Source organism: Rhinolophus ferrumequinum, chromosome 19 (genome assembly GCF_004115265.2).
Source record: "Rhinolophus ferrumequinum isolate MPI-CBG mRhiFer1 chromosome 19, mRhiFer1_v1.p, whole genome shotgun sequence".
NCBI lineage: Eukaryota > Metazoa > Chordata > Mammalia > Chiroptera > Rhinolophidae > Rhinolophus > Rhinolophus ferrumequinum.
The window spans coordinates 27,234,920-27,379,098 of NC_046302.1; the positions used below are offsets into that span (position 1 = coordinate 27,234,920).

Genomic DNA, 144,179 nt, shown 5'->3' on the forward strand with positions numbered 1-144,179 from the left:
GTGCAGGAAACCACCATGAAGGAACCCCATCCAATCCTTGGTCTATACCTATTGCACTATCCAGAGCAGGGCTATACAGCTACAGCTACACAAAGCAAACACACTATTTGGATATTTCCTTCTTATATTGGCCTTTCTGCTTCTCACTGCCATTTTATTTTCTATCAAAGGTTCAACGTCCTCTAGGTCAGGTGCTTCTAGGAAGTCAGGCTTGATCAGTCATGATCTTCCTTCTATCCTACGTATCTCTGGGAACTCAGTCTACCTATCGAGATAACACCAATGTATATTAATTGGCTTTGGAATGTTTTACCAATCCTATTTTGGCCCATTTGCTCATTCATTTAAAAAATATTTTGACCTAGAGAAACTAGTTTAATGAGAATTCTGGCATTTTTGTGATACCTTTCGGGATATGCTTACTAAATACTTGATACTTACGCTGTAGATAATGATGACAATTTGTTCAGTGATGTAAGGGTCAAGCAGCTGGGAAAATATAATTTTGGCCTTAATAGGGGAGTTCTAACTTTAAGTCTACAAATATAGTTTAATTATTTAAAAACTCTGGTCCCAATGTTCACTCTCCCAGCGTTAGACAGTCTAGTTATGGAGTTAAAATAGGTGGTTCCTTGGGATTAGGAAAAAGACAAGTATATGCACTTAACTGCTCATGATATCAGGTCAGCACTAGAGCTTTTGGGGATTCAGGGTATTTGGAAGAAGCCGTGCAACAAGTAGCCACTGGCTCTGGAGAAGACGGTGATGGAAGCTGCCATAGAGAGGAAGCCTTTTTCTGGTATGCTATGCTAGCACGGGGAGGTGAAGAGCCAATGGAAGGCAGAAACCCCATTACCTTTGCTTTCGTGGAATACTAGGGAGGATCAAACGAGCCTTTAATTGGGAGTTTAATCCTCAACAATGGTAGATATGTCTGGGAAGCATTAAAGTAAATTCTCACTAGCTTGCAAGCTTCAGGAAGTAGCTTCTACCACCTCATAGCTCTTTACTTAGAAGGTTGCCCAATTGCTACCTCAGCTACATGCCTCAGTTTCCCCTATTGTCTCCCACAGTCTCTTTACTTGCCCTGTACATCTTCTTGTTCAGATTTTTAAAAAGAAAATGAAATGAAATAGTATGTATTTAAAGAATTTAGCTAATTAAATGTGTGGTCCACTTAGTCTTTAGAAAGTGTGCAAGTATTGTTTAATATATATGGTGCTTCTAATAATTTCTGTAAATATGGTATTATTAGATCTTGAATAGTTATGCCTTATTGGAACACTCTTAAGAGTGGAACAATCAAATTCAACTCATGATTTTTAACTCACAACATTTTCCCTGAAGCATTCCATAAATTTTAGCATTGTCCATACTGTATACATTTATAAATTGCCAGGAAACTAAGTAAACTTATAAAGTACATCTGCAGAATAAATATATTTAAGCATTTACATAGTATTACAAACCTTCAAACAATTCAATGTAGAGATTTATACATATGCTTTATAAGTAGGAATATGAGAGACAGATGAATTAGTACATAAAGTTTTTATTTAAAGTTTTCCCCTTCCAAGCAAGCTTCATTTACACATTCTAACACTGTACAAAATTTACATCATCTGTGACTTATTTATTCACTTTTCACTTTCTAATAGTTTGTGTCTTTCTGAAATACAGAAAGCTTTGCTTATAGTTCTCATAAATGCTTTTATTTATTTTGGTTAGAAATAAAAAATAAATGAAGAACAAGTCTAAGGAAAGCAAATATCCTTGAATAAACTGGGATGTTCAGATGAAATGGTGACAGTTGATGATAAAACGTTCTGAAGCAGACCTTGTTCTCTTCGTGATATCAGCTGGGATTTTCCCACAAAGCATTGTAGCTTTTCTTTCTTATATATTCATATGTTTTCAAGGAAAAAGAAATGAAAGTTGATTGCACTGGATATATATTTATATATATTTTTACAACGGATCCTTTGGATCTGAACATACAAATAAATACAAAAACAACAAAGATTGCACTGTACTGTAGAAACGGCATTGGATTCCATCTCGACATTCTCTGCAGTGAAAGCTTATCACGAGGCAATTTTAATCTGTGGCTTCCCCATGGTGTTGTTTTGAATGACACATTTGTTGAGGGATTCAACATCTCTGGGTGATTTAAATAATATTTTAGGCTTTTATTTACTCCTAATGGATGTTTATCCAGCTCTGAAGAGGTTGAAAATCAAATTCGTGCCAGTTTTATTCTTTTGCTGGCCACACTGAGAGGATATCATACTCTCCTGACCTTCTGCTTCTAAATTTCTTAGGCTCCTAAAGACAACTTGGAATTGCTCATTTAAGTGAAACCAGGCATCTCTGGTGATTACAAACACATATGATGAGTCGGGGGAATAGTCAGGGTAAGACATGTGTTTTTCTAGAGCCAAATCTAGAGCCAATTCAAGAGCCAAGATGAGGAAGAGAGGGAAATATTTGTTAGGAGCTATAATTTGCTCCTGTGGCTCTTTTAAGTTGTATGTTTTAGGGACATGGAGACAGCTGGGACTGTACTTAAATTATCCTTTCTTTTTGTCCCTAAATTCCTGAAAGCAATCTCCCAGTTTTCATTGTGTAAGTTTGGGTCAGAGGTGTTGTCCAATAGAATCTCTTCAATATTTTATGACCGTCTGTCAGTCCTAACATTTGAAACAAATAACAGGTGTGTTCTCTACTTATTTATATACTGCAAAAAATGAGAAAGCCTCCGTGAACGGAATAGTGACAAAGTGTATTTTGTTGTTAATCTTTCAGTAAAATTAAGGACACAGAAACGATAACTCTGCCTAACCTAGAGCCTACAGGGCAGAAAGCAATTGCTGCAAGAGCCAACATCTTTCTCTTCTCTGAACCCATAAGATGCTGTAAGGGGCAGAAGGTATATGAAATAAAGTTATATAGAAATAAAAATGTTTCTCTTTAATCTTACATGGTTTTCTCTAACTGTGTTGCCTATGGAGTCTGTGAAGCAGCCACAGGTTCGGAATACAGAATCAAGTGGCGATTTCTGACTGCAGGGTAAGTATTTTAGTGGGTCCAATTCTGAATATTAATGAACACAACATCCCCAAAACTTCAACATAGATCACATGCAGGGAGACGACAATGCACAACACTGATCTTCGGTCTCTCTGGGGGCACTCTTCTGTATTTTATCTTTCCCTTTTTGAAAGCTAAGATCCACGTGAGGAGTTTTTGTAAAGCTGGGACAAGTTAAAACCAGTTTGAAATGGGAGTCTGTCACCACAGGAAGTTTGGTGTGATCCAAGTTACAGACATAGTATCTGTTCAAGAACAGGTCTTTTTTCTTTTGTAGTTACTTGGAAATCATTAGCAACCAAGGGTGAGTTTCGGCAGTTGTACCATTTGAATACATTGTTCCTAGAATAATAGTGATGTCACCTGTCCTTGTTTCCTAGAATGTGATACTGTTCATTCCAGGGTTTCCTGGTGTTATTTGTTGTAAGGTACACAGGCAGGCAGGATAACTGTTGCACAGGCTGGGCCTGCCAGTGGTTCTGCTACATCTCCTTCCAGTTCTGTCCAGGTACCTTTTTCTGGACAATAGCATATTGTAGATGACTTGTAGGCCCCCTGTAATGGCAAAGCAGGGCGCACTTAAGAAAGAATGTTCAGAGAAGTACAATGACAACCTTATTTATCACATTTACAGTGGAAAGAAAATACCAGTTCTCTGCTCCTGCTTAAAAACTCCAAATGAAAGCAGTGGATTTTAAACTGTTTTATTCCAAAGGAAAATTGGAGGTCGACAAGATTTCAAAATCTGTTTTTGTGTGTGTGTGACATAGAAATCAAGTACTTAGATCATCCTAGATGATCAACAAATTCCTTAAAATAATTGACCAAAAAATAGAAATTATCCACCTGGTTTAAGTTAAAAAAAATAAATAAACCTCACCTTAAATATTCAAATAATTGAAGTAAATTAGATTTTAGATTGTTGCCTCAACTTTTCCATTTTTATTTTATTACTGTAGAGAATTGGAGCTGGGGTGCAAAGCCAGTTTAAAATAAACTGGAAATGAAGGCTTGCCAACTTCTTCACACATTGATTTATTTTTTTTCTCAAGAGGCCACATGAGAAATAAAAATGTCTTTAATCTTGTTTCTTTTGTCAACCTCTGGGGCTAGTGCTTGTATAACATTTCCATTCCCAAACAAAAGCAGCTTTGTTTTTATCATAGGCAAAAAACCAAAGAAAATTCCCAACCAATCTAACATTTTCTGAAAGTGTACTCCTATAGTCTGGTTCCAAATATATATACTCTTGTAGCCAGCAATTTGCACCAATGAAAAAGCACATGTACAAATATCTAGTTATATATACCGCGGGTGCCAAAAAATGTATAGACATTGTAAGAAAGGAAAAAACTGTGTTAAAATTATGCTGATGGTAACCACTTTGAGCACCTCTTGTAATCGCAGAAGTGGTATTCATCTTTTGTTATCGGTGCATATTGAGTATTACGATTTCAATGTAGTTTTCCTTTCCTTTCTTACAATGTGTATACATTTTTTTTAGCACCCTCTCTATATATTTGCCCCCACATAACTAAGAACTTTTTAAAGCTCCCCCCAAACTTTACATAACTACCTTGTTTGATGCAAATGCAATAAAACTGATAATATTAAAACCCAAAATTAACCTTATAAACCAACACATATAAGTAGTTAAAATATAATAAGTTGTCATTTAAAAGGTGAGTATGTAGACCACTAGACTCTAGGTGTCTCATGATGTGATGCAGTTTGAAGTAGAGAGCCACCACCTCCAGTGTTCTTGCCAAAAATAAATAGATAACAAAAGAAATTTTAAAAAAGAGAAGAGCTGAACTTAATTCTGGCCTTATCTCTAACTTCCAGTCTGTAGGAAATATGGAGACAGGACTATTTTAAGTGACACCACAAGGAAGTAATTAGCTAATTTCAGAGTGTTGGGTATTCTATATAGTAACTGAGCTTACTTTTTCAACAAATCAAGGGTATGGAACAAGAAGTGGGGGAGAGGGGTAATTTTCCCATTTGCAGGAGATGTAAAAGAGATAACTAGTACAAGTCAGACTTGCTGGATCCTGTTTTGAACACATCAATTTGAAAAATACATTTTTTCCAAGTGAATAGGAAAAATTTAAATATGGATATAAAGGAATTATCGTTAATTTTGTTGGTTCTGATGATGATAGTGTGTTTACCTACATGAATGATTTTTTTAAAGATAAATACTGACACATTTAGAGTGAAATACTATGATGTCTAGAATTTGCTTCAAATTACTTTAGTAAAACATTTTTAAAGGAAGGATAAATGAAGTAAGTATGGCAAATGTTGATGGATGTTGAAGTTGGAAGATGTATAAATGAGGGCCCACTGTACTCTCAATTTTGGTGTATGTTTGGAAATTTTAATGAAAAAGGGGAGGGAATGAAACACAATCGCAAATTACAAATCCTAAATAAAATGGTGGGTATTGTACAATTAATTTCTATTTTTCATGTCTTCCTGGCTAGAAACTTTTCAGACTTTCCTGTTTGATTTCTTTTTTTTCTTTTCCTTTTTTTAATTTTTTTTTTTTTATTGGGGAACAGTGTGTTTCTCCAGGGTCCATCAGCTCCAAGCTGTTGTCCTTCAATCTAGTTGTCGTCCTTCAATCTAGGTGTGGAGGGCACAGCTCAGCTCCAAGTCCAGTCATTGTTTTTAATCTTTAGTTGCAGGGGGTGCAGCCCACCATCCCATGAGGGAATGGTTGAACCGGTTACCTTGTTGTTAAGAGCTTGTGCTCTAACCAACTGAGCCATCCGGCCTCTCCCTCTCCTTTTTGATTTCAACAGAACATTTGTAAAATCACTACAAGTCTGAGTTTTAGTTGGAAAGCCAGAATCACATAAGCATAGGGATGGAAAAGAAACAGAAACCTATCCCATTTTATGATACAGTTGCTCAGAGAGGAAGTCAGTTCTACAGCAACCATACTGATTCTATTTTATTACTTAAAGTAATTTACTGCTTGCATATAAGCGTGGTGCCCTTAAAAGGTACATATGTGGGTGATAACACATTTTGAGGGAAACAAAAAGCACAACAGAAAGGAGCAGGAGAAGTTCAATGTGGGCACATACCATACTCCAGCTGTAGCCTCCCACAAGGTAAATGCTGTCATCAAGCACTGCACAGCCAGGACCACTTCGACCCTCCAAAATGGGAGTTTGGAGAATATTCCACTGGTCACCTTTTGGGTCATAGCATTCCACGAGCATTACATCAAGGTGGGAGAAACCTAAGTGACATATCAAAATGGAATCACAAAAGAATAAACTCTCAGGGTCCCAATTTAAGGCTAGAACTTCCTTTAAAAAAAGGTCTAGAGCCAAGTAGGTCACTATGTATTTGAAGACACATTTTCTGGTGAAATTAGGAGATATGTCAGGAAGACCTAAAACAAACAAAAAAATCCAACTCTAGTGTTTCAAATTAATTCTAAGCAAGAATACCTAACTAGATGTCATTAGTAAAGATGTCATTCGTTGATTATACAGTGGTAGACCTTATTAAAAATGGTTTATTAAAACCTTGTTTAAAAGGTTTAAAATAATCATAGTTGAAGCAAGCATTTTATGGAGTACTTTCAATAAACTGGTTGTTTTCTACTAAATGCTTTATATAAATGAACTCATTTAATCCCCTCAATCATCCTATGAGATAGGTATACCATTTTATTCATTTTATAGATAAGGAAACTGAGGAACAGTGACAGTTAATGACTTGAGTAAGTCACATGGCCAGTAAGTAGATAGACTGAGATTCAAATCCAAGTGAACAGGCTTCAAAGTTTACCCTTTCACAGATTAAGCTATATTGCTTTTCTCAAACAAATATTTAACTCTCTCAAAGTGTTTTAATTAGTTAAAAATATGTTGTTCAGAATCTTTTACCTTTTAGACAGCCAACTATGTTTATAAACAGCTATGCTTATATAAACAGTTTCCATATCTACTAAGGATCAAGGTTTTGAGTAGGGGGATTAACGTTCACTGAAGGGCTTCTCCTCCAACTTCTGATAAAGGTATTCTTAGTGGCTGGAGCAGTCACTAGGTCACAGAGAACAGCTTAGGTTCCCAGACTCTATGGGATCCCTGCCTTTAATTTAGGGAATTCAAAATCCCTAGTGAGAGCTTCTTGGTCACTGAGCAAACCAAATTTGGTAGCTGACAATTACACTGCATATACTAAATTAACCAACAGACTGGACTCTTCAAATTAATTGAAAAGGTAGACCAAAACGTAGAATAATTTTCATTGTTAAAGAGGCAGACAGATTATTTCAGGCCACTAACTTTTTACATGAATCACATAGATTTGGGAACAATAGATCAATGTGTTTAATGCAACTCTGTGATATATTCCTTTCTATAACATTAAGATAACTGATGAAATTTTTGAAGTATATATACTTGGAATGAAGATTTGGGCAAATTCCTGGTTCTAAGCTTCTAGTGGCATCATATGAGGATGTATGTGCATTCTCTGTACCAAGCACATATATTTGTTGACTGTAATCCTTACAACCACCTAGGAAAGGATCATTATTTTGATTTTACAGACATGAGGTTAAATGTCTTGAGTAAGATTACGCAATTGTAAGTAAATAACTGGGATTCAAACCCAAGCTTAGGTGCAAAGTCCATACCCTTCCCTCTATGCCACAATACCTTCCTGAACCAACCTAATTTTGATGTGTGTGTGCTATTTTTCATTTAAGTTGTCATTTCCCATGTCTTCTCTGTCCAAGTGTAACCATAAATATAAAATTTTCTAAAATATTTAGGTACTCTTGTACAAAGAAATTAGTAGAAATCATATTTTAATGCAGAAAGCTACAAAGGTGATATAAAATGTATCGATGTAAAGGAATGGTGTATGGATTGAAATGAAGGAGCACCAGTGAAAGAGAAAAAGAATAAAAAGAGAAGACTTGCAGCAGTAAAGACAATCCTCTTTCACTGGGGAGAATTCTAAGATGAGCATCTAGACGGGGAAAATGACATTCCTGACTGACTATGAACTTGGAAATATTTACATAAAAATTGCACTTGTCCAGTCTTTATTATATTTAAGGGTAAATATGTATTAGGAAAAATAGAAAAAGTGTCTATGTCTAACCGATTTCTTAAGATGGATATCTAATTGAAAAATGAATGCACAGATGGGTCTTATCTACCATTCCCAGATGGCCTATTTCTCCTTTAGTTCAGTTTCAAAGTTCATGGAAGGTCAGAGCGTAAAGACATTTTAGAGACCAACTAGACCAGTTTCTTCATTTTCACATGAGGAAACTGAGGCCCAAAGCAGTTAATAACATTCTCAAAATCGTAGATCTCTCTGCTTTCCTGTCAAATTCAGTGTTACATACATGCACATACACTACAAAAAGTTGCAGTAACATACAAATATGGAGAAGAAAAGAAGCTAAAACATGGCTCTAAAAGTACTATGCTTTAAAACAGTTTTTTATTTAAAAAGGCAAATAGAAAAAAATTTAGAATCATAGTGGTTCTTAAAAGAGTTAATTCTAAATTTAGACATGAAATTCTCAGTGTTTTCTTTAAGAAAAGTCATGTATTAGCTTCTTTGTGCAGCTATGACATTACTACAGAAAATAATTTTCTGGAAAAAATCCATTACTATAACTTTGGTGATAAGGAATAATTTATTTTACTGAATTCATTGTTACAACAAATTGTTTGTGCTTTTTCAGTTATTAATGCTTTCATTTTTAATTTTCTGTAGACATCATTATTCATTTCCTTAATATGTGTGGTAACTTAAAAATAATCCTATCGGCAGAGGAGCCAAAATAAATGCCTGCCCAAGGGTACTGGTAATTTACACAGAGTAGATTTTATTTGGTCAACATGTTTTTTACTTGGTTAACTATGATTATCTAATGAGAAACCCCCTTAGCAAGAAACACGAGATGCAAATGTTATTGTGATTTAAAAAAAAAAAAAGACCTTTCAAATGATTTCCTCCAATCGCATACAAGCGATCATTCATTACAGCCAAAGTGTGGATCGCGCGTTTTGTGTTCATGTCTTGTTTTCGAGCCCAGACATCCATTACGGGGTCATAGCAATATAGCCATGGAACATATTCTCCGTTGTGTACACCCCCTGTGAATTAAACATATACATACAAGTCAAGAACGTGCCGTGGAACTGAACTTTGTAACAGAAAGTGGAGGAATGACTTGCCTGAAATGTATATTTTCCCATTGTGCACTGCTCCTGCATGAGCTGCCAGAGGCTGAGGCAAAGAGGACACGTATCGCCATTCATTTGTTTCTAGGTTATAACACTCCACGCTGGACAAATAGCCGGTTTCATTCCTTCCACCAATAACGTATAAATGTTTGTCCAACCGACATGCATAGAAACTGGCTCTTCTACAATGAAAATAACCCACCGTAAATCACAAAAGGAACCCAGTCAGTCAGGGGAAAGAGGTACATTCTGCTTCAGAAAGGGGTACAAACCTTTGGAAATTACACATATAGATAGCTATCTTCTAAATCTGAGACCTTATATAGTAATCATATGCATTGCCCATTATGGTTAACGTTTTTGATAGTAAAGTAACAGTAGAGGAGAAATTCACCAACTCTGTTTCAGCTCATTTTATCTTGCTTTTGATACACTGTTAAAGTGTTCACTAATGTTTGGGATATTTGGTACCCTGTAAAGATATCACAGCTCAGGAAGACAAAGTGAAAAATGAGGTAGATAATGTAACAATAATAAATTATCTTGACATTCACTTTCTTTATGGTCCTTCAAGGGTCATTGTTCCCAATTTATAAGAGAACTACATCATCAAAAATTTTCTTCAATCATCATTTTTTTCTCTCCTCCCCAGTACTACTGCAAATAGAGAAACTTTTGTGAACTGAATATAATGTTGAAATTTTGCTCTTATATAACCAATTATAGGAATTTTGTTTAGTAGCTTTTGGTGTTGATTCTTACAAAGCTATAGGATATATTTTAGTCTCTTTTCAAGAGAGGCTATTTATTAAATTACCCCACTATGCCATCAAAGGCAAAAGGCATGTTGAAAGGATTGGAGACATGGAGACCAATTCTGAGGTAGACCAAAATCTAGGAGTGGTTACTGAGGACCTAAAGTAGAGTTCTAGAGGAAGACATTGAAAGGAGTGGTGAAAAAATATTTTAAAGGAAGATATAAGACTTAATAACTAACAAGATATGAGACCTGAGGGAGAATAAATGTTCGAAGAGGACTCAAAAATTTGGAGTTAGGACGACTAGGTTGAAATCTTAAGCAATTCTTGACCCTGTGCTTCTTTTTTCTCATTGATGCTACTAGAATTATATATTCATAAGTATAACATATGGTCCAATACTGAAAAAGTACAGCTGTTAAGTGCCAAGACACTCAGAGAATATAATTTGTATTTGATGAATTAAAGGTCTTCATAAAAATTGATGACAATACTCTTGGTCAATGTCAATAGCAAGATGAGGAGTCCTAGAAGTTCTTATCAGATAAACCTATACGGTCTGGAGAGTTTCCAATTTGTGTTTACAAAGTGCTCAAACTTCTGGGAAGCAGCATAGAGCACCTTGATAAACAGTTTGGTCTCTGGAATCAGACTGCTTGGCTCTACGACTTAATGGGTATGTGGCCCTTGACACATCACTGAACCCCTCTCACTCTTAGGTTACTCATTGTAGCATGACAATGATGATGGTACCTTCTTCACAGGGTTGTTATCTGCAACTACACAGGTAAAGTGCTTCTCATAGTGTCTAGCCTTTTGTTCATGCTCAGGAACCATCAGTTAATATTGCCTGTATAAGAAGTTTTTAAAAATCAGCCATCAAGGTGTTTGCACATAAACCTTTCCTAATAATAGTTAAGTGGTGACTAAATTGTTTAATATGTATTTGGATAGTTTTTATTATCATCTAGGTATGGTATATGTTACAGATGGTGATGTATTCAGTTTTATTTTATTTTATTATTTACAGCTTTATTGAGGTACCATTGACAAATAAAATTGCAATATATTTAAAGTGCACAATGTGATGATTTAATCTCTGCATATATTGTGAAAGGATTCCCACCATAAAGTTAATTAACATGTCCGTCACCTGATATAATTATGCCCACTGGTTTTTTTTTTTTGGAGAGAATGCTTAAGATCTACTCTCAGCAAATTTCAAGCATACAGTATAGTATTATTAACTATAGTCACTGTGCTGTACATCTTCAGAATTTATTCATCTTACTACTAAAATTTTGTACCTTTTGAACAACCATTCCCTATTTCCCCCACCTCTATCCCTTGGCAACCACTATTCTATTCTCCCTGTCTTTAAGTTCAATACTTATTTTTTTTTTTTAGATTCCATATATAAATGCTATCATTTATACAGTGTTTGTCTTTCTCCATTTGGCTTATGTCACTTAGCATAATGACTTTTAGCATCATTCATATTGTCACAAATGGCAAGATGTCCTTCAATTCTATGGCTGAATATTATTCTATTGTATATACACACTATGTTTTTTTTAATCCACTTATCTGTTGAGAGACACTTAAGTTGTTCTCACATCTTGGCTATTGTAAATAATGTTACAATAAATATGGGAGTACAGACATCTCTCCAAGATATTGATTTTGTTTCCTTTGGACATATATGCAGAAGTGGGATTGCTGGATTATATAGGTCAATTATTTTTTACAGTCCTGAAATTGTTAGCATTATTGATAATTTTAGAATAGTGTTTTGGCTATGTTTGTTTTTTCTATATTTTCTTGATGCTTTTGAAAAAAATATGTGCTGTGGAAAGTTCAGAAGGATGATGAAGAACAACAATGAGGGAAAAAGGAGGAAGAAAAAAAGTAGGAGGGAGAATAAAGAGCAGGAAAGAAAGATTTCATAAAATAAGTGTTGGTAACCTGGGCCTATGTCTTCTGAGGGGTCCATGAAGTTCTTTGGAAATTGTAATAAAATTGTTATAAAATGTGTGTGTGTGTGTGTGTGTGTGTGTACACATATATATGTTTTGCAAGTGTGCATTTTTTGGAAGAATATGGAGAAAGGTTTGGAGGAAGATTTTAATCAGAATATCAAAAGAATGAAAACCTAGAAAAAAATTGGGATTTCCTGGTGTAGAGGAGTAAAAACTCATTGAAACATAAAATTAGATTTAAAAATAATTGCAAAAGTAAGTGCATATAGGTGGACTACTGGCTTCTTTCATTTCTCTAGCCAGATTTCAACTGCTGTCGTATTGAATATAATAAGTCAAGGTTATTTTACTAGTACCTTTACCTTCTCAGTTAAAATGTTTCATTGAAAAGATTAACACATGTCTAGAAAAATCCGTACGTAGAAATTTCTTTGTACCATTGACACAAGAGTAGGTCATTATCCTTCTTCCATAAGATTCTATGACAGGTCTTGGAGCCTCTGAAATAATTTACTAATTTCACTAAAAGGCCATTTTAAAATAACTTGTACTACGTGAGTTATAAAGTGCTGAGTTCTTCTATGCATTATGTATTAGTCTAGAAGAGAAAATGCCCATTAGTATGGGAATCTTCTATTTAAGTTTAGGGAGTGGAGAATAAAAGAAAGAGCTCTCTTTGGTAGTGTGAATTCCTTTTATCTAGTCTAAATTTCAGTTTTCTCACTTTTCCTGATCTGTCTCCTTCCTTCCTCACTGTGACACTGAGTCAGCCTTGCTCTTATTAGCTGAGGCGTTCTTAATTTGATGCTCTATGTGTACTCCTAGCTTTATCCACACAGTGTCACTGTTAGGATCTAAATTGGAAAAAAAAAAATCAGTAGGTTTCACTTCCTGACGAAAAGTCCTTTTTTTAGATAGAAAATTCTAATAGTGAAGATTCCGAGTCTCTGACTTTATTCCCTTGCATGCCCAAAGTGAGAATTCATGAAATACCTTATAGAAACACTGGTTAGTGGTCTGTCAGCAACTGTGCACATTTGCTCCAGGCTAAAATTTTTCCATACCAGGTCTCTCTTGGGAATGCTCCCTGCCCTGCCTCCCCATGTGAACAGCACACCTGGTTTAGGCTATTCTTGGAAAAGTAACTTGATTACTATTAAAGATCTCTTAATGGAATTATACTATTTGTATTTTAAATTGTTCATCTCTTCTCCCTACAGCACCTACCTTACCCCACCACCAGAGGCAATATTGAGAACACTGACGTAAGTTAAAAAAACTACCAGTACCGTCTACAAACATGCATTGAATCCTGCATATTGTCCAGGTCTTTACAAGTCCTTTCTTACCCTTAGGGTGGTCAGTTTACACCATAAAGCATGAGATTGAATTATTATAGCCTTATCTCAGCTTGAATTTTTGAACTTCATCATCAGCTTAAAAACAACAATAGATTTTTCAAACGGAATATTGTCTCGCCTGTTTCTTGTAAGGCTTCTAGAAACATACTTGTTAAATTTGGAAACATTTCTGATGCATTTGCTAGCTTTTCACTTACTGTGTGAAATATATGCTTTGTGTTTGCTCTCCAAACTGCTTTTTCTTTTTCGTTTTTTCCCCTAGACTATCTAGGGAGCAAAATTTACATACTTAATACCTAAGATGTCTATTTCTATAAAGCATTTAGTCACTGAGTCATTTCTATTGATTTGAGTTTTCATTTTTGCCCTCTTCTTCTTACTGAAGAGTCAAATCCTAAATCTGAAACCAAAATAACTCATCAGCATGACATTTAAATTTATATTTTTGTCTACTCATTTCCTTCAGTAAACTCACTGGTAGCAGGCATGCAATTCATGAGCTGACCCATGGTTGAGTAAGCCTAGAGGCCGTGTGCCCATTTCCCATCGGAAAAGGAAGGTATTCTTCACTTTTATTTACACTCTTTTGGAAGCTCTGATTAGGTAAGATATCCTAGCAATATGTCCAGCCAGCTCTGTAAGAATGGGTTACCCCAGATACGGCTTAGAGTATGTTTCTGTTATTCTCAGTTACTTTGGTAACTTCTGAGCAGTTTGCTGGCAGCAAATGGAAGGGGTGAGTTTGATTCATCACCTATACAATGCAAAATTAACTCAATTAAATGTGTAACAATTTTTTTTCCAGTTAAGAAAAGTGTCTCATATATTTTAGTTTTGTTTTTTTTTTTCCTTTTTACTTTAATTACCGATTAGATCACACTGGTAACTGATCGTACTTGCTATTTTGATTGGAAGTTCAGCAATAACAGAAAAATTTCCTTTTAAGTTATGGGTTGCTGCCTGGGTCAACCAGCCCAAAGGAGATATGGAGCTAGAAGATTGACTGGGCATTTGTGAGATCTGCCTTTTCCCATTCTGCTCTGTTAGGAGCTCTTTATTTGGTCTATCGAGTTGATTGTTCTAAATCTAAAAAAAAAAAAAAAAACTTCTCTTACTGGGGACCTGACATGATATACCATAATGACTTAGAAAGAAACGTTAAACAGTCCATCCTGTCAACGGTGGCTGCCGGGCGCCGACAGACCATGGCAGGTCTTTTTATCAGGTCAATGAGCTGCTAAAAATTGTCTAAGTAGGACCCTGCCATGATAGGGCATAGTGCCTCAGAGGAAGTCATTATAGAATATCAAGTAAACAATACACATTTAAAAAAAATTACTAATTAGGTTTTGCAGCAATACTTCTCATCCTTAGGGGCTCTACAGTGAGATAATTGACCGCAACATGAGTTATGCCTCCCAAACCCAAGGCATGAAGGTTAATTATCGCGGTGTACAGCCCCCAGCAAAGGGGACTGTGGTGATGAAGTGCTGACATTTCAAACATGTTATTGATGTTTCTTTTTAAAATACTTTTGAAGTCAAACTTTTTTGCATGGTTGTGATTAAAGGGTAAAGTGATGCAGCTACAATAACAGCAACTGGGAAATAACCCCAAAAAGAGAGGAATAAGGGGAAAGACACCAGGAGTGTTTTGTGTATCCATGGCAACCAACAGGAAGATTGAGAAGTTTGTCAGGATATTAATTGACTTAGAATAGTTTCTTGGGGTACCTTTCAATTAGACATTCCTAAAAGTAACTGTGGTCCTTTTAATACATTGTGCCTCATCATTTTCAGCATATAGTTTTTTGTCTCCTGAAAGAAAGTTTTAATATATTCATGGGGAATAGAAAGTTAGTGAGTTTCTTTATAGCGTAGATTCATATTGTCTTCCTGCAGTAATGTCCAGTTTTGAATGAATGGTATGATTGGAAAATTTCTTATTAACTTGGAATTTATGATTAAGGGTCTAATTTGATCTCAGTGCAATCTGATTGAATATTTTAAAACAAGGAAATGTTAAGGTGAAAAAGGGTCACGAAGGAAACAAGAAAAATAATTATTTCTTAGATAATTCAATCGAGAAGAGAAAATAGGTTGTAGATGATTGTTACTATTATATAGAAGAATTTGCTCAAGAGGATGTTGAGATATTATTTGAAAAGAACCAAGTATTCAAAAGTTAGCATGTGAATTTGCATATGCATATTAAGATATGGCCTCATGCCTAAGTAACAGCCAGGAGAGCCAAATATGTATAAATGTAGTTGTCATCTTGTCCTTTGGTGCTAGGAGAATTGGATGAGATAAATACTGTGTACATAAAAAATGAGAGGACACCTTGAATAACTGTGTTTTTAAGAAAAGCTAGCAAATGACTTTTTCTTGAATGTATGATGGAAAGATATTTGAGGAGGCAAATGTAAAGGGTTTGAGTCAGTGAGACTTGAAAACTTTAACATTGAAATTTCTGCATCAAAATGTACATCACTGTGAGAATGGTGTTTTATATTTCAATTGTAGGATTTAAGTATATCATAACCAAGGACAATGGGATAGCCAGTGAGATTGTAGCTCTGCTTGCCAAAAAACCAATGCAATGTAATAAAGGAAGAAATGTCATATACATTTTTTCTTTTTACATTAAGATAAAAAATTGATTTATTTGATTATTTTTCTCCATTGAGTTCATAAGGCAATTACTCTACATTGGCCAGGCCAAGTTTCGTATTTTGCCTCATCTCTCTTTCATTGGCTCTATTCAGCATACCTTATCATGGAAAAACCATTCAGCATTTCATGCTTCCTGTAAAGCAGCTACAAATGTTTCAGATACAAGAAATAAACACTTACCTTTCTTGCATGGGTGGAAGTTGTATCCAGCTATTAAATCGGGGATCATATCGGCTGACAAAATTTGTACTGTGTTTTCCTGTAAAATATATTTGAGACACTTAAACTTAGATTCCTTTGTTGTGTTGCACATTTAATAGTCTTTTATCAGTTGCCTCTGTCTCAGGTTTAACGAACAGATGAATTAAGTAGAGGGACCATCTAACATGGTATGAGAAGTAATAAGTCAGTAGAAAAATAATGTGCCACTTTAAATGCTTTTCTTTTTTCCTCTCTTCTCTGCCTTTTTTAAATGAGTCAAAATAAAAATAAATCCATCTTAATAATAAAAGCAAGTATGTTTATCAAACCACTTTATCCCAAAGTGAGGGTAAAAATTTCCGTTTTTTTTTTTAATGATCCAAGAATTCTAGCAGTGATAGAGTTCACTCCCTGTCCATGGAAATAATAGCAATCACTACCATAAGAGTTTGAATTAGGAAATCAGTTTTAGTCTATGTCATGTAAGTTGTGTCTGCATACCGGGGAAAGCACAGTTCCTGTGAAGTATCACAGGAACGTGAGCTGAATGGGATACACAAGTCCTCGGAGCTGGTTAACCACCTTATCCTCTCTATTGAGCCTAAGAAGCACAGTAATGCCTCAACTTATTGAAATGAATCTTACTTTACATACAGATTGACAACAAAGCAAGAAATGGAAGGAAAAAAGAGTGTATTCTATTTTCTGTGTAGCACCTGAGACGACAATCATTTAAAACACTTGAGGTCTTAATTCTAAAAGTCTGCTATTGTTTATGTGCATGTAACTAAACATTGAAATACCGGTACCAAACTTCACCACAGGAATAAACAAAAGTGTGTGTGTGTGTGTGTGTGTGTGTGTGTGTGTGTACACAATTATTAACTGCAGAAATGTATACTGAGTGTCTACTATGTGTCTTATGTGTTCTAGGTTCTGGAAATATGTTGGTAAATGAGAAAGGCAAAGTCCCGGTTCTCGTAAATAAATACACAAATATATAATGTATTATCAAGTAGAGATGAATTTTCTTCATTTTTATAAAGAAAAACAAAGCAGGGATTGACAGAGGGGAGGCCAGTTTAAGTAGAATGGCAGCAGATGTCTTTTGCAAGCCATGCAGGTATCTGCAGAATGAGCCTCCCAGGCAGTGGGGCAGGCGAGTGTAAAGTCTGGGGGCTGGCCATGAGTTCAAAACCAGCAAGAATGCTGGGGTGCTTTGGACAAGAGTCAAAGAGGTGTCACGGTCCAGAACACAGTGTGCCTTGGGGACTACTGTAAGAGTGTGAATTTTGTCATAAAAACAATAGGAAGCCATGGGCGTGTTTGGAGCAAGCAAGAAACATAGTCTAATTTATCTCTTACAAAGATCACTCTAAGTGCTGTGCAAAGACTAGACTATAGAGGGGCCATTCTGGAAGCAGGGGTCCATTAGGAGGCCATTACAATAGTCCAGGCAAGAGATGATGGTGCCTTCAATGAAGGTGTAGGTGGTGAGATATAATCAGCTGTGGGATGTATTGTATGGGAAGAGCCAATAAAATTTTCTGATGCATTGAATATTGGAATGACAAAAAAATAAGTAATTAAGATGGTTGCCAGGTTTTTAGCCTGAGTAATTGGATAGAAGGTCATTCGATTTGCTGAGGTGGGAAAGACCAGGCAGGAGTAGTTTGGGGGTTGGGGAGAGAAGTCATGAGTTCTGTTTTAGACTTAGCTTTGAGAGGCCCGAAGGATCTCAAAGCGGAAGTGTCTGGTAGGCCACTGGCTAAATGAGGCTGCAGGTACTATTCTGGAGTCATTATTCCAGAGATACTTAATATCATAGAACAGAATGAAAGTCTTTAGGAGTATGGAAGAGAAGGTATGGAAATGCAAGATCATCAGTCCTGGGAATGATGCCTGGGGTAGAAGAAGAGAAATCAGCAAAGGAAAGCAACTATCAGAGATATGAGGAAAAGGGTGGTATTTTGGAAGCCATGCCAAATAGTGTTTCAAAAAGAAGAGTGAACATCTGAGAACTAACCAAAAGATTTGACAACATGGAGGTTGGTGGTGGCCTTGACAAGGGTTGCGTCAGTAGATGAGTGAGGAATGAAAGCCTGAGTGTGGACTCCTCAAGAGAGACTAAGAGGTAAGAATACAGAGACAAGAGGATAGGGAATAATTTGGACTTTTGCCATTAAAAGAAGAAGATTATAGCTGGAGGATGAAGCATTGAGAAAAGGATTTTCTTTTGTTTTTTAAGTTAGGAAGTACTACAAAGTCCTTGAGCAGGCAAAAGGGAATGAAGACAAGGCCTAAGATTGGAGCAGAAACAGTAATATGAAAAAAGAGAAAATATATTGGTAGCCATGGATATAAGTGAATAGATTTGGTAGTAACAAGAAGAAAATTTTTATCTTCTGATTGCTTTTATTTTCATTGAACTAAGAAGCAAGGCCAACCACTGAGAATGAGGAGGGAGGTTTAGGAATAAAAGGCACTTGAAGAGAGAGAAGGTGTGAAATAGTTAACTTGGTGGGTGGGAGAGTGTATTGACCAAGGAAATTTAGTGGAGTTGGCTAGTAGGCAGCATGGTTCATTCGTAGCCAATGTGGCTGTGTGGTTTTCTATATACTGTTTCCCTGAAAATAAGACCCGGCAGGACAATTAGCTCTAATGCATCTTTTGGAGTAAAAATTAATATAAGACCCAGTCTTATTTTACTATAAGACCAGGTCTACAATATAATGTAATGTAATGTAATGTAATATAGTATAATATAATACAATATAATACAGGGTCTTATATTAATTTTTGCTCCAAAAGACTCATTAGAGCTGATTGTCCGGCTAGGTCTTATTTTTGGGGAAACACGGTATACATTTAGTTGCCCAGAGGCAGAGGAGAGTTGGGTTTCATTAAGATCAGGGCTTTAGCAGACAAATACAATAGAAAGAGTGATGGACAAATATAGTAGAAAGAGAGGTACCTGCAGTGTGATTATAGGGATGGGCAATAGAATCTAAGCTCGGTAAGAAGGGAAGTAAAGACACAAGGGGATGATGGATAGTGAAAAAGTGGTAGGGTCAAGCCAAGGAGGTGACATTACTAGGAAAACTGTGAATAGCTTTCACAAAAGGGGGCAGCAGGTGTTGTAATCCAATAATGTGAAGAATGAGGAGTTGGAAAACCCAGTCCCCATTAGAGGGAGTGGCTGGGAAAATAGTACTCTTAGACTACAGACAGGTTTTGATTAGGAAAGAGGTTGAGAAACCATTCAGAAGAGAGTTTTAAGGACTATAAGGATTTAAGGATTTTGTTGATGTGATATCATGAGTTCCAAAGACCATTTGGGAGGGTTTGGATGGTCTGCACAGGTGGTAAATTAACTTTTATTTGGGGATGTACAGGAAGAGTTAAGAGTTCTAGGAGTAAGAATGAGCCCAAAGACTTGGATTCCACAAACAGAGCCTCCAACTCAAGGAATAATTATGTCTAGAGTTGGTTTATAAGGGAGTCTTCGCAGAATTTGCAATCATTTCCTTGTAAAAAAATATACCATTATTGATGGGTTCCAAGGTTAATTCCAAGACGTATACGAAGATGAATGCTGTTAATAGGAATATAGAACATGCCCACCTTGTATAAGAATGTTTCTCTATGAAATTTGGTTTAGAATTTCCATTTGGAAGAAGACATCTGCCTCCTCTTGGCAACAGGGCAGAGTGCCTTCACATGCTGAGCATTGGTGGTAGGAGCTAGAATGTTTGCCTCTGGTTGTAATGGTAGTGGCATTCACTCAGAGAAAAGGCTATGCAGCAGCTGGTGGGATATGCATGTGAGATAAAGAAAGAGCTTCCAGAGGAAGGGTCAATGGTGCCAAAAAGGGGCAAGGATGGAGGACTGGGGAGATAAAAATAAGGAAGCCATTCTGGAGTTGGTAAAGGATGTGTAGGGGGGATAATAAAGGAAGGAATTAGTGTGTTGAAGTGAGATAAAATTGAATTATTCACTCCGTCCTTGTGGCTTCTATTGAGACTGTTTAGCAGCTTGAGAGTGGTGGCCATACGCAAGGCAATTTTGGATAACGTTTTACTCTTAGTTTTTTCTCATCTTTTCCATTTTTTTCTAATTCTTCTTCCACTTTTCTTTTTGTGATGATGCCATTGTTGACTATCACTTAGATGACAGGTAAAATGAAGCAAAGGGTGGCAGTTTTCAGCCAGTGGTGGAAGGGAAGGAAATGGGAAGGAAAGGAAATCCCTGTAAGCAATTATTTTGGGAGTCAGTCATCAGTAAGTGACAATTGTCAATTGGTCCTCTGTAAGTTGGGGCACTGACAGAATATGTCCACATGTATTAGAATATTACAATGCATTCCTATCATTAATGACATAAAGGAAGTTAATAGTTATAGTTAAGTCGAAAAAATATGTTTTTTTTGGTATATGGAAATATGCTTATATTTGCAAATTTGTATTTCATTAAAGGACATGCATCTCAGGCACCATTTTCAGAACTAATGGTTAACTTAAGAAGATTTCATCTTTGGAGCTGACATACACATGATATTTGAACCCATGGTTTTTAATTTTTCCTCCTTGCCAGAAATCAAATTAAAGCATGCTATATATTATTACAGGATTATAATTCTTTATAAGTTTTGGTATCAATTGCTTATTTTTTGATTGAATGAAGTATTATAACATAAAAATCCCATATCTTTGAGATGATTAATTCCCTTCATGGTTTTCTAAATGGGTAACGATGTAGAGTTCCTTGTTAGCGAGTGAAAGCCACTTTCCATTGTGATACAATGCTGACCTAATTTCATAAGATCAATGGCAGAAACATGACTGTTAGTTAATATCTAACCAAATACATATGTTTTTCTGAGGAGGCAGTATATATAGTGGTTAAAGACTGAGGCTCTGGATTCAGACAGACCTATGTCGGGATCAGCTCAGCTTCTTGCAAGCTGTGTGTCCTAGCAAGTTATTTGACCTCTTCATGCTTTGTCTTCTCATAGTAGAACTACAGCCATCACGAAATAGGCCTCACAAGATACTTATGAGGGTTAAATGAAGTGAGGAAGTGAACGCTTAGCACAGTTCCTGGAAAAAATGAGTACTCAATAAATACTACTGCTAATACCAAAAAAGTCAGGTATGGTTGACCAGTGGATGGAATGTGAAGCTAGCTGGAAAATGCTGAAGGGATTGTGGTGAATGTGTGTTTTTGTTCCGAGCCCAGGTCCCTTTACCAGACTGGTGCACCCGTTCCCTCCATGCTGTCCGTTTGTGTGCTCATGGCCACAGCTGCTCGTTCTCTGGAGAACTGCCCTCCTGAACAGGCCACCTCACGGCCTGTCCTCACCCCAATCTGGGGGAAGTTCTCAGCCGATGAGATGGTGGTACAGAAGACCCGCCTCCTTGTCTCACAGAGTAACAGTTCTCTATTTAGGAGAGCCAATCAGTGGTTCCTCAGCACTTCCCCAGATCTATACTGAATGGCTTCACATGCCAAACAAGTCAGGGACAGAATGACTCAGCTTTGCAGGTGGAACTCCCAACGTTTTTAAAAGGGTCATAAAAAGAGAATAAACTGCCAGGCCCATATTGAGAATAAAAGTAAAATTAAAATACAGTAAATAAGGTTATACTAAAATTCAATTCTGAGCCTCCTAGTGACTAAAACAAAAGAGAAGAGACACATTAAATCAAGTTAATAATAATTTTCAAAAGCGCCTCAGTACTTTGGTTTGACAAGAATGTGTCATGTAGGTCTTCACATGGCGAATGTTGGGTGGTGATGGTACAAGGTGTCCCTGCAGGAAATGCAGTGCTGTGTTTCTATGGCCTTTTCTTACAGCATATTCATTGAGGGCTTTCAACCAAATTGCTGTTCTTTTCTGGGGTGGGGGGAGGCAAATCAGTGAAGAACAATGGCGCAGTTTTATGGGAGTCTGAATTAACTCCAAGAAAAAAATCTTGATTCTCTAGACTAGAGGAAGGAATATGTCCATTAAACTCTTCCCTTAATTCCCCTACCCAATTCTTTCAGTTGTGTGTTTGAAAGAAGTGGAACAGGAAGCAATTATAGGTTATTTGGGGGGTGTTGATGAAGGTCTGTCTCATAGGAACGGGAGGTTCATAGTGCTTTGTGAAAACTGAGTTATGGCACCAAAACTGGTATTTTGACAGAGGCCTATTCCACCTGGGAAGAGAGGTGGGCTGAGAGAGCACCTCATCAGAAAGATGACTTTCTAGCCTTATCTTGTCATGTGTTAGTTTTAATCTGGCCTTCAACATGATGATTCTGCAGATTCTTTTTTATAAATCTTTTTTTTTAGATTAAATTTATTCAGGTGATATTAGTTAATAAAATGATGTAAGTTTCAAGAATGCAGATTCTTTGCTTCGATAAACTTGACTGTGCACTGCATGTATGTTTACTTACAAATGCTGTTTTCAGTTGAAATCATGTCTAAGGAAGGACAGGTTAAACAGTAAATGGGTTGTTTGCAGGGGATTTTATACAGGCCAGGTTGTTGTTTTTTTTGTGTGTAACATATCAAATCCACCACTGCACAGATAAGTTAGAGGAGAGGTATTAAACATCATTTTTGCTCTCATTCCAAATCTGTTTCTGGCAACCCCCAGGAACTGTTTCCTGTCCAACACTGAAAGATATAAACCAACAAAGCTGCAGGTCTTGAGAAAGAATGTCCCCCTCGCTTCAAAGAAATGTTTTTGGAGGGTGGCCTGGGTTGTTTTGCTTTAAGATTTTCTAGAGTGAACAGATGTAACAATTTTCTATAATTTGCCTTGGTACAGATGCTGAAAGAGAGCATTCACAATAAAATATATGCAGTATATGTAATTTCAGCTGGATGTTCTGGGGTTTTAAAGTAAAAATGTGTACCTGCAAGCTGTTTTATAGTTTCTCAGTCATAATTATCTCTGTTACACAGAAGGCGACAACTGCAACTCCTCCTTCATGTACAAGCTTTCCAAAAATATCTTGATAATTTTGCGTACTCTGCAAGGCACAGTGTTCTCCCTGTGTTTTGGCTTGCGAAGTGTGTTAAAGTGTTTTATTTCTCTTTGCAATAAATTTATGCAGTAATCACATCAACAGGAAGGATGCTGGATGATCTGTGGAAGAAGCCCTTGCAAAAGGTGAGGCAACTAGAATGGGTCTCAAGAAAGAAGTGCTGCAAAAGAACTTCAGCGAAGGTTATGCATAGCGCCACTGAAGATAATGCTTGTTTATAGAAACTGCCTTATTATACCGATAAAACGAGAGAAAAGTGGTGGCAAAGGTGGTAAGAATGCTTAATAGCTACAGCTTGCCACCCTCTAGGGAGTCCGTGCATGTGTCTTGCGGCATTTCTCAGGGGATGGATAAGGAGAGGGGCTGGGGCATCACTGCGAAGCTAAATCCCCAGACAGTCGATGAATGAACGCTCTACTGCATAGTCCTCTGCTAGGTCAGTGATTGACCTTCCCTCCAATTGTCAGCCCAATTCACTAACTACTTCATGTGTCCCTGCTCTGCAGAAATGTACTTTCCACAGTAATTACAGAATGCATGGCCTTTCATTGCATGCGTGCTTGTGGAGCAGCTACTATTATGTTGTTCAATAGTTACCATTAGGGTTCCATTGGTCCTCTCCGCCCAACACAAACAAGAAGTTCTCTACCTCCACAACGCAGTGGTGGGCACTGTTGTATGGCATAACTGGAATTAAGAAGAGAAAAAAAAAAGAGGCATGAAATTTTCCATCTCAGGACTTGCCCCTTGGCTCACTAGTTAATTGCTTTCACCAAAGTGTATAAAAATGCGAGACAAAGTCAGAAGGAAGAAGAGAGCCTAAGCAGCAGAGCGGGGCTCCCACCAATCCACAGTGGCTTGGTGGTGTGTTCCCAGCTATTGCAAACCCAACCCCTTTTGATTAATTTTACATAATGTTATTCCACAAATTAGTCAGGAACAACCTGTCACGCTGCTTTTGATTCTTAAGTTCTTCTCACTTGCCTGATGGTGGGGATCTCATTCTAAAACAATGACTGACACTCCCAAATGGTCAGGGCTGGGGGGTTACTTCTCGGAAGAAATAACCCTGCATGCAGTTGGAGCCAATAAGATGCTCTGCCCAAACATGGTTTGCTGCCAATCTTTCCATAAACAGACTCAGGGCGTTTGGTAGCTTTCTATTCCACAACAATGAGCAAGCTGAATTTCCATACAGTTTTAAGTTTTTAAATTAAGGTCCTGCTGATTTAATGCCTTCTCCAAATGTATACGCTTAATTTCCTGTACAATGTCATTAGAAGCACAATCACACATTTTCCATCTATCTGCTTAGGAGCTCTTCTGTAACAAAGATAAAAACTGCCAGAAACATCACAAATATTCATTCCCCTCGTCGCGCCCTTCGCTCTGCCCCAGTGTGGTGGCTGCAAGGAGGGGGTGTTCAGAAACCCACTAAAACCAAGTTCCTCTGTCTTTGTTCTCATTTACATTTTCTTTTGGGAGCTACGCACAACCAGAATAGGACGTCTCCCTCACCTCGTGTGCAGTAGTACAGTGTTAGTCTCTGCTATTCTACTATCATACGGTAAACGTAAACATACACAGCATTAGTTATGGCACATGCAGTGGTTTGGGCCCAGGGACACCAGTAGGAAAAATGATGTCCTTGTTCAGCTCATCATATGGGCACCTTAAATCTAGGTGAGGACAAATGGGGAGGTGATGTGCATGCTCAGGCAGGGAACTTATTGCTTGACACGGATCAACAGAGCACTTAAGAAACCAGTGCAGTGGGAAATCAATATGAGCCAGGGCCAGCTCTTACTTTGTGCTCTTTTTCCAATGGGGAGAGAGAAAGGCAAAGAGAAAGAGAGAGAGAGCACCTATCTTATATCCGACTCATTTTGAGTGATATATGCATCTCTCATTTCACTTTTTAAATTATTATCTTTTAAAATTTTCCTCAGAATACACGTGTGCTGGCTAAGATATGTAAATAAAAATAATAAGAAACAGGCACAGCTTTGAAGCCTATAAGAGGTTGGAAACCGATAAGAGACCTATTTGCAGCTCCTGACAGAGCAAATCGGATCATTGAAGCTTTTTACCAAAATATTTTAGGAGTTTTGATTATTTTCTCTTATAGTTTTACTGTCACTAGTCATGGTTTTGGAACTTATATCCACAAGGGGAAAGGCACTCGTATGTAAACGCCTGATTTGGGGGAGAATGCAGAAATCGGGTGTGCCGTGGATTTGTGAGATCCATTAATTAGGTCAATTGACTTAAGGAATCATCTTCGGAATGTCCTTTCTCCCTCAACCCTCAGGTATTCGCGTTGGGAAACGCTTTTAAACCATAAAGATCCTGCAGGCTTCACTTCTCACTGTCCATTGGGGCAGAACATATGCTGGGTTCATTGAACAACTTAGATCAAATGTGTTTTGAACACTTTTTTTTCTAATTAACTCATCATTGTTTGGATTATGATGATGGTTCCAAAATACCAAAACCAAAACTATGCCAGCAATGTATTATGTGTTTCGGGAGCAGCCTGGTGCTACTCCAGTTCATCATAATGTCATCTGGTCAGTGTAAACTTACAGCATTGATTGTCATCTGTACACATCTATTCACATGAGATATGAATGTAAGAACAGAGGCCATCCACTATAACCAACTTACTTTATGACTGCCATTCGTCCAGCATTTATTTTAAATTTTTGGTCCATTCAACACCCAAATTGAATAAATAATGAATAATTGTATTACATTCTTTTTAACTGGAAGTTCAGGTTTATAATAAAGCACAATCTCTGAAAATGTAACACTAGTGTTTTGTTCTTGCCATTTATTTGCTCCCATTCAGGCAAGCAAAAATTAAGTGAAGGAAATAATACACAATTTATTCTTAAGCCTCTTTTTCATTTGATTACTCCTATTGTAAGGCGTTATGCAAACAAATGAAACTATTGCATTGAGCTAACTATTGAAACCTTCAAAATAAGAAAGGTCTTTGAAGTTCTAATATAAAGGCTCCTTGAAGGGATTCTCATTCATCTACACGTATTTACTCTTGTTTTTAAACCTTGTCTGTTACATTTTTTTGGCTGAGTATTGTAGTATTCTCATTCCTGAATTGTTGTCTTTTTTGAATTATTACCATGAATCGAGAGGCTATAAATACACACAAAAGCTCTTCGTAATTATTCTGAATGTAAAAGTCTCCTCATTTATTAGAAAAAAAATCTATATAAAATCAATGCTTGAGTTCTGCAAAAGATCTAATTTCTTTGACTTCTGAGGGAAAGTAGAATACATAGGGCAGTGAGCAAGGGCAAACATCTGTTTAAGATGGAATTGGGTACTGCAGTTATTATCTTTTAAATAACAAAGAATCCATGCCTGACCCTTTCTAGCTTTCTCTGGAGGTGGACACCGGCTGCACCCTCCCAGCAGGTAGTGGAGGAGAAGTTTGTTCTCCACGTTCATATGCAGCCCAGTGTGAGTTTTTAGCGTGTCAGTCAGTGAGTTAGAGGGAACGGGTAAAGAGAAGCTAATCGGGATGTGATGAGATTAAAGGCTGTCTAATTTTACAGCAACGGTGATCCATCAGCCACTGTGAAAGTGACAGTGGAAATGAATGATGGAGACAGGCAGGTGGGGCTGTACATTTCACTGATTTATCCTCAAATGCACTGGGCCTTATTTTATTGAGTGCACATGACCGCATTTATCATGACTGTCATCTAAACCCACTTCCCTCCATTTAAAAAGGTCACTTTACTCAGAGGGAGCAGGAGAGAGGCACTTTCAAATCAGATTTAAAATCTAATAACACGTGTTTATAAGGCCCTTTGTGAGAATTCTCAACTTTATTAAACAAACTATAAGTACTAGAAGGAAAGTGGGACAAAGCCAGAAAATTGAAAGCGAAGAAACATTTGGCTGTCTGAGGGAATACACTCATTTGGTCTCCAAGTTTGAAGCAATTTGTACCATTTTGCCTTTCCCACTCCAAACACCTAATATTCTCTTCTAGCTTGGGAAATTAAATAAAGCATTTACAATTAATATTTTTAATGAAGAAAGTAAGAAGCAGGTAATACTATAAAATAAACTTGGAGAAAATATGAAATCACAGTATTTACTTTGTATAATGGCTAACCATCAAACACTTAATAGATGTTTGCAATTATTACAAGTTGAATCTCTGCCACAATTCACTTATATACCTATTAATTGTTTTCCCATAACTTTAAGGACATAAAAATCTTAGTTACACAGTCTTTTACACCTCCTGTACCAGTGCAATAAAATGTCCTGGAATGTTATACACAAAATTAGTCTTTGTGGATAAAAAGAAAGTCAAATGCTCAAAATATTTTGTGTTACTTTTCTCAGTATAGCCACCATTTACCAAATATTTACTATGTGTCAGGCACTGTGCATATATAAATATCATATTTATATACAGGTATCTATATTATATCTCTGAAAATATATAATAACAGCATTTATGTTTTGTTCTTGCCATTCATTTGCTCCTATTCAGGCAAGCAGAAATGAAATGAAGAAAATAATATATGATTGTGTAATACATGATAAAATATAACACATGATAAATATACCTATATTTACCTATATCTTTCATTTAATAAACCAACTACAAGGGAGGTGTCAATCATCCATTTTATTTCTTTAAGAAACACTGAGGTTTTTAAGAGGTTAAGTTACTCGTTGAAGGTCATATTCAGCTAATGAATGGCACAGAGAATTCAAACACAGGGATATCTGGATCCCAACCCACGCTCTTATCCATTTCACTCTACTGATTTTCAATAGGTATGTTCATCCAACCAGCAAGTAATTACTGACTACCTGTGTCTTCAATGATGGTGTTCCTGAAATTTCTGTATAAATTTTTTGTATTAAATCATATTTTAAATGTTTATTATTTTCATATTTAAAGGAATCCTAGTTAAAGCAAGTGTGTACACCTTTAAAGTTTTTTCTATAAATCTAGATATCCAGACAGTGAGTTTTCTTAAAGTAGGATACATTTGTTTGATGGAGCCAGAAAAACACCGAGTAAATCATCCAGTGAAGGATGGGTAAAGTCTATTTGCAGAGGGTTTTTACTTTATTTGTTTTAAAACATGAAGGCATATTTCAACATTGCAAGCAGATTCAAATATCTTGGGCACAGAGACCCTTTTCTTGGCATATAGAATGTGCAGGGAGCTTATTGTATTTATGAAGGCCTTATTCTGCTAGAGATCCACGTTACTGCTTCCTCTCATATTTTACATCTAAGGAATGTATCCCTCTTCCATTGGAAAGTATAGATATCCTTCATAATCACAAATTTTCATGAACATCCAAACAAGAGATTGCATAAGGCTATGCTAAGTTTCAAGAATTGCTAAATAAATGGTTATGAAGTGTTTATCATTTGGATGTAAGATTTACAAGGGCCTTGATTTCCTTTTGGCGTTAAATACATAAACTTGCAAAACCGTCAAATAGGACATACTTCTTAATTTATTTGAAAGGTATTTAACATCCATGGTAAAACGTATATAATAAAAAAATAATGAGATACAGGTCCAGTCAGCTTTTCTCCTATCCTGATGCTCAGCCTCAGAGCTCCGTACTACAGAGACCATCTCTGTCACCGTGTTCTTGGATTTTCCTTCCAGAGAGAATGTATATGTATAAGTCATTTTCTTTAGTACAGATGGCAGCAGTGTTCCATGGGCACACTATGTAGTACTTTGCTTTTCTGTACTCAAGACTACATTCATTTATTCATGCCCCACCAATCAAATGTTTGTTCAGCTGCTACTCTATGCCAGACAGTGTTCTACCTGCTGGGGAGGTCATGACGAACAGCATCTAGGAACATTCTAGACAGGGGAAGCCCATAGTAAACATACACAAATACACAAATAAATAGGCACCTTTGTTTCAAGTGACAAGTGCAATAAGAAAGCAAAACAAGGTCAGAGGATAGGGAAGGACAGGGTGAGGGCTTTGTGTGTGATCAGGGAAGGCCTCTGTGAGTGGATGGCTTTTGAGGAGAGAACTGGCTGAAGTGAGCCATGCAGGATGTAGCTGCAGGAACAGCAAGCGCAAAGAGCACGAGTTACACGTGTGGAGTGTATCAAGAACAGCAAGAAGACTAGGAACAGACCTGAGATAAGGTCTAGGAGGGAGACCCAGGGCAGATCGGGTGTGACAGTGCAGTCTTGGTCAGAGGACACCCCTTGGATTGTCTAACACCTCATTCTTTTTTAACAGCCACACAGTGTTCACTTTGAAGCGTATCCTATGATGTCTTCCATTCCCTTCTGAAGGCCACCTATTAATTCATTCAACAAAGTTTACTAAACACTCATTAGGTACACTTTTCTGGTTGCTGATAAAACAGCAGGGAACTATGCTCTTGTAGTGCTTACATTACAGGGGAAAGAAGAACATAAACAAATACTACATAATGCATAGGAACATAGCCAGGTGGTGACAGATATATAAAGAGAAATAAAATGAGATGATGTTTTAGAGAGAGAGTGCCTGGTTACTACTCTAGTTGCGGTGATCAGGGAAGGCCGCACTAGAGAATGACACTTAAGGTAGAATTTGAAATGTAAGAAAGAGCCATCTTTAGAAAACAAGGGGAAGGAATTCATGCAGAGACCTTGAAGCATGAATGAGCTGGATGGGCCCGAGATGCTGAGAGAAAAACTCCGTGTCTGGAGCACAAAGAGGCACGAGAGGAAGTCAGGATGGGGACAGAGGCTGGGTAGGTTGGTCTTTATAAATTAGGATAAGTGGTGTGAATTTTGTTCTTAGCTTGATGGAAAGACATTGGAGGGGTTTTAAGCAGCAGAATGACATAATCTGATTTATGTTTTAAAAATATTGCTCTGGCTACTATGGATGCTGTGGGAGTAGAAGAGGGAAGAGAAAGATCAAATAGGGTGGTCTAGATGATGGATGATGGCGGTTTGGCCACGAAGGGGTGCTAAGGATGGAGAGAAATAAACATGTGTTGACAGCTGCCCCCATTACAAATGGTGCTCTGCTGAGTATCCTTGTAGGTACACAACACACAGACACAGGAGTTTATCTGCAGGATTAATTCCCCCAAGTGAAATTTCCGGGCCAAAGGATGGGTGAATTTTACATTTTGATGGATATCATCACATTGTACTCCTTTTTGCATTTGTATCTTTGCCAATATGGTAGGTAAACAACTGGTATCTAGTTAAAATCGAAATCTGCATTTAATTATGATAGAAGTTGAGCATCTTTTCATATGTTTAAAATCTATTTGCATTTTATACATTTTTCTGCTGGAGTTTGATTTCTTGGTATCATAATTCATGTTATCTACAATTATATAATTTCTGTTTTCAAAGTGTTCTTTTCTATGGAGTTATCCAAACTGGCAAAATAAATGATATTTTGGAAGCATGGTTTAGCTAGAATATATATTTGTTTAATATTTATTCATTGGAGCAAATTCAAATAGCAATTACATGCTGTTGAAAACAAATATAACCTGAAAGAAAGAGGTGTCACTCTTGCCATGGGATTGTAAAGGTTTTTTTTTTGTTTTTGTTTTTTAAATTTTATAGTCAGTGTAACTGAAAAACTTAAAGGTTTATAAATTTGCTAGTTAGTTTAATCTTACTATCCAGGCTTCCTACAAAGATCTAGCAATTTGGCAAATGCCTCTCTGCAGATAGAAACAGACACATAGTAAAACATCTTACATGAAATAGTGCTTGATAAATATTATTGATAAATAATCCACAGAGAAGGCTCTGTTATTTTTTTGGTTATATTTGGACTATACTATCCCTGCAAACTACAAATAAATGGAAACGTTTTGTGTATTTGGGGATGATTTGATCATTCTGGACAGTTAGTCTGGAAAATTAAATCCCGTTAGAAATTCACGTGGTCTGAATTCAGTGAGGAGTTAGTCGAGGTTCTGAGTTAACCCAAAGTTTGTCACATTTTCCCCCTCACTCCCAACTTGTTCTATGCACACTGAGTCAGGTTCCCATAGTCCCACTGGAGACAAAGTTATTGAAGCGAGTTCAAAATGGGTAAATCTGGAAACAAAAGTGCACATGTGTTAGGTTTTGGAGGCTGTGCAAGAACCAAGAGAGTTTGTTTCTCAGTTATAGTTGAAAATTGTATCTAAAGGAGAGTTTCCTGACAATGGGTATTGCTTTGTTACTTCCTCCTCTGTGCAGTTATTGTACTGAATGCATGCCTTTACCGTACACTTGCCAAGTCATGATACAGTATATTAAAATTTCCTGTTTTTTGTGTGCCACCCCTAATGGATCTCTGAGCTCATTGAAGTTAGATTGTGTCAGCTCTACAGCTTTTTGCCTAGCGTAGTGTCCAGTACATAAAGCTGGGTCAGACTCAGGCATATGCTATAACTTTTAATATCTAATACTTAAAAATATTAGTGAATCAATAAATGTTAGTACTACGAATGAGTGAATGCTAGCTAAGGGAAACTGTAGAATTTACTTCTTTGGAATTTGTAAAAAAATATGATAGAAATTTGAAGGAGGGAGGAAGTGAAGGAAGAAAAGGGAAGAAAGAGAGGACAATATGCCTTAGATAGGATTCTATGGCTTCTAGATGTCACCTTAACATATGCAATATATATGTTAGTTTTAAACAAAGGAGGTTTGTAAGTTCTTCAAAGATTGTGACATATTTCTTTAGAAACTATCATAGACCTAACTGTGCCAAGGTAAAAAATTTTTAATAAATCCTTGTTGATTTACAGTTTTAGCTCTGAGTACTTACGTGGTGGGGTGTGCGGGGCACTAACAACCAGTGAGGCTAAAAGGACTTAAAATAGCACTCCTATTTGCTAGTAAAGCAAAAACGACTTATTTTTATTTTAATTGGAATATTTTTACTAATATGTTCAGAAATTATGATTGTATTATTACGATATCAAGTATTTTACTTTGGATGCTTCCTGTCACATTAGTTAGAAATTAAAAAGTTTTATTTTTACTTTTGGAAAGTAAAAGGATATTAGGGAGTGAAAGCTGCAATCTCGTCCAAAGATTTTTTTTTTCTGTTTTATAAAGTGATGTGTTACTGAGACACATTGATGAAACATGCTAGTGCTTTGACATTTCCTTTTTCTAAGTGCCAACACAATGTCTTCCTGATCGTATCTGCTGGGGGTGTGAGAAATTGCACTTTTCATTGTTCTACACCTAAAAAGGCTCAATTAAAAAAAGTCAACTCTGTAAATGAATTAAAGTAGTAAAACAACATATATTATTTAGATTCGTGAAAATAAAATCCTTGACAAAGGTCAAGGGAGCCAGTGCTATTTTAACTGTGGAGATATTGCAAGAGAATAGCAAAAATGATTGTGAAATAGCTTAAATGCTCTTAGAGGATAGCCCCATAGTTGTCCCAAGTTATTGAGGCAAGGAGAAAATGGGTGTGGCCTATATAATGAGGATTTATTAGGAAGCATTTTCTGATGTAGATCACACATATTCCATACTGGAAAATGAACTCTAGTGGTTCACTTTACAACCCATTATATACGAAAAGGTACATTTAGGAATCATTTGTCCATCAAGTCATTCATTCATTCATTTCATTCAAAAATATGCATTGAGGGACTATTAGTTATTGTGCTAAACTCTGAGCATATAAAGACTAATTGGACACTATTCCTGTATTCCAGAGCTCACAGTGAAGAAAGAAAGAGAACATGTAAACAGATAAAAAGGATACACAGTGCTCTAGGAGAAGAGCAACAGAAGCACCAGACAGGAAATGACTTCAGAGAAAGAGAAGCTTAAGCTAAATCATAAGGCTAAAAAAAGGTATTCTAAGGGTAATGTCTGTAAATTTACTTCCTATATTTAATAATGAATGTCAACTATAATTACAAATATAATTATATATATATATATATATATATATATATGGCCACAGGATGTGGAGTACAGCATAAGTAATAGAGTCAGTGGAATTGTAACAGCTATATGTGTTGTCAGAGGGGTAGTAGATTGGGGGAGGGGTTTGTCACTTTGTGAGGGGTACAAATGTCTAACTATTACATTGCTTTGTACACCTGAAACTAATTTAAAGAAAAAGCTATTCCAGTTTGCTAAAACTCATTATCAGTAAAAGGAACATGGATTCAATATTAATTGAGCTCCTACTATGTGCCAGACCTTGTGCTAGGCCCTAGCGATATTGTGTTTATTTTAATTAGATTGTTTTATAAAAATTGATTCTTAAAATTAGATCAATTTCCAAAATGTTCTTAATATTATGGTCATATTACAACAGCAACTATTTTGCCAGAGAAAATATGTTTGAGGAATGTGGGAGCAAATAAAACAGTGGACAGTAGTCTACACTGCCCTTTTAGGCAGTTCTTCTCTCCCCAACTCAAATTCCCCCGGGGATCTCTCCTTAGAGGATCCAGAAGTAATGGCCTCTGCTCTAATTAAATCTCTCCCGAACTTTGCAGCCACCTGATAGTTCTGGAAGCAGTTGGTAGGTTTATCAGAACTGTGAGCAATATTTGTGTTCCTTTAAGACCATCCCTCACTGCATTTGCTCTTGGGGTTTCAGGGTGTTACAGTGCTATTGAACTTACTTGACTGTAAAAGATATTTTGCTGTAAAGATTCAGAAAGATCCGTGACATATTTCTCACAAGGCCATTTCATGGTGTGCGCCTTGTGTGTGTATGTTGACATGAACCTAGGTGTGTGTTACCTCTGGGAAGCACTTGTCAGGCTGGGCTATCAAGATTAGAGTGAGTCCACAGCTTATAACACACACGGGAAATTAAAGTGCAGCCCATGATCTCAGGAGGTAAGCCCAAGGTGGGTGGTCTTGGCCACGATGAGGCACCTAGAACCACCTCCTGAAAAAGTTCTGAAATATGTATTGCTGGGGAAAAGTGGATAATTGGAGCTATGCAGCATGCAAAGAGAGAGACACGGCGATGTGATGAAAACTGAAGGTCCCTTTTCTCCTTTTTTGGCACCCTTTTTACTGGCAAAACTAGATGTCATTGAATGTTAAGTGACATTTACCTATAAACATTTGGCATGTGTTTTAGAATTTGGGCTGAGACTCTAAGGCTGACGCTAATCTGAAGATATATTCCAGGCTTTCTATGCAGGACTTGCTAAAAGTAGCTCTTAAACTGGTTCTGACTGGTTGTACATATGCATGTACACACACAATGAAACACACACACACATATACCACACATTCAGCTTATATAGACAATGATGTGGAAGACTATTAGTCAGTAGGGATTTTTTTTAAGAGAGTGGGAGCACTGGGCGTTTTTCATCCACAGGAGAAGACAAGCACCCTCCTCCTACCCTCCACCCCAAAGACAAAGCAGAGACTGGTGGCACAGAGACTCGGGTCAGATGTTTCCATGCCTCCTGGGGCTTGTCAGGCATGGGTAAAGTGTGAAGACAAGAGGTTGGCAGGAGCTGTTTGTCATGGGACTGTAAGGGGAGCGAGCTGGGGCAGAAGTAGCTGCACTTCTGCCTTTGGTGGGACAATGCTCCCCAGTACCTTCTTGCGGGCTGAGCTGGTGCGCGGGAAGTTTGCTTGGCTACAACCGTCATGAAAGGATCCTGCACCCAAGAAGATTAATTAGCAGGTCAGGTTGACCCTAACAGAAGCTGTGTGGTGGAGAGCCCACGGTGCAGCTTATCAAAACACACTCAGCTTTACAGCATTTGCTTCCTCAGAGGCAACACCTGGTAAATAAGAGCGCTTCTCCCTTTGCCTTCCCCACCTCCAGCTCTGTCCCTTGTAGAGCCAGACTACTCAGCGTGGCTATTTCCTCCAGGGCAGGTCAGCCCCTCTCACCCTCATGTCAACATCAGTGTGTAGGAAAGGGTTAACAGAGCAGGCCTGAGACTGCTATCCTTCGAAAGCCCTGCTTGCAAGGTTGGCCTGTGGCTGAAAGCTGGGAACTTAGATTTCAGAAGTGTTCCCACCACCTCAACTAAGAGTGGCTGGCTGTGCCCAAATTGTACAAAGAATATGATTTATGCTGAACACCTGCTTTTCTTCTGGGAGTATGGAATTTTGCTATGTGCTAGGCAGGAGATGTCTATCTGACCAGCCCTCAGTAGAAACCTTGGGTAATGAGTCTAAAAAGCCTCCCTGGTAGACAACATTGCACAGGAGCTGTCATAATTCCATGCTGGAGGGAGTAAGTGGGTCCTGTGTGACCCCACTGGAAGAAGGCTCTTGGTCTTGCACCTAGTTTCCTCTGGACTTTGCCCCACGCACCTTTTTCCTTTGCTGACTGTCGTGAAGAGCGGCCTGCGGGGTCTCTGCTCCCGTTCCCCACATAAGAACGCAGGATATGGTGAGGCCAAAAAAGGAACACCCAGGGAGCCATAGATGGGGGAGTCATACCGGTATATTCTCACTGGTGGCATCTGCCTCTCTGCACTCCGCGCTTGCTAGCTTAGCCACCCTCTTCTTGCTAGCCCCCATTTTCTGCTAGCGTAGCCACGGCAGTTATATTAGTGCCCAATGGCTCACTGGTTACAGCTGACGGCCAACTAGCCACAGCTGATGGCCATTTGAACACAGTCGATGGCCTTTTACTACCTGAGCCAGCACCTTTCTATGTGAGGCCGAGAACCTGGAAACTGCTTTTTGGGGCTCTGTCCCCACACTGACTTTACGTGTTTTTGCTGTAATAAATTATAGCTGTGAGTACTACTATATACTGATCCTGTTAGTTCTCCTAGTGAATCATTGAACCTGGGGGTTCTCTTCAGGATCCCTGCTACAATAGGAGACAGAGAAACTTCAAATGTATTGAGAGAACAAGCTTTTGATTTAGCATCCTAATATACCTGGGGCTGCTTTAAGAACTTCCTGATGTATAGCCCACAGGGAGAGATGAGACATCCAGCAGAGAGGCTCTGAAGAATCAATGGTTGGAAAAAATCAAGTTGTTTTCAGTTGGCTGTGGATGGGAAGCTTGTTTCATAGATGATTATCTGTGTACGCATTTATGACAAGACAGCTTCTGGAATCCTGAGGAATGTGTTTCAGGTAGGGAAGCATGGACTCCAGATATCCTCTGGTTGGAATCAATGTGCAAATATCCTGAGAATCCGCTAGTGGCCAACACTGTCCTGTCACAGGTACTAGAAAATTTGTCAGAGAACTTGACACTACGGTCCTTTTTATTCCTCAGAAAATGGGCAGTCAAGTTGAAACTAGTATAGACACATACGAGACCATTTAGAAGGATGAATACAGAGGTGTAGTAGCTTTGTGTCAAAGAAATCTAGAGAAGGGAGAAGTCCCTGGGGCTTGGCTTAGTCAGGTAGCGATGTGCCATCTTCAGTCTCTGCCCAGCCATTTTATCCTTCTGCTGTCTTCACAGGGTGCTTTGCCTTGTCTTTAAAAAAACAACAGAAGGTGCAAACTTCTTTCCTTCCGCTGTACCTTCCGACCATCACTAGAGCACTCCATTCCCTGGGCCAGAAAGCTGGGCTCAAAATCTCAGTGCTAGACATAGTGAGTAACTGGTCTGGAGATGGTCCCATGACCCAGCCAGGCCCTTCAAAGCAGTTTTCATACTGGACCTGACAAGAAAAAAAACCTTTCCTTTCTGAGCGTAGATCCTGGAGCTGCTTGTGACAAGGAGAAGCAGGTCCGAGCAAAGAAGTAGCTCATGCAGTGAGGAGAAATGAGGCCTCCACAGACAGAATTCTGACAGGATTTTGAAATTCTGTTTCTGAGTCAACCCTACGGTCTGTGTGCTGTCCTGCCCTCCTGGTTATGAGGCCCCATAAATCCCCTTTCTTCCGCGGACTTTTCCAATAGCCTCCGAACAGCCTACTTGCTTTTGTTCTTGTCCCCTTTTGGTTTAATCTTCAGAGCCCTCAGAATGATACTTCGAAAGCCCAAGTCAGATGATGGCATTCACTTCTAGTCAGTCTTTTTCTTACTTCTCATTACCTTTAGAATAAGTTTTCAGAGTGGGCAATGAGCACCACATGGCCTGGTTGCTGGCCGCCTTTTCTACCCCCTTTCCTACCACTCGCCCCTCACGGGTGGGGCTCCAACCTCACTGGCGTCCTTGCAATCTCCCCACACCCCAAACACATTCGGTTTTTGAGATTTAATTCTTGCTGTTTGCTCTGCCTCATATGTTCTTCATTTGTGTATTCTCATGGCTTGCTCCACCACTGTATTCAGGTGTCTGCTAGAAAGAGAGGACTTATCTGACAATCCCATTTACAAAGGCTTCCCCTGTCATTCACTACTCTTTTACCCTTCTTTAGTGTTCTTAATAGCACTCCATAATGCCTATCATTATGCAGGTTTTTTGTTTGTTTATAAACTATTTTTATGTTAATAATATAGCTGCATAGGTAGGCAATATACTAATATGTTAGCTGCATAGCTGCATGACTGTCTTGTTCACCACTGAATCTCTTAGTACCTAGAAAAATGTCTTGCACACAGTATGTAGCTGATAAATAGTAATGGCAAAATTGTTTGTCATGGCAAAATTGTTTGTTATATTCAATTGCATTTCTGTAACTTGCAACCAATACTTTTAAATTTCAGATGGAGAAAGGAAAGAAATTTGGTTAAGGTGAAACATTAATTTAATAATCATGTGGCTTTTGCGATTTGGTTCAATATCGGAGGCTTACGTGCAATTTGCCTTTTAAAACGGAAGATAGTACAGTGTCATACGGATCTAAGTATCATTCAAGTGCATGAGTTTAGGAGCTTCGATTTTCTTCATCAGTAAGATGTGGATTCTAATATCTATCTCACAGGGCTACTGTGAGAATTTAACTAAATTGGATAGCTTATGTAAAGCACCACGCTTATCACAGACAACTGTAGAGGTTAGTTCTTTTATTGTCCCCTTTCTTTAGCTCCTCCACCAAATATTGTTATATTGCTTAATTTTACAAAGGACAAAACATTTCCAAATTTCCTTCACTTGCAATATTAACTACTTAGTAAAAGCATGAAATTGTTAAAGCATAGATTTGATATAGAATTAACTTAAAACACAATTTTGACTTACTGGAGTAGGAATTTATGGTTTCCAAAAGATGATCACATCTGGATATGTGGATAGGATGAAGTGATACAGGTTCCCAAATTTTCAAGAGTTATGTTGGCAATGCTTAAAGTGGTTTAAACTCTTATTCTAACAATACACATTGCCCAGGAAGGATAAGAGAGGCCATTTAGAGTTTTTTTTTATTATTATTAGTTTCAGGTGTACAAAACGACGTATTGATTAGATATTTACCCACCTCACAAAGTGATAATGCCAACATGTCTACTATCCATCTGACACTATACATAGCTATTATAATACCATTGACTATATTCCCTATGCCGAACTTTACATCCCGTGACTATGTATATATTTTAAAATTATAGTTGGAGATGTCATTTAGTGTTTGTCTAATATGTATTCGATATCTACTATGTGCTGTGCATGAAACAGAGAAGAATACAAGCATGGCCCCTGACTATCAGGGGCTCACCTCCAATAGTGGAAAATTTTACATGCACGTGAAAATAAAATGCAAAGTAGACTGTAGGTAATAATATGAAAGAAGTCCAATGTGCAGAGAAAAATGAGGCAAATGAGTAATTTTTTAATTTGTCTTGGAAAATAATAGCTACAGGTAGATTTGTGTTGGGTCCTTGAAGGAAGGGCAGGACATGACCGATGGAGAGTGGCTTGGGGAATTTTAGTCAATGCCATCTGTGTGCAAAAAGACCTGGTGGCTGGGGAACTGTTAGGTAGCTTTGTGGGGCTGGAGTGTAAAGTAAGGTTTGAGGAGCAATGAGATGTAAAGTTGGAGAAGTAGCAAGAGACAAAGTCATGATGGTCCCTGAATACCACAGTGTCTGTTACTCTCAGTGGAGAGGACTTGAAGTTTTAAGGAGGGGAGGAAAGCATGAACACTGTGGACAGATCCTGTCCTTAGATCTTGCTAACGGTCTTTCATCACCTGGATATGTTTCTGTTAAAATAAAAAAAGCCATCATCGTAAAGCTCAATAATCCAACAGAAGAGGAAAGGTCTATAGGGGAGGAACATAAAGAGTATAAACACCTCCCAAAGTATCGACTCAGAAAGTGTAAAACATGACCACACGTAAAGGCTAAGAGGCAAAGAAAACGGGAGAGTGACACATCAAAAGAAGAAAAAAAAGACCATTAACTAAAAATGACAGAGGGTACAGGTATTATTTGTGGAGAGGGAGTAGGCAAGAGCATTTTGATATAATAAAGGGGAAGAAGAGAGGGATGAATCCTAATAAGTAAGAAACCAGATATTATGGTAAGACTGTCATTCAAACACCACTTCTGGCTCGGATTTGGATTCTCCTTCCCTTCATGTTGATAAAATGGGGAGTAACATTACATCTACCCCACAGAATGAGGAATACTCTATGCATTATCACCCAACAAAGTTTGAATCACTATTTAGCTCTTACTCTTCAATAACATAACTAATGAATTGTCCTCTTTCCTCAGGAAAAGTATCAAAGGCTAGTAGCAAGGCCTACATCCATCAAGCCTACCTCCTTTTCACTGTCCCTCATACCCCATGCCCCTCATGTCCTTATTTTTCTCCTGACTCAGCTTAGATTTCAACGCTCATCTTTGTAATAATTTCCTGGCATGCACATTCAACTCTCTTCTTCCTTTCTCCATTCTTCATACTTGCATAACAAAACCAAACCTTGGTTATATCCAGCCTCATGTCAGCACCCACACAACTGAATGTGGCTGGAGATATTTATAGCAACCTGTGAATAGGCCTCATTTAAAATTCATGTTATTGTTGCTTGAAGTCCCTACCGTGCTTCCCTATACCATTCATTAATCCTTTCTTCTAGGTCGAGGATTAACAAATTATTAACAAACCTGGCCCAACACCTGTGTCTGTAAATAAAGTTTTATTGAAACACAGACACACCCATCAGTTTATGTAACATCTATGTGGCTGCTTCCTTGCTACAATGACCAAGTTGACTGGTTGTGACAGAGACTTAATGGCCTATATAGGATAAGGTATTTACTATCTAGCCCTTTACAGAAAATGTTTTCTGATCTCTGTCCTAAATGACTGTTTCACATCTTGTTTCTTCTCAACTCTCTAACATCTGCTTTCTGATTTACTTTTAGCTGATAACCTTGTTTTCTATTTCACTAAGAAAATAGAAACATTTAGAAAAGAACTCCCACAGGCTCCCAGCATTGTACGCACCAAATTACCTTCATCAGCATATCTATACATACTTTGCCTTTCCTTTTGTTATTAAGGATAGATGGACCATCCATGCTGATTTCTAAAGTCAAGACTTCCATTTGTGTGCTTGGTCCCTTCCCCTCTTCACGACTCAAGTGTACTTTTCCCAGCAATTTTTATCACATCCTGCATCATTAATTTTTCCCCCATTATCAGATCTCTCAGCAGATAAACACGCTCTTATATTGCTACTTTAAAAAAATTCTTGCACATTAATATCCTCTTCTTCCTACCTATCCCATTTCTCTGTTTCCCTTTACATAAATAATCCCTGGAAGAGCTGTCTTTACTCTTCAAGTTTCCAATTTTCCTGTTCCATTTTCATTTAAACCCTTTCTTTCCAATTATACTTTCGGCTTCACCATTCCACTGAAACAGCTCTTGTTAACATCCATGTTGCTAAATAAGGTGTAGCTTCTAGTGCTCATCTCATGTAACTGATCCCTGGACATAGTACCATTTGACGTAGTAGATGACTCTTTCCTTCACATGCGTCCTTCTGGGAGACCATTCTCTCTGGGCCCTCCTTCTACCTGATTGGCATTCCCTACTCTGAAAATTTGCTGGTTGTTTCTCACCAACTCAGTCTGTAAACGTTGGCATGCCCCAAGAGCTTGCCCTTTTCTCAGGAATATTTGTACTACTCACTACCTTGCTGATCTTCCAGCCACATGACTTCATAGCTCCACTTGGGTATCAGATAGGCTCTCCAACTTAATAGGCCCCTCCAGAAACCCCTGGTTTTCCTCTCCAAGAACTCTCTTTTCCATTTATTTTCAATGCAATAAATAGAGATCTTCACTAATCGTTTTTAATAGTGGCTTTCTACTTTTTTTGGTATGGAGAAACTAAAACTTATTCAACACTCCCTAATCATCAAACACAAGTCTGGTTCCAATTAATTGCTGTGATAAACAACACTGAAATGAATATCTTCAAAACATATGGATGATTATCTTCTTACAACAAATTTATAGAAGTAAATTTATAAAAAACCTGAAAAAAATTTCAGGTTGCTGAAATCAGGACCATTAGATGTGTATTTCTTAAAAATCTATGTTTTATGTAATTTACATACAAATGTATAATATAAATAAATGCATTTTTTCCAGATAACAATGTGAGAGTGATATACTAATATTTATTGAAGAAAATTACATAACAAATAAACTGTCGATAATTTAGTAATGTTCTTTTACGAATTACATATTAATTGCAATTATGAATCCAATCTATGTAGAAGACGTCATAGAGATGTCTTTATATGCAATTTATAGAGAATGTGCCTTGTGACAGTGGATTCAAGGACCCTTTGTGAAAGTTCCATGGCTCTCCAGGAGTTTGCAACAACAGCTTTTGGTTGATGGTGATTTAGAGAAGCAATTCACTTAGCATATGATCACAAATGGAACCTATTTCCTCTTTCATCATAGTTGCACACTCCATGATATAACAAAGGTTACAGTAGTAATATTAATTCTGGTACTAAGCAGGCAAGTAAAAAGTTCTCATTAAAGCTGAGTAATTATGGATACGTAGCCAGAATAAAGTAGGATTTTAACTGTGGACTATTTAAATTAACTTCCTAGACTGAGTCTTTTTATGTGCTGTGAGGGCTTCCCTCTGGAATTCATGGCAACCACTTCAGCGATCCTCAGGCACTTGGAGAAATGCTGAGGGAAGAACTAAGTCTGTTAATTGCCACGGCTGCAGATGCCCCTTACTGCATCCTGTTCAAACTCGCCTCTCTTGGACAGCTGCAGTTTTGACCTGAGCCACTAGATGGTGTACATTGTTCTTTGCTTGTCTGCCCAGAAAAAGCATCCAGAACTATGCTTGGATATGGGGCTGTAAGACCAACAAAAACAAAGAGGAAAATCGCAACAGTAAAGACAAAAATCAGGGGGATCTCTTTAAAACTCTGGTATTTTACATGCTGAATTCATTTTTCTTTTCTTTGATGCAGATCATGCTGAGATGGAGAACATCAGTAGTATTTTCTTTACTGCATTCCTCCAAAATAATTCCAAATATTTGAGCTGGGCCAAAGCCTATGTCTGATTCTCTAGCTATTCCTGGTAACCTACTTTTGAACTTCATACTTCAGTACTGAAGGCGATATAAATAGTTTATTTCTCTTTTAGAAACTCCTATGGATACTTAGCAGGGATAACGTATGCTAATATTGTTAAAGACGCATTTTTAAAACAGGCCAGATTTTCCAATAACTTGAAAGATCTGGAATTGTGTCCTGTGACAGAGATGTAATGAACTAGAATTTACTACTTTTCTTTCGTCTATAAGCAACTTTGATCCATGCATCAATATAAACTTATGTGTCGTGTACACATGGTTGGGAAAATGATTTGGTTTTCTTTGCTTTTTAGGGGATAATTCCACACAGGAGTCAAACATTTTTCAAATGTCAAATGGCTTCAAGTTAAGAAGCACACCTTTTAGAGAAGTTGAGAAACTAAATAAAGAAGTTCTCTTCCTTACCTTAAATTTCTGTCTCAGATTTTTACAAATACACAGGTATTTAACTGTGGATAGTTTTATGTATTACTTCAACACATCCTTTACTCTTTATTGAATTCACTTTGAAAATAGTACATTGCTTTCATGTAAGAAGCAAACATTTTAGTGAAGAAATTGAAAGAATAAAAGTGGGCCCTCTTCCTTACCTGAAAGTACTCTCCCAGATTTTTACAAATAACACATGCATTTAAACTATGGATGATCCTTTTTGATTAAGTCATTTCAACCATATCTTCTACTCTTTCTTGTCATATTAATCTAGGTCCTGTGTGAATTATAACTCCTCATCTCAAGTCACAGTCTAACTTTTTGAATTCTTTGTCGTTAAAATGACTGCAGCAATCAGTGTGATCATCCTTTGGGGGGGGGCAGGGATATTCAGACCAATCAGAGTCTTTGTGCCGACAAGAGCTGCTCCAAGCTCATCCAACCCACTACACAATAATGAGATGAAAATATGAAATATGCCTATCAGTGGATCTTCAGTTGGAAAATCTAAAAAGTCAGTGAAATTACTAAAAGGCCTTAATAGTACTTCTGAAAACAGACACTAATTTTATGTTCGCATTTTTTGGATTACATTCATCTGACATTTAGAAGTAATTTTAATGGAAAAAATTTTTTTATTAACTGAGAAACAAGATTTCTTGGCCTATAATGATAAATGATGACTATATTTTAAAAGTATAGTTAACTCATGATTATTCAGTGACCAATGGCCTGGTTCGTATATTATTCCAATATTATTATTTCTTTTGTTACCTCCTTTCAGCCTGTCCTTTAGTTATTTAATTCTTCAGAGAGTGGGTACAGCCAAAGGGCAGTGGTAAATGCAAATAAATTGATCATGTAACAACAATGAAAGAAACTTTGATTTTTTTTTTTTTTTTTGTGGCATGTGGTGAGGGAATGGAGTGATAAGGTTGAAATTTTATAAATTATGAAATTTTATAAAATCTAAGTTTCCTTGGATTTTAACAATCAATTTGACCTCTTTCCTTCATATAATTAATATTTAGAAATTGGTTGGTTTTTTCACATTATGTTTTGCAGCTAGTTTATGTTTTTAATTTTTTTCAAATATTACCTTTGTAGAAATGAACCTTTTACATTATGATTCCTGAAAGCTTTAGGTTTAATTTCTTATTATTTACATATTCTTATTTGTCCTGCTGTTTTCATCTTCCAGTCTAGGTTGGGTTTATAAGAGCAAAGCAATTCAGATTGAGACTGAAATGTCCTCTCTCCAAGTTGATCTTCCCCATGATGATCAAAGTCTTGCAGCAAAACTCGAAAACCTCTCATGCAACATGTTGTATTTAGGGGTCACAGTAAATGAAGTGAATGGACTGTACATTTTATTCTATTTGGCCCAATTTTAGTACATGAAAAAGTGTTATCAGTTCCTTTCATTGTAGTATGGGCAATTTTAAGGAAAAAATAATTTGTTAGAACTGCAGTTTGATAATAGATTTAAGTAAATCAATTGAATTGGAACATGTGGAAGTGAGAATTACAAGGGGAAGAAATTCCTCATGGTTGCCTTAAATGTAGGCTATATAATTCATGTTTCTTCATGGCAGCCAGGTGATGAATTGCAGAATTAGTCTATAATTCAGACAAAACATGTCAGAAAAAAAAAGGGGGGGGGCCTACTACAAGATGTCCAATTGTTCCTTCTTTATCTACTCCTGAAAAATTCATTCATGTATTCATCAAATATTATTTATTAAACCCTACTCTATGTCAGGCATTGGACATACATAATCTTATTCTGTTAGAGTTGAGTCATTCATTCTATTTGTCTCCATCTCCTCTCCCCTAGATCTCAATGATGCTGTTTGCTTACATACTGACTTCAGAATTTGTGTTTCTAGCCTTTTCTCCTTTGTCATAAAGGCCAATATTTTCTAGTCCTTTCTGGGTAATTTCCCCCAAATATCTCCCAGTCCAGTCTTTAATTCATCCTTCCTTCATTGATACATTCACCAAGTATTTATTGAACACCTACAATGTGCCAGGCACAAGACTGGATGTGATGTATATAGACACCAATAACTCAACATGTTTAAGACTAAATTCATTTAATCCTCTTCTAAACTTTCATCTTCTTCTCCTTGGTTTCCTCTTTTGAGCAAAGGTATTAGTTCAAATTTGTCAACAAAGGCAGACTGTCTTTTACCTCCTACTGCACAATTACCAAATGACGTTTAAACTCTATTTATGAAATGAGTTTTAATTTTGCCATTCTTTCATTGTTTTCATAACCACAGCTGTAAATCAGGCTCCTATTATCCCCTGCCTGGGTTGTGTAATAAATGGTTACCCTGCCTCCAATTTCTCCTTTTCCAATTCACCCTAGATTAACTTTTAAAACACAAATTTAATTATGTTATTTCCATGCTCAAAGATTTTTGGTGACTCCCCACTGACTATAGAATAAGATCTAAATGGTTTTCACCCGATCCTTTACACCTGATCTCAACCCACCTTTCAGCAGTTCCCAACTCTTCACAATTTCCTAAATTTAAAATGCAACGTTACACTCTGCTTTTCTACATTGCTCTCTCTCTGCTTGGAATAATAATTCGTCGCATTTGTATGTCACTTTCCAGTTTACAAGGGACTTCCTTATGCACCTTTTGTGAGGTAGGCAGAGATTATTTCCCAGAATTTAAAACTGAAATAATCAAGGGTCTGAACATGAAAATGATTTACTGAGGGTCTTATGATTAGCAAGAGAGTCCAGATACTAAACATCAATGAGCACTAGCACCCAAAAACAGATTAGATTGAGGGGTCGCTTTTTTACTGAATTAAAGGAATTTGGAATATAGGTTTCTATCAGTATTCAGTGTCATATATTTTATTTAAGAGCTTCTTTTACACAGAGAGCCAATTCTTAAATTCCATATTTCTTCAGATTTATTACACTAATCAGAGTTTTAAAGAAATAATTTCAATATTTTATAGTCATTCCGATAAGCTCCACCCTATTTTTAATCTTTGTGGATCTTTATAGTGATACAGATACACTCACAATATTGGTACAGTCTACCTTTCATGAACATTTTGTAAACATAGAACCTGCTAGTTTCATCAAAATTTATAATAAACGGTGCTACAATTTAATGGAAACACTAAATTTTCCATTTCTATTATCTATTTCAACAGATATTTAGCTAGTGCCTGATTTGTGCAACTATAGTAGGTGATTAATAAAAATCCACAGGAGAGAATACATTGCAAAGTTTGCCCACAATTTTTGAGCTTGAACTATAAATAAGTCCATATTCCATAAGCCCACTATTCAAAGATCAGAATGAATTAGATATTTCTCTCATATTAACAATTTTGGGGCCTTCCTATATAACGTTATAGATCTATATCAAACAATTTGATGTAACACTCATCCAAATTATAAATAAGATGTGAAGGTAAACTGACTTTGATGTCTGGTAGTTTACTGATTGCCTGAGTTGCTTAAGCTGCTATTGTTGTGTAAGCACTATTCATTCATTTTCTTCAATAATTATTACATGTGCTTGATACAGTGGCTGCAAAGATAAATAAGCCACAGCATTCTTGCTTTAAGTATAGGAAGGCAGACATTTAAACAACTATAGTACAAAACAATAAGTTTTCTAAGGTAAGTATGGGCAGGGCATTGTAACAACACAGAGGAGGCAATAATCATTTGTTAGAGGTGGGTCAGGACTTACCCTGGCATTTTATCAGGAAGTTCATAGCCAAGTGGGTGTAACATCCTTAGCACCCTGTACCTATTTTTATCTTGGCGTATCACATACGGAACTGATTCATTTCTGTTTATTGTGAAAATTGTGGAGACCTTAATAATATGGACCATGTCTTCCTTGTATTCCAAATTCCTAGCACAAAGCTTGAAACAGAGCAAGTGTTTCACAGTGGTGTGTGGAACTAGACAGAGCTGAAGAGCATTCCATGCAGAAAAAAGGGCATGAGCAGTGGCCTAAGTGTCGGAAGGACTACATTTCAAGGATCTGTATGTAGTTTGGAAAAGCTGGAAGAAAAGGTGTGGGATGGGAGAAACAGCATACAGTGAATTTGGGGAGGCAGGCTTTAGAAGCCATGCAGCGGAGTTGGATTTCATCTTGTGTGTTTCGGGAATTCATTGAAGATTTTATGCCAGGGACTGACAGTGTGAATGGAGATGAAGAAATGATTGAAATGGATACAGAAGATAATAATGACAACACTTGTTGACAGGATGAAGAAGGGATTAGAGGACAGGTACAAGTCCGGCATGACACTTAGGTTTTCAAGTTGGGGAGATAAAGATGTCTACAATAGAGAACAACAAAACAATGGGTTTGAAGGCAAGATGATGATTTTAAGGCCAAATGGAGATGTTCAGGAGGCAGTTGGAAATACAGAAGTGGTCGGTTTCAAGAAAGAGAGGTCTGGGAAGCAAACATAGATTAGCAGACTGTCATCAACTATTATGGATGCCACAGCACAGGAAGGGTGTTTAGGATGAGAAGAGGGCTGTGGATCAGTACTAGTGTTCAGCTGAACCCTAGCACTTAAACAGGCATCCAGGAAGGTACCTGAGAAAGCATGTTTTTTTGCAATACTCCATTTTCAGAGTAAAAGGTGACTTAGCCAGATAGATACGACTTTCATGGAGCTGAAGCATGAATTAGGAGTACTCAAAGTGCAGAATGGATTCTCTCTGGACCAGAATGCATTGCCAAATAAAACTCTCTGCAGTCTACATGATTTCACCACCAAGCCTACACAAGCTTCTGCACCTATGTTACTAATTGTCATGACGTTACTTTTCCTCAAGGTCTTCCTCTTCTGCTCCCTTGGAAGCATGTGTATTTTATGAGTATCCTTTTCACATTGCCCTTATCAAATGGAACTATGAGGGAACGGTGAGATGGTGCAGTGGTTAGATGAAAAATGCAGTTGCAGAACAAAGTGTGTTCTCCAAAGACAAGGTGCTTTACTCCCACGTGGGCCAAGAGTATGCTCGTGCTCTGAGCTGGCAACGTTGGAGCCACTCGAACAATTATACCCTCAATTCCATACACTTAGATAACATTAGTAGGCAGGGGACAACAAAAATGGCAGAATCCACATTAAAAATCCTGCCGACAGGAAACCTGGACATTTCTTAGTCATCTGCAGAGTGACGGGCACCTTTGGGAAGTTTTAGAGAGGCAGAGGGGTACAGCAGTTTTCTGCCGGCCTGGTGCCCTGGTGCCACATGTCACAAGAATGTGCAGAGGTAAGAGATAAGCTCTTCCTAATGGGAGCCATCTATTTAAGGGATACAAGATAGGGAAAAAAATAACTATCAAACTAGATTTTTATTGAAATTAATAATGCTCATTAAAAATGATTCGTTATTGACATTCTACATTCATGGAGCATTTGTGTGGGCTTGATTCCCATGAAACTTGCATTTTTACCTGTTTTCTGTTCACTCGTGGGAAGGTTTCCTCTCTCCCAACCTTGACACATTCCTGTAACATGACTAATTAATCCAACTTCTTTTTCACATGACTGGACTTCCTCAGTTCTCAATGTGAAAATTTTTATTTGGTGAAAAATGTTAGAACACTTCATTCTCCAGGGTACACACGTTTGGAGGAGCTTTCTCTAGTAGTCTCAAGCACAGTGAACCTACTTGCTTGACTCACCCATTTAAATCCACACATATCCATCTGTCTTTGAGAAATAGATAGTGTGAGTCGCCCATAGGACCCTCCTAGCAACGGCTTTTCCCTCAGCATATAGTGACAACCAGGAAACCCCAGCACAAACCTACAGTATCCCTTAGACATGGAATGCCTTTTCTTTATCAGAAATGGAGCTTCAAGTGTAATGTGATATGAACAACAATGAGAGAGAGAGAGAGAGAGAGAGAGAGAGAGAGAGAGAGAGAGAGAGAGAGAGAGAGAGAGAGGGAGAGAGAGAGTGGGAAAATGGTGAGCGGCAATACAGTAGCAGAGCTGTGTTCTGTAAATAAGGAACCCACAGAACCCAACAGGAATCTACACTATTGATGATAGCAGTCTCGGTTCTCACCACAAACCCCACTTGCGCTTTCTGATAAAGCTGAGTGTAACCACTAATTTTTACTGTGTGACACTGATGTGTGCAAAGCATAATGCTACACCATGGAGACTGTCTTCAACTGGCCAAGAGAATCACGGGGAAGAAGAAAAGTAATCCATCTTTTAAAAGTCAAACAAACACTGCTGGTCGTCCTTACTGTGGGGGATGGGCCTAGGGTAATACTGGCTACAGGCTTGACCGATAACTAGGTGACAGGTTTGGTGGTATTACATCATATCACTGTGATGGAGGCAGGTAGCAAGAACTCCACTCCAATTTGTTAACTTGGTAGTGGGCCAGTTAAACCCAGTAGAAAATATAAAACAGCTCAGGTATTAAGGAACTTGGGTAAGCGAAACTAGATATTACAGTTCCCAAGAACTGAAAATGTAACTGTATTTTGACATCTTTAATCATAGATTTTGATTTCTAATAAAAGGCGGTTTCCTGAATGGCGAATGCTGGGCATCTTTTGATAGCTCCTGCAGATCCACTCTCCACCCCCAATGGCCCTGCTTAGTTCTTCTGGGTACCACTGGTACTAATCACATCTTGGGCTCCCTTTCTTCTGGCTTCGGGCTGGATTTTGTTTCAGAAGACTGAGGGAGAAAGGAGAGGAAATTCAGGGTATTTCCTCCCCTGGTTTCCTTCTTCTGGGTCAGTGTGGGCTGCCTTTCTTATTTGAATGAAGGTCCTATTAAGTGGTCCTCTCAGCACAGCCTTTTCTGTCTCTGGGTCTGGTAACTTCCCCCTCCTCTTGCCTTTCAGGTCTAGGGGTGATAATAGGTCCCACTGTTATTAACCCTGGGGGACAGGGAAGTGGGGTTTACTATTCCTTGAGGTGTTCTCAGTCCTTGCCCACCTTTGTAAGTAGCTCTCTCATTATTAAACAATATCATCTGTTTCCTGTTGGAATCCTGTGCTGCTCACCAAGTACGCTTCAGCTGTAATATGGCACCTTGTGAGTGCTTACCTCTGCATTATTTGCAACCAAGAAGCTAATTATTTTCCTTTCAAAATGGCTTGAGTGAATTGAAAACTTCTGATACATACTTTTCTAAATAACCCAGTTGGAAAAAAAGTACCATATTAGAAAGGGATCAAATAATGTCAGTTACAGGTCAAAGAACTCCTAATAAGGTTTCATAGAACACGGTTTAATAGAGAGAACACTGAACTAAGTTAGGTCAGAAGCCACCGGTTTGAGCCACAAATTCATCAATTATTGCATGACCTTGACAAGTCACTTAACTGCTCTGAACTTCAGTTTCCTCATATGTCAAACAGTGATAATAATGCCTGACCTGTTTGTCTCGCAGGGTTATTATGGGGGAACCCAGTGAACAACAGACTTGGAAGTGCTTTTCAATGGCAAGGACTAGATAGGCATATTATCCAGGGTGGTTGTGAGAATAACATACATCCAATAAATAAACATGGAACGTCCCATTATCCTAGAGACTGCTCAATACATATCTACTCTTCTCCTTAAAATTATAGTGACAAACCGAAAGCAGCGCAGTATTTAGTTTAAGAGGTAGGCCCTGAAGCCAACCACTTGGGTTCATAGTCTGGCTCCACCACAGATTATCTTGGGCACACTCCTTAACCTTGGTTTCCAAACCAACAAAATGGGGATAACAATGATTTCCACCTCACATTGCTACTCTGAGTATTTAAGGTGATAATCCACGTATGGCTCACAACACAATGTCTAGCACGTAGAAGTTCTCCACTGTGTCGGCTTCAAGCCATAGAGGGAAAGAGAGAGCACCTCAATGAAGATCGTGTGACACGGTGGTCAGCCTCCAGGTTGTGGAGTCAAAAACTCATGCTTTGGAACATTAACTCATATATTTACTAACTGCAAATTTGAACAAGTTATTTAGTCTTCATAAGCCTTGTTTTTTTTAAGTCCTTATTAGGGTAGTTACATCTGCCTTAAAATGGCTTCTTGTGAGCATTGAATAAGAAGATGGCTGGAACGTGCTAAACACAATGCTGGGCACATAATAAGAGCTCATCACCATTTTGGGGTTGCTAACATCAAAACTCCCCTCCTTTGTCTTTTTAGCCCTCACTTCTTTTGCCCGTGTATTCTGCAAAGAGGCTGCTTCATGTAACAGGTATTTGTAAGTTCAAAGATAGAATTAAGATAAGCAGAAAAATCTAACTACACACGTGTAAGGGCTGGACATATATTTGAAAGGCTGACATTGTCTCAGCACGAGCACTATTTAACCTCCTGGAGGATCCCCTGACTAATGAGGCAATGTTTAGCTACTGTTGGTACTTGCCTGTGGCCCTGGCACGCGTGAGAATTACGGCCCTGACTCAACATTTGCACAGTGTCCGTGGAGTATGTCCTGTGAGCCAGGCAGGTGAGTGGAGTTAGTCAGCAAGGTAGATGTAGCGTCTGCCCCCATGTTGTTGGCAGAGAAGGTGTTTCATCTATGTTCAGAATAGAGTCTGTCTCTGAAGTTAAAGAGGAAGGTCACAAAACATTCCCCGAGAGTCAGTATCGCTTGTGACTTAAGAGCGTGATCTCTGGTGCGACACTACCTGAGTTTGAATCGTGGCTTCGCTTCTTACTCATGGCATTGGACCAGTTGTTTTACCTCTTTATGCCTTGGCTCCTCCTCTATAAAATGGGAGTCCCAGAAGAACTTGCATCAGAGGATTGTTGTGACGATTAGATAAGCTAACACCTGTAAAGGGCTTAGTCAGTCTAATAAACGTTAGTGATGATTGGCGATACCATGATGAAGATTGTTGTACTACTAAGGGGTGTGATGTGTGAATAAAATAGGTATGTCCTTAGATTAGAGTGTAATGGTTGGCGAACTACAGCCTGCAGGTCACATCCCGCCCTCTACTTAATTTTATAAGTCAAGTTTTATTGGAATGTGGCCCTTCTTATTCATTTATATTGTCTATGGCTGCTTCCATGCTACAATGGTAGAGATGAATAGTTGTGATGAAGACCTTGAGGCTGCAAAGCCCAAAATATTCACTGTCTGGCCCTTTATAGAAAAAGTTGGCTGACTCCTGGAAAGACAACGATACTTACAGATTTTTCTCAAAAGGAAAAGTCTTTTTTTTATGCTCTTTATTCATTTACTCTGGGAAATAGGTTTACATTTATGTGTTTGCATTCTGTCAAGTGACACCTTACATGCTGCAAACAAGTGAAACTCAGAACACCTCAGAAGGTATTGCTTTGAGTTCTCCCTGCCCCCATCAGTTCTGCTTAAGGAAGCAACGTGCAGGAGGGTCATGCTACTAACCTTTCAGCAAAAATAAATGTCCTATTATTTTCCAGTAGCATTAATGGATTTGCACTGTTCCATCCTCTCTTCCAGTGGGCTTCCATTATCAACAGTCACATATCCTTATATGGAACTGGTTGGGATATAGCTCGTGTGTGGCTTGGAAAAAGAATTCTCTCTATGAGTATATGAAGCTAGCTGAGCTGTGAAAAGAACTAACTGAACTCTCATCCTTGGTTTTCCGCAGAGCACGACAGAATCAGGCATTGGCTATCATATTTGTAAATGACTAAACTTTATTTGGTAAAAGAAACAAAAGCTGCTTCTTAAAGAAATATGTATTTTAGCTTTCTGTTTTCTTTTTTAAAATAGACTATGAGAAATTGAAAATTTCTCCAAAGGTCATGGAAGGTTATTTCATCTAGTGAAAGTGCTTGGTAGTACCACCCTTCTGGTTTCACCTTGAACCCAAGCTTTTCAGTTCAAGGCTGACACTGGAGTAAGGCATAGGAGATGAAACCCCAATGCTGAGATCAGCAAATTAACCGGACATCAGAGATACATGTAAATCATGATAACCATTATGGATTGTTTTCTGAATTAGGTCTAGAAACTTATTTACATGCATTTGTGACAAACACAATATAGGATATCAAACCTTGCAAATTTAACAACAAGATTGAAAGCAAATAAGCATTGCACTTCTCCTTAATTCATTGGCACATTTGTCTTTTGATTATCACTCAGGTGGGGAAAATGACTTGGGTTTTTGACAAGAGTAAAGACAAAAAAGGATGCTTTATCGTTTTGTTAAAAAATGAAAGCTCTAAAGTGGAAGAAATAATTTAATCCTAGGAAATGTTTATGCACACACAAGAGTAGCTACTGATATTTGGCAAAGTTAATGATTCTGGTCATGAAAATCTTCAAACAAATTTGCGAATGAATAGGAAACGAAGGTCTGAGGTTCACCAGTATACCACAGATCGAGGAGAATCAGACAAAACAGACAACCAGGAGAACATAAAAGCACAGATTTTTCCCTCTCTATAAAAATCATGTCCTGGCACACAAATCTCACAGTTATGATTTTTGCAAGTGGGGGAGGTACACAGAGAGCAGTGGCAGGATTTGCAAGTCCCATGGAAGGGAAGATCGCCTCATTCTAAGATAATTTTCACCCATAAATAACCCAATACAATACTCTTCCTTCAATCCTCAATTAATTACAAAGGGGATAGCAGAAGGTTCAACAAATAAACATGCACATTTAAGATATTAATATATTCCATTTGTGTAGAGAATATTCCACTTTAGTCTGCACAACATGCTGAAGTAGCCTATCTAGTCTTGCTTTACCTTTAATTATTTTTACAATATGCACTCTGTTATTACTACAGTAATGTGAAACAGTAAAGATTGAAGGCTCTGGAGCTTTATTTGGGTACACATTTTGGCTGTGTCATTTACCATCTGTGTGACCTTGAGCAAATTACTTCATGTTTCTGTGCCACCATTTCTTCATCTGCATGAGAATCATAGTTCCTAATACCATAGACTGTTGTTGAAGAACTAAATGAATAAAGGCAAGTGAAGTACTTTGTGTGCCTCACAGGCAGCGTCTAATAGCTGTTTGTTTTGTTATGTTTCTTCCTTACGTGTGACATTTGCTGGGTGTACTACGTTGAATTGTGTCCCCAAAAAACATATGTTTATTAAAACCTAGGCCCCAGGACCTGTGAAGGTGAATTTATTAGGAAATAGGGTATTTGCAGATGTGATCAAGTTAAGATGAGGTCATATCGGATGAGGGTGGGCTCTAAGGTCAAGGACAAATGTCTGTATAAGAGAAACGAGAGGAAGATTTAGACACAGAGACACAGAGGAGTGACACAGGGAAGAAGGCCACGTGAAGACGAGGCAGAGATTAGAATCATACAGTTACAAACCAAGGGATACCAAGGATTTCCAGGAGCCACCAGAAAGAAAAGGAAAAAGGGAGAAGAAAGTAAGCCTTCTCCCCTAGGGTCTTGCTTGGTCTTAGGAAGGCTCATGGTCTTGCTGACACTTTGATTTTGGACTTCTAGCCTCTAGAACTGTGAGAGAATAAACCTTTGTTGTTTGAAGCCATCCAGTTTTTTGGTGCTTTGATATGGCAGCCTCGGGAAATGAATACACCAGGTAACCCAGAGGAAAAAGTGGGGATTTGTGGAAGGAGAGAATGAGAAAGCAAAAGGTGAAACCCTGGTATCTAGAAGAGGGCTCACATGTGGCTCAGTCGGTGTTCTTTGGATTTAGTTATTTTATAGGGTCACCTACTTTTTTTCTTGCTTAGAGGGGACAAGATTTTGGCCAGCAGGGTTGTGGTAGCAAGCAGTTCTCCTAAGCGCATATGAACATATCACACAGCTTTCTGCCATGGAGAGCTGTGCTGTCCATACAGAAACCACTTGTCGCAGGGGTTATTGAAATGCAAATCTATTCAAATGAAATAAAATTAGAAATTCAGTTTCTCCTCTAGTAGCCACATTGAAAGTACTCATTAGCCACATACAGCTAGTTGTGGCCCCATTGGACTATGCAGATACAGTTGCATAAAGTTCTACTGGACAGTGCTAGATGATATTTTTATTATAATAGGATTTAGTTAGAAGGCAAGTAAAGCAAGCAGACAGGTTGGGTAGAAAAAAGGAAAGTCTCATAAGGGCAAGTAACTATTACTTATTTTTTTTTTTTTAAAGTAAACATGGTAGAATTATACTTTGATAGCTGCCACAAAGCAGGTCTCACTTGTTGAATGGTCTATTGTTTTCTTAATGTCATTTACAACACTGCTTTTCTGTAATTTGGACAAAAGACATTGTATTTGATTCTTTTAGTTTGAAAATTAGTACAGCCGAAAACTAGCTTATATCCACTGGTAGGCATCACGATGGGGAAGTATGGTTGGCTGTACCCTTGATCTGGTCAAAATATACCTCGTATGAACTGGTTAATATTTTGGTCCCTTAATACTGTGAAGGAGGTAAACGCTATAAAGCGACAAATGAGATCAAGAAATCCGTGAGCTACAATCTCTCCTCCTCTTCAGATCTAATCATACAGATGAATAAATTGCTATAAAAAATACCAAAAATAAAACTAAAAACAATGACTGAATCTTTTTTTCTAAATCTCATGTACTCTGTGTTCAGGTAGCAAGAAATTTAATTCCAATCGGACCAGTCTCCTGTGATTTTTTCTTCCCTTTTCATCTAAGATATTTTTAATGCTCAGAGGCATTATAATAGAAAAGCATGTATTTTTGCCTGGTTTATACCCATCATCCTTACCATTACAACAAGACAAAAGCATTAAAGTAAAATTAATCATGTCAAAAGATTTTAGCAAAAACAAGTGAGACCATGCATAAAGTATCGCTTTGTCTAGTGTGAAGTCACGCTCTGATTAAAAACATATAATGAAAGTGAAAGTGATACATCATTGCCTTAGCAGTAGGGTTTTCTGAAAGTGCTCTGTGTTCTCAACATAAAAATGTGGGAAGCTTTCAGTCTTTGAAACTCACAATGATTATTGTTCTAGCTAAATACCTGGAATTCAATGTTTTAAAAAGAAATTAAGACTTAATGACCAAACAAGGCATGTCGGTAGGATTAATAATTAGCACACATTGTAAGGAGCAGTAGTTTGCCTTGACATCCAGACAGGGAGGTAAGAAAGTGTCTGCTCAGTACTTCCCTTTCACAAAACCATCTTTAATGCCAGCTGAATGTGGCTAGGCTCTTAAGGCATCTTCTATGAAGCACAACTGTTGTCTCCATCAAAAGCAATATCTCTAATAACTAGAAAGATGTGGCCATAGAGTGATCATTCTTCAGTAATGGAGTCATTTTATGTATGATATACAAAACCAAAATTTCTAACTGGCCAGATAGTCAAGAAATACACATTTGGTTCCTACCTCCACCAAAGAGTCATCTCATGGATCTGAAAAGAAACAGTGTGCTTATTTGCACTTAGCCTTCATTACTCCTTTATTTTGATGGAGAGATTTGCATATAATAATCACTCACCACAATTATCTTTTCAATTTTTTTTGGTTGTAATTTTGAAAGTCATTTCAATTCTTTTTAAAATGAGGTGTCTCTAAATGATGAAATCCATTCTGTTCTATGGGAGTTATATGTAGCTATATAATTTATATCTATATACGTATTTGTACAACTACATTATAGACATATAATTGTTTAGATGTAATAAACAGAATGAATGTTACATAACCTCAGACATATTTAAACTAATTGAGGGGAGTCAAAATTTGAGAAATTCCACCCCAAATGCATTATAATATTTGGAATGTATTTTTAAACTTTTCCTTTAATATAGAGACATCTAATCTTTGAATAAAGACCAGTCCTGACAATAACGTCATACTGATGCAGGAAGAGATAGAAAGATGCATGGAGCGGCTATCTCTTCTGACGAACAAATGCTCAGAGGAGAAGCAAGAATATTTTGAATGTGACAAGAAGAGTGAACCAAATATTTGTTGAACATAAGAGTGCACTGTTGCAATGATTAGGATTATTAAACAATTATTTTGATTATCCTCCTTCTGAGAGCTTGGAAAGATTGCACTTCTCTACCTATTATGAGGCTAGGTGTGGCCAAGTTATTTGTTTTTGACAATAAAATATGTTAATTCAGGGCAGAAGTTTAATGAGTCAGTGTGAAATTGTCCTCTCCCCTGCCAGGGCAATAGTGTGACATGCCATATCATGGAGTTGCCATGTACCTGTGTATTGGAAGGAGAAGATGTGGAACAGAGACCCCAGCTAACCTACCATAGACATGTGACATAGAAAGAAAGAAATCTTTACTTATATTGGCCAATAAGAATTGGGGATTGTTGTTAAAACCAACTATTCTAGCCTTGCTTAATCTGACTAATTTAGGCATTGATACCAAGAGCACTCAGTGGCTGGTAACAAAGAAATTGATAATGGAGAGAGTGGACAGATGGAAATGCACATTATGGTATGGAAAACAACTTGATAAAACTGTGGTTTGCTCTTACTTGGATGGCTAATCAGTTACTTAATGAACTACCACCTCCAAAGGAAGAGGTTGGAAAACAGAATGTAGATAGTGTATATTCGTCACTGTTGGCTGCACTTGGCATGATCTACAAAAAAAAAAACACACACACACAAAAAAACAAAAACAACAAAAAAAGATGATCTCACACAAAAATTGGCTCATTTATAAGCAGGATTGAAAGGAAATAGAGTCCAGAAACTAGCAGTTTGCAGCATCAGAAGAAGCGTTTTTCAGTCTCACTGGATAAAAGATTTTGATTTTGTGTATCATACACAAAATGAAAAGAATTTTGAGCAAAAAATGTAAATTAAAATTTGGCTACTGAGAAAGACAAAATTAAAGGTATGGATTTCAGAGTAATATCACCATGTTAGAACGTCTTAGAAGAAAGTTTCAATGGCGGTTGAGATACCCAGTAAACTCTTTACTGGGTAAAGAGAATTTGGGGGAAAAGAGTTAAAAGGGAACTATTCTATTAATGCCTGGTAGGTATATGAATGTATAGAGAAAGTATTAGAGAGGTGTTGGGGAATGGGGACAAGAAAGCAAAGGAAAAAGCAATCTAAGAAGTATATTAGAAAAGAGCTGTAGACATGATCACTGGCCATGGAGTGGATGGAAACATAAGAAGACACAATGGAATTGTAATAGCTATGCATGGTGTCAGATGGAGTAGACATGTCGGGGTTACCGCTTTGTGAGGAGTGTAAATGTCTAACCACTATGTTGTTTTATACACCTGAAACTAATAATAATAATAATAATAGGAAGAAGAAGAAGAAGAAGAAGCAGAAGAAACCTAAGAAGACAGCTAAGTTTTTCAGAGGGTTAATTGCCAAAAGACCCACCAGTCGGGACGAAAAGAGGCTGTGACAATTAGAGATGTAAAATAACCATTGTTCTCTAAATGTACTTAGAAATGAAATGTACTAAGAAATGAAATGTACAGGATGAAATGTACTTAGAAAACTCTTCCACTCCCAGGAAGAGCATATTGTCAGGTTCACTTCAGGTATGGTCAAGGAAGATAACAGTTAAAGAAGAATCTTCCATAAGGTGGAGCAAGGGGCCATGCAGGACCAAAGACAATGAGCAGAATTAGGGAGGGCCCCAATCGAGGAACACAACCTTAGCTAGGCACTCTTCAAAATGTCGATTTGGTGGGATTGCTAAATTGCTATGCTCTTTCCAAATTAAAGTGTTTATTGTGCTGATCCTGTCCCTAATCCATCACTGTGCATTATGTGTGAGGGGACCAGATCATTTGCTTTTTAGTTTGTTTCCAGATCAAGAGGAGTCTCAAAGGAACCTGATACTGGGATGATTGTCCCTTCCCCAGAGATCGACACTGAACCTGATGATTTGGGTGATCTCCCCTTGGAAAGAGGAGTGAAGGTACTTTGAGCATGGCAAAGAGAGTACATGGAATATCTGATGTCAAGTAGGACAGATGGGCACATTGTGTTGTTCACCAAATACTTGGATTTTCCTCCTCCTGAACCCTGGTAAGGTTACCCTTCTGTGCTGCCTTGAAATGGGGTGTTGTTCTGTGAGCAGAAATGATAAATGTCACTTTTAATAGCCAATACAAGATGCTCCAGCACTGTCTTCCCCCTGCTGCACCAACAGTAGAAATACATGTTAAGATGGAGCCCCATATGCCTGGATCCCTCCCTGAATGACTCTGATGAGCAGATGCCCCCTGCCACCCCATGCTGGACATGTAGCATGAGTGAGAAATAAATTTTGTTTTTGGTTTAAGCTCCTGATATTTTGGAGTTGTTTGTTACCCACAGCATAATTTACCCCATCCTGACTGATACATATAAGGTTCATGCTAGAAATAAATAGAAATTTCATTCTGAATCAAAGGTGTGTCTACTTTCTCAAACCCTTGACGATAAGAGCAGAACACAAGATTCAATCTTTTGATTTTCTCTATTTGGTTATAAAAGAATGCAAAAATAGACTAAAATAAAATGAAAGTTTATTGAGGAACAACTATGTTCCAGATACCGAACCTAGAACTATATATTATTTAATTCTCACAACAATCTAAGAGGAACTATACTCACTTAGCAGATGAGAAGGACCAGAGAGAAAGCAGCCTGCTCAAAGTCTCATAATCAACAAATGCTAGGGGCTGTATTTCAATTTAGATCTATCTGGCCCAAAAGATGTTGCTGTGTGTGTGTGTGTGTGTGTGTGTGTGTGTGTGTGTGTGTGTTGTTTCATTTTTGACACTGCTTCAAAGACAGAGTTAAAATGTCAAGAAATGTGCATTGAATTCTGGCTTGTCAATAATCTTAAATGCAAATTTTATCACTTACACATTATAATTTGCAGTTTAGCCCATAAACCAAGATTATATTCTTGACCTTTAGGGGTAGAATATTCATTCAATTAATCTATACTAGTCCTATTCTATGAATGTGGTACTATGCCAAGTACATTGGATCCATTTATACTTTCATTAAATCCCATTCATCGGCTTGGACTCTCAATGTATGGTACTTGTTGGTGAGATGGATTGTGTGGTGCGTGAAGCAGCACTGTTTGATGGAAATGCAGAGACTAGAGCTCTGTTCCTCATTCTGCCACTAAATCATCGTGTGACTCTGCATATGACACAGCCTTTCTTTCAGTCACTTAAAGTAAAAGCCAAAATTGTGAACTTGCCATAGAAGTGTCTACATGGTCTGGTTTGCGCTAAAGTCTTTGGCCACATGTCCTATCTTTTCCCCCATCACTCAGAGTTCAGTCAGGCACCTTCTTTCTGCAGGGTCTTAGCACTTTACTGTTAACTAACCTGGAAAAAATCTTCTCTCACATCTTTACCTGGGCACCTGGCTGAAGCCTTCTCAACCTTAAGTTCTTAGCTCAAATACCTCTTCATTGGTGATATTCGCCATGACTCCTAAACTAGATCAGGTCTCTCCATTACAAGATCTTATATATTTGATACTCTTCCTTCAGAGCACTGTCGCATTTTGTTATTATATATTGCTACCCGGGATTATTTATTCATGCTGTTTCACCCACTAAACTCTAAGCTTAGAGAAGGTATGATGGTATCTGCTCTGACTCAACATTGTATTCTCTATATTTAGAACAATTCCTGCTACCTAGAAGATATCCATTATATCTGTTGAATGAATGAAATGAATGTTTAAAATGAGAGGGCCGGGCAAGGAGATCATTTAATCTTTCAGTACTTTCAATAGTTTGCCAGACTTAATCTGTAATTTGTCTAAGAATGACATGGAGCAAATTTAAGCTGCTCATATGACTCATACCACCTTCATGCCAGACTCAGTAGCAAATAACACAGGTTGTGTGTAAAAAAAGCATCAAAAATATTTGTAAATATGTTATTCTCTAGAGAAAAAGCAACTGCTATATTCAAGGGAGGTATAAACCAGAAATAAAGTCAACTGGTTTTACTAGGCAACAACTTACTTGGAATACAGTATTTGAAGTGACCACCATATATATTAAAAAAAAAAAAATCTATGAAAAATCCGCTAATGCACTGGTGCATGAATACACAGTAGCAAATAATTCAAGATATATAGCAATGTGCAGCCATGTATCTCAAATTAGAATTGAGCTCATTGAAGGTAAAATTAGATGCTAACATATTTAAAAAGTCCAAACACAATTCTCTGTCCTTCTTCTTTGTCGAAAGTCATGGAAGCAATTACTCCATGAACTGAAAATAAAAATTTCCAAGGTAAGAGAGAGCAACTACCATGCTATTATATATATAAACAAATCTTTAAATCACTGTGCTTTTACTAACATTGAAAACAAAAATTAGAGGGGTAATCTCTACTTTCAATTCTTAATTCTTGAACCTATCTTAACAAATCCTTGAAATAGTTCCATACAATATGGTTCTCGGTTAACTCTCCAGGCCTATCACATACTTCCCCAACCTCAGACTCTCCTACAGATACACGAATTCAGTTTCTAGAAGGCACCAACTCTCTCTTGCCTTTTGGCATTTCCAGTATCGGACTCTGTTACTAAAATACTTTTTTGACCACCTCTTTGCCTCGATAATTCCTACACATTTTTTAAATTTTACAGAAGATCACTTCTAGGAAAGCTTCCCTGACATCCCATGTTTAAATTGAGGCCCCTTTCTGCATTCCTATAGTACCCTGAGTTTCCCCTATCTATCCCTTAGCACACTGTACTGTAGTTGCCTCCTTAGGTTCTTGAGCAGAGAAATGATCTTATTCATGTTCTTCTATCCAACACAGAGTGGGTGTTCAAGAAAACCCACGTGCATAAAACTCTCAACTGAACTTCCTTTTTATTTCCTTCTAAACAAATAATCATAAGAAGTGATTATTATATTTTGATTAATTGACTTTCCCCCAATACACCCTCAAAGAGGAGAAATAAACTGAAATCAAGAAACAGAAGGACCAACAGAAGAAGTCCAATTGAACGTATCCACATGTAGATTTATTTTTTCCTGTATAATCAGCAATTGAACCATTTTCCATTGCTTAGATGCTGAATATGATCCAACCTATATTTATCTTTTGGAACTGAAGTTCACTGTCTTCTATAATTTTGTTTTCTCAGTACTATTCCTTCAACATTTATGGAGAGTATATTTTCAAAAAAGTATGAAGAATCCACCAGCTTCTGACCTTCGTGACTCCTCAAAGAAATCAGTGATACCTGGCCCCAGCACCCTTCCAGTGGGGATGGGATCAAGTTAAATATTTTCCATGGACCCGAGGAGACAACCCAGGAAAGCTTTGCAGAAGAGTTTATTTTCTATGACTGAAAAATACAAGTTCCCCAAATCCTTGCACTACCAAATAGAGGACAGAATTACATATCAACTGAAAGGAAGAGGAAACAAAGTCATTTCCCCTACCTTTAACAAAGGAAACTTAAGAGTGGCCAAAAGAAGGAACAAGCCTTTCTGACTTAACCCTCCTCATTTTCATTCTAACATGATTAGTGGGAAGTCATCATTGGCACATGGAAGGATAAATCTATATTTTTAAAACCTTTTCCTGTCACTGATCATAAAAAGCAATAAGAAGCACCCACTTATCTGAAATGTAGGACAAAGGAAGTCAGGTCCGGGGAAACACCTTTACCCACCAGTAAAGAACATGGTCAATGGGGAACACAAATAGAAATGACAGCTCCTCAGTGCTGTCTCTTAGGGAGGAATGTAAGCTGCTTCCACACGTCGGCCCCATAAAAACTTTGATATGTAAGAAATATGTTACAAAACATACACGGTAGCTATGGGAATTGTTTTGTTTAATCTTTGCACCAAAGATTTAGGGCCTGAAACATGCAGGAGGCATGCTTTTTTTAAAATCATCCATTTTAGTATTCATGTCTCCCGTACTGCTTTCTAATAAGTTAAGAATGAAATGGGAGACTGCGTGCAGGAGTGAGAAATGCAAGAAAAGCGATACTGTAAAATAAAAACGAATCAAAGTGCATTTCAACTTTCCTTTTAGTATTAACAGTCAAGAGAACAACAATGCCAATTTCCTTGCTATTATTGTCATTTTTACATGTTATTTCTCAATATGTTTGCTGAAAGAGACTGGGGAGCTCTGTCACTATTTTTAACATTAATTTTATAATGTGATAGTAAATGCTTTTTCCAAAGAGGAGGATAAAAAGGTAGTCTGTGCCAGCATATTATCAAAACAGTCTTTCCAGTGAGAATAATTGTTCCCATGCTGTTTGGGTAGATGAAGCCACTGGTTGGCTGACTGTTGAATTTTGTTTTCTTTTTGTTGTATAGACACATTTTTTTACTTTTAGTCACTTCCACTCCATTCAATTTATTATTAAAGTATTATTATTATTATGTTTCTAAAATATAAATAACATAACAGGATACAATCTAAGGAAAATTATGACTGATTTTCCTTTTAATTGTATAATATGTGTGAATAGTTTGGCTCCTGCCTCTTTCTAAAAAGAGCATGTCTGTGAGACAGCCTGAGAAATATTTGCTCAAGCCAAGTGGGCAAAGGTTTCTAAGATTCAGAGCCTCTAGCTACCCTGGGGTTTTGGGTTTTTGCTCATTAGCTTATTTGCTACTTTATATGGAGACAGCCATTCAATACATAGGCAGACCCTACATCAGGAATTGTCTCCTGGCATTAGTTGTCATTCTCACCTCCCTGCCAATTAGCTCAGCCGTCCTTCTGGGTCAAAAGAATGGCAGTGGGAAGCAACACTATCCCTAATGTTTCATTGGATTTTGGGAGAATTTAGATATTTTCTTATTCCAATGAGAAACATTTCTTCGTTTATTATTAGATTGTCTACTAGCATGGAAATCATTCAGTTACCTGACTTATTTAGTCAGTTTAGCTAAATAAGATGCCTTAATTAAAAAGCATACAAACTAACAGCAGAAATATCCAGACAAACTGTCGCTACTTCTCCAACAAACCTGAAAAATATGCCTTCACTTGGGATCATGTAGTCACAGCCCTGCTGGTAACAAACTCTATTTTTAAAGTACAAGTCCCAGTGAAATGAAGAGTATGAGTAGACATTTTAAAACCACAAGTATGCCTGAGTATAGAAAAAAAGTTCAAGATCTTTGAGTATGTTAACATTATAAGAACGTTCCTATACATGGATGTCTTTATTTCCTTCAATTTCAAATGTGAATGGAGTCAACAGATACACATTTATATTTACTTTTTAGTCTGTAGATTATTACATCCAACATATAAAAACTACAGAAAATAGGCTCCCTGCTCTGGAGCAATAGGTTGTAGTTTTGTGTCTTTGTAGTATAATTTGTCTTCCTTCTGCGATGGAGAGCTTGAGTTGACTGACGCCTCTAAAGTTTAAAAGTCTGTACAGTCCTTGTGCTAATATTGGTAGGGATGTTTCAATAATAGCAACAGTACCTGCAATTTATTGAGTTCATACTATGTGCTAGATGATGCATAAACATATTTTATCTTCGTATACTCAAATGACGATGACTAAATGAAGTACACATGACTATACATGACTTAGAGCATTTATATGACTGGCTCAAGGTGATAGACATGGGTTTGAACCCAGGTCTGCTTGATTCAAGTTCGTGTTTTCCTACTACATCCCTCTGAGTAAAGAATTATATCAGACAACGTGAAAAATTTGAATCAGGTGACTCTATGTTTCAGTCTATACCTGCTGCCCCAGCATAATTAATAGATCCCCATTTCATGCTCTAAAGTGTCCCAGTTTGGGACATCCAGTTATAAACTGGATGATCACCCCATCTCAGAACATGGTTTAAAATAAACGTAAGACTTTTCTTAGATGTTGTTTATACTGCTTTAATTAATTTTTTTGCTTAATGAAGGACTTCAAACAAGTAGCACATTAGACCTGGCCTGATGTACTTGGGAAAACAGATGGATTCATAAATGAATATCATGTATTGCTAGGGTCTAATATTTCCCTGTCCCTAAGCCTCTATATCTCTGTCTTCTCTCTCTGAGAATCTGTCGTTCTTCCTCTTTACTCTCCTCCTCGTAGTATCTGCGTTTCATTGTATGTAGGCTTTCTCTATTGATCAGGTATCAGAAAATTAATTCATTCGTTTGATTTTAGCTTTAGTTTCTGATGAATCTTTAACCTACAGCTTGGTCATGCATTTAGATGTTTAAGGCTCTATTTTTGTCAAAAAGAGAATAAAAATCATTTGAAGGCATCTCTAACTTACTTTTCTTTCTTCCTTCCCCTTAATCTCACTGTTACTATTCCACCAATTCTTTACTACAACCATAGTGGATAGGTGTCCAGGGAGCTTTCTCGTTTCAGTTCCTGGACAATGCTACTGCAGGTTTCGCTGGGGTAAGCCAACTCCGAAATGTATTATTTCAAGCACCACCTCTTCTGCTGTTATGGGCAAACTATTGTCCTGTTTCTATTATTTTAAAAGGCTTTCAGTAAAAGGAAAGGAAATGATTTTTTAAAAAATCTGATACAATATATAACTGCTTAAAAGACACATGCAATAAGAAAATCTAACTTTCACTTTTGTTGGTTTTAAATGTATGGCTTTGATTTATGGATCAAAATTGCTCATTTATTATTTTATCTATAGAGCTCTGGGCAATTTTGACAGTTAAAATTTAGTTTTATTGACCAGTGCAGCCACTGTACCCACCAGGAGACTGGTGCACACAGCCTGCTGCACTCAAGGAACGATGATTTTTGATTCCATGACTGAGTCAGATTGGGAATCATAACCGATATAACAATAAGTTCCAAATCTCAGTGCCCAAGGCAAGAGGTTTGCTATAAAACACAATCACCCTTTAAGGAGGGGAAGAGGGGGATCTTGGATAGAAGTTTTCAAGCACAATTTAATGCAGCTGGGTAGGCCACGGATATTTCTGTGCATCCAAACTGTGGAGCAGCAGAAGGGGGTGTTTCGCTAAAGACCCAATTCCAGACTAGAGATTAATGAGCAAGGATGCCTAAAAATCAAAAGGCATGTTAGTTACTGAGACAATGAACTAAACAACCATTTTGATGTGAGAAAATGTACTAGTGCTATTAGCCAACTTTTCACTTTTCAATGAACAAAAATATAACTAAAGAATTTCTTTTGGAAGATTTCAGTCGCTGTCCCCCTCTGTCTTAAGCACACACAGAAACATAAACTCGTGCAGTGATTTTAGGCCAGTTTTAATTTAGGCCTGTTCGACTACCAAATTGGCCACCTTTGCAATGTTAATTTAGTCTTTTACTCTAAATCCTCTGTGCTACATAAACAGACCTCCAAAGGGTAACAAATCAATAAAACGTCTAATTTGATTAGCCATGTTTCCAAATTCCTCAAGACAGCTCTAACCTAAAATAAATAGGTTGGTAAATAAATAAGGAGGGGCACTCACTTGTGAGTATTTTCCATGTCTTCTTTTCATCATCGTAGTACTGAACCAAATTGCTGGGAAGGCGGTCCGGCCCAGGAGGCAATCCTCCAACCAATAACAGCATTTTCTTGTTAGAGCGAATTCTTCACCCAAAACAAAAGAGGAGATGAATAACCACATTATTGTAGAGCCTTTTTAGTGGCAACGAAATCATAACCATCAAAAGAATGTTCCTTGCTTGCAGATTTCTATTTCATTTTTTCCTGTTTCTTCTCCCATTCATGTCTCAACAATTTTTTTTGAACCAAGCAGAAAAATGATCAGAAGAGCGGCATATCCCCATACTCATGGAATAATAAGCTTCCTTTATGCAATTTGTTAGAGGTTCATTCTAGAACGACCTTTTTCTTACATTATCCCTTTAAATCATCACTCTTTACAGCTGAGTACACATGAAATGCTCTGGAGTTGTACTAAGGTTAAGCATTAAAGTTGCATGTCAAAAATCGTATTAGTCAAAATCATTATTATAAGCCATTCTCCACTCAAAGAACCTTGAAAAAATTAAGGTTATGCAGAGAGTTTGTGAGCCAACTCTTTAATCACCCAGGGAACTTCAAATACCAGCTTAATACAATTAGTAGCACAGGCTAACTGGAGTGGGTTAACCAGTATGAACAGGACTTTTTGTTTGTTTAATTTAGCGGAGACTTCTGCCATCATCCCCTTCCCAGTTTCCACTCTTCCCTCACTCCCCCACCTGCCACCCCATCCCCAGGCACCACTGGCGACACAGCAGCACCAATTGGTAAAAATGAGACTGTGAGGTTGTTTTGAGCCTCCCCAGAGTGGAGCCCTGCCAATGCTTGCCACTGATCCAGCGGCATGAACCTGCTCAACTGTGCAAAGTCACTCTAATTCCCTCCCTCTGTTTTTCTACCTTCTCCCCCAGGGGGCAACCACTGAAAGGAGTGACTACCCACCCATCAAGAGCTGGCAATTCGTTGCTATTAACCGTGACTGTGATTCCCAGTCTGCCCGGCAGTTCCTGAGAACAGGCCTGCAATGTCTCATATGCAGTAAAAGCTGTAAGATGCACCCTGGCCGGCACACTCGACCTGATGGATGTACATCCTCAGGAACAGTAATAGATTGAGCACACTTGCGATTGGAAGAGGGAGGGGAGGCCCAGACCCCTACAAAGGGCCTGCTGATTTAACGGTCGCTTTACATATAATTGAACTTTTCATTTACTTGAAAGGCTGAAGGTGGTGGTGAAAGAAACGAAACAACAATGATTGAAGGAAAAAGTCAATAAATACAAAAGGTTTCCTCTTAAATATGATCACAATCCACAGTGTGGCTCTGAATCTATTATTACATATTGAGCCTGTCGTTCAGATTCAAGGACGCTTGGCGAAGTACGCCCTTGTGGAGAAGCACTGTTTGTTGGTTAAGAACCTAACATTCGGAGAGTTAACTTAATACAGTTAATGGCATTTCCATGTGAAGGAAGGGAACAAGAGAATTCCTTTAATGAAACTCTGGTGCCTTTGAATGCATTGTGTATGCCTCAGTAGGAAAAGTACCTTCCGAAGAAACTCCAATTAGGGACTCATGGATAGGAGGAGGTGCATTTATATGCCTAATGTAATATCAGCTTGCAATATTAATTTTGCCACAAAAAACCCCTCAACTTCTTTAAATTTAAATAATAAAACATTCTGTAAGCCTAAGAGAAGTCAACATGAGAGCAAATATTCTTTTTAGGTTGCTGTCAGTGACCACGTGTAGAAAGACCTGTTCAACTGGAAGTCATGATTCAGTGACTATTGTGACATATTTACATGCTGCCAGACTGCAGGTGGGGACAGATAGAAAATATCTACTGGGGAGACACAGAGGAAAGGACTCACTGAAGTGGTGGTATGACCAAAGCAATATAATTAAATCTCTGTTTTAATATTTAAATAAATGTACTGCTTTAAAAATGTGTTTCATGAATTTCAAAAGGAGATAAATGTATGGTTCAAATATGTTTGTAAGATCATTTTATTAATTGAGAAGTCCAGCTTCCCTGGACCAATCCCATTGGTGATTTTCAACACCGACTTTGATGGACCATCTCTGCAGATGAAGAGAGAATCTAGTATTTATCTTATCTGCTCAAAGAGTCAGTCATTGTCATCTGTCCTCTAAGAACTGGACTGAGACTACCAATACGTAAGCCACTGAATAGTTGTTGGCAAATGGTAACAACTTCCACCCCTGCCAATTAATGACATGATTCAAAGGACCAGCTAGCATAGCAGCAATGAAAGACTCCACACAAACTAAGATAAATCTCTAAACCACCCAGGCATCCTCAGGAATTGTGATCCTCAGGAAGAGTTACACAAAAGTAAAGAAAATCCCACTTACCCTCATTGGCTGTGTGTTGTCTGTGAAGAAGCAGTGTTTTGAATTCATTACGTATGGACTTCTTAGTGAGTGAAGACAAATTCTAAATCTTTTGCATTTTTTGTAGCATCATTCATTTAATTTGTTATGGAATTTTTCTCAGAGTATTTTGTTTTTAAAGCTTGTTACTCAATTTCCCAACACAGTATTGATACTATTTAACTCTAAATAAAGTTTAAAACTCTACCTTGTGAAAGTGAATCACACAGAAACCAAAATAGGATAAAACATGTAAGAAGCAGCATAGTACAGAGGAAAGAACACAAAATAAAACACATTTGAGTATTTTTCTCACCGTTTTCTCCATTGACTCTCAAAACAGCCCTAGGTGGTAGATATAATAACTCCATTCTACAGAGAGGTGAAAAAATTCCCATATTCAAAGTGGCAAAAACAGTGTTCGGACATAGGCCTTCTAACTCTACCAGGTCCATGATCTTTTTCAATTTTTTAAAATATTTATTTTACTATAATTTCTGATTTAGACTCAGATGACCCAGATTCTAGTATTAATTTTGCTATTCATCAGAGTGACTTTGTATAAGTTACTCGGCTTCTTAGAGATTATGCTGACCTGCTTCTTAAAAAGATTGTCATGAGGATTATATAAAACAATGAAGCAAAAAGTTCTATGTAAACTCCAAGGTAAATTACTACTAATCATTCTTTAGATATTGACAATGACAATATAACGCAGGCTTTATTTCAACATGCCAAATCTTATTAAATAGTTAAAAGAGAAAAGTAACTGAGATTCTTATGGTGTTCATGTATATAATCATAAGCTAATAAAGAGAACTTCACCCAGTTGTTATCTTATAATTATTTGTTCTTAGGTAATATCACTTTAATTATAATGGCTATGTTTGGAGCGTTATTATAAAAAAATATACATGTGGAGGAGATTTCTGGTCAAGATGACAGAGTAGGTAAATCCTGTGCTTCCCTCCTCTCATGAGCACATCAAAATTACAACTAAACTACAGAAAAACCATCATTGAAAATCGCCTGAAGTCTAGTTGAACAGAAGTCCTACAACTAAGGACATACAGAAGAAACCACATGGAGACTGGTAGGAGAGGTGGAGATGCAGAACAGGCTGGTCCCACACTCATGTGTGGCAATTTAAAATCAGGAGGGATATCTCAGCTGAAGAGGTCCCCACTGGGGAGTGAGGGGTCACAGCCCCACACCAGACTTCCCAGCCCAGGGTTCCAGTGATAGAAGAGAAGTCCCATAAGTTCTGGCTATGAAAACCAGCAGAGATTGTGGCTGAGTGAGATGGAGGGATGCTGGAGTCACAGCATCCCTCTTAAAGGGCCAATGCATGGACTTACTCACTGCTGGACTCACTTGCTCTGAGCTCCAGTGCTGGGGCAGCAGCTCAAAAGGCACCAGTGACATACAAGGAGGAACTGAATTGTCTAGCTGCAGGGCGAGGGCTGGAGGGGCAGCTTTCTTCCAGATGGAAGTGCTGGCAGAAGGCATTGTTCCTTTGTTGAGTTCCCCACCCCCCCTTCCAGCCTGCAGATGAAGGCAGCCACCATAGCTGAGTCTCCATCAATCTGGCTGACACTGTTCAGCTCACCCTGATGATTCTCTGAGATGCTACCCCACCCAACTTGTAGGTCCACCTAACCTGCTTCCAGAGGCTTTTCCATACAAACAGCCTGTCCTGGCTCATGCTTTGGACTTTCCTAAAATCTTTCAAAGGTTCGCAAAATCCAAACAAGAAGCATCAGGCCTCTGCATATCCCATTGCTAAGCAGCCTCAAGCCTGACACTAGCAGCAGCTGGCCTGGATTTACAGCTTAGCCTCTCCTAGCCATCTTCAAGACCAGTGTGGGTGGCAGTCATGTGCAGATTGCTTTGTGGCTCATTCCAGGTGGTCCTGACTGAACTTGGCCTATGGTGTGGCCCCTCCCAGGAGGACCCTGGGCCAGCATGCCCAGTAGCTGGCTTTGGACTGAGCAGGAGCACCACCTGGCTGCCTCTGCAGATGACACATGCAAAGGGCAGACTGGGCAGGCAACAGAAGCCTGCTGAAGTGTATCCTACACCACAGGGTCAGCCTCTGCACAACAGTTCCTCCACTATAGTCATGGCCAGTCCTTACAACTAATCAGTTCAAAAGTCAATGCCTCCCATTGATGTGCAAAGAGTAACCAAGGCTCAACTATAACAGGAGAACACACACAACCCACACAAAGGACACACCTGCAGCACCCAGCTCAGGTGACCAGGGAGACTGAGCTATCAGATCCCATGGACACCTGATACATAAGACCACTCTACTAAGACTTGGAGACATTACAGCCCAACAAACACAGGAAGGCAGCAAAAGTGGGGAGACAAAGAAATATGTCCCAACTGAAAGAACAGAACAAAGCTCCAGAAAAATAACTAAACAAAATGGAGACAAGTAATCTCCTAGATGCAGAGTTCAAAAAACTGGTTATAATGATGCTCAATGATCTCAGGGAGAACTTCAACAAAGAGATAGAAAACATAAAAATTGACATAGAAAACATAAAAAAAGAACCAGTCAGAAATAAAGAATACAATAACTGAAATTAAGAATACATTTGAAGGAATCAACGATAGATTAGGTGAAGCAGAAGTTCAAATCAACGATTTAGAAGATAAGGTAGCAGAAAACACCGAATCAAAAAGCAAAAAGAAAAAAAGAATGATAAAAAAAAATGAGGATAGTTTAAGTGGCCTTTAGGACAACATCAAGTGTACCAAAATTTGTGTCAGAGGGTTACCAGAAGGTGAAGAGAGAGAGCAAGCAAAGAATTGAAAATGTACTTGAAGAAATAATGACTGAAAACTTCACTAACTAGTGAAGAAAATAGACATACAAGCCCACGAGGTGCAGAGTTCCAAACAGGATGAACCCAAATAGGCCCACACCTAGACACATGATAATTAAAATGCCAAAGGTTAAAGACAAAGAGAGAATCTTAAAAGCAGCAAGAGAAAAGCAGTTAGTTATCTACAAAGGAGCTCCCATAAGATTGTCAGCTGATTTTTTTAACAGAAACTTTGTAGACCAGAAGGGATTGATATAAAATATTCAAAGTAATGGAAACAAGGACCTACAACCAAGATTACTCTACCCTGCAGAGCTGTCATTTAAAATTGAAGGACAGATAAAGAGCTACCCATACAAAAAAAAGCTAAAGGAGTTTATCACCAGCAAACCAGTATTACAAGAAACATTAAAGGGACTTCTTTAAGAAGAAGAAGAAAAAAAGATTTAAAAATATGAACACTAAAATGGCAATAACTATATATCTATCAACAATTACTTTCAATGTAAATGGATTAAATGCTTCTATCAAATGATATAGGATGGCTGAATGGATAAGAAAACCAAACCCATACATATGCTGCATAGAAGAGACACACTTCAGACTGAAAGACACACACAGACTGAAAGTAAAGGTATGGAAAAGATATTTCATGAAAATAGAAATAAAAAAAAGAAAATTAAAAATCCAGAATAGCAATACTTATACCAGACAAAATAGACTTTGAAACAAAAACTCTAACAAGAGACAAAAAACCCAATAATCCTGCTTCTGGGTATTTATCTGAAGAAATCCAAAACACTACTTCAAAGGGACATGTGCATCCATATGTTCATTGCAGAATTATTTACAATAGACAAGATATGGAGGCAACTTGTGTGTCCATCAATGGATGAATGAAGAAAGAAGAGGTGGTACATATATACAATGGAATATTACTCAGTCATAACAAAGAATGAAATCTTGCCATCTATAATAACATGGATGGACCTAGAAGGTATTATCCTGAGTGGAGTAAGTCAGACAGAGAAAAACAAATATCATATGATTTCACTTACACGTGGAATCTAAAGAACAAGATAAATGAAGAAACAAAACGGGAACAACTTCATAGATATAGAAAACATTTTGAGGGTTGCCAGATGGGAGGGGACTTGGGTGGATGGGTGAGAAGAGGAAGACATGAAGAAATACAAAGTGGTAGTTACAAAATAGTCATGGGGACATATAGTATAAGAAATATAGTCAATAATATGATAATAACTATGAATGGTATCAGATGGGGACTACATTTATCAGGGTGATTATCTCATAAATTATATAAATGTCTAATCACTATGTTGTACCCCTGAAACTAATATAGTATTGTATGTCAACTGTAATTGAAAAATTTAAAAAAATATATTTAAAAAAGAAAAATATACATTTAGACACTGCATAAAACTGTGAACCTTTCTGGATCCAAATAAAGGGGCCTAATACAGATTACATTTCTTATTTTTTAAGAACAAATGAGAAAAACCATCACATATTTTACTTTGATGTAAATGCAATGTCAACTATTCAATTACTCCTAGAAAGTAATACACGTGAATAATTCCTTTAGAAAAGCTTCCATTCTTTTTACAATGTGCAATTATAATAGTGACAATGACAATAATGACAGATAATAATGATGTGTATTGGATACTGAAAATTCTGATTATCGTGCTATTTGTTTGATGTCTGTGAACCTCATTTAAAAACATCATGAAAAACGCTGTGAACTAGAAAAGTAAAATTAGGAGAATCTGAATTAACTTGCTAAAGTGGGTTTCAATTATTCTTTTCTAAATTCTAGCAGAGACTTACAGGTTTAATTTCAGATCAGGCAAAATCTGCAACGCAGCCCTGTTGCAATAATCAGAGTTCCTTCACATGGCAAAAAGGTATACTTTTAGAAGATCTTTACATAGGGAACCATTTAGCCAAAATTAACGTTCTCTTCAAATCTGTTAATATTTTTTAAATATTTCATTTTACTCCTCATCTTAGCACCACTTTGCCTGAAGTAATGTATTTAAAAGATAAGGAAATAGAGAAATTTAAACGATGAGCTGAGTATGTCATGATTAATATTATTTGGTTGCCTTTGATTTGAGTTCCTAGATTCTCGTATAGATAAGTATAAGGTTGAAAAGGAGATGGAATTTGAAGTTTTCCTTTGTTCCATCTCAGTAATTGCCCAACATTTAGCATGTGTCACATTTGTGCGTGTATGTGCGTATATATGCATGTGTGCTCATGCGCATACGTATTTTGGTTCCGGGGATGAATGATTGAAGGATGACCTAAAACCTCCTGGCGTAAACAAATTTCTCATCATACTGGTTTTCTAAGTATGGTAAAGTCTCATTTATTTTTATTTCAGTGGTTTGGAAATTTAATAATTGGGAAACAAGCCAGATAAAGTTTTTCTTTCCATGATACATAAAAAAAGTTTTCATTACTAGATTGAAAGCAAAGTTTTAACCTATTTAAGAAATCAGGTGAACTTTATTTAAAAAAAAGAAATAGAAATAGCACTCACAAAACCCCCTTTGTACTCTCTGTCAGTCACTTTGCCCTCCCTTACCTTCCTATACAAAAAAAAAAAAAAGGGGGGGGGACTACTATCATTTTTTAAAACCATAGAACAGTAATGCCTAATTTTAAAGTTTATAAGGATTTTAAACTTTATATAAACGGAAATATGCCAGGGGTACTTTTTTACTTTAGGCATCTTTTAAAAAATGATATTTATGATATCCATGTTGTTATGTGTAGCTATAGTTCTTTCAATGCTACTGATAAATATTCAATGTTTTGAATACTACATATGTATGTATTCTAGTGCTGAGGGACATTTATGTTTTTTCCAGTTTTTGCATAAATAGCATTGCTCTGATTACTCATGCACAGACATTGTGGAGAACACATGTATGCACTTATTTTGGATACATACTTAAGAATGGAATTGTTGAAACAAATTATGCATATTTTCAGCTTTAGTAGATATTGCCAAATAGTTTCCGAAAATGATTGGACCAGCTTACATATCCATCAGCTGTGAATAAAAACAATGATCACTCTATTTTTATGAAAGTGAATATCTAAGTATCTATTCATGCATGCATGTATGCATGTATGTGTCTGCCATTTTTCAGTTTAGCCATTTTGATGAGTATGTAGTAGTCTTGAATTGTGGTTTTAATTCACACTTCTCTGATGACTAATGGTTATTGACAAATTTATGTCATCATTTGTAAAGTGCCTTGGAATGTAAATTGGTGTAGTCACTATGGAAAAGAGTATGGAGGCTTCTCAAAAAATTAAAAAGTCAATACAAAAATATGATACAGTAATCCCACCTCTGGGTATATACTGAAAATAATTGAAATAGGGATCTGGAAGAAATATGTGTACTCCCATGTTCATTGCAGCATTATTTACATTAGCGAAGACATGGAAATAATCGAAATGTACACTGACAAATGCATGGATAAAGACAAATATTGTATGTGAATATAGTAGAATATTAATCAGCTTCAAAAAAGGAGGAAATCCTACCATTTGCTACAACATGAATGAATTTAGAAGACATTAAACTAAGTGAAATAAATCGGACATAGAACAAATACTAAGGATTCCACTTATATAAGAATCTAAAATAGTTGAACTCAGTAGAGAGGAGATTGGTGGTTATCAGGGGCTGGGAGAAAGGGGAATCAGGGAGGTACTGATCAAAGAGTACATAGTTTCATTTACACAAGATGTGTACTCCTAAAGATCCACTATACAGCATAGTACACATAGTTAATAATACTGTATTGCATACTTAAAAATTTACTAAGATAATAGCTCTTATGTTAAATGTTCTTATAAAATATACTTAAAAATTTACTAATAGGTCTCACGTTAAATATTCTTATAAAAAAAGAAAAAGAGAGGAAACCTCTAGAGGTGGTGATAAATTTGATATTCTATATGGTGATAGTTTCATGGGTGTATACTTATCTTCAATCTCATCAAGGTGTATACATTAAATATATACAGCTTTTTTGTATGTCAATCATACCTCAATAAAAAAATTAAAAATATTTTCACTAAAAAAAAGAAATCAGGTGGTTCACCAGCACTTTGGAGCTACCAATGTACATTTAGACTAAATTCATTTTACAAATTATAACGGATTCTCATTTATTTATTAAAGAGAATATTCTGCAGTGTTCTAAGAATCGTTAAATCAGAGAATTAGAAGTGAACTTTGAAGTAATCTAGTTCAGTGATTTCCAGGTCTGGTAAGTCACCAGGATCATGTGAGGGGATTACAAAATTTAGACTATTGATATAAATTCTCAGGTCCCAACTCCCAGATTATGATTCAATGAGATGAGTTCTTAAAAATCAATAATTTCAGAGTCTTCCAGTTGATTCTAACACAGAGCCAGGCTTGAGTCTATTGATTTGGTCCAGTTCCCTACATAATGTAGAAATACTTTTAATGGTTTAATGGTTTTAATGTTTTTTTTTAATAAGTATTTATTCTTATCAATTTGAAAATTTATAATGAAATAGACCTTAGTTTTTCAAACCCACTCTATTATGGAAAGTTGTTGGACAGTTATATTTGATGTATTTTTTCTGCTTATTCCAAGTTGAAAATCAACCTAACACTTCTAGAGAAAAAGAGCAAGTTCCTGTCTCTGTGTCATGGCAGCACTTCAAATATCGGAAGATGGTTGCTATATGTCTCCCCTTTCCCACGTTGAAAATCCCCACTTCCTTCTAAAAACATTTCCATTGTCCTTACCATCCTGTTCACCTCCTTTGAGTATCTCTAGATTATCATTGTCCCTTTTAAAAATGTGAAGGTCAGACTGCACACAACTTAACAAATGTGATATGTGATACGATGTACATAATTTTTTTAAGGCTTTCTAAAATCACAATAGCCTTGTAGCAGTTCGGCTTCCCGCTGAGTACAAATATAGATTTTTTTTTAAACCAAATATTTTCAAGCCAGGTTTCCCTATCCTATATTTCTTCCAGTTAAATATTTTAAACATCAAACACGTGACTATTTTTAATGGCACTTACTACCATGCTAATGGGAGACTCTCTTGAAAACATCACCACACTTGAAGCAGGACAGCCTGGTTTTTAGGGTGGAAGCCTCACAGCTAGGGTGAGACACCGGGCTTCAGCTTTTCTGAGATGAGTGACCTTGGGATAGCCTCTTTGCTCTCTTTAAACTTATTTGTAAAATAGAGATAATAATAGACCTAAGGTACAGTTTTGTTTTTGTTTTGTTTTTTTGAGTTTCAGGATTAAAAGAAAGAATACATGTGAAGCACTTGTAACAGTGGTAAATAAAGGCTAACTCTCCTCTTCCTCTTCCCTCTCCTTTCTCACCAGCAGCATCAGTATTAGCTATTCCATTGTGCAATTTACAGGTTTGACGAGTGGCCTATGTCCCCATCTAAGTCTTATTAGTTAAAAATAATAGAGTTGCATTTCCATTATTTAGATATTTTAATTATCCTCTTTCTCTCTGAAATGATTTCTCTCTGAAATCTCAAATCATTGGGATTTTAACTCTGCAATTCCCTGTATATGGTCTTTAGGAGAGTATGGCTTTTTTTTAAATGTATTTTTATTTTTATTTTTTTTTTATTTTTATTTATTTTTTTTAACTTAGAGATTTGATTAAAAAAAACTAAGCAGTTTTGAAATAGCAAAATAAACTGGGGTAGATAATCATTTATCTCATCCTTCAAAAGCTGAGTTAACGTTAAGAGTCAGCCAGACTTGGATTTAAATTCTCTATCACTTGGTACATTTATATCCTTGGGCTGGTATTCAAACTCTTTAAGCTTCAGTTGTCTTATCTGTAAAGTGGGAATGTTTTGAGGGTTAAATAAAGTCATCTAAGTATAATTGTTGCTACTTGTAAACAAAACTACCTTCTTTAACAAATAAAAGCACTTTGTGCTGCTGATAACTTGAAAGATGAATGTCTTTGAAGAATGAAGGGACAGAAAAATTGCTGTTTCCAACATAATCCAGTAGGCAGAGGCTGGAGAAGATTGGAAGAAGTTATGACTCTTTCCCATGACTTTCCAATTTCAGTGGACTTTATTAAACCTATGTTGGCTTAGTATTTTATACAAGCGACTAGTGGAAGGGCAATTTCACATCTGGTGGTGCAGCAGTCATGTATGATAGTGATCTGGGAGGCAGGAAAAGCCAGGAATATGCAAACCCCTAGGGATTCAGACAACAGCATTCATTGGTTTTGGATTCCTACTGGATAAGAGATTGCAGGGATTGCAAAGTGAAAACTTTGCTAGATCTTTATCAGATGTGGGAAGCCACCAGCTGACATCTGGGTTGCACATGGAAAATATTATGTAGATACTATAGTAATTAATTGATAAATGATAACTATTATTATGCATAAGTATTAACCTTATAAATCACTCATTTGAAAATCAATCTTTGGAATTTTGGCATTTTCTTTTATTGCTTAGAAGCCTTTCAGATACCATAGGTTGCACTGTTTATAAATGGCCAGAATATTTACTGCATAAACAAGTTTCATGAAAATATAAAACCACTAGGCTTCCTACAACGGTATTGACCCAGATCTCATTTATAAATTCAACTTATTCACTCTATTGGCTGCCATCTCTCTCTGTTAAGGAAGTCACCAAATCTTATGATATTCAAGTTATCAAATTTTTTGCTAGTCTTGACTTTTCTCCCATTTCCTTGCTATATCCAATGTGTTGCCAAGATTCTAGAGCTATAATGTTTCTTCGACCTATCTCGTTATTCCAACCACACGACCATTAACCTGATTTAGCTGGTTTGACTCTCTCCTGAGCTGTCATAGCAGTGGAGTCCTTGCCTTCTGTCCTCCTGCCCCCATCTTATCTACCCTACATACTTTGTCAAATGAATTTCAGCAAAGCCTGACTTTAATGATCGATGACTTCAATCCTCTTTTTCACAACTATTAAAGAACTCCCTATCATCAACCATTAAAGAACTTCCTATCATCTGTATAAAAATGTACATTTCCCCCACATTATAACCTCCCTTCTCTCTCTGCCTCAGTCTCCCTCTTTCTCTTTCTCTCTCACAGGTAAATGTGTTGCTTAAGATTCTTTTCAGGGATTTCTGAGTTAAGATCTGAAAAAAACTTGAAAGAGGATCTTCAAATGGAAACTGCTCAGACCATGGGGAAAAAGTAAGCAAAGGAAGATCCTGAGTTATCAGCCAGGAGGAGACTTTGAAAAGCACCTAGTCTTCCCTAAACTTCCAGCTGGAATGGTATCCAAAAGTCCCCAGAGGATAGCTACTACCTTTTTCTTCAATTTTTCCAGAGAAGTGAACTCCCTTGAGAATTTGTTCTAGCTGATTTGCTGCTGTATTTAGGTTTCTTTATCATAGCTGTTCTTGGTAATTACACAGCAGCTTTCATGGGAAGAGCCTTTAAATAGACCTGATAATGCCTCTCTGAGGTAGGTAAGCACAAAGTATCATTATCCCCATTTAACAGATGAAAGAATAGAGGGAAAAGGGCTTGGGCATCTCTTCCACTGCCTCAGGATGAGTTTTACTGCCTCCATTTCACAGACAAAATATCTCTAGGGCTTTCCCACACAAACCTCCTATGATTCTCAGATGTGGCTGAAAATGCCTTAACTCCCTGTCTTCTGACATTGGAGCCACCCCTCTTCCTCCCACCTTGAGTCTCACCGTGTTGTGACTAGAGAGTGATCAGTTACATACATTATTTAGTGTTTCTAAAATGGAAGTGACTTTTAAGATTTTTTTGATCATATTATAAAAACAATACATGTTCACTAAGAAAAATTCTGACTATTCTTTAAAGCAATATACATAGTAGGTGCTCAATAAATGCTTCTTGTATGAATGAAGAAATGGTGAATAAAAAAAAAATGAGTGAAAAGAGTCAAAGTCACTAGTAATCCCACTACCCAGGAATATGTCATTATAGAGTCTTTATCATCCTTCTTTTTTATCATCTGTCTTAAGGTCCAGACAGTGAGTGTGGTGGTGGGAGTGTCAGAAGGCAAAAGGGAACAAAGAAAAGATACATTTCTGAACAGAAGGTAGAAGAGTCAGAGGGTAATATATTGGGGAACAGATAGTCTTATTGACTAACACCCATAGCTAACCTGCTACCTTACTCCTCTGCCTTGCCCCAAACCCCTCTGTCTTTTAAGCCTACTTGAGCATGCCCAAATAATCAGTCTTGCTATTGTCACATCATCACATCCTCTATTTGTATTGGATAACTCTGGTTTTCTCTTTGTTCTTTAGGATCAAAGTGTTATCTCAGAATGGAAGCTACCCATGATAGATGGAAGTTTACCAAATTTCAGTTATTAGCATGATATAGGACCTTCATGATGTTTGCCATATCTATATACTATATTATTTACTTAATATTTTATAAAACTGTTCATTTAAAAAAAAAGCTTAATCCCAGTCTATCCTAGTGTTTCCCAACGCTGGCTGCTCTTTAGAGTCACCTGGGAGAGCTTTTATAAAATATATCTAGGATGAGGGCACTTCTCAGAGATTCTGATTTACTGATCTAGGGTGAGACCCACCACTGGTTTCTTTTTAAAGCTTTCTGTGTGATTCTAATGTGCAACCAGTATTAAGAATAATGGTTCTAAGCACTTATATTTATGAATCATACATGTTAACTATAGTAATATAGTAAAATATAGTAATACCTAACCTAACTATTAAAATAAATTTAAAAACGGTGTCTCATGTACTATCTGAAATTGTCTCACACGTAATCAGTAGTAGGTAAACCATAGTTGAGGACACACTATACTAAATGGAAGAAATCAAGACTTTAAAATCTGAACCTCTGAACACCTAGCTACATTCCAACTCTGCCACTTACGTGTTTGACTCTGAGAAGATCAGCATCTTTACTGACCGGAGCTTTGTACTTGGCAGTTGTAATGAGCCATCTTCCCAACCCTTCACTTCTCAGCCCAGCCCTTGTGGCACACGTGGGTTTTCTACAATCCTTCCCTGACATGTACTAATCCCAGAATGCTACTGTGTCCTCCAGCATGTGAGGGAGCCGGTGGACTGGATAATGATGGCAGACGCAGAAATGACAAGCCTGAAGGTCTTCATCGGAACCCATGAAATGCAGGCCTCCCCAGGACTTAGCTCGTAAGTCTCAAGGGCCAGAACGGGTTTATCTTTATATTGTACATATCTCTTCACACTCCATTCCTGGTCCTTTGCTTCACGAGAGACAATGGCTTCCAGCCAACTTCATACTCACTGCATTTTCCTCCTTCCCCACCTCCCAGTTAAAGCTTCCTTTAGTAACTAGAAGCAGTTGAATATCTTCTTTGCTTGATTACCTATATAATCCCTAATTCTAATACCTCGTACTTAGTGCTTTTCTTCTGAAGAGCATAAATTGCAATGGAAATAACATCTCATTAATCCTCCCCACATTCCTGGGAGGAAGTTGTGTGGCAAGTATTCCCTTTTAGACTAATCCTCCTGCCTGCAAGTGGGATGCAGGCTCTCGCTGCTCAATAGAACATGTGCTCATCACTGAACGAGCTGGGGGGTACAAGCAATGTCTGTATGATAGGAGCACGTACTTTTCCTTGTTCGAGAGAGAAGTGGTTCTATGCAACCTGTCACAATGGAGCCATTCCAGCTCTGGATAGCCTAGCGACAAAAAGGGATAAAGCATCACTCTCATGTTGGTGCTGAACTCATAAGTAATGCCTGCATTAAAACTCCAAATAAAGCACAATGATTAGATGATGCTGCCTCCTGAGAGCCAATCTCATTCTTGAGATTCTTCTCTCAAGAGTCTTCCACCTGGCCAGCCTTTTCAAGACATGAGTGACTTCCTGACCCGAGGAAACGTAGTACCTGCTGCACAAGAGAAAAATGCAGAAAGACACAAGAACACAGAATAATATTGAAAATTCAAGCTTAGGATGTAACATATCCAGCTAACATGACTTGTCTCTGAGTGTCTAGGATATAATAGTGAAAAGGAATATTGTAACAAAATCCCATCCCAAAGAAAGAAGTTCAGCCATTCAGCATGATGCTGAGGCGGACCACGGCCAGACCCCACCTGATGATCCAGAGCCCGATTTTATCCATTACTCTAAATCCAAGGAGAGATTTCTAGTGGGGAAACTAGGAAGCTTGTTCTGAAGAACTGGAGGCAGCCTCCTGCCAAGCAGCCTGTTTCCAGTTGGAGAGTCACTGCAGGAGTGGCCATGCAGGGAGACAGTGAGAAAAGTTAGTTAGTAACTGAATATATTACTCCAGGCTTCTCTTGGAATATTCATGGCAACAAATAGGTGTCCATCTTTAAAGAAGGGAATTTTAGTTGACTGTTTCTAAGCAGGTAAGAATTTATTTTTAGGGGAAGAATGATTCTATGAAATCATCCTGGGGGTTAAGAGAAATGAAGAGGGGTACCCTTATTTGGGGGTAGCTAAGCAATGAGGGACTGAGGCAGGCATGGTGTGTGTGTGTGTGTGATGTGGAGACAATGAGGTGTGGCTTGTGGGATCCAGCTTAGGGACATCCTGCTGCTGTGGGTAAAATAGGAATTTCTTATCCTCCTCCTGTTTTCCTCTTCCTCCCAGTGGGGAGCTGGTTCTTTCTGTTCTTTGCTGCTTCACCAACCGTGGAGGGGCTAAGTGCTAAAGGAAACCTTAGCTCTAGGGCTCTGCAGGGTCTAGGACAACCTCAGATGTCCCCCACACCCACCCCAGAAAGAGCATTTGAAGAAGCCTCCAAGACCCACTGAGTCAGCCAATCCATAATAATCTCATTTTGACAGGCAGAAACAAATTATTCTGGGAAACTTGACCACATTCTCTGAGGCTGAATTGTGGACACTATACTGTGGGGCTTGAATTATTCTGAAAATTCTCCAGTGCACTAGGTACTCACATTTTACCATCAGGAAAAAAATCTCTAGAGCCTGGTAATTCCAACAAATTTCGCTATGATTCATTTCTCTTTTTCTCATGTCAGTTAGTCAGATTTCTTTTAATTTTGCAACAAATTTTCTTTAAACTTATCTCTCAGTAAGGAACTATCAGTACTTTCTCCCACCTTTTATAGAGATACAGCAAACTGGAAAACAAGCAGTTATTTGTTTTTGTCCCAAGATTTTGAAAGTGGTTTCAAAACCACCAGTAGGAAAACCACATTCCAGATTTATTTAGAATTTATTTAGAATCTCTAGGGAAGGGCTAGGGGAGATACATTTCATTGAAAAAGCTCTGTGGTTGATTATTAAGAGAACTACTGATTTAGGCAAGATTTTCAGGGGCCGAGGATGGAGGACCTGTTTTTTTTTCTGGCTTTGTATTACTGGAAGAGCTTTTAACATATTGCTGATCTGGATAACTGCTCAAATACCTATATAACTTTGCCTGTATAAATCTAGTTGAAAAGTAACATTTCAGTTGGTTTCCTTAAACTGTTTTCAAATTCTTTGTGTCCTGTTCTTGGCCCTTGTTATGAACTGAATTGTGTCTCCCCCAAATTCATATGTTGAAGCCCTAACCCCTAGAATGGGGCTATTCGGAAGGTAATTAAGGTTAAATGAGGTCATAAAGGTGGGGCCCTAATCCTATAGCACTGGTGTCCTTATAAGAAGAGGAAGAAACACCAGATCTCTCTCTCTCTCTCTCTCTCTCTCTCTCTCTCTCTCTCCCTGTGCACAACAGAGGAAAGGCCATATGAGAACACCGGGAGAAGGCGACTGTCTGACAGCCAGGAAGAGAGGCATCACCAGAAACCATCCATGCTGGCACTTTGATCTTGGACTTCCAGCCTCTAGAACTGTGACCAAACAAATTTCTGTTGCTTAAGCCACCAGGATGTGTTATTCTGCTCAAGCAGACTAATACAGCCCTCCTTAACAGTACTCTCCAGCCAACAAAAACATGGGGCAGAAAAAGACACTCACTCATGGGAATTGACACTTGAGAATGAGCTTTCTATGGTAAAACTTGCATGACTGCTTTGAGAAAGGAGCTTCTTACTTTTCACCACATAACGGCTACACTTTATAGCAGCCTAACCAACTACCCTGTGTGTGGAGAATTTGTAATATGCGGGGGCAGGCTCCTGATCCACTTCTCTGTTTGGTGCTCGGCTACTGTACAGAAGCAGTGGATGTTAATGGACAACGTACCAATGGAGGAAGGGTGGTGAAGAGGGGTAAGAGCAGATGCCGACAAAGGAGAGACGTGTTCTGCGTGAGCTTTCATGGCAGACTCTAATGAGTGTCTATGAATCTATAGATATGCATTTCTTTGTGCTTTTAGACTTTTTCAATGTTTCTTATGCTCTGAGACTCTAAAGTTTCCTTGCCATAGAAAAATGTGAAGCATTCTCCACAAACATCTTTCTGAGGTGTGATTATTCTTTCTAGGTCAAAAACACTCTTGTTTTCTGGAACTTGGGCTCTCAGTTTGACTAGGCTGATGGAAGGCTTCAGGGGCTTCTGCCTGTACAGGGGGTACCCCTTCCTTGGAATGAATTTTTACTTAGACTACTTGCTGCTGGTTTAGTTGGCTGTTTCCTAACTCTGGAGAAATTGCAAACCTTGAATTTCTTTGAGTGCATGAGAGTGATGTTTAAATATTTCAGTTTTGCTTTGTCTGCTTTCTCTCTATCCAAATTTTGAATATAAGAATGTGTAAGTGACAGCTGGAGTTTTTTAGCCCTCCATGGGCTCTGAAGTGACTGCCTATAATGAGGTACCTTCTCTATGTGACCAAGACTTCCACTGAGGAAAGAAGCCTGCTACATACATAAGACTAATTCAGAGAGTTTATCTGCTTTCTTTGGATATGTTGGTAGTGCATAGTAAAACGTATAAAATTATCACACACTTTTGATAACACTTTGACCCCTTGAACATCCAGAAAAGAAATCCACATTAAAATTTCTACCATTTTGCACTCACGTCTTTGATGGTGGCCCAGAGTCGTCTTTGTTATATAATAGAGAAGTAAATCTTTTAACAGAAAGCAACAATGTGATTATTCAGAGAGTCATAAAAAAAATAAAAACTAGAAATTGTCCCGTCCAGAAGCATGAACATTAAGCTTACCAAATGATTTGCTAAACATTTTTCCATATCCACACATTCAAGTTAGTAAAGTAACAGTACTTAACCTACTAAGAGTAGTAAAAGTAATTTCTTATCAAGAGCTGCAGATATTTTTTTATCCCTAAGAAAAATTGCAAGGAGACTGTAACAAAGGACATGAAAGCAGACAAGTTATTCTGATGATGAATTTAGCTTTCCACGTCGGAAACTGCCTTGCGATATATGTAGTGAAGCCCTCAGTAGACTCTCATCCATGACTGAAAATCCTGGGCTGGGCTGTTTCCTGCTCATCCCCCATGAGGAAGGCTTTGCACTCCCCTTCAAATGAGAGTGTCTGTATTTCAGGTTTGTTTTCTTTTCACACATTCTTCTTCTGCAGTAGTTCTTATGAGTTATCACTGTCTTGGCAGTCAAAGAATTTCACCTCATCTCCCTAAAATAATTGTTGTATTAACATAGTTTGAATAAAAATTCTGTATGTGCCTTCAAGGAAATTTAAGTGAATGACTTGAGTAATGAATATTTTTTTCTTTGAGTAAAAGATTTATTAAACAAAGTCCAGACTATCATGTAAGAAATATAATGTCTAAGTTAACAGAAAGCCTAAATAATCACATGAAGAAGAAAACAACACAAAACTCAACCACAGATATTTTCTTCTGCCCCACCAAATACCAAGATTTTTAATGATACACATATGATGAAAGTATCTAGAGAATTTTCCACTATACATCTGTATGGATTTTCTTTTCATTTTGTTAAATAGAATCCCCGATTCCTGCCAGAAGGTGGCTCCAGCTGTGATCTAGGAACCATAAGAAACCCTACTAAAAATGCTTGAAAGATTCTCACAACTCAGTAAGACACACACCCCAAAAAACTAAAAAATGTCAAAGGATTCAAATAGACATTTTTCCGAAACAAAATACACACACACACACACACAAACACACCGGGTGCCAAAAAATGTATACAAGTGGACACTTTGGTCAACGTTGCTCAAGCAGTAGTTCACCATAATCAGAAGTGTCTGGATGCTGATGGTAACCACTTTGAGCATCTCTCGTAATTGCAGAAGTCAAACGTGACTTGTATTCATCTTTTGTTATTGGTATATATTGAGTATTACAATTTTAATAGTTTTTTTTTTCCTTTCTTAAAATGTGTATACATTTTTGGGGGATATATATGTATCCACATATTGTATACACACACACACACACACACACACACACGTGGCCAATAAGCACATGAAAAGATGCTCAACATCATTAGCTATTAGTGAAATGCAATCCACAATGAGATAGCACTTCATACCCATTAGGAGAGCTATAGTCAAAAAGACTAATAATAAGTGTTGGAGAGGATGTGGAGAAATCAGAACCTTTATATGCAGAGTGAGAGTGCAATATGGTACAGCTGCTTTGGAAAACAATCTGACAGTTTCTCAAAACATTAAACATTTGTTCAATGTTAACTGAATGCCACGTGACCCAGCAATTCCACTGTTAGGTATATAACCAAGAGAAATGAAAACATATGTCCACACAAAATCTTGTATATGAGTGTGCATAGCAGCATTATGCATAACAGCAAGAAGTGGAAACGACGCAAATGTTCATCAACTGATAAATAAATGTGGTATATCCATACAATGGAACACTATTACGCCATAAAAAGGAATGTAGTACTACATGCTACACTGTGGATGGACTTCGAAACATTATGCTACATGAAAGAAGTCTGTCAAAAAGACCACATAGTGTATGATTCAATTTATATGAAATGTCCAGGATAAGCAAATCTATGGATCTATGGAGACAGAAAGTAGATCAGTGGTTGCTTAAGGCTGTGGGGGTTGGGCAGGGTTTGTGGTTTTTTGTGAGGGTGATAAATATGGGCTAAAATTAATTGTGGTGATGGCTGCACAACTCTGTGAATATACTAAAAAGCATTGGATTATACATTTTACCTGGGTGAATTGAATGGCATGTAAATTATATCTCAATAAAGCTGTTTAATGTGAATCCACCAGGGTTTTTCCTAACTTTTCTAATTGCTGACATGGATAGATCAAGAGTCTGGAACAGACTTCATGATTGATCTAAGCTCTATAGTTCACTCAATGGTGGATAAAACGGACACTCAGCAGAAACATTATCACTGTCAGAGCAGCACTTGAGACTCAGGCTTCGAGAACCCAGTTCTAGAATGAACATATTGTGTAGAGTTAGGAGGCCTAACAAATGAACACAAAGGCAAATTAGTTATAAATAGAACTATTCCTATAAAAATAAAAGTTATCAATTATTAAGTATTCACAGCCAGCCACTATGTTAAGTGTTGTACATGTATTCTTCCAACACTCAGAATTGCCCTAATGATGCAGGCATTGTTACATACATTTTATAGATAAAAAATCTGAAAATAGGTTAAGTACATTACCCAGGGAAAGCCAGCTTGTAAGCAAGTGGTCGAGGTGGGATTTGACCCACATCTATCTGTCTGACTTTTAGGTCTTAATTATTATGCAATAGAACTGTTTAAGATATTTGCATCATAACATAACCTTTCTATTTGAACCTCCTATTATACCACATTCTCTCTTTCATTCGTATCTCTCTCTCTCTCTATCTCTGTGTATCTTACCTTTACTTTGCAGTCCCTTCTGACAAATGTCATTTTGGAGTGAACGCTTGTGAAAACCTAAGACAGGGAGACTACAGGAATTGCCACTGACAGTAGTGGTACAGTTGTCATAGTAACCAATCCACCAAATTGTTCTGTGCTATGAGGCACATACTTCTGCCTCTGTAATACACCAGTATTGGCTGGGATCCCTCACAGTATCAGTGAACCCCTGTTAACGCATATGAGGAAGAAAGTGCTGAGGTCCTAGTGTGCATCTTTAAGGCATTAAAGTTTTTCCTTCAAAGTTTCCCTCGCAGACTCACAGATTTTACATTCCTTCTTCTCATCCTTTCCATTTGCCCAGGATGTTCTGATGTGGCAAGTTTTGAGGAGTGCTAAATAAAAACCAGGGCCAGACATTGGTCTACTGCTTTGTTCTAGGATTCACAGATATAACTATTTTCTTTTTGATGAAAAATTGACCCTCCCAACCCAATAAGTCCTCACTCAGTGACAGACTGTGTGAATCGCTGACTATCCCGCCTCTACCCCCACATACAAAATAGACCTTTAGCTGATAAAAACACATCTCAGAAGTCACTGTACAGAAAATTCAAAGCTGGCACCCAACAACATGCATGTGGACTGTGGATACACAACACAGACACACACACACACACACACACACACATCTATCCACATTTTTCGACAACAGCCCTATATTTTCAGGAACTCTTTCTCTCTAGTACTGGTGCTTTCTCTCTTCCTCCTCCTCTCCATTTCACTGGTCTCGTCTGTCTTCAGAGGCACCTGAAGGCACATAAGGCAGGGAAGTGAAACCGACTGTAATTCCGCAGTTCACTTCTCTGCAGCCTCCAGTGAGCCAGTCTCCATACGGTGGCCCAGCTGAGCTGAGGAAGTTGAGCGTCCCTGCGCAGGTGCAATGTACCAACCGGCTCACAGGCGCACGGGGAGCAGAGAACCGGACATGTGTATGTGAGAGGCTCTGGGAGTGGCAGAAAACGAAGCCTCCAAGCTTGAGTTTGTGAAATGAAAAAGAAGAGGAACTCTTCTCTATGAAAGGAAGAACTGCAAGACTTCTACAGCTAACCAGGCCATCATTTGCACTTTGAAGAATTACATATAAATAGCTGAGAGCAATCAGAAACTCTAATTTTCCCACTTCCTTTTCGATGCCCTTCTATTCACCTTTGGGTCCCTTCAACTTCCTTCTTCTGGTTTTAAAAGTCCCTGACAAATTCTGTGCTGTCAGTGAAATCCCAGACATATTCAAGAGTTTTCTTCGTAGGCAAACATGTATTCATGTACATTTTGCTTAATGTATCTTTTTTTAATAAATTAATTTTAAAGAGCATTTCTGTTTACGTAATTTTTTTATTATCTCAGCTGATTCTGACCAAAATGCCAGCAAGAAGAACTCTAATTATTAACCCATTATATTGATGTAAGACTCAGCTAAAGTAGAGCTAAAACACACATTTAGGCTTATGACTTCAAAGGCAGCGGTGTTTCCACCAGTAATACCAGAGTATTACTTATTTTCTCAGTTCAAATAAAACACATGCTGATTTTTCCCACTATGGAATTCATTCATGTAGTGGATAATCCTTAACAGAGCCTACAATTTCTTCGAAAACTTGGACAATCCTTCCTGCATAATCTCTAGCCATACATATCTTCTTTCAGTTCCTGGAAGGTACCGAACTCTGTTCTGTCTAGATGCTCCTGCATGTACTGGTCTCTGAGCTTGTTCTTACCCCAATTGCCTACCCTGCCTTCTGCCCAGACTAATTACTTGGATAGCTCATCTTTCAAGGCTCATCTGAAACCTCTTCTGTAGAGAAAGTCTTCTTTGGCCACTCTGACAAGGTTACAGCACTCTTTTATATGGTCTCCCAGCACATGGCACTTTTCTAATCTCTAGCATGTATTACCAGTCTGATTCATGTTAAGTTTTTTGTTTTAGACTGTAAACTACATGAAGCCAAGAATGTATCTGTCATGTTCAACTCCATATGTCAGAAACAAGCACAGAGCTGGGAGCATTACATATGTTCAGTACAAATCCGGGGGATATTCCACAGCAGAACTTCTTGTTAGTGATAAACTGCAATGCATCACCCCAAGTTTCCGTTGTGGGCCTGGCATGGTCATGATTATGGGTTTAGAAAAGCTGCTCAAGTTTGTGAATGTCCCGTTGCTTCTCAGGTGGCTGCCAGCTCCAATTATACTAGGAATTAAGATGATTTTACAAAGAATGCAGTAATATTTACATCTCCTTTTGTTGACATAATAGGCCGTCCCCTTTGCACCCTGATACTTGTGAAAATAATGTATTTAGCACAAGAACAAAGAGTTTTTTATAAAACATCTTGATTAACTCAAATTACAACTATATAATTATTGAACTGAATCTAATTATAGGAGTGAAGGTACCACAAGTGACTTTTTTTTCTTGAGGAAATACTATTTTTTTTTTTTGAGGACGATTTTTCTTTTTAATGGAACTTGACCTTTAACTCTGTAAATTATAGAAGTTGGGTATATAGTGATTTAAATGCTTCTAAATTTGTAATTATTTGTCCAACAGATATTGAACACCTCCTCTCAAAGCTCCAGAATTTCCTTGTCCATCCTCTTCTACTGCTATTTCTATTTCATTCTTTTTCAGATAGCTTATCTCTTAATAATTTATTTGATTTCCCATATTCCCTTGCATTTTCCTTACTGCTTGTTTTTCTTCTCTTTTCATTTCCCTGTGATTTGTTTTCTTTCTTCACATCATAAATATTTGCTATTTTCATTTCTTCAATGTGGTAGTCTTTCTCTAATACCTTTCTGCTTCTAATGTTGCAAATAGTTCTAACCCCATTTTCATTGATATTGTTTGTGACTATATAACCCCTTCTGGTATTTACAGTAAAATGGACATATTTACTGTATTATCTATGTTACAATTGAGAGTCCTTTCCCTGGTTAACTCACTTCCCTGCCCCTATCATAATAGGGTTTATTTGTTTTGCTTTAAAGCCATCATCAGTAGTAATTCATGCATCATAAATTATCTTGGAAGTTAATGGAAAGGACATGACGATAAATATATTTTCTGAAATTCTAAATGAATGACAGAAGGCATAAACATTTATGGCATAACAGTTGTTAAAACGGTTTTCTTGAAATAAAATATAAACAGAATAAATTTCCAATTAGAGTAATCTTATTTTATGTTATTAAAATATACAGACATTTTGGTAATTCAGGCTACCTGTTGTATTTATCACCTGTAAGTATCACTCACACAAATAGCTTTCTATTGTCCTCACAAAAACAAGGCTGATACCACTATAGTGCTCCTTTGCACAGAAATCTGGGGGGAAAAAACCTTTTGGTTCGAATCCAGGCTTCAAGGCTTTGTTTTGGTTTGTTTTATTTTCACAATCATTTTTTCATGGTTAAACTGAAAGTTCTTATTTTTATTGATGTATCTAAAATAGACTGGCTCATTCTGTTTGTTTGTTTTTTAGTAAATTAATATCATAGGGACAAATCTCAACAACCTCGTTATTTAGCCCTTTAATCTCAGAACTAATAACTAAGTGTGGTAGACCAGTAGGAAAGAATTTTGGCTTTCCTCTCACACTAAACTGAGCCAGATCCTAAGTGTTGACCTCAATTGTATTTAAGACCAATACCAATTCATATTGATCACATTTCTAGATCAAGGTCAGGCAATGAGTTAAGTGCTTTGATTACAAATATTCATAGAAGTCACTGTCTGATGGGGAGGAGGTGGAGGGAGAGAGATAAACACACAGGCCAAACCTAAAACAGCATGAGGTTACTCCAGAGGTTACTCACTTTGGAGGAAGCAGGGAGCTTCTGTAGATATACTGTACTCAATCCAGCTGATTTACTCAGAAGTCAGGCATGCTGACAACACATGCCCTTTGATCAAAACAGCTAGAGATACAGATTGGCGTTCAGAAAAATAATTGTTCACATATTCATTTGTATCCCTAGATTAATTTGCTGCATATATGCACGTCCATCTCAGGAAGTAATGGGTAAATGTACCTAACTACTCTAGTTTCCAACTGGAAATTATTAAAATACCATAGAAAAGACATTTAACCCTCATCTGAATCATGACCGATCTATGGTAGTTGACTCTATATCCAAGCATCTATGAGCTTGAAAAAATGAGCAACTCATTCCGTTTTAATGAGCCATTATTTACCTCCCTGGGATCATTTTTTAAATTCTTAAGTCTTATTATGGAAAGTTGAAATTCTAATTTGGCTTGGTAGAATTATTTACACTTGAATTCTTTCCAAGTGGAAAGAGAAAGACCAATGGGATACTTTCCACTAGAATAAGGAGAAAATTTTGTGTCCATCTTGTTTATTGATGTCTCCCAAGTGCCAAGAATGGGGGTTGACACACTGTGACTCACAGAACAAATCCAGCCTGCCTCCTTTTTTTAATACAGCCTATATACACAGGATGGTTTTTACATTCTTAAGTGGTCGAAAAAAATCAAAAGAATAATATGACATGAAACTTACATGAAATTTCAGTGTCTACAAATGACGTTTTACTGTCACAGAGCTATGCCCATTAATTTACATATGTCTATGGCTGCTTTTGTGCTACAAGGGAAGAGCAGAGTAGTTTCAACAGAGAACCTGTGATTCCACCACTGCCCAAAGCCTAAAATAATTACTACTTGGCCTTTTATGGGGGTGGGGGTGGGGGCGGGAAGCCAACCCCAGGCCTAGAAGAATACCTCTCCTAACTTCTTTTAAAGCCAGATACATTAATATTTAACCATCACGTTTCTTTCCAAAAGGAAAGTCTTAAGTTTACATACAACTCTAAGAACAATCACCAGATTATCCAGATTATATCCTGGCATAGAAGAGCTCACAGCAAGAAGCGCAACACTGTGGATGAGAACACAGACTCAAGAGTCTTGACTCAGACTTTGGCTCCACCACTTACCAGCTTTGCAACCATAGGTAGAATGCTTAACTTCTCTGTGCATCAGTCTTCCTATCTATAAAATGAGGCTAATGATGGTACCAATCGCTTAGGGCTATTTATGAACATGAAGTAAATTAACATAACATTTGTAAAATGCTTGGAACATCACCTGGTATGAAGTAAAGTAACATATTTTTGACTGCATTTTTATGTTAAAAAAATTGATACTTAGAAATTAGCTAAGATAATGAGTAAACCTCAACATGTTCCTAAATATGGAAAAAAACATATAAGTATGACTTAAAATTTGAATATGTCCACTTTTGTCAGTAAGCACTTTAAGCCAATACAAAGAATTAATATCTACTCTAATTTCCTTCTGATTGTAGAATATAACAATTTGTCTCCCAAACCCGTGATGTAATTTGTAATCAATGGTCCTGTTTCAGATAATAAACAAATTGTATTTTGAATGGTTGAGTAACTTCTGATACAAAATCTAACAGCCTAACAACTTCTAATCTGAGGATATCAAATTGGTATAAAGGGAAGGAACAATTTAGAGAATGCATGGATACAATTAGTTTGTTTTGTTTAGGTTGTTATTCAGTTCTTAGAAAGAGAACCAATAGAAATATTGTCTTCCATTTAAAGAAACACTTTCTGAACACCAAAGCCAGAAATAAAAAGTGTGTACCGGTATTAGAAAATCTAACAGCTTTTTAATCATTGCAAGTTATTTTAGCAAATAGATAATTAGTATTCCTGATGTTTAAATAGATTTTTACGTTAATTTATGTGACATCTTTAAATAGATTATGTTTTGTAGAAGGTGAAATCTTTATAAGGTCATCTTCTATGTTCTATAAAACATAATATCTTGAAAACTATACTTTAATACAGAACTGTACATGGGACTGTAACAGCTGGTTGTTAAATGTTTTAAAAATGTAATCATTTTCATGATCGCATTTCTGCTACAGGTGTTTTCCTGGTTCAATGGAATTTTGTCATGTACAATAGTATCATATATTTAGAAAGATATTGGTGAAGTGCAATGCTGAGGATTTTTTATTTTATAATCTTAATTCCTTCAACTTTCAGTAAGCATTTATTTAACTGTTACATTGTGTGAGGTGCAATGAAAACGTAAAAGATAAATTAATTAATCCAGTTCAATTTGATTTATTTGGGACAATTACTAAATTATGCATTAAAATTTTAAAAATACAAATAAGAAAGAAACTTTTGGGTTTACTTAAGATAAACTTAGACTATAAGTCTTCTGATGTTTACTTCTTGATATTCCAAACATTGCAAGTCATGTTACTTTATTAAACTAAATTTTCATGCTTTAGAAGCCTTTAATAATGACTTTTCCAGAAATTTTTCCAATAACTTATATCTGAAGTTTTGTATTTCTTACAATAAGAAAAAGAAAATAAGAAATAAGACTTCAAAATATTTTAATTTTTGTCTACTCAAGTTCTGTTGTCTTAAATTAGTCATGTATATGTTTGAATATAAGATAATAAGTCTCTTATTTTTAATTTATTATCCTTAATGCTTAAATAAGAATAATAAAATAAAATATGAATCTGAGCATAAATGACATGCTTAGAAAAACTAAGCAACTAGAGCACAAATTAAAAATTAATTTGAGTATTTATAAAGTGTTTATGCTTGGATTACTTTATCTTTCTAGACTTAATAAATATTCAAAATTACTTAACAACATTTACAAACCTGTTTAAATTTGTTATATTAATAGACCTACTTTCTATAGATAACATATATTCTTAATAAGTAAATTCTCTTTGAAGTTATTTTATTTGCTTATATTTTGTTCTAATTCCAACAAACTTGTCAATTTTAATTTTCCAACTCCTTTTCTGAATTTGAGGAACTCTTTCATATTTGGATTTTAAGCACTACAGGTAGATAAAAAGTAATAAATACAATGCCTTTCCATTCAATTGTCTTCAATAAAAGTGATGCAATTGCAAAACCAATTGTTTAATACATTTATCTCTTTTTAAACTATATGTAAGGCTGAAGGAATGTTTTTATATTATGCTGATGCTATATATAATAAATGGGCCAATATAAGGCTATTGATTACAACTTATACCATTTTTGTCTACATTAAAGTTAAGAAGTTGGTTATTCTTGCATCCTTTCTGTGAATTAAAATTAGAAAGTCACTAGTCCCTAAAAATCAAAGTGCTATAGTTACCAATAATCTAAATTATGTTAGATCAATAAATTATGTTGAGATCAATAATAGGTTCACATGAACTATTTTCTGTATCTTCTGCTTTTAAAGGAAAATACAATTTCTTCCTATGCAGAAGAATTGGATTCTTGCAGCATCCATGACACTTGTAAGCATTCAGTGGTCAGACACCACTACATATCCTTCAAATGTTGTGGCCCAGTGAAGCTGGAAGGTGTCATCACGGAGCCAGGCAGCCTGGACAGAGCCAGCAGGTCCCAGCTGGTGTACTGAATCCAGACTAAGGTGGGAAAAGGATTTTGCATTTTGAAAGTCAACTCTCATAACATTTAACCCTAGAACATACTTATTAGACAAAAGTGCATGGAGGGCTTCAGAAATTATTTATTGGATCAAATTTATAACGCTCATTTCCCCAAATTACTCTTAGAACAAGCTAAATATTAATTTTACTGTCCTTCTGGGTTTCTGAATTTATACTAGCTTGGATATATTTTTAAAAAAGTGAACAAATGTATGTTCAGGACTATAACTGTGTTGTCTGAACCTTGAATGTGTATGATATATAGTAAATTGATGATACATATGAAGTTAAGTACATTTATAGGTCACTTAAAAGTTATAAAAGTTAAAATAACAGAATATTAATCACCAATGCCCATGGTGTGATGACATTTGCCCATCGCACTAAGCTTACTGTTTGGATCTTTAGACAAATGAAAAACTCTTACAAAATAAAAATACATTCTGCTTTCTTGTTCTCACTTGGATTCCTGTGTTCACTATTCAAGCACACAGGGGTTTGAATTCTTGCTTGTGCTATTTTCTTGCTGTCATCTTTTGACACCACAGTTGATTAACTCATCTGTCACAAATATTCAAAAAATCAACCTCCAAGATTTCTAAGTTCGAGGTTTCCTATGCCTCCTGTGGGCCTCACCTGAATACTAGTGCTGCGTAAACAACTATAGAGAATAGCTACCATTTCTTAAAACTTCAGTTACCTAGATCTGGTAGAAACATCATGATGAAAAAAATTAATATTTAGTTCCATAAGGCTGCACAAAGTGAACCCCATCCTTCTGAAGGGGAAAATGCCATGATGGATTTTTAAACCATGCACCTGCTAATGTAACACTCTGGATTAGACTGAGGTAGGCTGGCATCTGGAATCATGATGTTTTGTCATGAGAAATTGAGAAGAGACTGCTTTTCTAAAAGGAGAGAGCAATCCTCTGCTATATCATTAAAAAGGGTTTTAAAATTGGAGCCAATAAAATGTTTGTCCAGTCCTAACACCCCCCCACTTTTGAAAAATCTCAACAGCATTTTTAAAAGGCATTGTTTCTCTCTCCCCTTTGACATGAAATCCTATTTACAACACATACACACACACACAGGACAGATTCCAAATAGCTACAACAGCCACAACTCTCCAATTTCTTCGTGACTTCTGAGCTGGCACACAGACCTAACTGTAGTCAGATGACTCCCCTCCTTCCAATTTTCAACTGAGCTCCCTTTTGACATGAGAGCCACTAGGCATTTTCACTCTGACACTCTGAAATCTCTTGCCTTTAAAAGTGAAGAGGAAAGGCTTGCCACAAGATAGAAAAGTTTGTCTGGGTATGTGATGCAGGAATTTCGACCCTGCTAGACAAAGCATGTTGGAGCTCAAACCTCCAAAGGGAGCAGACCCCAACTACAAACAAACAAACAAACAAACAAACAAACAAACAAACAACCACTTGAGCATCTGACAGAAGGAATGAAAGCTTTCCTCTCTGGACATCGACAGAGGCTCCTCTGCTCAAGCCCAAGGCAGGACAGAGGTGAAGTGGGGTGGGAACTTCTCAAGGCAGAATCCTCTTCCTTAAGCAAGCTCATTTTGAGATTTGGAGGGTGGACTGGATAGAGAGGGTCCCAGAGCTGCACTTCCAACTGCCCTGGCCTTTGGTTCACCTACTTGTCAATTTTGGTCCACAGTTCCCACATTTCTCGCTCTGGGGATATTGAGAACATGGGCTTTCTAGTGCTCAGGGATGCTCTCAGGCCAGTTTCCTGTTGACCTTTCAGCGACTATGAAATCAACTTTCCCCACACAGTCTGAATTGTTTGTTTGCGTTGTTTTCAGCCTGCCAGAGCCTCCCGCCCAGCCCACCCCTTTCCCCCCTCCTTCCTGCCCCCTCCCCTCCCTCCGGCCTCTTGGGCTCCCCCCGTCCCCCAGCTCTCCTCTTTGTTGTCTCTTACCTGCTGGCCAGGCTCTGCCTGCAGTGCTGCCTGAAGGGCATCAGGTGGTAGTTCATGGCGTCCAGCAGCAGCTTCTGACAGACCGGGTCGGTGCGCATGAAATCCACTGACTGGACCCGCTCCACCAGCTCCGGGGCCGGGATGAGAGCGAAGCGAAGGCGCTTCATGAGGTCGGGCGCGTACTGCATGCGGGTCTCGCGGTCGTGCTCCAGCCACAGCACGGACATCTGGAAGAGTGCCAGCTCTGACTCCACGGGGGGCGGCAGCGAGTCCAGCAGGGCGCGCATCTCCTCGAAGTTGAGCAGCAGCACATCCTCTACCAGGTACTTGTTGGCCAGCTTCTTGGTCTCCTCCAGGCCGTGCAGCGCTGCGATCTTGCACACCTGCTTGTAGTTCTGCACCGAGATCTGGTCGTTGAGGAACTGCACGCACAGCTTGGTGACCTGGGGGATGTGCAAGATCTTACTGACCGACAGCACCTCCTCCACCGTGTCCAGGGAGAGGGTCACGTTGGCCGTGTAGAGGTACTCGAGCACCAGGCGCAGCCCAATGGACGAGCAGCCCTGCAGCACCAGGTTGTTGATGGCCCGGGGACTGGTCAGCAGCTTGTCGTCGGGGGAGGAGGAAGGAGTCCCGGGCTCCTCCTGTGGCGGTGGCGGCTGTTGCTGTGGGGGCTGCTGCTGAGGCTGCTGCTGCTGGTCCTTGGGGGCTCCCAGGCCGTCCTGGCCGCCGACCCCTCCCCCGAGAGGGGGGTGGCTGGAGAAGAGCGATCGGAAGTACTGCGAGCAGGAGGCCAGCACGGCCTTGTGGCAGTGGAACTGCTGGCCCTGGGCCGTCAGGGTCACGTCGCAAAACAGCTGCTTCCTCCACAGCAGGTTGAGGCCGTGCAGCAGGTTGTCGCTGTGGCTGGGGTCGAAGGTGGAGGTCCTGTCCCCGGATCTGGACATGGCGAGCTGACTCGGCGCACCTGGCTTTAAACCCTCCTCCAGCCTGGCAGACAGGGGTGGGGGATGGGAGGGAGGGGAGAAGGGTAGTGGAGGGGGTGGGGTGTGGCCGGGGTGGGGAAGGGTGTGGAGGGGAGGGGAGGGCGAAGAACAACAGTCAGTGCTCAGCTTGGCTTCGGCGGGGCGCGCGTCTGGACCACGACCCTAGGGGGAAGGTCTGAAGGCGCTGGATCCGTGAGTGCCACCAGAAGGACCCTGTCTGGGGTCCGGGCTCCCGTTCTGCAACCTGCTACTCCTCTTGCCACCGCCCACACACTTCGTCCCTCACTTTCCTAAAACCACCCGGGCTAGGTTCTTGGCAGCGACTGCGGTGGCAGCAGCGACGGCAAAGTGGCGGCTGAGGCCGAGACACCTCGTGGGCTTGTGTCCATGCCGGGCCGGATGAAGGGAAAGGCCGGGGAATGGGGAACCGGGGGTGCCCCGAGAGCGCAGAGGCGACCGACAGCGGAGGTTCCAGGTCAACTTGTGCCGGAAGCTTTGGGTGTCGCACGCAGTTGTTCCAGTTTGGGTGGGTGGGTAGGAAAGGGGGCCTGACAAGCGTGCGGGTAGGCGATTCTTAGCCCTCCAAAAGGTGGGAACCCCTTCGATTATCCGTGTTGCCCCGAGAAACTCTTCGGCTAATAGTATGAGGGAGCAGATAAAGCCCTTTCTTCTCCCGGGAAAGTGCAGCGGAGCGCGGTGAGGACCAGCTCAGTGGACTCGGCAGAGGAGGGAGCTGTCCTTATCAATTCTACCTCATTTCCCTCACCCGGGCGGGCCCTGCCTGCTTCCCCGCTTCGCAAACTGTTGGCTTCCCCGTCACCACTCAGTTTTGCTAATTTTCCAGAGACGCTTTTAAACCTGGCAGGAGAATCCCTCCAGCCCCCAACCCCAGATCCCCTCTCCCCCGCCCTCTGCATTTTAAGGCGCGGAAGTTCAGACTTGTATCTCCCCTTCCCTTGCGGGGCAGCACTGAGGAAGATGAGGAAGGAGGAAGTGGGGCTCCGGGGTGGATTTACAGCCCGAGCCAGAGGGATTCCTGTAGACGGTCCTTCCTCCGGGGCCCCATGCGCAGTGGCTTTAACTCCAGTAACTGTGAGAAGTTCAAGTTAACAGGCAGGTGTGGGGGGAGGGGTGGGGGCTGTCCAATGTGGTGTGGGGGAGGGCAGGGGTGCAGTTCCTTAGGGGGTTTCTGCATCCCACCCAGCTTCCTCGCCTGCAACAGAAGCTTCCCGCCCAGTCCCTAGGTACAGCCCCCAGCAAGCCCCCCATTCGGACACCCCCACTCCCTTGGCCCTGTAACTACTTCTGTAAAAAGTCTGAGCTGCCCATATCTAGGTGGAGGAAGGCAGGATAGGCGAAGGCTAGGCGAAATCGATATGCCAGGTCCTTAACCTGTAATTGCACCTTCTAGGGCTGAGCAGAAAGAGACCCTCTGCCCACATCCCGACTGCGCGCCCGCCAGCGGGGAATAGCCGCCGCCGCCACCTCCTCCGCCGCCCGGCTCAGAGGGATCCCGCTGGACCTGCCCCTTCCACTGCGGTTCACTCTGCCCTGCCTGGCGCCGGTCCTGGATCGCCGGCTTCCTATTTATACCGGACTGGGCTCCTCTCGACTCACTTTACCATCCCGTTTCAGGTGGACCCTAACCTCCCTCGAGCTCCCTCCCCCGGCAGCATCCCCCTACACTCGCCCCCAAAGCTTAGGCTTTCCTGAAACATCTCCCAGAGTCTCTCCCTTTAAGTGGACCGGGTCATACCTCGCTCTCGCTCTCCCCGCTTCGTTGTCTCTCTCTCCCCCACCCCATCTCTTCCTGTTCCCTTCCTTCTTGTTCTCCTTTGCCTTTCCCCCTTATCTGCTTATTTCTTGCAATAGTTTTATTCTTTATGAGCGTTTGCCACACAACTAACCCCCCCACAAGATTCCCTCCCCGTCCCTCCCCCACCCCAACAACCCAAAAGACAGAACAAAATACACACAAGGCAGACACAAGGCCAGAAACTTACCTGCTTTCAACCAGCTGCAAAGTCAAGGCTCACTTAAGCTCCCCCCCAAAAATCAATTGTCCTTCCTTTTTTAAAGGTTTGCTCTCTCCTTGGGAGGGGGAAAACACCTTCTGGTTCCCAACTCCAGGCAGTCACTCTTTACAATTTATTTTGTCGTACATCATTTGATCACCATGAATTAGCAACAGCAAGAAAATGTAGGAGAGGGAGAAAAGAGAGAAAGAGAGAGGGAGAGAGAGAGGGAGAGAGAGGGAGAGAGAGAGAGAGGGAGCAGAGCTTTCTGCAAGAGAAGAAGAAGAAAAAATGTACGTGTGACAAATTATGCTACCAAGAAACAACACATCATTATCCTTGGGCCTGGGGCTCAGTGAGTCGTAACGAGAGTAATAGGAAATCCACGGTTGGGGAGAGAAACGGTCGTGCTTGGCCAGTAGAGAGAGACCATACAGGGGGATGGATGCTGGAGAGACTCGCAAAATTATGGCTCAAGGCTATTGTAAAAATTGTCGAGCGTAAATGACTGCGATTTCAAACATCTTTGGAAGAAAGAAGGGGAAAAAGCGTGCCCCCCCTCCCTCCCTCTCCCTCTCTCTCCCTCTCTCTTCTCTCTCTCTATAAAGAACCGTCAAGTTTTAGTGCGCATTGCTAATTAGTCAATTTCTCTCTGCCTTCACAGGCTGGCGACTTCGCTGCTGAGCTGAAACTGCTAATTTCTGTGACCAGCTTTTTTCTTAGCTGTGATCTGGATGAATGAGTAGCTGTCTCACAGAGATGACAAAAATAAACTCTAATCCCCCCCAAAATTTCCACTACATCTTTCTCATGCATAGATTTATGATCTTCAAGCGCTCTGTGCAATATGCAAACTTTTTTTTTGTCTGTATATATGCTGTTGTTTCCAGATTTCACTACATTGGTATGCTGCTTTTCCCTTTCACCTCCCCCCCCCACTATGAAATGCAGAAACCGTCTGATTGCAAAGTATGCCAAGATGCTACTTTACACTGTCCTGGTATTTGAGGAGTGAGTCTGACTTGGAGACACTAGCCCTTGCCTAAGAGGTGAGTGGCTGAGTGTATGAACTGGGGGTGGGGGGCGCAGAGTTGGTAGACAGAATAGAGCACAGCCTTTTGCTTTACATGTGTTTCCCTGCACTATTCAAGCTTTATGCTTTTGTCGGAAAACATTATTTTCTCTATCATTTTGTCTGGTTAAACAACCATCTCTGAACTTCTCTGTCAGCTCTTCAACAAATAAGGGTTCAGAAGTCACAGCTTCTTTTTTGGGGGGGAGATTATCATATTGTCAGATTTGTCTTTCAATTAGGAGTCTTTGATTTGCAGGCGCTAGAATCAAATGCTAGGAAACCCAGCTGCAATTTCGCAAATGTAACCTTTCAACTTTGGAGATCATCTGATAGATATGGACCACCACATAGAACTCACATTTTTGACCCTGCTAAGCATGCATAACAAACCCTAGCATGATTCCAAAATTTTAGCTGTACCAGAGATTCATGTGCATTTTGGTAGAGGACATGTTCTCTAGACTTATCTCATGATGTATTGCACCCTTACATTTATAGCCCTGCATTTTGGTTGTCAATGGAGGTTGCAGGTGTCCAAGAAAGAAAGCAAGAAAAAAAAAAAAAAGGAAGCAAGAAAAGGAAGGTATGCCCTTGAATAAAATGAACATGAAAAAAAACTGGACATGAGTTAAATTGAGTTTTGTTTGCTACTAAATATATGAACATGATTCATTCTAATTTATATGTGCTCTGATTAGTAGTAAACTTATTGAAATACATATCAGGGCACCCCTGAAAGGCTGTGTTTTTACCTTCCCTTTTGATTTGTGAGAGATGGAAAGACACCTGCTGAAGGGAGGAGGGAAAACTGAAATTCTTTGCTGTAGAAATTGGGATTTCCCCATTCAGAATGGTAAACATTAACATGCATATGGGATATTTTCTCTTAAATAAATGAAGAAGGATAGATCTGAAGCATTTATCCCTCACAAAGGCCCTTCTCTATTGAGGTCCTAGATTATCTGAGAGTAAGACTACTTCATTCAGATCTTGCTAAGATGCTGCATTCTCAGATCATATTTATAATAGAAAAATCAAAATACATGGTAAAATAATAAAAAAGGATTTTTTTTGTTGTTGTTGTTTAGAGCAGAAAAAAAGAAAGAGAACAGATTATCCAAATCTTTGGGGCCCTATAATTCATTTCGATGTTTTATCTTTTTGGAATTTCCCTTATTTAAGTCTTGAACAGGAAGATTGTGTGATTATAGTATAGCGCCTTTTTAGGGTTCTGTTTCTTTAGCAATTAGAGCTATCAAACATGTAAAGTGTCACCAGAATCTCATACATGCAAGGTACAATTTGTATTGTATGCTTTGATGTTGATCTTTTATGAGCTTCCAATGAAGTGTTTGAAACTACATCCAAAGGTGAATAAGAGTATCGATCACTTAAATTATTGCCATTTTTCCATTCTATCATAAAGGAATTCAGGTATATAGACTTAAGGTTTATATATATATATATATATATATATATATATATATTAAGGTTTTATAGACTTCAAAATATCTCAGTTTTGAGTTTCTATTTTTTTTTCTGATAGGATATATTGATCACTAATTATGATTACTAGGATCTTTGTTGCTTCCAAACAATATAAAAGCTACATTTCAAAAATTTTGATTAGCTATAATTTTAATGTGTATTAAACAACTAGAATGGAAGGGAAAAATGAGGGAGTTTGGGGGATTGCAATTCTAAAACAACTGCTATAATGAAGTAGCTAGGTTGTTTTCTTTTGGACTTTGAAGATATACTATTTGAGACTCTTTAAAATTCCAGAGGGAAAAAATTACCATTAGGGCTATTCTGAAAGCAATTAAAAAAAGAGTATTGATAATATAAAAGATCCCTTCATAATCTGTGTGTAAACTAACATTTATATCATGTAAATCTCACACCTCTAACATCTTGCACTGGCTTTCGCTGAAATTATTGTAGAACTCACAAACGATATGACACTATTTACAATAAATCCCGTTATGAAAGATTCAATTTGCAGCAATCAGATGCTAGCTACTAAGCGATTGCAAGTATTTGAATTTTATCCTACTTCACTGTTCAACGTACAGAAATTGCATCTCTGTGTTTGATCTGTCCTGCTGAGCACTATCAGCGGCTTGCATCTCTGCCACTATTGTTTTTAAAATGGCAGGAAGGACGTGACTAGTCAAGAGCACTCAGCAGGATGGCTTTCACATGGCATAAGAGAAGCCAGAACCGTTTTATAAAAAAAAATTAAATATGATCATGGAGTCATCTAATTCAAGCAGTCTTCATACTTGGACAGAATTATCAAAATTATTCATCAGTGAATCTGCATTTAAACTATGTACAGTGGAAAGATTTGGAAACAGGTACTGCTGAGCAGTCGACTTAGAGCTGCCCCAGCTCTGGGCAGTTTGGTCAGCCTTCAGGGTGGCAGGGACCCAGGTGGATCAATGGCTCCAATAGCTCAGGACCAATCCACTGGACTAGATGAACTCAAGTTTATCTTCAGGGAAGTTCTAGAAGTGTTTTGCAGCCTAACATGAAGGCGCAGCCACATGATATTTTCCCTATTTTTGCCTTGTGTACTTAAGATCTATGAGTTCTCATCAGATTGTATAAACATCAGAGCGTAGTGTCCCCAGTGTTTCTTTTCATGAGTAAATACTTCCTGCGGCCTGATATTTAAAATTGCTACCATTGGGCGGCCGGATGGCTCAGTTGGTTACAGCGCGAGCTCTTAACAAGGTTACTAATGGGCCCTGGAGAAACACACTGTTCCCCAATATTCCCCAATCAAAAATAAAAAAAAGAAAGAAAAGATTTCTGCTATTGTAAAATGGGTCGATAAAGAGAGAAATGGTCCCATTTGACTGATGGGATAAAAGTGAGTAAAGGACTTCACAGCTCCTTCAAAGCCAGGAAGTGGAAAAAAACGAGTTATAAAACTCATAAATTTCTAGCTTTTTATTTTAAATCATGGGTGGATATGGCTAGAGATATCACAAAGCCATCAGCACCAAGAAGCTTATTGAAGAAAAAAAAATCTGAAATAACAATAAAAGATAAGACATGGTGCTATTGCTCGCATTTGGTCAAAAGCCAATAATTTACTATTGCCCCAGGGTCAAGCCCCAATTCCATGGCTAACATTCTGGGTTCCCAGGATCTAGTTCTAACTCTTCTGGGAAGTCTGTTAGCTGTTTTCTGAACACACTCCACTCTCACAGGACTTAGGTTGTGTCCTTACCAGAGGGCTTGGTTCTCTCTCTATGTAGCAATCCCACCCATTTCTCAAGGTAAAACTCAGATTTCTTCTCAAGTCCGTTGTGAAACTTTTCCTGTCAATCTCGAGTAAAATAATAATAGTTAATACTTATTTAGCTCATTGCTTGTGTGGTAGACACTAATCTAAACCCTTTAGATGTTTTCTTAATCCTCTTGCTAATCCTATGAGGGAGTATGGCAGATTGTAAAAATGACCCTAATCTTCTTCCTTCTTGGTATAAACACCCCATTATAATGTGGCTTTGCTGCTCTTTCCCATCAAGAGTGGAGTCTATTTCCCCACCCATCGAATGTGAGCTGGCCGTGTGACGTGTTTTGACCAACAGAATGCCAAAAGTGTCTGTGCCATCTCTAAGTCTGAGCCTCAAGAGGCCTTGTATACCTTAACTCTCCCTCTTCAAACCCTGACAGCTGCCATGTGAAAAAAGCCCAGGTTAGCCTGGTGGTAGCTGAGATACCATACTGATCAGCCATTCCCCAGCTAACCTGATAACTGAACTCAGATGTATGAATTAGTCCAGCCGAGACAGAGGAACCACCATAGTCTGAAGTACTGACCTGCAGTAAGTACTCTGAGCTAAATAAATGGCTGCTGTTTCAAGCCATCCGTTTTGGGGGTGATTTGTTTCATAGCAAAATCAGCTGATAAAGAAAGACACTATTATTACAATTTTACCAATGAGCAAAATGAAGTGCAGAGAAGTCAAATACATTTTTCAGGGTCAAACAGCTTTTCAAAGGTAGAGCTGAGATCGAAACCAGTGACATCCTGACTCCAGAGATTAACCATTCTGCTACACTGGTCACAAAAGAAATGCCTGCCTCCTGTGAACTGCATTCATTCATTGATTCATTCATTCATCAAGCATATGTTAAGTGTTTGTTATATAACAGAGAAAGTGCTAAACATTGTAGATATGATGATGAATAAAACTGCATCTTTGCCCTCAATGGGCTAACATTCTAATAGAGGAGATAGGCAGGTATATGACACCCATCAAGTAAATAATTACAATGTGAAAATTGTTGTAATAAGGATATGTATGATGAACTACTGGAGCAGAAAGAAGTAGGCCCCTCACTTCCTTATAGAACTTATTATCTGCCATACTATTTTATATTTATTACTTACTGCTTTATATCATGAGTTGCTTATTTAGAGAAATATATTTTATGACCTCAATTAGAATATAAGCTTTTGGGGAGAAAAAAGCCTTGTGCCTGGCAAACCTCCCCTGGTACATAGCTCTGTACCTGTCCATAGTCGTTCTTCAATAAATATGTTGATGGACTATTAAAGGTGAATTTTCAAATTTATAAAGGGCAACAGCAGAAGGAACAACGGGGCGTTTGACTAAAGTGCAGTTACTCAGTCTCTTGATTATGCTAAAAATTAATAAATGTCATATTGTGAAATAAACAACTTATTGTTCCTAGCACATACCTAGAGAAGAGCTTGATGGGAGCTTAGTGAGTTCTTAGTTCAAATCTTTCACCGGTGGCAACCATCACTCAGCAAAATGCTTTAAACATTTGAAAAGTAGTTACTTTTAGGGAAATAGTAATTAAACTACTAAACAGGTAGCACAGTGTCGTGATTCTAAGCATGGATTCTGAAAGCAGAACCACCTGCATTTGAATCTTAGCTCTGCCATTTTCCATCTGTGTGACCTTGAGCAAATAACCCCTCTCTCTCAGTTTCCTTATCTGAGAATGGGGATAATTATAGCACCTACCTCCGAGGGTTTTGTGATACTTACATTATTGTAAATATTTGTAAAAGTGCTTAGAACAAAGCCAGATGCATAGTGAGTGCCATGTGAATGTTTGTTAAATAAAAAATACACATGTAGCTAGAGACATCGCTTAGTTTTCCTTTTATTTATTTTTTATTTTCTGCACATTATGTCTAACGCTCAGCAAATGTTGGATGGAGGAAGGAATAAAGAAATCACTTTTCTCAGGGTTGCAGTGATTCATGATGCTATTCAAGAGACAACCGGTCACTTTAACAAAAGTACTATTATTTTTGACTTTGCTTTTTTTTGGCATTTTGTGTTTGTTTACCTACAGTTTTAAAAATCAAAATTATTTTATCTTTGGATACATTGGCATTTCATGTACATGTCTTGGGTAATCGATATGCTAAAAGAGTAAAGATGTTTATTATTAATGACGGTTTCAAGACTATATATACTCCTGACTCTGAAAAGTAGCTTTTTGGCAATAGGCCTTCACGCTAATGATTGAGATGAGAGGGGATGCTGTTTTTGACATTACCTGTGACTCTGGACAAATCACTTTTCTCCTCCAGGTCTCAGTTTTCCCATATTCAGAGAGGGATAGAATTTCCTTTATTTAACTACTGTGTAGTATTGCATTGAGGAGAAGTGACTAGAATGAATATTCCCCAAAGAACAATTGGGAACTTTCCTAGTGACTTGTGAAATAAAATGAAGGTTTAAACAATAAAAGAAGAAAAAATTCTTCTCCCCCTGAAAAATGCTCCAAGGCTTATGGCCAGAGGTCTTTACCCAATCATCTTTGTGGGGGTGGTCAGATACAAACAACAAATCAAAAATTGAAAGTACTTTGAGTGTATGACCAATTATATTATGTACCTTCACAAATAAATTATTTTACATGCGTTAAAAGTTTTTGAAGTGTTGCAGTTTATGTGAAAGTATTTGTTTTACTTTAGAAATGTCATATTCTGAATGTTTATTAAAGAAAGGCATGGAACCCTTTCCCTATAAGCCAGACAATGCATCTTGATCATAGTTATTCAAATTTGCCAATTATTCTAATCGTCTTCTCCATCCTCAAATTTTTCTTTTATTTGGGACAATATTTTTTCTCTTACTAATTCTCAAAAATGAAGTTATGTATTGCTGTGTTGGAATATTCACCAGGCCATTGCAGTTTTCTTATAGTTATTAGAGAGAAATGATATAAGTTTTAGCCAAATACCTATATGCTTAATCCTTAAATATTGTTGTATCATTATAAGGACATGCCATCTTAATTGAGGTCATTTCCCTTACAGATGACCTGTTTATACCTTGAAGTATCTATTTATTTTTGCTCTCAGTTTCTTTTATATTAGTGAAAATTTCTCCAATTTTCCATTTTTAGAATAATCTTTCTCTGTTCTTCTGTCTTATTTCTTTCACCATTTCTTCCTTATTCCTCCATTCTACCCTAGTACACACAATCCTATTTCTATTAGGTTGGTGCAAATGTAATTGTGGTTTTTGTAGTTATTTTTAACCTTTAAAACGCAATTACATTTGCACCAACCTAATACTTATTTTATGTTAGTTTAATAATATAAAGTTTCATAGTAGTTTAGTGAAGTTTTCCAAATTGTTCAAATTTCCTAATATTGTTATATTGTTGAACTATTGTCTGACAGTTTGGGTAAACTTTGAGAGTTGATTGGCTGAGGTGACAAATAAAAAATTCTGTGGGCCGTTTTATTTTTTTAAAGGCAACTGACTAACTAAAGGACATATTTTCCTCAAAATCCTACAGTAACATGCAGCCATTGCTAATACAACATGATAAATCTGAATTAGAATCTTTGCATTTTTGTCTTTGCATCTTTTTGAGGTCAACAAGAGAGTAAAACGTGGGTCAAGAGAAGGACTCATTTAAGTTCTCTGTGGAGATCCCATCTGCAAGAATATTTGGCCAATTTTATCTTATTTTATGTATATTAATTTTCCTGGCTTTTAAACAGTTGTTAAAGGAAACCAAATGCTTCAAGGGAAAACGTCAAGAACTCTTTTACTCTATAAGATGGAAATCTTCAGAGATCTCATCTTTAAGAAAGGCTTTCAATTGTTAACTGCCTGCATAAACCTGAAATGAATGTACTATCGACACAAAATTCTACAGCATTTTTAAAGTGGGTAAAATCTTATATATAAATGCTTATTTGCCCATTAATGAGCATGTACTATATATGTTTGGGGGAAAAACTCAAGTATAATTTCAGGTAATACGTACAGTATTTAATTTTGAAGGTGAAATTTTGTATGTGTGTGTGTATTTGTTACTGTTCTCCGGAGTTAGTATTCCTCAGCAGGGATAGCAGTCAGTATTTGCCAAGTTTATTTTCTTTTGAAACTATTATTAATATACCATTTTATTTAGTCTTTTTTCTAAGATATCGAGGTACTTTTAAAAATAAACTTTTTATCTTAGAATGGATTTAGATTTACAGAAAAATTGAGGAGGTAGTACAGAGGGTTCCCCTATACCTACCACCCGGGTGTCCTTATTATTACCATCTTACATTAGTACGGTGCATTTGTTATAATTAATAAACAATACTGTTGCATTATTATTCTTATAATTATTATTATTATCTAAACTTCATAGTTCATGCAAAGTTTCTTAGTTTTTACCTAATGTCACTTTTCAGGATCTCATCCAGGATACCCCATTACATTTAGTTGTCATATTTCCTGAGGCTCCTTTTGGCTATACAGTTTCTAACACTTTGCTTTTGATGACCTTGATTGTTTTAGGAATACTGAGCAGATAATTTGTAGAGTGCCTCTCAATTGGGAATTGTCTGATGCTTTTCTTATGATTAGACTGGGGTTATGGGTTTTTGGGAGGAGGACCACAAAGGTAAAGTCCCATTTTAATCACATAATATCAAGGGTATGTGCAATCAACATTACTTACCACTGCTGATGTTAAACTTGATCACTTGGCTGAGGTAGTGTTTGCCAGGTTTTTGCACAGTAAAGGTACTCTTCCCCCCCCCCCCCCTTACAAACTATATCGTTTGGAAAGAAGTCCTTTTTCACAGTTCACACTTAAGGAGTGGAGCTTACTGAGGGTGAAGTATCTACTAAAGTATTTGGAATTTGTCTGCAAGGGAGATTGTCTATTTTCCATTATTTATTTATATTTATTTAATCATTGATTTATATTAGTGTGGATCCATGGGTATTTATTTTGTACTTTGGGTTATAATTCAATATCATTTTATGTTGCTGCTCAAACTGTTTTATCTTTGGTCATTGGGAGGTTTTTCAGTTGGCTCCTATATTTCTTGACATACTCTCATTGTTATCTTCCTTCCTTTCTTCCTTCCTTCCTTCCTTCCTTCTTTCCTTCCTTCCTTTCTTCTTGGTATGGCAAGATACTACATGCTCATTGTATATTTCATGCCCCAGTCCTAGAATCAACTACTTCTCCAAGGAATCTGGCTTCCTTTTATTGGAGAATGGTATTAGAAATGAAGATCTGAGTATTAAGTGTGCTAATTGCTACTAGGGTGTTTCTTTTAAACCCTCTCAACTGACAGAGCAAAAAAAATCTATATGCATACTATCCTGTATGTACAAGTATCTATACATGTTTCTATATGTAATCAGCTGTATCTATATTAAGCTAAACATGAGTTCATACTTATGTCTCCAACTGTAATCCATTACCAGCCAACTGTATGTTAACTTAAATGGTTTACATGGGGGACAAACACGTAAGGAGAAGAAAGAACAGGCAAAACAGTGTCCCAATTTTGGGACTGATGAAACCATATACTATACTGAGATCTCACAGAATGTAAACAATTGCTGTTATGGAGGAATAAACTTCATATTTTAGTAACAATGTTCAAATTTAATATTTAATAGGGTTATACTTCAAATGTTTTTAGTGTAACATGTGGAAAATGAATACTTCGTAATTGAAGTCCAGTATCTTTTCAAAAGGAGAGACGTCGGGAGTCTGTAACCTTAGAGAGAGATCTCACATACAGGCTTATTGGGAGGAAACTATAAGGTAAAGCATCCCAGCCTAGCCTGATCTTGCTTCTACAGGCCATTGATCCTGTGACCACTGGAAGTGCCTATGACATTGGTTGTTGTAGCTACAGTTCATCTAATAGTTGAATGTGCAGGAAGAGTAGGAGGAACGAACATGGGATTTGGGATAGAAAGATTTGAGGACCACCTCCATCATTTATTAAAGTAAATGGTAACATAAATAACCTCATGTCTCTAAACCTTAGTTTTGTCATTTGTAAAATGTGATGATGATAATTCCTATAACACTTATTTTTAGGGGCAGTGTCACGACCAAGAAAGCTAATATATGTGAAAGTAATTTATCAACTGATGAAACAATGCCTGAAATATTATTATTTATATTGTCTTAGTGGAGGAGATTATACTTATGTAGGTAGTTGGCAGTGATATAGCATAGTGGTCAAGAATGGAGACTCTGGAAAGAAATTGCTTGGATTAAATTTTAATGTGTAAAATTAGGCAAGAAACTTAGCTTCTCTGAGATTCAGTTGTCTCATATGTGAAATGGGATTCATTTAACCCATGAGCTTCTTGTGAGAATTCAGTGAGAATTCATGCCTTGTCCGTGGAAAAATCGTCAATATCGGTTTGGTGAACAGATAATTGATTCACAAGAAAATTGAGAAAAAAACGTATCCCTATGTTAACTTTCCTTGGATTTCAGTTTAGGCATCTATGCAATGGGGTGGGGGATTGTATGTAGTAATGTACGTTTTACCTTTAATTCTCAAATTCTGAATCTCTGTTTAAGGAAATGGGGTAGGGGCTCCCAGTTCATGCAGAGCCTAGGTAAATTCTTTGGAAGTAAGCAGAGGCCTTGGGCCTGCCCAATTAGCTCTGAGGGACTACAGATAAATTACACCTCAATTCAGTGATCAGAGAAGGCTGTACCCTGGGAAGACCCCTCAGTTTCATGGCCCCCTTCCAAAGCTCTGGGAGGGGAGCTAGCAATGTGTAAAATTCCAAAAAAGAAGACATTTTAATTGCAATCAATTAAGATTGATTGCTTTGTATTTTCAGTTTCACTTTCCCTCATGTCAGATAGCGTTGGGGGGCCATGAACATTTCTGAGACATGGCAAAAGGGAAGTTGAATTTGGGAATTTAGTGTGGATTGGGAGAGTAGTATGCATCTGTGTCACAATTACTTCCATGTGGAGTTAATTTGTTGTCACCGCCCCAGTGAGGGAATGACTATCTGGAATATTCTGATTCCTACTGTGCAGACTCACACAGCATCAAGGCAAGAACGTATAGGTTTGGAAGATGCACTGTGATATGAATGTATACAGTCCTTGAAGAATATTAGAGTATTTAAGGTGGTTCCCTGTACACGAAAACTTGAAATCTTGCAGCTCATATATGAAAGAAACGTACAGAGTTTTCTCCAAATACATCATATTACCAACACATGCAAGTTAAGCTGGAAGAAATTTTCTACACTAATAATAACAAAAAACAAATTTTAATAAAACATATTAAAAGACTAGAAAAACTAAGTGATCTATTGTTTTTCCTCTAGAAAATATTACAAAACCTTTGTCATCACACAATTGAAGACCATGAAGTCAAAATTTCTGGGAAAAGAGTATTATAGAGGTGTGTATTAGGCATTTAGTTAAAATTATGTTATTTTGCTAACTTTGCAATGTTTGTGGTGTTGCTAGCTGGTTTTTTTTTCTTTCTTTTTTCTTTTTCTTTTTTTTTTTAAGAGGACTTTATTGGGGAACAGTGTGTACTTTCAGGCCTTTTTTTCCAAGTCAAGTTGTTGTCCTTTCAATCTTAGTTGTGGAGGGTGCCTTTCAGCTTCAAGTTGTTGTCCTTTCAGTCTTAGTTTTGGAGGGCGCAGCTCAGTTCCAGCTCCAGTTACCGTTTTTTCTAGTTGCAGGGGGCACAGCCCACCATCCCTTGCGAGAGTTGAACCGGCAACCTTGTGGTTGAGAGCCCACTGGCCCACGTGGGAATCGAACCGGCAGCCTTCGGAGTTAGGAGCATGGAGCTCTAACTGCCTGAGCCACCGGGCCGGCCCAGCTAGCTTTTTAAAATTTGTAATTTTGGGCACTAAAGAATGTGAATCTGTCCTTCTGTACCCCACGTTTGCTTCTTAGAGAATCCTGGCAAGTCTATAACAAGCAGCCATGGCAGTAGATGGTTTTTTTCTGATGCACAAAGATGCAGGACTGAATAAAAATTTCCTGTTAGAGTCTTTGTGTTTTAGGAATCTTCTCCTGTGAAGTGAGTTTAGACTCTTAGAGCTTCTTTCTGTTTGTATAGCCCCCTTCCCTACTGTCCTAGAAGAATCTTGCGGCTCCGAAGGGCTCAACTTGCTATCTGGAGTTACTTAGGCAATTGACTTATCACCACTGGGGCGAGGAGACTTGGACCAACTGCTTGTTCCAGTTGTGCTGATATGTAGAAGAATTCCACTATGCATTCATCATTCATTCATTCATTCAACAAAATATTTACTGCTATGTGTAAGATAACTTCTGTGCTAATATGTTGTTTCTGAAAACAAATGCTTTGAGATTTTTGCAGTGGAAGAACTGGGTCTGTATGAAAATTTGATCATTTAAACACACTGTCACTTATCGATGTGGTTTTGATATCTGTAGAAAACTTGGAAACTCTTCTGGTGTCATAACTGCCGCTAACCTAGATTTTCTTGAAATCATACAGATTTATGATAGCAATTCACCCCAAATTTCTTTATTCCAATGGCCACATGTCAGAATCTGAGAATGTATGTGTGCTAAGTGAATCTCTTAATAAAAGTTTAATTTTTTAAAGTGATTTAAAAACTATCAAATTATTTTTTGGAAAATAATTTATGATTGATCAAGACATCTGGACAACAATTTAAGTGTCAAGTTCTCTATTCCAGAGTAGATGTGGTGATTTTGTATGTAGGTCTGCATGTATGTATGTGTGTGCACACATGAATTGCGTTATATACATACACATCTGCTTACACCAATATACACATATAGCATATCTAATTACTGTATATGTGCACTTTGTAAAACTTAAGAATTACTTTACCCATCCTTAGAGGGTATGATCTATTGAAACATTGCTTTAGGACCTATGAAATAGCTTTAGTGGTATAAGAAATATTGCCTGTCTCCTATCACCATGTGGATTCTACTATTTAAGAATATATATGTGTTTGCTCAATAGCTTTGTATATTTCCCAAGAGTGGGGCACCAGGTGGCAGATGCCACCATTAAACAACTGAAAAAAAAATTCACTCTACTCTGTAAATATTTCAAAGAGGGCAACATCAGTTCCCAGAATCGGAATTCTTGGACAGTTCTGCCCTGCAGCATGGAGTGAGTGGGAGGAAAATGCTTTAGGCAAATGGGCTTTCAGTGCCCATCTCTGGCATTCAGGCAGACAATGGTGGCAAATGAATCTAAACTGCACATCAATTAGATGTAGCTGGTCATTCGACCCTCTAACAACCGCAGAAGTATTGTAGTTAACAGATGATGCACATAACACCAATCTGTTATCTATCACAATAGCCTGGTCAGAAATTAACTGGAGGCTGTGCCTGTCTTCCCTTTCATGTTGGCGACGCTCTCCTATTCGCTCTCCTACATACTCTACTGAGAAGATACGCATTTCTACTATGAGGGCCCAAGGGTAGCTTAAATAATTTCTGAAGTTATAGCTTACTGTAAGCTTTCATGCACTTCCTCTGCTGAAGAAAATGAATTTACTACATGGAATCACACTCTTCCTGAAATATTCCTGGGTCTCCACAACCTACAGATATATAACAAGCAAAGGAGAACTTACAGACACTGATCTGTTAAACCATTTTCCTAGAATACCTACAGTCTTTTCATATGAAACAGAAAAAAAACAACAACATTAAAGCTATGGTTTGCCAGACAGTTACTTTGTCAAATCTCAAGAAATTGCATAATAAATTGTATACACGCATCAAACACGAACACCGGAGGAGTATAACAAGCTACGTATTTCCAGGCCACTTGCTCTTTCATCCAAACGGTAGCTTTCATTTTCAAGAACAATTCTATATCCTTTTTTGAAGACTTCCATAAAATATGGCTATAAATTTATCTATCAATCCAGAAAGAAATAATTGAAACACTTAATATGCACAGTGATAGGGAAATGCATGAAAAACTTCATTATTAATGTCTATTGATTATTTATGTTTTCAAATAGGCAAATATAGCTGCTAGTATTTTTATCATGTAAATCTATATGTGTATTTTGGTTTTACCTGTTTATTGGCAAATTTACAATCCATATTATGGACATTTTTATTGCTTTACGCACTTCTTTGATATGTGCATGACCAAGGTCAGTTTACAAAGTGACTAGTGTTTACTCAATTTGATTACTATGTTACATTTATGAGCTTATTTTCCCTTTGGAAAATTAACTGTACAAGGAAACCCAGTAAATCTTTACTTAAAAATTCCAAACTTTAGATTGATTTCAGCAGTGAGTTTGTATTGATCTCCAAAGCTTTGCGTTCCTAACTAAAAACTAATCTGTATTTCACCCTTTAGTGACTGCAGTCATAAATATGCTCACTCCTACCAGTGTAGAGTGGATTAATGGTTATTGGAGATTGGGGCTTCCAACTGACTCTGGGAAACCTTCACCTTTGGAGGACAACACAAAGGCATTTACCCCTTGTCAGCTATAATCCCTAGGTCCATTTTCGACACTTACCTGAGTGTTAAAGAGGGAGCAGACCAGGGACTGGGAAATAAAGCTCCAGAGAGTCTGCTTGGCTATTAATCACTCCCAGTTAGATTGACTGCCATGCCCGGTCCGGCTGCTTCCGGCCAGCAGAGTCACCAAAAGGCATGGCCCTGCTGCTTCCCTCTGGAACCCAAGTTAACTCCTCCTGGGGAAGACCTTTACCACCTGCCCTCAAGAAGGGACTTAATGTGTTGCTATCACTCATCTGTCATTATCGTTCTGACTTTGCTGTGCTGAGGGAACAAACATTTTGGGGAGTGTGTCCAGCCCATTTGCAAGATCTAATTATGGAGAGTAAAAGAATAAAAAAGGAACAGAACAGAATCTGTTATTAAGGGATGATCAACAGCATTCCAGACAGAGCAGATAGGTGACAAATGGTGATGAATCTATCAAGCAGTGTTTCTCAAAGCATGGTCCCTGGTACCTCCTGAACCACAAAGACCACAGCCGCGGGCTAATGTTGGATTTCTTAGGTGCCAGCATTCTGAACTCCAACAAGCACTGCAAGGAGCCTCTTATTTTCCCCAAAGTGGGAGACCCATAGTTGTCATGTTGGTGCATTTTACCCTTTTACCACTTTCTATGGCAGAAAGTAAGAATTTAAAATTTCTCAGATGTGACGACAGCAATTACTATGAGCTAACCCAACATCCATAGTTTTCTTTTCTTTAATAATAAAACCTTTTCACCTGAGCTCCTTGCTGCCCAGTTATCATTTCCCAGCCCTCCTGACAGCTAGATACAAGAGGGGCTTTTGTGTAGGACTTATAAAACGTCTCCCTCAAAGGGCGGGAATACGCCCTTTTCCCTCCTTTTCTTCATTCTGCTGCCTGGAATGTACGTACCTATGTTACCTGATGCCTCAGCAGCTCACTGAGGACCAGGCTGATACCTGGGAAAGGGAGGTCAGAGAGCTTGAAGGGGCCTGGGTCCCTGATGATTTCGTGAAACCACCACACTGGTCCTGGATGGCCTAGGGCTGGGTCTCTTTTACATGAGAGAATAAAACCTATGAGTTTCATCCTTAACGGGGGAGAGGAGTCACTGTAATTCATAGCTGAAGGAGATTATTACCTGATAGAGACCCCGTTTGAAATCATGGGTTAACTTCAGGCAAAATCCTCCCACTGTGGATGATCCTAGCTTTCCCCAGGCATTATTATGGACTGTGAGGGGGAGAGTTGTGTCTGAATATTAATAGTGGCTTTGTTGTTCTTCTGTGAATCCAACAGTCAGGGAGGCAATCTGGTTTTGCTTAGATTTCAGAAAGGTGTGTATGCTTCTGGCTGTTGTCTACAGGGAGGTGATAAGTGTGCAGTGACGAGGTGGCCACAGGGGTTCTAGGGAGAGCAGCAGCCCCAAGGACAGATGTGCATGCAAGAATCTCGATTGCCTGTGAAAGCCATCGATCACTTAGTGGCGCCCTCCATGCTCCATGAAGTTAACCTTTATCCGACTTAAGGCTAGGACTGTTACATATGGATGAAAGGCAGTGTCTTAAAGACAGGTGAAGCTCACCTAAAGTGTTCTTTCTACATTAAGGAAGAAAAATTATAGTTCTTTCCTCCTATTAATATTTTCATGTCTTCTGTTTCCACATCTGAAGCTATCAAGTCATTAACTTTGTATAGGGGTCGCGCTTCCAACCCTTACTGTCCTGACCCTGAAGGGAACGTGCAAATACAGTAAGCAAAGTAAGATTCTCTATTTCCTTCACTGATATTAGCTCAATTATTGAAGTTATTGATTACAGCCCCCCCTTTTCTCCCTCATTTTGCTATAAATGCGAATACAACCTTTAACGTGATTACCTTTATTGGCACATTGATTCACGGGATGGCTATAGATTCACTTGCACAAATTATTTGTTATTAAATTTCACTTCCAACATCGAGTGTGATCCTGGTTATGTTAGAACAGGAGTTCTCAAAGTGTGGCTCCTGAACCAGCAGCAGCAGCAGCACCTGGGAACTTACTAGAAATGCAGATTTACGAACCCACCCCAGAGTCACTGAACCAGGAACTCTGGCAGTAAGGCTCAACAATTTGTGATTTTTCAAGTCTAGGGGATTCTGATGCCCATTCAAGTTTGAGAATCAGTGTTTCAGAGAGTGAGGCTTGCTATATTTTCAAATCAATCCACCAAAAATGCTTAAAAGTTAATACTCTTTAATGTTTCCACACAAGTAAAATCTTAGACTCCTTGGTATTGGCTACTGAATATTTAAGAATATTGCTTTTATCTCATCCATCTTCAGTCTACAGATTGCTGGGACAGGCAATAAGATTACTCAATTTGTGCTAAAAAAGCACTAATAATAGTAACAGCTTACATTGTAAAGTATTTTTTCAGTGTTTAAGGTGTTGACCCAGTTAAAATTTCACTTGATTATGCAGTGGATTCAAGTGTACCATCTGAGTCAATGCAATTTAATTGCAGGAGAAGTAAACACAAACTGTTGCAGGATCGTGTTTTATTGTTTCCTTTGTCTTTATAGCTCTGGTTCTCCAGCAGTAGAAACTATATTTGGTAATATTATTTAACGAATGAACACCTAAATAAATAATATTTAAGTGAGATTTCATAATTAATTAGGGGGAAAAATCTATGGTGTTTTAGGCCAGATTCATTTGGATGGAGAGAGAACTTTATGAAAAATATTTCAATTTTCTAATTATGTATTTGACACTAATATTCACTGAGTTACAGATGTATCCTAGAGATTGACTTATTGTCTTCATTTCAATCGAAAACATGAACCCAATATAGCCATTGGGTCGCACTCATGAAGCCAATATTCTTTCTGTGTTATTATTAAATTGTATTATATGGGAGAATGTAAGTTTTCAAGAACATAAATATAATACTTAGGAATTGATTGAAATGATCTTTAAATCATTTTAAATCACACTTACAACATAAAGTGGAGTACTATCCTTCATTAATTTACTAAATATAACTTAAATAGTATTTTTAAAAATTATATTAAAAATAAAAATTAAAAATTGTCTTAGAAAATGGGGGGAAATAAAGGGGAAAAAACCCTCTTAAAAAACAGCCCCTGGCTAAGTGCTAAATTTATTAAAGGTATTAATCAAGTACTATTACTAATATTGCAGGGTTGTCATCCTAACCAATTATTTCAGGGTTTGATAATATTCTTCCTTAGCTAAAGACACTTAAAAAATAACATCAATCATAAGACTTAATCTTTTTGTAAGCTTTCCAGAAACAGCAAATCCTATTCTACAGTGTTTTGAAGCAAACTTCTGATAAAGAATTTGGAGTATTTTCAATAAGAATGACTTAAAATTAAATTTCCAGGAGTGTACTTTAGTGGAAGAGACTCAAGCTTTGGAGTTAGAAAACTGGGCTCAAGATCCATGTGTGCAATTTACCAGGGTAAAAAATCAAGTTATTTACCCTACTGAGCCTCAGTTTCCTCATCTGAATATTGGCAATGATAATATACCTGCCTCATAGAGTGTTTGTTAACATGAATCAGAACTGTGTATGTTGATTTTCCAGCCTAGATTGGCAAATGTATTAGTAAGTCCTTGATATAAAATAGCTCTTGTTATTGTGAAAGAAAATGAGAATGCACATGAAATAATTTGTAAAACATAAAAGGATGCATCAATATTGGTTGATACATTAGTTTCTGCCAGATACAAAGTGAAACAGTTATAGATGGGGGATCATTCTTTCTAAACACACTTGGAAAATTCAAACCAGTTTGGCTACATGATATTCTTCAGTTAGTGAACTAAAGACTCACACAAAATCTGAGGAAATATTAAGGTCTCTTATCAATTTGTATGAGGGACAGACATACACAATTTCCTGCTGATTTGAAAGAAAGCTGCTCTTGAATTCTGGTATGCTCAAAGACAAGGAACTAGACAGGTACAATCAGACAGCCTGAATGTCTTTTAGCAACATCAATGTGGCACTGAGTCTTTCAAGAGAAAAATAAAGATGGTAAAGAAAGAGTGTGACAGTGTCTAAAAACAATCCTGCCTTAGGTTCTTAGGTAATTTCCACATTGCTATCTACCACTTACCTTAAATGAACAATAATAAAACAAGGATGAACCACTATCCTATCGTCCTGGAAGACAACTACCCTGTCACGCTTTAATTCATCGAACCCCACCTTTCCTGAGTGCTTATGAAGAGTCATGTGCTAGGAATTTGAAGATGAATTAAGACACAGTACCTGCACTGGAACAATTAAGCAATCCAACTCTGCAGGACGTAAGAGAAGGACAGCTATCTATAAGAACCTGAATAACTTGAATATGGGGCTAAAATGAGACGAGTGAAAGTAGCCAGCAGACAAAGCACTAACTAAAACATATTCACTTTGAAGAACTTTCACGCTAACCCTTACACAGTTATGCACACCTTATAAACAATACCACAGATAAACCAGTCAGAGAAGGCTTACAGGCAACGATACAGAACTTTTAATAGCTCTGTTTGCTCAAGTTTCTTGTAGTTATAAGCACAAAATGTTATTTATATAGAACAGTAGCACTTAAAGTGTGGTCCACAGGCCCTTGGAGGGTGGCGTGCCTAAAATACTTTCAGAGGATCCATAAGGTCAAAACTACTTTTATAATAAACAAAGATGTTATCTGCATTTTTTTATTTTTTTTTTACTATGTTGATATTTGTCCTGATGGTGGAAAAGCCACTGTGGGTAAAACTGCTGGTACCTTAGTAAGAATCCAGGCACCAAACTGAACTAATAGTCATTGCATTCTTAAATGCTATGCACTTCTAGTTTAAAAAATTTACCAGTTTCACTTAAGAACATCTTTGATGAAGCAATAAAAATATTAATTTTTTACAACTTAATCTTAAATGCATATCTGTTTAATATTCTGTGTGGCAAAATCGGAAAGCCTCCTGTACACCAAAGTATGATAGTTGTCTTACAGAAAAGTTCTTTTGCAACTGCTTGAGTTGCAAACTAAACTAGCCATTTTTTAGTGGACCACAACTTGACTTGAAAGAATAACTGACAGTTATTTCTGGACTGGGATATTTGGCAGAAAATTTCCAGACAACAAGCAAAGTGAACCAGTCACTTCAAGAAAAACAACTGATAATATTAATTACCAAGAATGAAATTTGAGCTTTCTAGTGAAAAACGGAATTTTGGAAAACTTGTATTCACCACCAGGAACCTGATTTAAACAATCTAATGAGATTGGTGGTACTATTAACAGATGATTTAAAAAAAATATTATATAATGATAATGTGTCACATAGCTTTGCATAATTCAGTGAAACAATATTTTCCAAATACTAATACTTAATGATATAAAATCAGACATGGGTAAAGGATGCATGAAAAATACAAAGTAAACCAATGGATTTTAATGTAACAGAGTACAGAAAGTTAATTAATATAATTTCATGTTCCATATTGCAACCAAAATAAAGGAAACTACTTCTTGTTTTATGCAAGATCAGTTTTGCAATATCAAATATGTTTTAACGCAATATCAAAAAAGAATATCCAAAGTTGCCTAAAATGACTACAAAAAAATGCCCTCCTTTTCTAACTACATGTCTATGTGAGTCTGGATTTTCTAAATATGCTTCTACCATAGCAGCATATTGTAACAAATTGAACACAGAATCAGACACAAGAATAGTTTTCATCTATTAAGCCAGACATTAAAATGATTTGCAAACATATTTCTTAAATGCCACTAATTTTTGTTTATTTCAGATAATATAGTTACTTTTCATAAAACTGTGATTTATTTTAACATGTAACAAGTTTGTCATTTTTAAATAAATGAATACATATATTTTTAAAGTATCTGCCTTTTTATTTCTAGTAAGGTAAATATCAGTAGGTATAATCGATGTAACTAAAATTTCTGTGGTGTACTCAACATTTTTTAAGAGTGTAAAAGTTTCCTGAAGTAAAAAGTATGAGAATCACTAATGTGGAGTACAAGAAAATAACTGTTGGTAACATCTTGTTTTCCTAATCACACTCTCTTAGGAAGATTTCAACAATCCTGGTCAAATGTTACATTTGAGCAGGAAAGAACAAGGTTAAAATTACTATGTTGAGTGTCATGGGGGACCCTGAGGATAGTGGTGGGGATCTAAAGATTCACAGGAAGTGACTCTCCCTTGTAAAGCAAGTCCTTCTGGCAAATTCCTTAGGGCATTTATTCTCTGAAGGTCAAAATACTAGCACTGGAGCATAAGGTACTTTGATTCTGTGATACCCCAGGATGTAAAAAAAATGCTACCAAGGGATGATTATAAAAGAACGAAACAAAATTCAGTGACAAATTTTCATTTGTTTTAATTTTAAAACGTTTACGAGTATTAAATTATGATTGCTTTTTAGAGATGTGTGTGTGTGTGTGTGTGTACATATGTGTGTATGCATTAAATATGGTGCCTAAAATGTGCTAGCTGAGGGGTGTGGACATTAAAATATTAAAAGACATCCTAGGGCTGTAGGAACAATGCTCATGATATGAACTAATATAACCATTACTGAAGCTCACCTGTTAGACTTTTCCTTCAACTCTAGCCACTTTATTCTTTTGTTTTTCCTCTTCCTTCCCAGCAAGGTTCTAGCTCAGTACCCTTATTGTAATTGACTCCTCCAGGCTCTGTCCATTTATATTAAGCACCAAAATGTCAGCTAGTTAGCCAAAAGATGCTGCTGAACTCTACACGGTGCATTGCACACACTCATATTTAAAGATGTACATGAGCGAGGGAGGTCTTGTGCAGAGCCAGGAGTAAGTTACAAAGAGTTGAAAAGTCTCTCCTCTCATCATCCCCTACAGATGTCAGAATTTCCTCTTAGAACAAAATCCCTTCAGGGTAAGGCTGAAAACATTGGCAAAATCCAAATATAGCCAATATGGTAATAGAGCATTTGTACCTTATTGTGAATGAAGAAATCCAGAATCTGTTCAGTGGGGAATCTGGAAGGAGAGGCTAGCAGAGGCCCGTCCCCTGGGGAAGTAGAGCTGAAGGATGCAGGGGCCAGAGACGCCAACTGGAGTCTGTGTGGTATAGTGGTAAGACCGGGAGGATTAGTGACAGCTAGACCTGAGTTTGAATCCCTGTTCTCCCACTCACTTACCCACTTGATGACTTGAGGCCATCCACTTAATCTCGTGGAGCATCAACCTTCTCATGTAGTAAATGAGAACAATTGTATCTACCTTGCAGGGCTGAGTGAAGATTCAATGAGAGCAAGTGTGTGACATGCCTGGAACACAGTAGGTGTCCAATAAGTGTCTATTTTCTTTCTCTAGTTTAGAAGTTTTCACACACAGTTTGACATTTGTTACCTTTTGAATGGGCAAATGGACACATTTTTTTTAGGGAACAACTTTCTAGCTTCTTCCCCCTGCCCTAATGAGTTTACCTGTTTTAAAACTTTTCATAGTATCTAACAGACCACTATCAAAAGCTTTCTTTTTTTAAAAAAATGCAAAGAATAGAGTGTTCATTCTATTCTTCCAGTCTTTACGGTCAGTTGTGTCTTCCAGAAATTCCAAGAAGTTAGTGAGGCCTGACCTTCCTCTTTTTCTTCTTTTCTTTTTATAAAGCACACCAGCAATCTTTAATCATGCTGCGTTTTTCTAAATGCCACCCAGGTTAGCTTCTGAAACAGTTTCAAACAAAGATTGAACCCACAAACACACACATAGCTGATCTGTACATTCTAGAGCGTACTCAGAAGCATCTTATTTTTTTTAAAAAATATATGTTTTCTCCTTTTACTTCCATATTCATTTCTAGAGAGAAGCATTTCCTTTTGTTATAGATTTTAATAAAAATTCAGGACTAACAACAGAGATTTTTTTTTGTGCTTACTCTTTGTTGGGGTGCTTAACATGCAAAGCATTTTATAGCATCTTTTTCTCTTCAAAGAAAAAAAGTGGATAAGTAAACTGAACAGAGTTAACCTATTAGCTGCTTCTTAGGCCACCTAGTTTTCACCTGATAAAAACTAACTTACTCAATACAGTTCACCATTGGAAATGAGAAGATGTGGAAAGGAAGAATGCTAAAGAGAAAATAAGCTGAGAGGAGTTCAGACCAAGAATATCAAATGCTCTAAATATTAATAGAGATCATGCTATTGATCTATCTTACCACATGCTGAAAATGAGCCCTCCAATCTCTCTGATGGAAGATGAGGACAGTTAAGAGTGTTAGAGTCTGAGACAAATGCAAATGGACAGAGCCAAGACCAAAACACCTGACATTCAACAGCCAAAGGTCTAGAGGAAGAAATTTCATCAGAAATATGAGTAGACCTTAGAAAAGCAAAGCTCACATCAGATTGTTTCTTTGCAGTAAACACTTCTCTGCCCTACCTGCTTTGATGTGACGATGACAATACCTGAAGTGATGGTGAAGAGAGACAAGAGCACAGTTCAAAGGGATGGTCTTAGGATAAGTCATATGGTATGCTGAGCTGCAAAATAAAGACAGTAATCCCAGGGATGTGTAAAATGTAAAACGTGGCCAAAGTATCACTTCAACGAGCTCTATCTTTTATGAATTATTTTCTATGCTTTGTTGGCAAAAAGAAAAAAAAAATCAGGATCCTTTTATTTGCTAAAATGGTAGTTCCCAATGGGTAGCTCTCTTGTTGCTGAAACTCAGGGATAGCTCACCTGTTTTTTGATTACATGTCCCTCCTTTACTGAGCAATGATCAGATGAAAATGCTGGAACTAGTGTTTGGAGTAAACTGAAGTATATGCTGCATGATAAGACAAAAACATCAGTGGCAGTCAAGGATGAAGATATAATCAACTGGACTTGGTGCCTGATGTGGTCAGCCTTTATGTATTTCCTTCTGCCTTAGATTTCTGTTTTAGAGATTTACTTCCATTCCTTTTAGATCTCCAGTGCATGCAGTGGAAATCCTCCTTTAGCATTCCTCTCTCTAGTTTTTTCTTTTCTCCCAAAAGGTTGCATGCTTCCTTCACCTTGTGAGAAAGAAGTCTGGCAGCTTTGAGGCGGGTTTCTCCAAGGGCAGAGGGAATGTCTTCTGTTATTTGTTGAACTTCTTACAAGGGTTCTTCATCACGCCCCATGAGCAAAATATACTGCAAATAACCATTCATCACTTTATGTCATTGTATCATTGCACTACTGTATTTCTTCTCCTCTAGGTAAGTGAAAAGATGACCTGAGATCATAATCTTTGCTGATCAGTACGTGGCCTCCTGCAAAGGTCTATGCAAACACACAGACTGTTTGTAAGACGCCACTGAACAGATATCAGATGGATCACCCTCCCCCATCACCTTCTCACTACTGAAAAACTTAATAACCTGGTATTGTTCAGCGAGTCATTCAAGCGAGCAGAGTGGAATTCTACCTGTTCTTCAAGGTAGAGTATCTGTGAAGCTGCAGCAAAGACTGTTAGGCATTCGTAGCTCTTTCTACGTGGTTAGGTGACTGCAAACCTTGAGTGAAAGCTTTGTAACTTCCTGTGTTTATCTGAAATCATGCACAGATTAAGCCAGTGTGCAAAACAGAGTTCAACAAATATATTCCTCTTTCTCAGTGTCATTTATTTTATATATATATATTTCTTCTTTTTTTTTTTTTTCACCAGGGGAGAGATGTTATGGAAACAGATCAGAAACACAAGGAGATGAAAACTTTATGAAAGTAAACTTTCATAAATGCCACAGTTTCATAAATGATCATGTAAAGGGTTTTTAAAACATTGGTTGTAATTTCTACTAGGTGTCACAACCCAGTGAACCATTAAAAGTGAACCGGCTCACTGAACTGAACTGAACTGAACAGATGGAATTCCACCCTTGCTATGCTTGAAAGGCTCCATGAACAATACAAACTCTTCTTTTAAGTCCCCTCCTTGCAGTCGCTTACCTCACTAATGCAAACGTGGGGAATTTTGGCTAGAACATGGCCCCTCAGCTCTTTGTTCCGTTGTATGGTGCCGTTGTTCAGGCAGAAGAGAAGGCAGTCAGTCCATTTTGCAATTCTCAGGATTACCCTCCCCACTTTCAAAGTCCTAGTGTTATTTTCCATTTGTTCTCAAATGTATACTGGTAGTAGAGTGTTTTAGTCTTTTGAATTTTGCCCTGTGTTGTATTTCACTTTAATCCATTCAGATACAGATGTACCTTGAAAGTTGTTTTCTTTTTTTCTTTTTGTAAATAGGCCTGAACAACATGATTAGTGTTATTTTCTTTGCCTGCCTTTGTTATTTAATCTTCCTTTCCTTTCAGGAAGTGTAGATCAGTGCCAGACCACAGGACAGACAATTTCAGTCCTTTCTTGGCTTTCTAAAATCCTCACAGCCTAGGGAGAGTAAACTGATAAAAGGGGTTATAGATATGTGTTATTTACTTGTTTATCCAGGTGCTAAAGAGAATCTTAGAGGACCAAGAGATCAAAAGACTGTTCATAGTGAATTCATTAAGCATTAGTCAATCAATAATTAATTCAATATATATTTACGAGGGCTGACTAGTGTCAAGCATTATACTGAACATTATGTGGGATTTAAAATGGAATGAAGTTCAAGTCTCTGCTTTCAAAGAGATTGTAATTTAGGACAGATAAGCTAGACACAGACAATTACGCATTTGAAAATACAAACCATTCAAGTGACTTCTTGATTTCTCCTATATTCCCTCCTGCTCACCTTCTGTCTTTTGACTCATGACTGGTGCCATGGTGGGTTGACATGTGATAAGCATGCCAACATCTATAGTTTGGGGGTTTTGTAGATATGTTTATTTTCAAGGCTCATGTTCTGTAATTTTTCTAACCAAGTTTGCTTCTTGGAAAATCAGACTATGCGTTGCAAGCATACTCTAACAGGATTTGGAAGACAATGGACCAAAGATAAAGCCAGAGGGGCCAGGACTTGGAGTTTGGTTGGGCACGAAAGATACTGGCAGGAGTAATGCCGGATAGGTCAGCTGAGGAAGAGATTAGCAACTAAGAGGACCAGAATCCAGGGTGACAGGCATTAGGGATCAGATACTGGGGTTAAGATTCCAGAACACACAAGGTGAAGGGGTGAAAAAAGTTTTTGGCAACATGAGGTCACAAGTTCAGGTGAAAACCCCTCAACAACAAGAGATAAGGTGGTCTAATAATAACACAGGACGGAAACAGAAAGCGAGAGTTTTATGTGAAATGATCCTGTGGCTTTTCAGCCCTTTGCATGGCTCTGAACTAAGGCCAGAGCTGGTTACAGGGATATGCATGTCTGTCTGAGTCTGCAAGAAGATAGATGAAGGACAGGGCAAAGAACAAAACATTTCATGAGAGCATTAAGATATAGTTTTTGGAAGCTATTTGTGAATCTAGATTTCTGAGTTTATATATTCCGTAGGGATTAAATCTGCTATTTAAATTTTAGGCAGTAAAACATAGTATTGAAATTCAGTCTTCAGCACATGTAGAGTTGAGTTTGAGGCCATGTTATAGCTATGTGAACTTGTGTAAGGTACTTAACCTCATAAATACATGGCTTCTTCAAGTGTAAAATAAGAACGACACCTATTGCAGAGTGCAAAATATTCAACATTTACAAATAATAGATGCAAACTTGTTAGTTGTAGATATTATTATGATCATAATCTTCATTATTATAAACCTAGATTTTTTTAAATTCAGGAATTTGATCCTTTTCTCTTTCAGAATGCAAGTGTTATATTCTACAAAGTTAATAGTTTAGCAATTCTCATTATTTTTTCCCTGTAACTCAATCTTCTTTCAAAAAGCCTTTGTTTTGTTTACTAAGCAGGAATAAGACAAGCTTAGAAGGAAATATATTCAAAAACTGTATATAAAATGTCCACAAGCTTTTACTCAGAGGTGCCCATCTAGTAACATGAATTGAAACACCATGAGGTGGACTAGAAGTCTAGGGAGAGCAAATCTAAATCCTTCTCTGTCTTGTTCTAAGTAGAGGAAATTATAGGGCAAACATTTTACATTGTCATTACCCTAAAACCACCCAAGAATGAGTTCCTATATGATTCTTTGGATTTCCTATATGGAAATCAAGTTAATAAGGTTTTTTTTTCTTTTCTTTTTCGTATGCATGGTCAGGACTTAAACCAAATGGATATCCAACTGTGGAATAGTTCAGAATGTATTTTAATTTAAATCCTATTTTGACTACTCCCTATGAGTTGCTATGGGAAAATATCTGTAAGTGGAAGACTCTTGAAGCAGAAACCGATGGATGCCATTATGTTTAAAAAAATTAGTTTTATTCCTTCATATTGGGCTTCTATAACACTTTATTTAAAATATTAAAATAATGTCAAATAAATGGCAAGATCCTTGCTTTCTAGCCTAGATCTGAGACTGGATTATCATAGGCTTTTGAGAAATATTTTTGAATGGAATTGTCTTTTTCCATCATGTCTGCTTCATTCTTATTCTTGCTACTTACTTCCTCCCATTGACTTATCTTCAATAGCATTATTCACACCCTTTTTGGAACCCTAACTCATTTGTGTCACCTATATGTTGGTATCACATACAGTGTGGGATCAACTTGGATGTTGGGAGCAAGGAGGCCATTATCCTATCAGATGCCATGAGTTTGTGGCTGGCTCCACAATCAGACAAATTTCATTCATTTATAGTTTAACTGAGGATATCTCAGAATTTTATGGTTTTACTTGGGGGACAGTGGGGCTGGTTGTGTGGGCATTTTCTCAGTGCTTGATGTGGCAATAGCTTTGCAGTTGTAGATTCTCCCTATGCCATCCATGGGCTTTGGGCAGGAGGGCAGAGTAGTGAGAAGTCTTATGTCTACATTCAGGTTCAGTGCAGCCATTGAAAGGCCTCCGAGTGGCTGGACATCTGGAAAGGAAGGAGCCAATTCTACTGTGCTCAAGCTACACTCGACTACTCAGAGGTCCTTCCCCAATACAGTTTACATGTTTACAGTATCTTAGCCCCATGTTTTTGCCTCTGGAATGCCTATCTTTAATTCCTCATTTGCTTCCTGCAAGGTCATATGTTGTTTCCTTTGCAACACTTTCTCTCATACCCATTTGCTCCAACCCTAAACAAATTTAATCACACATTTCTCTATACTTCCATGGCAGTAATTTATGAATCTTTCTTCTGCATTCATCCATGAACCGCTTCACAGGAGGTTCTATCTAATCTTATTCATCTTTGGAAGGCAGAGCATTTTAGTGGTTAAGAATATGTACTCTGGAGTTGGAAGGTTGGGGTAAAATTTCCACTTCCTCCACTTATGAGTTGTGTGATCTTGGAAAAGATGTTTAACGACTCAGAGCCTTAGTTGTATCATCTGTAAAATGGCTATTTGTTGCCCTACAGGGTTTGCTTTGATAATTAAAAGAAAAATGCACACAAAGCAGTTGGCATATGGTAAACCCTCAACAACTATGAGCCATGATTGATCATATTGTTTTGTACACTTAGTGCCCAGCCATGTCAGGCTCAAAACAGAGCCTCAGTACATGCTGGTTTCACTTAGTTCATGGTAAAAACATATGGCTTCAAGAGGCAGCTCTCATATTTCTTTCACTGAAGGGTGGGAAAGAGAGAAGATAGAAACTTTCTGTGAAAGATAGTAGAAAGGAAATGGAAACTGATCCACTGAAACCTGAATTCATAATTGACATTGCCAAAAATATTACCAAGTTAAGAGATTGGGAGTTACAGACCCTCAGTTTCAACTTTTGGATGGCTTCTCATTCATTATATGAATACAGAAACATCTTTTGATTTGTTTTGTTTTGTTTTATTTATTTTTTTTTTTGTAGCTCAGTTTCAATGTATATAAAACAGGTATTGTAGTGTTAACTTGCGTTCTCTACACATAAAGGAAACAGAGCACAACAACAGTCAACCAATTTCCTGCTCTTATAGCAGGGAAACTGAGATACAAGTCTGGGGACTTGATCAAGGTCATAGTCAGTGGCAGAACCAAATTAAAATTCATGTTCTCAGAGTCCTTTCCATGCCAGTGCTTCACCTACTGACCCATGGTGCTCCACCAAGAAGTACTTCTGATTAAGTGAACTTTCAGGTTTCAATAACACAAAACCTTGGCAAGGACTTCAGGTAACAATCTCATATATACTCCAGTTACTTTTTGGCAAAAACTGGCTGTTTCGTATATATGTTAACTTCATTGCCGCATACAAGCTGACATTGAAGAAAGTGGTATGTTTTCTAAGCTGAATCAAGAGGACAAGAGCTTAATAAAGTCTCTATTTGAAAAATAAGGAGGGAAAACAAAAAACTTGGGACAGATGCCTTCCTTATAGACTGTACAGTCCATTATCGGGGTCTTGACCCTTTGTGATCACCATTGTGGTTGTAGAACAGTGCCTGCAAATGATATAGATTCAATTAATATTAAATGAATGAATGAATGAATGAATACATGGAGGCCTCAGTATTTCAGGTGTAGTTGAGTAGCTTCCCATACTTTGGTGCCATATTCCCCTAATACTAGAATGGTGGATATTTTTCTTTATCTAGTGTTTGCTTTTTAAATTTGATATGTATATATGTAATAGGATGTTAAAATTTGTTTTGAGCAAAGTTTCACAATACAATAGATGTTGCACACCAAAGTGAGGTGCTGACTCAAAATGTGCATATTTAAAGCAAGAGATTAAGAGGTGTTTTCAAAAATTTACAGCTTGACGCTAGAGGAACACTGACCCAAATGGAGGATGTGAAACTGTTGAGAGAGGAAAAGGAGAACATTTTGAGGACCATTTCTCAGGGAAAGCTGTATTGATAACCTCCTCTTACCCTAAGAGAGGAGGGCTGGAGACATACCTGCCCTCATCCAAACAGAGTAAGGGAGAACTTCAAGGATAGCTCAGAGAGCTTGTTATTCCTCCTCTGGGTTTGAGCTCAGAGTGGACTGGGTCTGACTTCAGCCCAGGAAATTGAAGAGCAGTTGAGAAATGATGAAGAGGTGTTTTGGCAGCTGAATGGAGGTAAGTCTCTATTGCATGCAGAAAGTAACTTCTCTTGCCAGAAGTTCAAAGAGGGACCAGAGAGGGATCTGATGTAGAAATGGCCTCAAGGCATTTTATGTCCTGACAAAGAAGCTGGCCTGGAAGAGGCAATGGGACTCCATCCAGCAAAGCAAAATCCCAGTATAATGGACCATCCTCCAGGGCCAAGGTGGGGGATGGTAAAGGGAGGGACAGTTCAAGGAATAGCATAAACTAGAGATATAGTTGGAAGGGACCATCAGGGGACTTGCCAAATTTAGCTGCTATATCATCCATGAGAGAAAGAGTAAGCTTAAACATCTTCCAGGCCAAGAAAGCTTAAAGTCAGCTTAAAGCAATACCAATTCATGTAGGAAATTTCCCTACTCACTGTTTTGCTTCTAGCTCCCTATGTAGCAACCCAGGAGGGGTAAGAAACCATAGCTAATGATTAGCGTAAGATGAGCAGAAAAGTCAGACTGGACAAAGAAGACAAATGTCTTGCCCTACAGGTGGCAGGCAGCTCTCCTGAAACTGGACCAGCTGGTGGATGGGAGAGGATTTAACTCGAAATCAAGTTCAGAATTTAACTAATTACCAGCAGTGGGCATCTCTATTGATGTGAGACTGTTTTGAAGTTAAAGTGAATCTAGAACCATCTATTACTAAACAGTAAAAACAAAGTAAAAGTGTATGTTGAAAGGGATATTTAATGGCAGGGACAACTTCCCCAGTGAGCACATTTTAAAGGGAGAGGAGAGACCAAAATACAATTACATTTTGATTATATCTCAGAAGCTGAACTTGGCAAAAATAACATAAATAGATTACTCTTGATTTTATTTTATATGACCTGTTGTAAGCTGGAACAGAGCTCTCATATTAAACATGTACAATTTTGGAAGATTTTGAGAACCACCTCTAGGTACCCAAGAATATGCTGCCTACTTTGTAGGGGGCACAGATCTGAGGAGGCTGCCGTGATTCACCAACCCTACTCCCTGGAAGTCAGATTTATAAGAACATGTCAGTCGTGCTTGAATCAGAGGAAAGGGGTGGAAAGAGAATTAGAAATCATTTGGTCTTTCCCCTCTAATTCTGCACTATCTCCATGATACACTGAAAAAAATATTATCCCACTGCTGATCTTATTCTGTATTTTAGAGCTACCTTAAACTGGATCAATGTTTGCCAGCTAGGGAAAAGCACTTCCTATAATGTAGTTCATTTGTATATTTTATTCTTTCAAAATTTCTTAAGATCCATTGGCTCATCAGACTTTAAAAGTTGACCTGGCTTACATCAAGGGAACTAAAATGGAGCCAGGAGGTCACAGTGAGGTCTGCCTCATGCAAGTCCCACCCATGAACTTTTGAACTTTTAAGCTAACCCTGGCTTTGCTTTGCTCCTTAGCATGGCAACCAAGTCATTTGCATTCTGCACTTTGAAAGGAGCCAATCCATTTCACTGACCAACATTCTTCATTAGCATAATAGGCCTAACCAATCCCTGTTAACCTAGCCAGCATTCTTCATTTGCATGGAGGACCTGAATGGGAACAACACTTGTGGTTTACAACTTTATAAACCCTGCCTGCCTTTCTTTCTCTTCTTTCTTTCACTTCAGAACACATTTTATTTGCTACCTGAATATGTACCTCCCAGATTGCAATCCTTTGCTCAAATAAATCTTTATCATAGCCTACCAAAAAAGAAAAAAAAAGAGTTGACCTGGCAATGGGGATACTACATGAGAAGGGAGAACTACTGTCTGGTACACTGTCGACCATGGAAAGGAAGACGGACAAAGGGAGTGGAGGTGATGTTGACTGAGTACCTACCCAATGTCATCCACCATGCAAATGCTTTCATGACTGATCTGACTTATTGTGGATAATAGTTCCATTAAAGTAGGTATTCCTGTGCTCTTTGTTTAGAGGAGGAAATGGGAGAGGTGGCTTGTTTAGAGTCATGAAGTTAGGCCATTCAGACTCCAAAATCCCTGTTCTTTCTGCAATTCCATATGGCATCTTTTGAAATTACACTTTAAATACATTTTTGAAGTTTGCTTTGTGACTTCTCTCATTCTTTTTAATCTCCAGAATCTAATCCCATATCAAAGCTGAGAGCATTTTTAAATAAGGAAATTGTTTTTGATTTCCATTACTACATTTTTATGAGACTACAATGACTTCTGTTATTAGAATTGAATTCCAGATAGCAAATGACATATGTTCTTTCTCAGCACTGTATACCTTTCCATTATAGTGCACAACAGTTGATTCCAATCAACTTTTTTTTTTAACTCATTCCCCATTTCCAATATTTTTATACTTCTATTACCATTCACAAATATTCTCAGAAGTGTGTTCCAATCTGGTGATATTATGATAACTTTCCCCTAGGGGTTTATTAGCTTCCATGCTACAGTATTCATTTCACCTACTTTCATTTCCTTGGCCTAAGTCCAGAATAGCCCCTGGTCCTGTTGATTGTTTCACAAGCTGTGTGAGGGAACATTTTTGCAATGAACTCAGAGACAGGCACCCATCTGATTCCATTCCTGTGATCTATCAGTCATTGTCAGAGGATTGAAATTGCATGACATTGACTACTTTTGTTTCTCTAATGCCTCCATCTTTTTTTCTGTTCATTGCCTAGCTTTCTGTTATATGAAAACATGTCTCCTCACATTAATAGTTATTTTTATGAATTTGATTCTTTTGAAAAAAGTGGTCTTTCTGTGTGAAATTGCCTTTTTTTTTTTTTTTTTTTTTTTTTTTTTTAAGCCACTGGGCAAAAAATCCCACCTTGAGCCCATGTTGCATTTACCAAGATTTTGACATGCCTCTCTCCTGGTAGCTCTGCCAAAAGTGGGCTACTGTCCTTTAGGATAAAGTAACCTCTTAGGAAAGACCTCCTCCTAAGGAGGTTCAAGGGGAAAATGTAAATTTCAGGTCAGCGGGGAGATTCTAAGTATGGCATGGTGCTTGTCTTGTGAAGGATCCAGTAGGCTAGTTACCAGGACATAAACTTGAGCCCTTAGGGTAAGAGATGTAGAGAAAGAAAACCAAGTAAAAATAAAATAAGCAATTTTTCCACCTTTGACGGATAATAAGAACACAAGATATAAGCAGCATTGACATCAATGGCCATGATGCTGACAGCTATATGGGGAAGGAAGAGAAGTCGGCTGTCCTAGAAGCAGCAGTGCTGGAGACACCTGGGTTTGGCCTGGGTTTGGCACTGATAATGGCACAACTGTCTACAGTATTCTTTAGGAGCCCTCAAAATTGGATATTGCAAACATTATTGCACATACAGGCATGAATGATGGCAGAGCTTCTGATGGGCAGCAGTGAAGCCTGAGGTAATGCCATTATAAGTCTTTGAAAAAGGAAGAGGATTGGGTATCCTAATAGATCAATGAGACATTACCTGGTGGTTTTCAGAATTATTTGGCAGTTTGAGGGGGAAGGTTGAAATTCTTAAAAAGCAGGTGGTGATATACCTTTTAAGACCATTTTCTTAGCCCCAGACTAATATGGCCCGAGAAACACAAGAAATAATAAGAATTAGAATATCGTCAACAACAACTAGCACTGCACGCCAGGTGCTGTTTTATTCCTCACAACGATCCTACAAGGTGATACTGTGATGGCCTCATCTTATAGTTGATGAAATTGAGTTACTGAGACATCAAGAAAATTTTCCAAGGTCACATAAGGAGTAGTGCTGAGCTTTGATACAACTTAGGAAGTCTAGCTCCAGCAACCATGCTTTGAGATTTCTTACTACATGGTGCAACCTCATTCCTTTAGTCTCAAGATTTAAGTAAAATCTTAAATATAATTTTTGGAAGAATTTTTTGAGGACTGGTGAAATTCCATTAACAAAAACTGACTGAATACATTAATTCAAGATTGGAAAAGGAATATTAACCATACTTGAAGAAGAAATATTGCTGTTAATAACTAAAATACCTTTATTGTAAAATAAAACACCTTTCAGAAAATTCCACTCAATCAGGGTTTCCTGGCACATACCATATCTTTGTGTGGATTAGGAAAAGGCCTCTCCTCTTTAGTTTGAAGCAGTTTCATCAGGCCAAAGGACTTGGTTAATGGAGCAGGAGTTGGATTTCAGCTACCCCACCCCCAACCCACCTGCGTTTTTCATGCAAAACATTAATGTTTTTCTACAAATGGCATCCCTGTCCACTGCCTCCCCAGGAAGCACTTACCCTGCAGCCAATTCCTTAAGCAATGATTGCCTCCACAAGTCATTAGGCAATTAATCATGTATTGGTTGATGATAACCCTTCAATTGTGATTTAAAAATTCTTTTATCAATATTTTTATTTTTAATGTGTTACTGTCTTAACTCCTCAGAATGTTCCCTCTTGAGGGCAGGATTAATATATTATACTTCTTTGTGGTTCTCAGAATACACAACACAGTGTCTTACATTGCAGAAACTCAAAAAATATGTTTGTTGATTTTAGTTGAATTGTTTTTATGCAAATAAACATAGATAATTACAAATGAAGCATGAATTTGTCAGAATTAATGATCAACAATTGGCTGTCCATCATTAACTGGAAAGGATGTTTCTACCAACACACACACACACACACACACACGCACACACACTGCAATTGTAGTGCGATTATATTTCATCTCTACTTTTATATCTTTTATATTTTGGTATATTGAACTACCCACAACTACAAGTCTCATTGACATCAGAGACTGAAATGTTTTCATTTTTGTGTCCCCTGAAATGTTTTGTGTTTATAAATAGTTGTTGGCAAAATAGCCCTTCGTTATAGTTAGGCTTTTCAGCATACTTATTTGCCAACAACTACTTATAAACACTAAGCATTTCAGGGGACACAAAAATGGAAACATTTCAGTCTCTGATGTCAATGAGAATTAATTCTAAGTGGGAGAAAATGCTCATTAACAAATACAATGTCAGTAAGCTCCATAAAAACAGTACAGGAAATGTGAATTAGGTCTTCAGAGCAGCCAAGAAACTCTAGCATTTGCATTTGAGCTGGATCTTGCAATAGAGCCAATAGGGTACGCAGACATGTTGATGTGAAAGGAGTAAGTATTCCACGCAGAGCAAAGGTGTGGGAAAAGGAAAGTTGAAGAGCCATCCTTGAAGTCACACATTTTTTTGTTCGGTGCAAAGTATCCTCGTGTACCACACTCACAATACCAGTTTGTATACCCCTCAATCACTGAATTTCTAAGTTATGGGATCCGCCTGAGGTGGATTATCGCAGCATTACCTATTTTAGTCCTCAGCAATGATATCTGTTAAATCAGAGGCATTATGTGCTAGTTATATGTTTTATAATACTCATTACACTCCAGAAAGAAAATCTCTAGATGGAAAGGGAGGGCTGTAAAATTGACATTTAAGTTTCCCTTAAGATTTTCCGTTTAGGGTTTTTTCCACTAGAATCAAATGTATCATCACTTTAGCCAGACTTGGGAGTATTCTGCAATACTATAGAAACAAACAAACAAATAAACCAAAAAAACCAAAATAGGTATAATCTTTTTGTATTTTCCATTCTCCTTAGCACAGCTAAGGGACACTGGAATTTTCTAAAGTAATGCAGTTTCAGAAGTATGTGAGTGGTGTTTCTGCCTTTGACACTACCTATTAAAATAGCCCTCCTGCCAAGTACAAGTAGAAAACCTGGAAGACGCTTTAAAAATCTCTGATTGGAAGGTTAGAATTAGGGTTGGCTACTAAGGCTGTCAACACTTGAGGGATTATGAATTCAGGGAGAAGCAGGTGTATCAAGGTTATCCCAATATTTTATGCTACATTTACCCTCTATGCATATGCCAATTCATAGGTGGAGTAGGCTTGAAAGCTGAGAAACTGAGCAAAGGTTTTGGCAGCTTTACAACACTGGGAAAATGAAAACTGGAGTTCAGGGCTACGGGAGCAGTCAGAACTTGAGGAGTCAAAGTTCTGAGGAGCGGTGATATTTGCTAATTTATAAGCATCAACTAAGATGTTAAAAAGTTAAGAGGAAACCATCAGTGAAGAGAATGGGAAGCCACGTAAAATTTCAGCAGTCTTATGGTCCTGGGGAAACAAAGTCAAAATTCAGGGCATACCAAGAAAGCAGGACCTAGGAAATATGCCAGTGTTTCATTGAGACCCCTACATTCTGTACTTTATCAGTAGAGGTGAAAAAAAAAGAGCTCTCAGAAAAATGGAAATTCAGCTTCAATTCAGCTCCATACAAACTTGGATTAGTATAAACTACCCCTATTCTGACTGCTTGGTAGAAGCAAAAGTAAATCATCTCTCCAGGAGGATGACATCATTCAGAGCTTCAAATTATCATGCACAATATCTGGTACTCAACAACAACAACAACAACAAATAACCAGGAAGGAAAATACCAGGAGAAATCACCAAGTTGCATAAAACCAAGAGAAAACAATAAACAGCATAGAAAGAAATGGACAGGTGAGTCAAATAATAGAAACACAAGACACATACTTTAAAACAACTGTGATTATAATACTGCCAGTGTTAAGCAAAAAGAAAAAGAAGCTGGAGTGTGTATAATGATATCAGAGAAAGTGAACTTTAAGATAAAAATACTAGCTTTATGATCAAGTGTTAAGTCACCAGGAAGAAATGAGAGTTCCAAATCTGTATGCACCAGATAGCAAAGCCTCAAGCTATATAAATCGAATTTGACAGAATTAAACGGAGAAATTGGCATGCTTATAGTCATAGTGATAGATTCAAACACAGTCCTTTATAATGTGTTTGAATAACTAAGAGAGCAAGCATGAAGAAGACTTAGTAAAAATATAGAAAGTTCGGGTAAGACACTTAATGCTCTTAACCTGGTTAACTTATATAGAACAATGCACAAAGCAACTACAAAATATACACTCTTTTAAGTGCATGTAGAACATTTACAAAAATTGAACATATGTTGTACCATAAAGTAAAATATTTAAAATATCAAGTATTTGAATACATAAAAAATCAGCTGTATTCCTATATACCAGAAGCTAACTATTAGAAAACAATTCTAAAGAAAAGATATTAGACCTTTTGGTCAAGGTGGTGGAGTAGGTAAACACTGTGCTTATCTCCTTTCAGGAAAACGTCAGAATTACAACTAAACTACAGAACAACCATCACTGAAAATCTCCTGAAGTCTAGCTGAACAGAAGTCCTACCTCTAAGGACAACAGCAGAAGCCACCTCAAGACTGGTAGGAGGGGGAGAGACACAAATCAGGCTGATCCCACACCTATGCGTGATGGTTAAAAATTGGGAGGGGTATTTCAGTTGCAGAGGACCCCCTATCCCTGGAAGAGTGAGGGGTCCCAGCCTCACACCAGGCTCCCAAACTCAAGTTTCCAGTGCTGGGGAGAGAAGTCCCCATAACTTCTGGTTGTGAAAACCATTGGGGATTGTGGCTGAGTGAGACAGAGGGTGGCTACAGTCACCTAAAGGGCCTGTGCACAGCCTTACACATGGACAGACTCACTCGCTCTGAGCTCCAGCAATTGGGGCAGCAGCTCAAAAGGTACCAGGGACATACAAGGAGGAACTGAGTTGTCTGGCTTCAAGTTGAGGGCTGGAAGGGGCAGCTTTCTTCCAGACATAAGTTCTGGTACAAACCATTGTTTCTTTGTTGAGCCCTCCCTGCTCTCTGCATGGATACATGGGCAGCTGCCATCTCTGAGTCTCCATCTACCTCGTCAACACTGTTCATCTGCCTCACCCTGGTGATCATTCCCTGCGATCCTGCCCCACCCAACTTGAAGGTCTACCCAAGCCACTTCCAGTGGTTTTTCCATACAAATGGCCTGTCTTGGTTCATGTTGCACTTTCCTAAAATCTCTCAAAAGCTCACAAAACCCAAACAAGCAGTACCTGGCTTCAGCATGTCCTGTACATCTTGCTGAGCAACCCCAAGCCTGGCACTAGTGGTAGCCAGCCTCGGTTTGAGGGTTGGGGCCTCAAGGCACCTCCAAGCCCAGCGCAGGTGATGGCCATCTGTGGATTGCTCATGCTAGGTGGCCCTGGGCAGGGCGTAGGCCGTGGCTGAACTTGGACTTCAGCTCCCACTAGTTTGTCAGCTGATTTCTCAAGAGAAACTTTGCAGGCCAGAAGGGATTGGCACAAAATATTCAAAGTGATGAAAAGCAAGGACAGGCAACCAGATTACTCTAGCCAGCAAAGCTATCATTTAGAATCGAAAGACAGATAAAGAGTTTACCAGACAAGGAAAAGCCAAAAGAAATCCTCACCACCAAACCAGTATTACAAGAAATGTTAGAGGGACTTCTTTAAGATGAAAAAAAAAAAAAAAAGATCAAAATTATAAATAATAAAATGGCAATAACTCCATATCTATCAACAATTACTTTCAATGTAAATGGATTAAATGCTCCAATCAAAAGATAGGGTGGCTGAATGGGTAAGAAAACAAAACACATATATATGCTGTCTACAAGAGACTCATTTCAGATCGAAAGACACTGAAAGTTAAGGGATGGAAAAAGATTTTTCATAAAAATGGAAATGGAAAAACAAAAACAAAAACTGGGTAGCAATACTTATACCAGACAAAATAGACTTTAAAACAAAGGCTATAACAAGAGACAAAGAAGGACCCATCTGAAGAAACCCAAAACACTACTTCGAGGGTACATGGGTATCTGAATGTTCTTTGCAGCATTGTTTACAATGACCAAGATATGGAGGCAGCCTGAGTGTCTGTCAATGAATAAAAAGGAAGTGGTACGTACATGAGGCCTGACAATTAAGTTCGTGAACTCATCCTAGAAACTCATCCTCAAAGCTGAATATCACTATGGTCACCTTTGAAGTACTCCCCTTGAGAAGCTATGCACCGACCCCAGCGCCTAGTCTACCCTTCAAAGCAATTTTGGAACTCTCTTTCTGGAATGGCCATCAGAGCTGTCCTCATATTGTCCTTGATGTCCCGAATGTCATCAAAATGTCTTCCTTTCAATATTTCCTCTTTCTTCGGGTAAAGAAAGAAGTCACTGGGGGCCAGATCAGGTGAGTAGGGAGGGTGTTCCAATACAGTTATTTGTTTACTGGCTAAAAACTCCCTTGTAAACTGGTGCATGATTGTGATGCAAGAGAGCTATGAATTTTTGGCGAAAAGTTCAGGTTGTCTAATTTTCTCATGCAATCTTTTCAGCACTTCCAAATAGTAAAATTGGTTAATGCTTTGTGCAGTTGGTACAAATTCATAATGAATAATCCCTCTGATATCAAAAAAGGTTAGCAATACTGTTGCAACAAATTTGCGAAGTTAACTGTCAGACCTTGTATGCAATGGAATACTGCTCAGCCAGGGAAGGGAATGGGTTCTTACCATCTGTGGCAGCATGGATGGACCTGGGGGGTGTTGTGCAGAGTGCAGTATGTCAGACAGAGAAAGACAGACGCAATGTGATATCACTTATATATGGAACCTAAAGAACAAAATAAACAAAATAGAAACAAACTTATAGATACAGAGAACATTTTGATAGTTGTCAGATGAGAAGGGGGTTGAGGGAATGGGTGAAAAAAGGGAGGGGACTAAGAAGTACAAATTCGTAGTTACAAAGTAGTCATAGGGATGTAGGATATAGCATAAGGAATATAGTAAATGATATTGTAATCACTGTAGAGTGTCAGATGGCTACTAGATTTGTTGGGATGAGAGATGGGAGGGGGTGCAAGGTGAAAAAGGTAAAGGGATTAAGAAATACAAACTGATAGATACAAAATAATCATGGGGATGTAAAGTAAAGCATAGGGAATATAGTCAATAATATGGTAATATCTATGTAGAGTGCCAGGTGGGTACTGGCCAAGTCAGGGGAATCACTTCTTAAGTTATATAAATGTCTAACTACTATGCTGTACATTTGAAATTACTATAAAATAATACTAAATATCAACTGTAATTGAAAAATTAAAAAGGGAGGAAGGTAAAGGGGAATAAGAGGTTCAAATTTCCAGGTATGAAACAAATCAGTTATGGGGGTATAATGTACAATATAGGGAATATAGGCAATAACATTGTGATAACATGGTATGGTGTCAGGTGGTTGCTGGACTTCTCATGGTGATCACTTCTTTAGTTCTATAAATGTTGAATAACTATTGTGTACACCTTAAACTAATATAGTATTGTATGTTCTAATAAAAATCTTAAAAAAGAAAAGGTATTATTTACAATAGCATTATTAGAGTCAAATACCTTGAACTAAATCTAAGAAAAGATGTAAGAAATTTCCCCTGAAAATCATAAAACAATGAAAGAAATTAAAGATTTAATCAAATAGACAGACATATTATAGTCAAGAATTAGAAGACTCGATATTAACCAACTGTCAGTTTTTTCCAAATTGATGTATAATTTAGTGTAATCCCAGTTAAAATTGCAGGGTTTTTTTTGGGGGGGGGAGCAGGGTAGAGTGGAAATCAACATGCTGATTCTAAACTGTATAGGAAAATGCAAAATGCAGGAATAAAAAAAGAAAAACCCTGAAGAAGAGCAAAATTGGAATACATGAAATGCTATATATGAAGGCCTTATTACCATAGCTTTATGATGAGACAGTGTGCAATTGACATAAAGACAGACTCTTAAACCAAAAGAACAGAATGAAGTCCAGAAAGAACTCTTAACATTCTCTTGACACCATATTGGTCTCTTGATTTGTGACAGTAGTAACACTGTAGAGTGTGAAAAAGGAATGCTTTTCCTATAATAATGCTGGGCCAAGTGAATATCATCTTAATCCCCATTTAATACCACAAATCAGTGGTACTTAAGGGTGGTGATTTTGGCCCCCTGACCCCCAGGGATACCCAGGAATGTCTGGAGATATAATTTTTACGACTGAGGGGGCATATGTTACTGGCATCTAGTGGGTACAGGTTAGGGACATTGCTAAACATCCTACAACGCACAGGATAGTTCCACACAACAAAGAATTTTCTTGTCCGAAATGTCAATATTGTCAAGAGTGAGAAGCTCTGCTATAAACAAAAATTAATCTCTCAGGAGGATTGTGGACTTAAATGTGAAAGAATATTAAAGTTTCTTGAAGGTAACAAGAAAGAAGATATTTGTGACCTTGGGGTTGGTAAAGATTTCTTAAACATAACACAACAAAGCAGTAAGCATAAAGGAAGATATTGATAAATGAAGGTACAATGTATCAAAATATATCGCCAGTATAGTAAAATGTTAAGTCATAAAGGAGAAGATATTTGCAATATACATAACCAACAAAATACTTATATTCAGAATATATAAACAATGTCTAAGAATCAATAAGAAAAAAGACAGACAACCTAGTAGAAAAAAATGGGCAAAAGAATTCAACAAGTACTTCATAAGAGAATACCCATTGTGACAATACAGTACATATATGAAAAAGTGCCCAACATCGTTTGTCATTAAGAAAATTAAATTAAAACTACTGTGAAATAATACCACTTACCCGAAAGACTAAAATGAAAAAGACTGAGAAATCAAAGTTTGATTAAATTGTGGAGCAACTGGAATTTCCATACACTGCTGATGGGTTTGTAAATTGGGACAACCTCTTTGGAAAACCATTATATCTACTAGAGCAGAATACTATATGCCTGCGCCGGTGACAGCATTTCCGCTCCAACAGAAATGCATACCTATAGTCACCCAAAGATATGTGTATATGTTTATACGTATGAATGTTTATAGCAGCATTATTCATAACAGGTCATACCAATTCAAACTGGTAACAACCCAATTGTCTGTCAACAATAGAATGAATAAATAAATTCCAGTATATTCACACAATGGAATTCCTCACAGCAATGAAAATGAAGAAACCATTGCTCTGTGCAATAACATGAATAAATCTCATAAACAATGCTAAATGAAAGAAGTCAGACACAAAAGGGTACATACTATATCATTTCACATATATAAAGCTGAAAATGAGGCAAAACTAATCTATTGTGTTACAAGTCACGATCGTGTAACCTTTGGAGGAGAAGGTAAGGTAATGACGATTGCAGATTGAGAGAGGTCCATGGAGGGCTTCTGGGGAGGTGATGCTCCTGCTCTGGCTGGGTGGTGGCTGTGTAGGTGAGTTCGTTGTGTAAAAATTCATTGAACTGTACACTTACAAATAAGAAAAGTGAGTACTTTTCTTACTTGTGCATTGATAAAAAAATGTTTATTAGAAATGTAAGAGTGGGGGAGGAGCAGGGGAAGCCGAAACAAACAACATACACATTTTAAAAAGCATATTAGTAGATGAGCTTTATCGAAAGATTTCTGATACTAATTTCCTGTACAAAATACTGGAAGATTATACTGAGTTTTCCCCAATTCTCTTCTAAGAAAACAAATTGGCACAAACTTTGAGGTGTTTCATTCTTACCAGGTTGCCTTAGTGTGTTTGTTTGTTTGTTCATTTAAAAAAATATTAGTATGGGCCTGAATAAGACAAACTTTCTTTCTCCTTTCCCTCCCTCAACTTATTCCACTCTACCCTCAGGGCAGAGTCAGAGCTTTTGAACCATAGCCTTGATAGACCTCTCATCTTCACCAATATTTTCCTCCTGAGAGAACTGTTGGCAGAACATGGGACACTGCTCTTGGGTATTACACACCTGAATGGCAATGGAAAGTCACATTCCCATTTTTCAGGAGTACAGCATGACATCTGTCAGTTATTGCAGAGTGCCTAGTAATAGATGATTTCCAGTACGTACAATTTTTGCTGACCAGTTGTGCTAGTTTTTTTCATCAAATGCACATCTAACGTGACCTCCACAAAGTAAATTTGCTGTTAAATCTGTAACTTGTGCATTGAGAATTGTTATTGTATTTGGTTCCCTTCTTTTTACACAATGGTCACCCTATTTCAAGATATGTCCAAGCACAATGCTTCAGATTCACTAAAGGAACTTATTATTTAAGAGAATCTAATACTTTGAAATTAATGAAGCTGACACTCGAATTAAATTCCATGCATTTTCCTAAACTGTTGAGCAGCAAAATTTAGAGTGAGTAGGGTCCGTTTCAGTTATCCATAGGCTCAAATTCAGCTTTCCAAACTATTCTACAAATTCAAAAACTTCTCACTTAAAAATTCTACTTCTAGAATCAGTGGGACCTTTTGACGGCACTGCAGTTTATCAAAATAAGTGATTCTAGAGAGAAAAATGGAAAGGAGATCATGGGGGAAGGCTTTGTACCCTAAAAAAGGCTTTTCACAAACTCCTGTCTTACAATGACATATTATTGTTTTAAACAAGTCCTGCTGGAATTATTGCTGCTGTGGTGCAGATGGCAGAGAAGGACTGTCCCCAAGGATGAAATAATGCTCACATCCTGCACTGCAGATGGAGCTGCGAAGGCTGTGGGGGGAACAGGACAGAGTAGACGCAGAGGGGAGAGGGACGGAGAAATAAGCAGAAAGGAAAATTCAGCCTTTTGACAAATGCTACATTTCTCGATCACTGTGCATTCGAAAGACTCCAGAAAGACAGTGGTTAATTATACAGACTCAATTATACTCTGAATACCCGGAAGAACTTGGAAATAAGGGAAATCAGATAAGGCTCGGAGAGGCAAGCCATGAAATCAGTGCACGGGGAATGAGACACATGCGAGTCACTCGGAAGAGACTAGTTCTCATGTCCCAGGTAGCCCACGATGCGGCTTTACACGTTTCTCTGGGTGTGGATCAAGCTCCTTGTTTTCTGGCTCCTCATTCGCTGCCATGCAGTTACCTTGTACTTGGCTGCCCCCCATGATGTCAGCTAACTTCATTGGCGGCTACACCTGCCATCCTCAGCCCACCCTCATTGTTCTTTGCTGTACCGTATTTGCACAGGTCCTGCCCCAACTTCCCAAAGTATAGCATTTACAAACACCAGGTTGTAAATTTAATGGGGTTTT

At 38.0% G+C, this 144,179-nt stretch overlaps 1 protein-coding gene across 1 annotated transcript; it reads right to left on the reverse strand.

Annotated features, from left to right (window-relative positions):
- Positions 1 to 1,572: 1,572 nt before the first annotated feature.
- KLHL14 (kelch like family member 14) lies at positions 1,573 to 98,202 on the reverse strand. The gene is made up of 8 exons (XM_033135638.1): positions 97,225 to 98,202; positions 66,645 to 66,766; positions 23,942 to 24,031; positions 16,283 to 16,361; positions 9,321 to 9,511; positions 9,081 to 9,239; positions 6,189 to 6,346; positions 1,573 to 3,645 (listed from the first exon to the last, which is right to left on the reverse strand). The coding sequence occupies exons 1-8, from the start codon at positions 98,169 to 98,171 to the stop codon at positions 3,505 to 3,507; spliced, it is 1,887 nt and encodes a 628-aa protein (XP_032991529.1). The 5' UTR covers positions 98,172 to 98,202; the 3' UTR covers positions 1,573 to 3,504.
- Between the last annotated feature and the right edge of the window lie 45,977 nt (positions 98,203 to 144,179).

Bases quoted from the DNA above. Each gene is read 5' to 3' on its own strand.
- KLHL14 (XM_033135638.1), bottom strand. From the start codon at position 98,171: ATGTCCAGATCCGGGGACAGGACCTCCACCTTCGACCCCAGCCACAGC. The intron at 66,767-97,224 runs GTAAGAGACAAC...TTTTGGGTGAAG, and splicing joins AGGCAGAGCCTGGCCAGCAG to AATTCGCTCTAACAAGAAAA. The intron at 24,032-66,644 runs GTGAGTGCCCCT...TCTTAATTCCAG, and splicing joins GACATGGAAAATACTCACAA to TTATGCCATACAACAGTGCC.